The 121,896-nt window shown below is 43.1% G+C and overlaps 1 protein-coding gene and 1 long non-coding RNA gene across 2 annotated transcripts; both read left to right on the forward strand.

The window, feature by feature from the left end:
- Window positions 1-47,062: 47,062 nt before the first annotated feature.
- Window positions 47,063-120,134, forward strand: LOC124041648 (voltage-gated potassium channel subunit beta-1-like). The gene is made up of 14 exons (XM_046359466.1): window positions 47,063-48,280; window positions 84,978-85,021; window positions 86,529-86,566; window positions 87,796-87,875; window positions 90,126-90,170; window positions 90,944-90,988; window positions 92,517-92,560; window positions 97,284-97,370; window positions 116,526-116,611; window positions 116,969-117,089; window positions 117,260-117,354; window positions 117,448-117,568; window positions 117,690-117,778; window positions 118,265-120,134. Exons 1-14 carry the CDS (start codon window positions 48,051-48,053, stop codon window positions 118,358-118,360), a joined length of 1,221 nt encoding a protein of 406 aa, XP_046215422.1. The 5' UTR covers window positions 47,063-48,050; the 3' UTR covers window positions 118,361-120,134.
- On the forward strand, window positions 61,892-66,064 carry LOC124041649. Its single transcript, XR_006839973.1, has 3 exons — window positions 61,892-62,745; window positions 63,021-63,062; window positions 65,517-66,064. It is a non-coding gene; the product is annotated as an uncharacterized LOC124041649 (long non-coding RNA).
- Window positions 120,135-121,896: the final 1,762 nt, after the last annotated feature.

A 121,896-nucleotide genomic window follows, 5' to 3' on the forward strand; every position in this document is an offset into this window, starting at 1 on the left:
GGCAGTAAGGCACATTTCCACATGACCAAATGTAGCGCTTTTGTTTACGGTTTCATACACATCTATGTCCTTTAATGTAGACTTTTAAAAAACACGTAAGCTGTGAGAAGTGTGCGTTTATATTAGGAGCAACATCCATCATAACCAGAAACAGATGACAATGGGGGTCGTGTCAACTCGTACTTTTACACAGCCGTTTGGACCGAACGGTGGTGCAGTCTGCTAAGACAGTTGGCTCATAGTTCAATGGCTGTAAGGTCCATTACCACATGGGGCAATTATCATCGTATTTTTCAAATCCTTTAACAGTATTCATCCCATACCCACACACTTCTAATTCTGACAAATGAAAGCATGCTTGTGAGAGGGGTCGCCCTGGTAGTAGTTGCACGTTTTAAAACAAGAACAATCTGTGAGTTAATTTGACCATTGGAAGGAGCTACTGCATAAATACTCCAATGCAGGTTGGATTGAATTGACCTAATCTTCATTTTCAAGGTGATGATTAAATTCTCCAAATGGGGTAATCAAACGTACACCCCAAGTGGCAATAGATGTCAGCAACTCACCGCAGTGAGCGAACTGTCCAAACCATATATATGCTTGCAATGCACATAATTTTATTATCAGAGCATGGCAGTGGATTTCTGGTAAGTATGCTTTATGCCCCGCACACATTGTGACGTATTTCATTACACCGTACATCATCTTCACGGAGTCTTGTCCTGCCACTGAACAGTTCCAGACAGTCCAAAATAGATGTTTGGCTTATATCGAAATGTGTTGAAAGTGTGTAACTCAAAATGTTTTTTTACTCCCCTCACAGACCATAGGCCATTTACATTTATGTGAAATTAGTTACCCCTTATACTAACCATGGTAGAGCATCCTACTGGATGCTAAATAGCTCCTTATTGTATAACCATATAGGTTAACGGTCTACTTTCACACTTATGGGAAAGGGCTTGTGCAAAAAAAGTATTGCAATAGCTGGGAGCACTTTAAATGACCTTATATGGTAATACTCTTAGACCGGAAGAGCTGAGGAGGAAAAGGTGGTATTAGCTTCCTCTTTCTCAAAAACCTCCAGCTGGCCTTTCAGGGGAGGAGAAGATGGAACTGATTGAGTTACAAAATAAACTGGATGACAGATACACTGAGTGTACAAAACATTAAGAACACCTGCTCTTCCCATGACAGACTGACCAGGTGAATCCAGGTGAAAGCTACGTTCCTTTATTGATGTGCCTTGATAAATCCACTTCCATCAGTGTAGATGAAGGGGAGGACACTGGTTAAAGAAGGCATTTTAAGCCTTGAGATAATTGAGACATTTATGTTGTATGTGTGCTATTCAGAGGGTGAATGGGCAAGACAAAATATTTAAGTACCTTTGAACGGGGTATGTCAAGGACTGTGTCAAGAACTGCAACGTTGCTGGGGTTTTCATTTCCATGTCTATCAAGAATTGTCCACCCCCCAAAGGACATCCAGCCAACTTGACAACTGTGGAAAGCATTAGAGTCAACATGGGACAGCATCCCTGGTCAACGCTTTTGACACCTTGTAGAGTCCATGCCCCGACGAATTGAGGCTGTTCTGAGGGCAAATTTCATCGAGGTATTTATCATTGACATCTGTTGTCTCAACACTAAATGTGAACGGCTGTCTCACTCATGCTGGATATGACTCTCTTGTAGGAAAGTATCCGTTGAGAGACTTTGCAAGCTCATCTAAGTGCGTGGCAATTGCTTGCTTCAGTTCTGCGGCTACAGAAATGTCTCCAATTCCAGATACATCTTCGATCTTACTTACACAGTCGTCCAGCAGGGGAAAGTTTGCAAAGTTATTGTTCTCTGTTCGTCGTTTCCATAACGGTAGCTTTTTTTGAAAAGCCTTCAGGTTTTCCTCTGCTTCGATGATGTTGACTCCACCGCCCTGCATCTTTTGATTGAGATGATTGAGAGCTGCGAAGATATCAGCCATGTACGCTAAAATGGGAATGAACTCAGAATTTTTGAAGCAATCTGCATGACAATGTTGGTGCTCTTGCAAAAACAGGGCTAATTCCACACGCACGGCAAAAACACGATTTCAGCACCTGTCCCTGGGATAACCACCGAATGTTAGAATGGTACAGAAGTACCTCAAATTCAGAGCCCAATTCTTTACACAGCTCACTGAAGATGGGATGCCGCAGAGCACTAGTTCGCACATAGTTCACGCATTCACAGCTCAATAGGGACTCATTGGAACGCAGCGCTTTCAAAATATGGGGCACTTCCGGATTGGATTTTTCTCAGGCTTTCGCCTGCAACATCAGTTCTGTTATACTCACAGACAATATCTTTACAGTTTTGGAAACGTTAGAGTATTTTCTATCCAAAGCTGTCAATTATATGCATATTCTAGTATCTGGTCCTGGATTGTTTTTTTTCTTCCAAAAATGAAAATACTGCCCCTAGAGTCGCAACAGGTTTTAAGAGAAAGCTCTTAAAAAGAGCAGATAGTGCTACCTACAACAGAACCAGATCCACAGCCAACACCATTTGGAACGCCCTCGACTTAGTTGTACTGCGTCTAGTTAAAAAAAAAAAGATTCCCACAGTTGATGGATATAATATAATATAATATAAGATATAATTGCGTAATAATATAAGCATTTACCTAGCTGGCATGAAAATAAACCACGGGGGAAAGTGTCCTCGCTATTTAAGTGCATAGATGACATGTATTTTTGCCTGCTGCCCCCATTTCGATAGAGGTGAATGATAATGGTCCATTCTAAATCAAAACGAATGTCACACATATATTATTTAGTATATGTTAAGACAAGATTAAATAAAGAATATGGGTGACAATGGATGACAATATTCGCCTATCACTTGTGAATTCTAAACTCAGCAAAAAAAGAAATGTCCCTTTTTCAGGACCCTGTCTTTCAAAGATAATTTGTAAAAATCAAAATAACTTTACAGATATTCATTGTAAAGGGTTTAAACATTGTTTCCCATGCTTGGTTCAATGAACCATAAACAATTAATAAACATGCACCTATGGAACGATCGTTAAGACACTAACAGCTTACAGACGGTCACAGTTATGAAAACTTAGGACAATAAAGAGGTCTTTCTACTGACTCTGAGAAACACACAAAAAAGATGCCCAGGGTCCCTGCTCATCTGCAGGAATGTGCCTGCAAGAGGACTGCAGATGTGGCCAGCGCAATAAATTGCAATGTCCGTACTGTGAGACGCCTAAGACAGTGCTACTGGGAGACAGGACGCACAGCTGATCGTCCTCGCAGGATGTTTTAAACATAAATCTTCAATCATGTTCCAACCGGAGAATTCCTTTGTCTTCAGAAATGCAATGGAACTCTAGCTAACTCTCACGTGAAGGGGAACACCACGGTCCTGGTTGTTGTGGATCGGTTTCCTAAGTCCTGCCGTCTCCTCCCATTGCCCGGTCTCCCTACGGCCCTACAGACTGCTGAGGCTCTATTTACCCACGTCCGGGGTTCCAGAGGATATTGTCTCTGATCTGGGTCCCCGGTTCACAGTGTGGAGGGCGTTTATGGAGCGTCTGGGGGTCTCGTCAGTTTGACCTCTGGTTATCACCCTGAGAGTAATGGGCAGGTGGAGAGAGTGAACCAGGAGGTGGGTAGGTTTCTGCGGACGTATTTTCAGGACCGGCCAGGGGAGTGGTCAAGGTATGTCCCATGGGCGGAGTTGGCCCAGAACTCACTCCGCCACTCCTCCACAAACATGTCACCATTTCAATGCGTGTTGGGCTACCAGCCGGTCCTGGCGCCGTGACATCAGAGTCAGATTGAGGCTCCTGCGGTGGAGGAGTGGGTGCAGCGCTCCAAGGAGACCTGGCGGGCCGTCCAGGAATCCCTTAAGCAAGCCGGTGGACGGCAGAAGAGGACCGCAGTTAGGCCCCCGTGTTTGTACCGGGGGACAGGGTCTGGCTCTCGACCTAAATCCTACCCCTCCGCTTGCCCTGCCGGAAGCTGGGGCCGCAGTGTGTGGGGCCCTTCAAAGTCCTATTATCGTATTAACCCCTCGTTTCATGTGTCTCTCCTCAGGCCGGTGGTAGCTGGTCCCATGCAGGAAGGTGAGGTGTCGGAGGTCCCTCCGCCCCCTCTGGACATCGAGGGGTGAGGGGCCAGCAGTACCTTGTGGACTGGGAGGGGTACGGCCCGGAGGAGAGGTGCTGGGTACAGGTGGGGGACATCTTGGATCCGTCACTGTTAAGGGATTTCCATCGCCTCCATCCGGATTGCCCTGCGCCTCGCCCTCCGGGTCGCCCTCGAGGCCGGTGTCGGCGCGTCAGAGGGGGGTACTGTCACGACTCCTACCGTAGGTGGCCCCTCTTCCTGTTCGGGTGGTGCTCGGCGGTCGTTGTCACCGGCCTACTAGCTGCCACCGATCCCTTTTCCCTTTTCTGTTGTTTTTGTCTGATTAGTAACAGCTGTTTCTTGTTTAGGTTTAGTTGGGCTATTTAAGCCGGTAGGCCCACCTACTCTTTGTGTGGGCTTGTTTCGTTTCCCACTGTGTATTTTGTGTGGTAGTGCTGGTTGTTTTGGATTTTCCCTCCGGACTGGTGTGGTCCTGGTTTTGGACAATTGTTTATATGCGCCCAGTTTCTTGGCAGTACATTTTTCCCGGTGCATAATAAAGCGCTCCTCTTTATCTTCTGCCTCCTGTGTCTGACTCAGCACCCACTACCCCAGTACGTTACAATGAGAGAGATATTGTCTCTAGAAACATCATTGAAACCAAGTGATGTCATCGCATGTGTGGGTGGTGGAACTGAAAGGTTGGATAAGGTATAGTGAGCAGGGCTACAGGCTCTACAGTGAAATAAACACTAACCAGAACAGCAATGGACAAGGCATATTGACATTAAGGAGAGGCATATTGAAACGCTTCACTGGATCTATCTGAAACTTTGCACACACAATGCTCGAAATTGCGCTGAAACTGCAACAATACATAATGGCCTTTCTCTTGCATTTCAAAGATGATGAAAAAATAAAAAATACAAAAAAATGTTGTTGTTTTTTATATGATCTTTTACCAGATCTAATGTGTTATATTCTCCTACATTCATTTCACATTTCCACAAACTTCAAAGTGTTTCCTTTCAAATTGTATCAAGAATATGCATATCCTTGCTTCAGGTCCTGAGCTACAGGCAGTTAGATTTGGGTATGTCATTTTAGGTAAAAATGTAAAAAAGGGGTCCGATCCTTTAAGGTCAATTGGAATTAAGAATTCCTAAGAAGACCCACTTCTATGTGGAACTTTATTCCTCATCATGTCTTCTCTACTTTTGGTGGCTTTAACTTCATGTTGGTTTGCAATTATAATATTGACAAAGTTCCAGTGAAACTCTCTGCTTTTCACGGTCCTTAATTCATAAGCATAATTTCTCTCCACACAGATATTATATCTGGAATAAATCGGGACAAATTCTATAAAAATACATCTTTGTTTTTAGAATATTGGTGCCTAAATAATATCATGTTGGTCAGCCAACTTGTTAATGCAGAGGACATTTAACTTAATTATGAGGATTTTTATCACTTCACAAGATCCCTGTAACACCAAAAGAGTTTGTAATCATTTTAGATGCCATTCCCTCAGGTGTCCCTCAGTGCTTTATTATTCAGGAACGTGTCAAGACCTGACCCTCAGAGCCTACCTTCCATTATCACTCATCAGTAGGAAAGCTTTGTTTTTCTTTTGGTCCATGCAACAACAACAGAGATATACGTGCCTTGTTTCAACAGGGCGTTTTATACATATACTGTACCTTATGTCATGAATCATTTCATTGAGAATATATATCTGTTGGAAAAAAGTTTGGCTGTTGCCTAACATACCTACTTATTAGCAAAATCAAGGATTTATTTTTTATTTTTTATTATTCCTAAATATTATCTGCCAATTACTATATTTAGAATTTAAAAAAAGACAAACTCAAATTGTACCTTTTGGAACGACCACCCAAAAAAGGTGTTGCATATTTTTTGCCATTGTATTCATGTAAAGAATCTGTGGCAAGACATCAGTAGATGTACAATTAATCAGATTTATAAAGACTTTACCAAATTATGGAGCGATGCACTGCTTAGATTCTTTAACTACGAAATAAATGATTTGAAACATTTTATGTAATTCATTTAATTATTCTTTTGGCCAGATGTCATATTCAAAAATTTACAAACCCCCCTTTTTCTTACCTTACAAAAGAAAATGTAACCGTATTTAGTAGTTAGTTAATTAATAGAATGATAAATGTGGGTATATCCCTTAAGGTCTTTGTGTAATGTGTTATTGTACCCCCTAGCCCAACTGTCCTTTGTATACTCTTCATGCATAATTGTGTTACCAGTGTACCATTATATTGATTAAACTAACAAATGTAGTGTTTAAAGCAAGATGGAGAGTAGTGTTTATAAACGCAAGATGGAGGACAGTTGGAGATCACATTAGAAGTTGTGGTCCAATCCATAAACTAGTGGAAGGTGGAAAAAAGTGTACAATAAGAGTTGAACAATTGAACAATATGTCTACCCTAATTCTCACTCATCTGTATGACAGCGGTCCAGTCGTCGTGAACCGTGCGCCAGGCTCCAGGTTTAACCTGATACCAGTGGAGGCTGCTGAGGGGAGGACGGCTCATAATAATGTCTGGAACGGCGCAAATGGAATGGCATCAAATAAATGGAAACCATGGAAACCATGTGTTTGATGTCTTTGATACCGTTATTATCAATCCGCATTTAGCCATTATCACAGGTCCGTCCTCCCCAATTAAGGTACCACCAACCTCCTGTGCCGATACGTATGGTCTGTTCCATAATGATTCAAACAGGCTACATGTCCCAAATGATTGCACATTATTAGCTTAATATGCTCCACTAATGCTAGCCACCACCAGGAACAACTACACAGACGTGACAGAGGAAAGAAAGGTCAACGGAATGAAATGGAATGATGCAAAATATAAACTACAAATGAAGGACACTAACACTAAAGTGACAGTTATAAATGTATGTGGGTATTACTGACGGCGGCTCCTGATAGTGGCTAGTATTTAACATGATACAAATTGTAAAATAAAAAAGTGCAAAGCCTGGTTATATAATTAAAACGTTCCAAAGCGCATACATCAACTCGGCAGGTTCAAACCTACAGAAGCATCTCCAAATGTCATCCACGCAAATGATGATGGCACGCAATAAAATGATGAACAACGGCATACCTATATATAGCCTACTTCACTGTGGAAACGGGGCCGCAACACATGACGTGTTTATATGATTTTCAGGTTGCTTCCGTGTGACATGTTTCACATTCGTCTCCAGAGATCATAAGGAAAAATCAACTAAAACAATTGCTATGTGTATTTCAAATCCCTTTCTCCAAACGGATAACTTATTTACCTAGCTCTTATAAATGTATAAATTACAGTGCATGGAGAACGGTGCTATTTCTATTGGGAAAAATAAAGTAAACCAATCAATCAAATTGATTTATAAAGCCCGTTTTAGATCAGCCGATGTCACAGAGTGCTGTACAGGAACCCAGCCTAAAACCCCAAACAGCAAGCAATGCAGATGTAAAAGCACGGTGGTTAGGAAAAACTCCCTAGAAAGGCTAGAGAAACCTAGAGAGGAACCAGGCTCTGAGGGGTGGCCAGTCTTCTTCTGGCTGTGCCGTGAGGAGATTATAACAGAACATCACCAAGGTGTTGAAACGTTTTAAGATGACCTTTAGGGTCAGATAACAATAATCACAGTGGTTGTAGAGGGTGCAACAGGTCAGCACCTCAGGAGTAAATGTCAATTGGCTTTTCATAGCCGATCATTCAGTTAGAGACAGCAGGTGCGGTAGAGAGAGAGGGTCCAAAACAGCAAGACCGGACAAGGTACCACGTCCAGTCCAGTGAACAGGTCAGTGTTCCATAGCCGCAGGCAGAACAGTTGAAACTGGATCAGCAGCATGACCAGGTGGACTGGGGACAGCAATGAGTCATCAGGTCAGGTAGTCCTGAGGCATCGTCCTAGGGCTCAGGTCCTCCGAGCGAAGAGAGGGAGAAAGAGAGAGAGAATTAGAGGGAGCATGCTTAAATTCCCACAGGACACCGGATGAGACAGGAGAAATACACCAGATATAACAAACTGACCCTAGCCCCCTGACACAAACTATTGCAGCATAAATACTGGAGGCTGAGACAGGAGTGGTCGGGAGACACTGTGGCCCTGTCCAACGATACCCCCGGACAGGGCCAAACAGGTGGGATATAACCCCACCCACTTTACCAAAGCACTTCCCCCACACCACTAGAGGGATATCTTCAACTACTAACCTACTACACTGAGACACGGCACAAACCTGAGTGATGCACCAACCTGGACACGATGATCACGTCAGTGACTCAATCCACTCAAGTGACGCACCCCTCCTAGGGATGGCATGGAAGAGCACCAGTAAGCTCAACTCCCGTAATAGGGATGGAGGCAGAGAATCCCAGTGGAGAGATTGGAACCGAGACAGCAAGGGCGGTTCGTTGCTCCAGTGGCTTTCCGTTCACCTTCACACCCCTGGGCTAGACTACACTCAATCAGAGGACCTACTGAAGAGATGAGTCTTCAATAGAGATTTAAAGGTTGAGACCGAGTCTGCGCCTCTCACATGGATAGGCAGACCATACCATAAAAATGGAGCTCTATTGGAGAAAGCCCTGCCTCCAGCTGTTTGCTTATAAATTATAGAGACAGTAAGGAGGCCTGCGTCTTGTAACCGTAGCATACGTGTAGGTATGTATGGCAGGACCAAGTCGGAAAGATAGATAGGAGCTAGCTCATGTAATGCTTTGTAGGTTAGCAGTAAAACCTTGAAATCAGCCCTAGCCTTAACGGGAAGCCAGTGTAGATAGGCTAGCACTGGAGTAATATGAACACATTTGTTGGTTCTAGTCAAGAATCTAGCAGCCATGTATAGAGCTAACACAAGTATATTTAGTTCTTTATCAGAGTAGCTGGAAAGTAGAGCATTGCAGTAGTCTAATCCAGAAGTGACAAAAGCATGAAAAGCATACATTTTTCTGCATCATTTTTGGACATAAAGTTTCAGATTTTTGCAATGTTATGAAGATGGAAAAAAGCTGTCCTTGACAGGGTCCAGAATAACACAAATTTACAGTTGATTTGTCAGAAGACCAACCATCCACAGAGACAAAATGTTATCTTTCCGACAGATAAGCTCTAAACCAGGCCAGAACTTGTCCATGTAGACCAATTTGGGTTTCCAATCTCTCCAAAAGAATGTGGTGATCGATGGTATCAAAAGCAGCACTAAGGTCTAGGAGCACGAGGACAGATGCAGAGCCTTGGTCTGACGCCATTAAAAGGTCATTTACCACCTTCACGAGTGCCGTCTCAGTGCTATGATGGGGTCTAAAACCAGACTGAAGCGTTTTGTATACATTGTTTGTCTTCAGGAAGGCAGTGAGTTGCTGTGCAACAGATTTTTCTAAATTTTTGAGAGGAATGGGAAATTCGATATAGGCCGATAGTTAAAAAATATTTTCTGGATCAAGGTTTGGCTTTTTCAAGAGAGGCTTTATTACTGCCACTTTTAGTGAGTTTGGTACACATCCGGTGGATAGGGAGCCGTTTATTATGTCCAACATAGGAAGGCCAAGCACAGGAAGCAGCTCTTTCAATAGTTTAGTTGGAGTAGGGTCCAGTATGCAGCTTTAAGGTTTAGAAGCCAAGACTATTTTCATCAATGTGTCAAGAGATATTATATTGAAAAACGTGAGTGTCTCCCTTGATCCTAGGTCCTGGCAGTGTTGTGCATACTGAGGACAATTGAGCTTTAAAGAGGGGTCCGTAATTTGCTTTCTAATGATCATGATTTTTTCGTCAAAGAAGTTCATGAATTTATCACTGCTGAAGTGAAAGCCATCCGTTTTGGATTGTTCTTATTCTCGGAAAATTAGGATGATCGAGCAGCAGTGAGGGCTCTTCGATACTGCACGGTACTTTCCAAGCCAGTCGGAAGACTTCCAGTTTGGTGTAACATCATTTCTCTTCCAATTTTCTGGATGCTTCAGAGCTCGGTTATTTTCTGTATACCAGGGAGCTAGTTTCTTATGACAAATGTTTTTTTAAGGGATGCGACTGCATCTAAGGTATTACGCAATGTTAAATTTAGTTCCTCGGTTAACTTACCTTGGGTAGGTGGAGTGAGTCTGGAAGGGCATCTAGGAATCTTTGGGCTGTCCGAGAATTTATAGCACAGCTTTTGATGATCCTTGTTTGGGGTCTGAGCAGATTATTTGTTGCGATTGCAAACATAATAAAATGATGGTCTTATAGTTCAGGATTATGAGGAAAAATATTAAGATCCACAATATTTATTCCACGAGAAAAACTAGGTCCAAATTATAACTGTGGCATGTTGGACAAAACTCAGTCGATGATGGCTCCGAAAGCCTTTTGGAGTGGGTATGTGGACTGTTCCATGTGAATATTAAAGTCAACAAAAATTTGAATATTATCTGCCATGACTACAAGGTCTGATAGGAATTCAGGGAACTCAGTGACGAACACTGTATACAGCCCAGGAGGCCTGTAAACAGTAGCTATAAAAAGTGATTGAGTAGGTTGCATAGATTTAATGACTAGAAGCTCAAAAGACGAAAACGCTGTCATTTTTTTTATTTATTAAAATTTGCTATCGTAAATGTTAGCAACACCTCCGCCTTTGCGGGATGTGGGAGGAATATGGTCACCAGTGTATCCAAGAGGAGAGGCATCATTTAACACAGTAAATTCATCAGGCCATGTTTCAGTCAGGCCAACACATCAAGATTATGATAAGTGACTCGTTCATTGACTATAACTGCCTTAGAAGTGAGGGATCTAACATTTAAGTAGCCCTATTTAGGGGCTTTCAATAATGACAGGAATGGAGGTCTTTATTCCAGTGAGATTGCTAAGGTGAACACCGCCGTGTTTAGTTTTGCCCAACCTAGATAAAGGCACAGACACGGTCTCAATGGGGATAGCTGTGTTGACTACACTAACTATGCTAGTGGCAGACTCCACTAAGCTGACAGGGTGGCTAACAGCCTGCTGCCTGGCCTGCACCCTATCTCATTGTGGAGCTAGCGGAGTTAGAGCCCTGTCTCTATGTTCATAGATAAGATTAGAGCACCCCTCCAGCTAGGATGGAGTTCGTCACTCCTCAGCAGGCCAGGCTTGGTCCTGTTTGTGGGTGAGTCCCAGAAAGAGGGCCAATTATCTACAAATTCTATATTTTGTGAGGGGCAGAAAATAGTTTTCAACCAGTCATTGAGTTGTGAGACTGCTGTAGAGCTCATCACTCCCACTAACTGGGAGGGAGCCAGAGACAATTACTCGAAGTCGACACATCTTTCTAGCTGATTTACACGCTGAAGCTATGTTGCTCTTGGTGACCCCTGACCGTTGCATCCTAATACCGTTGGTGCCGACATGGATAACAATATCCCTATACTCTCCCCTACTTCCATACATACAACATACATCCCTGTATTCTCTACACTCGCCAGTTTTAGCCTTAGCCAGCACCATCTTCAGATTAGCCTTAACGTCAGTAGCCCTGCCCCCTGGTAAATAGTGTATGATCGCTGGATGATTATTTTTAAGTCTAATACTGCGGGTAATGGAGTCGCCAATGACTAGGGTTCAATTTGATAGAGCTAATGGTGGGAGGCTTCGGCATCTCAGACCCGGTAACGGGTGGAGGAGAGATCAGAGAAGACTCTGACTCTGACTCAATGGGGGGAACTGGTTGAAAGTTTCTGTCGGCTGAATGAGCGACACCGGTTGAGCATTCCTACAGTATTTCCTCTCAGAAGCATTGAGAAAATTGTCCGGCTGCGGGGACTGTGCGATGGGATTTTTAATACTATCTGTACTTATTGGTGGCACAGACGCTGTTTCATCCCTTCCTACACTTAAATTACCCTTGCCTAACGATTGCGCCTGAAGCTGGGTTTGCAGTACGGCTATCCTCACCACAAGGTGATCGTTCTCCTGTACTGTTGACAAACCCCGTTCCGTACAAATTCAAACAAGGCTGCAATGAAAACTAATGGGACTGTAGCAACTGTGTTGGCATCAAAATCTGGGGTGTGAACTACATTTCTTTTCAAGTGTTGATTGACATGGTAATGGCCTGATAGTATTGGAGAAAAGTTCTTAGGTCTAGGTGTCCCGCTAGCAATCCACGAGTAATCCACTCGTTCAACTTGCAGAATCCGAAAATCTACCCCTAACCTTTGTTTCAACAAGGGAAAATACGTTTCTATTTACTCCTCAGATACCCTCAAATGTAATCAAACTATAATATTTATTTCGGAAAGAAGTATGTTCAATAGGAAACAGATTTTAGCAGGTGCCTAATTTCTTCACGGCGCAAACACAAATTTCCAAGACTATGTCCCTCTACTAAAACTGATATTCCTTATTCGATTTTGAAGTTACAAGCCTGAAAAATTGAACATAGACCGCTGACACCCTGTGGAAGCCATAGGAATTGCATCCGAGAGCTAATTGTCAATATGACAATTCTCGTGCATTGCTAAGAGGATGGTCTCTCCAAAAAATTCCAGTTGGTTTTTCTTTGGATTTTCTCCTACCATATCTATTGTGTTATATTCTCCTACATTATTTTAACATTTCTACAAACTTCAAAGTGTTTTCTTTCCAATGGTACCAATTACAGTTGAAGTTGGAAGTTTACATACACTTTAGCCAAATACATGAAATGTCAGAATAATAGCAGAGATAATTATTTATTTCAGCTTTTATTTCTTTCACATTCCCAGTGGGTCAGTAGTTTACACACACTCAATTAGTATTTGGTAGCATTGGCTTTAAATTGTTTAACTTTGGTCAAACGTTTTGGGTAGCCTTCCACAAGCTTCCTACAATAAGTTGGGTGAATTTTGACCCATTCCTTCTGACAGAGCTGGTGTAACTGAGTCAGGTTTGTAAGCCTCCTTGCTCGCACACACATTTTCAGCACTGCCCACAAATGTTATATGGGATTGAGGTCAGAGGTTTGTGATGGCCACTCCGATACTTTGACTTATTTGTCCTTAACGACATCACGCCACCACGTCCCCCTAGGGGTACCACACCCCCAGCTCAACTGAAACAGTGGCGCACAGAATGCAAAAATATTCTTAGAAATATTTAACCTCCACACATTAACAAGTCCAATAGCTCAAATGAAAGATAAACACCTTGTTCATCTAGCCAGCATGTCATGTCAGATTTCTAAAATGTTTTACGGCGAAAACATAGCACATATTTATGTCAAACCACCACCAAATACACAAATACACAGCCATTTTGTCGAACAAAAGATGCAATCACAAACGCAGGATTAAAAGAAAAATAATTCACTAACCTTTTGAAAATCTTCATCAGATGACAGTAATAGGACATGTTACACAGTACATTTATGTTTTTTTCAATAATATGCCATTTATATCCATAAATCTCTGTTTACATTGACGGCATGTTCAAAAAATGCTACAAAAATGTCCTGAGAATTTTCGATAACTTCGCCAGATAACGCCAGATAACAGCAATACACATCATAAACTTTGACTAAATATACATGTTCTACATATAGTTAGAAAGATACACTGCTTATTAATGCAATCGCTTTGTCGCATTTATTTTTAACGTTACAGAAATCGTTCATTTTTCAATAATCTGAGACGGCGCTCAGACATAAGCAATATTTCTCCGCTATGTTGGAGTCAACAGAAACACAAAATTACAACATAAATATTCCCTTACCTTTGATGGTCTTCGATCAGAGGTAGTGGAAGGACTCATACTTACCCAAAACTGCGTTTGGTTTCCAGTAGTGTGTCCTTGTGTTATCAAACACGACAAATTCCGGCTGAAATGCAGCCAAAATTCGAGGTGTTGTGCATCAAAACTTCAAAATTACATATTATATGTCGACTAAACTGGTCAAACTACAGAATCAAGCTTTAGGATGTTCTAAACGTGCAAAACCATTATCTAATGTCTCAGGCGAATGTGCTCCTCCGCATGCCATCTGGAACAAAGGGTTGTGTCTTCAAGAAGCGCGCTCCCGTAACCTTGAATTTTCACGTGACACACAGTCTTTTCCAGACTAAAGGGTCAAAGTTCGCAGGATTTGCACAATTAAACACTGTACTGAATGAGAACATCTAGTGGAAGACATAGAAAGTGTCTCCAGATCCATAGCTGGTTGGGAAGGGTGTGGGCGATGACGTCAAAGTTGGCCCAACTTTCCTGATGAGAGAAATAGTTTGGAATACTGGCTGCCCTGTGAGTTCTGCTTTACATACAGACATAATTTGAACGGTTTTAGAAGCTTTAGAGTGTTTTCTATTCAATAATAATTATTATATGCATATATTAGCAATTTTGGACAGATTTTCTTTCTGTTTACTATGGGCATGCAATTCCTCCAAAGGGGGCAGTAATTCTGCCTAGCTCTAACTGTTTGGAAGTATTCATTATCCATTAGGAAAACTCCTTTTTGACCAAGCTTTAATATCTTGAGATGCTGCTTCAATATATCCACATAATTTTCCCCCCTCATGATGCCATCTATTTTGTGAAGTGTACTTGTCCCTCCTGCAGCAAGGCACCCCCTCAACATGATGCTGACACCCCCGTGCTTCACGGTTGGGATGGTGTTCTTCGGCCTGCAAGCATCCCCCTTTTTTCCTCCAAACATAACGATGGTCATTATGGACAAACATTTCTATTTTTGTTTCATCAGACCAGAGGACACATCTCCAAAAAGTACGATCTTTGTCCCCATGTGCAGTTGCAAACCGTAGTTTGGATTTTTTATGGCGGTTTTGGAGCAGTGGCTTCTTCCCTGCTTAACGGCCTTTCAGGTTATGTTGTTATAGGACTCGTTTTACTGTGGATATAAATAGTTTTGGACCTGTTTCCTCCAGCATCTTCACAAGGTCCTTTGCTGTTATTCTGGGATTGATGTGCACTTTTCGCACCAAAGTACGTTAATCTCTAGGAGACAGAACGTGTCTCATTACTGAGTGGTATGATGGCTGCGTGGTCCCGTGGTGTTTATACTTGAGTACTATTGTTTGTACAGATGAACGTGGTACCTTCAGGCATTTGGAAATTGCTCCCAAGGATGAACCAGACTTGTGGAGGTGTACCATTTTTTTCTGAGGTCTTGACTAATTTATTTTGATTTTCCCATGATGTCAAGCAATGAGGCACTGAGTTTGAAGGTAGGCCTTGAAATACATCCAGAGGTACACCTCCAAGTGACTCAAATGATGTCAATTAGCCTATCAAAAGCTTCTAAAGCCGTGACATCATTTTCTGGAATTTTCCAAGCTGTTTAAAGGCACAGTCAACTTAGTGTATGTAAACTTCTGACCCACTGGAATTGTGATACAGCGAATTATAAGTGAAATAATTTGTCTGTAAACAATTTTTGGAAAAATTCCTTCTGTCATGCATAAAGTCGATGTCCTAACCGACTTGCCAAATCTATAGTTTGTTAACAAGAAATTTGTGGAGTGGTTGAAAAACGAGTTTTAATGACTCCAACCTAAGTGTATGTATACTTCCGACTTCAACTGTATATGCATATTCTGGCTTCAGGGCCAGAGCTACAGGCAGTTTAGCTTTGGCACGGCATTCAGGCAGGAAATGGAGAAAAAAGGGGCCTAGCCCTATTAAAAATGGACCCCTCCATCGCTGTGTGATAACTTGTGACGTGTCATGACGTAACATAAAGCCATCAAAATGCAACTTGTACAACCTCTCTCCACCAGGTGTAGCGCTTCCCAGGGACAGGGACAGGGTAAGCTAGTTAATTGTACAACTGAATGCATTCATTTTTTGCGTCATCACTGCAAGCCATCATGAGTCTCTAAAGCTGCGACAGCCGCTGTTTACTTGTGAAGATAACTTTAGCGCCGCCCTGAAAACCCCATTCGAATTTCAACACAAACCTTCAAACAGGTATATAATGACACATTATATAAACTCTTTATAGTGTTTTATATACATTTTAGAGGTGATAAGTTGGACATATCGGGTGAAAAAAGCTGTTTCCTCACACGGCTTATCTCAGTTGACCTGGAAGTATTACATTTTGGGGGCGCTAAAATAAGGTAAATTGTATGTTACAGCGTGATTTACAGAAGTACGTTAGCTTACAGGATATTACAAGTACAGCGACTGCAATTAGAAGGCATAATGTTAATGTTACTACTTAGCTTCGGCTGTTGGAGGTCCTAACGAACCATGTCCAGATAAAGCGTCCGGAGTGAACAAGTTGAATGAAGAAAGTAGAGAGAGGGGGAAAAAATATATATAAAATGGTAATTAAAAAGTAAAAACCATATAGTTGGCAGGTAGCAAAGAAAAGTTAGCAACAAACCGCACAGCAGCACGTAAACAAGTCTACAAGTTGTGACCGGAAATGACGCTCAACAATGCTTTTCCCACTTGGAACCGGCACAACCATCCTCACGGTTTTCTCCTGTGTAAAATTGGTGGAATTATGAGGGAATTAAGTCAAGGTCAGAATACAGAGGTATCGTACACACCTCCACCACACCTTTATTTCTTTGATCTCCAACCCGAACAAATACTTAAGTTCAAGGTCAGAATACCCATTGAGAGAAAAGTGCATAAAAAAGGGAATTCCATTCCATTTAAGTGCACTAAACTCGGGTCGGAATTCCCCCCAATGTGAAAAGAACATATCAGATCCAACACAGTACTGTTTGGGTAGCCCTGTTACGTGAATCAGGCACAAGAGACTATCCATGCAAGGTTTGTGACATGCCCAGTCAGAGAGATAGAGAAGCTTTAGAAGCAGGAAGTCACCCCTTCCTACTACCTCTGTGTTGTCACACAGGATGTGGTTACCGTAACCAGTGAAGGTTCATTTTCATTCTTCAGGCCCTGCGTTAGCTGTTCAACTCAACACCTGATTCACTTGAATGTCATTGTCCTTTAAAATGTTTTTAGACCTCTTTAGTTCAAACTGTTTCTTACGGACAGGAGAGAGGAGAAAGAGAGAGTGCAGTGGGAGTTTGTACAGCATAGTGTGATTTGTGCTTGCCTCTGGATGCCTGCAGAAGTAAGATTGTGTGGAGGAGTGGGTGAGTCACTCTGGTCTCAGTGAGTGCAGTGCAGGCCGCACATCCAGAGCCTGAAATAGACTATAGCGCTCTCTGTCTATAGCCTACCTCTCTCTTTAGTCTGCACTGAGTGGGAGGACTAGCTAAACAGCAGACAGAACAGCTCTCCTCCCACACACACACAAACACGTCTGATCACAGTATATGATCCATATGAAACATGGTGAAAGTATGTGGAAGAGAGAGAAAATGTATATATCTGAGTGTGTAAGGCAGGTTATCAAAACATATAACTGATAGATAGGGGTGCATTATTTTCTATTGTAAACTGGGTGGTTCGAGCCCTGGATTCTGACTGGTTGACAGCCATGCTATTTTTACTGGTCTAATTACATTGGTAACCAGCTTATAATAGCAATAAGGCACCTCGGGGGTTTGTGATATATGGTCAATATACCACGGCTCCGCAATTTGTCGTGCCTAAGAACAGCCCTTAGCCGTGGCCTGTTGGGGGCGTACACCACACCTTCTCGAGCCTTAATTAAGCATACCATGGGTATGACAAAACATTTATTTTTACTGCTGTAATGACATTTTCTGAAAGGTACAGATTACTGCCAAAATAAAAGTACACACCAACATAGTGTCTTAACAGGAAGTTGGGCCACGAACCAGAACAGCTTCAATGCACCTCGGCATTGGAACCCTGTTGGAGGGATGTGACACCATTCTCCCATGAGAAATTCCATCATTTGGTGTTTTGTTGATGGTGGTGGAAAACGTGGTCTCAGGTGCAGCTCCAGAATGTCCCATAAGTGTTCCATTGGATTGAGATCTAGTGACTGAGACTGGCAGGGTTCCCCAACTGGCAGCATTTGTTTTATTTGGCCCCCTAAGTTTGGAGATCATCTCCAAAGTATTTTTATTTTGAAAATCTATTCCTATGTACAGTATATTAGAGAGACACGTGATCCTATTCAAGTATAAGCAATGTTTGAAATGATTATGTTTTTGTCAAATATAATATATGTTTGTGCTTCTTGCGGTCAATTTGCAGTCTACAAATGATTTGTAATTATGTTCCAGCCCCCCCGACAATCTGCTCATGAAATTTACATTTTTATTCACAGCAGAATCCTTGACGGACAGCCCGGTGGCCAACCGATTCTGACAACATATCCTGAGAAAGCCATGTTTCCCGTGAAACAGAGAATGTTACAGTGTTTGATGTCTCCCTGGAAGGAAACCCTTGCTAGAATTTCATCTACCTTGTTGTCAAGAGACTGGACATTGGTGAGTAGTATACTATAGACTTAAGATTTCCTGGGGTAACAATGTAAGAAATAACACATAAACAACAAAATACTGCATAGTTTCCTAAAGACTCGAAGCAAGGTGACCATCTCTGTCGGCGCCATTACTATCTGTCCTGAGAGTCCTTTAGGTGCCTTTTGGCAAACTCTAAGCGGGCTGTCATGTGCCTTTAACTGAGGACTGGCTTCCATCTGGCCACACTACCATAAAGGCCTGATTGGTGGAGTGCTGCAGAGATGGTTGTCCTTGTGCAAGGTTCTCCCATCTCCAAAGAGGAACTCTGGAGCTCTATCAGAGTGACCATCGGGTTCTTGGTCACCTCCCTGACCAAGGACCTTCTACCCCGATTGCTCAGTTTGGCCTGGCAGCCAGCTCTAGGAAGAGTCTTGGTGGTTGCAAACTTCTTCCATTTAAGAATGATGGAGGCCACTGTGTTCTTGGGAACCTTCCATGCTGCTGACATTTTTTGGTACCCTTCCCCAGAGCTGTGCCTCGACACAATCCTGTCTCTGAGCTCTATGGACAATTCCTTCGACCTCATGGCATGGCTTTTGCTCAGACATGCACAATCAATTGTGGGACCTTATTTAGACAGCTGTCTGCTTTTCCAAATCGTGTCCAATCAATTGAAGTAGAAACATCAAAGATGACCAATGGAAACACAATGCACCTGAGCTGAATTTCGAGTCTCATAGCAAAACTTTCTGAAAACCTATTTTCACTTTGTCATTATAGGGTATTGTGTGTAGATTGATGAGAAATAAAAATATACTGAAAGCATAACAATGACTTAGTATTCAAAAATAGAGCCAATACACAAGACACACTATACTAGAGCAGTATTACAGTTCATAGCTATATATACAAATATACAAGGTCAGATATAGAACCAGTGATCTCGGTCCCAGATTTGAATTTTTTTGAGTCTTCAACATCCAAAATTCAAGTGTTCAACAAGCATTCAACAGCCAAGAATCAGAGGTGCACGGGATTCAAAGATGTGTGTGTATATGTGTGTCTCAGTCAGCTGTTGCCAGGAGCAGACAGTTTATTGATAGGTCTCTGTAAGATGTTGGTCTTGGTCTTAACCATGACACTCCGGACAAGACCTTGGGCCCTTGGCAAAGCCTCCACCACACGCCCCATCAGCCAAGAGTTCCTTGGGGCTGTGTCATCGATGATGAAAACAAGGTCACCAAGACTGAAGTTTCTCTTAGTAAACTCACCAGCATTACGACCAGGAATACGACTTTCCCAAATTGGATCCTTTGTTCGAGCCCCTCAGAGTAATTGAACTTATTCCAGAGGCTGCTCCAAAACATTGTCGGTGGAGAAGAGGTATTCGGAGTGGACTTCTTGTCTGATTCAGGAGGCGTGCACACCATCCACCGCTTCCGAGTATATTACTCGCAGATGTTCAGTCTCTGGATAATAAAGTAGACGAGCTCAGGGCGAGGATCTCCTTCCAGAGAGACATCAGGGATTGTAACATACTCTGTTTCCCAGAAACATGGCTCTCTCGGGATATACTGTCCTTGTCCATACAGCCAGTTGGGTTCTCAGTACATCGCACAGGCAGGAATAAAGAACTCTCCGGGAAGAAGATAGGCGGGAGTGTATGTTTCATGACTAACTAGTCATGGTGTGATTGTGATAATATACAAAAACTCAAGTATTTTTGTTCACCCGACCTAGAATACCTCACAATCAAACGCTGACCGTATTAGAGAATTCTCTTTGGTTATAGCTGGTACCACGACGGCCCTCAAAGAACTACTCTGGAATTTATGCAAACTGGAAACCACGCATCCCGAGGCCGCATTTATTGTAGCTGGGGATTTTAACAAAGCAAATTTGAGGAAAATGCTACCGAAGTTCTACCAACACTGACTGTAGTACTCGATCTGGAAAAAACATTTGACCTCTGGACAAGAGGAATACCTATGTAAGAATGCTGTTCATTGACTATAGCTCAGCATTCAACACCATAGTACTCTCCAAGATCATCATTAAGCTCGGGGCCCTGAGTCTGAACCCCGCCCTGTGCAACTGGGTCCTGGACTTGCTGACGGGCCGCCCCCCCAGGCGGTGAAGGTAGGAAACAACACCTCCACTTCGCTGATTCTCAACACAGGGGCCCCATTAGGGTGTGTGCTCAGTCCCCTCTTGTACTCCCTGTTCGCCCACCATCAAGTTTGCAGACGACAACAATAGTACGCCTGATTACCAACAATAACGAGAGTCTACAGGGAGGAGGTGAGGGCCCTGGGAGAGTGGTGGCAGGAAAATAACCTTTCCTGGCTACCAACACAGACAGTGTGGTGAAGACGACACACAGCTTCTCTTCAACCTCAGAAGCCTGAAGAATTTTGGCTTGGCCCCTAAAACCCTGACAAACCTTTACAGATGCACAATTGAAAGCATCCTATTGGGCTGTATCAGCGCCTGGTACGGCAACTGCACCGCCCGCAACCGCAGGGTTCTCCAGAGGCAGGTGGGGTCTGCCCAACGCATCCATGGGGGCAAACTACCTGCCTTCCAGGACACTTACAACAGGAAGGCAAAAAATATCATCAAGGACATCAACCACCCAAGCCATGTCCTATTCACTCCGCTATAATCTAGAAGGCGAGGTCAGTACAGGTGCATCAACGCTGGGACTGAGAGACTGAAAAACAGCTTCTATCTCAAGGCCATCAGACTGTTAAATAGCTATCCCTAGCCGTCTTCCACCCAGTTACGCAGCCCTACACCTTAGAAGTAGCTGCCATATATATATATAAACTTGGAATCACTGGCCAATTTAATAATGGAACACTGGTCACTTTATTAATCATGTTCACATACTGCTTTACTCATCTCATATGTATATACTGTATTCTATTCTCTGCCACTCCGACATTGCTCAATCTAATATTTATATATTTCTTAATCCCATTATTTTACATTTGTGTGTATTGTTGTGAATCGTTAGATACTACTGCACTGTTGGAGCTAGGAACACAAGCTAAATATGTGTATATGACCAATAAAATAAGAATTCATTTGATTTATCCATCTCTTCCAGAAGTCAGTGATATGTGGTGTTTGCTTCCATCTCCTTCGTGAGTATAGGTCTCCTCTCTGGAATAGTCCTGGCGGCAGGACTGGCTTTGCTTTCAGATGGAGCAGATGGTTTGGTGCCAGGGGTTCTAGGTCATTAGGGTCATATGTCACATATGTCACAGTCGTGCATGATCACCTTAACTACCCACAAGGCTGTCTGCAAAGCCTCGTCATCCAGTACTTGCTGAATAGAGGATATTTTTCACCAGTCGGATCAAACTCTCCCTTACTGCCTTAATTTTTCCGGACCCCAGAATCCATAATAATGCATTTTGAATCTTGTTGTGATCCAGCTCTTTCAAAGCTTCTCCTAGCTCTCTCTGTGTTCCAACGAAGTTGATGCCATTGTCTGTTCTGATACTTGTTACTGGGCCTCTTGGATAGATGAACCTGTACAGGGCATTGATGCAGGAATCAGTATCCAGATAACTAGCAACTTCTAGGTGGACAGCTTGACTCACAAGGCAAGTAAATCACACCATACCGCTTCACTTGAACGTGGCCTCGCTTCACCTCTATGGGGCCGAAGTAATCTATGCCCACATGGGTGAAAGGTGGCAAATCAGGTGACACACTATCTTGTGGAAAGTCGGCCATCTTCTGTTTTCCAGCTCTAGCTTGCATCCGCTCTAGCTTGCAGATGACACAGATATTAAGGATCTTCCATGCTAAGGAGTTGGCACAGGGGATCCAATACCGCTGGCGAAGTCTAGAAAGCATGTGACCTCTCCCATAGTGGCCAACCTGGTCATGGATGTGGAGTAGGATCAGTCTGGAGATAGGATCATCGGATTCTTTAGTTCCGTCGGCATAGCAGTTTTGCTTAACCTTCCTCCCACTCGCAGAATGCCATTGTGAACAATTGGATCAAGCTTACAAATCAAATCAAAGTGTATTTGTCACGTGCGCCGAATACAACAGTGAAATGCTTAGTTACGGCTCTAACCAACAGTGCAAAAAAGGTATTAGGTGAACAATAGGTAAGTAAAGAAATAAAAAACAACTGTAAAAAGACAGTGAAAATAACAGTAGCGAGGCTATAACAGTAGCGAGGCTACATACAGGCACCGGTTAGTCAGGCTGATTGAGGTACTATGTACATGTAGATATGGTTAAAGTGACTATGCATATATGATAAACAGAGAGTAGCAGTAGCGTATAAAAGGGGTTGGCGGGTGGAGGCTGGCGGGACACAATGCAGATAGCCCGGTTAGCCAATGTGCTGAGGCACTGGTTGGTCGGGCCAATTGAGTTAGTATGTACATGAATGTATAGTTAAAGTGACTATGCATATAGGATAAAAAGAGAGTAGCAGCAGCATAAAAGAGGAGTTGGGGGATTGACCCGCTTCCCTTGGCAATTTGTCTTCCTTTCACAACGAGTACAATTCTTTGCTCAAATCAAATTACGACCTTTCTGCTTCGTCTAGGTCATCCAAAGACAGGCTTTCTTTTTGAAACATCAGTTTGAATTGTTTTTTTTGTTCCTTCAGTGAGTTTGTTAGACTCTTATCTGATCCTGGATGTAACGGCTGTCTTGGGAAGAAGGCGAGGACCAAAGCGCAGCGTGGTAAGTGTTCATCTTATTAATAAAGTAAACTGAACACTGAATAACAAACAACAAAGAAACAACTGAAACAGTTCTGTCTGGTGCAGACACACAAAGACTGAAAATAACCAACCACAAAACACAATGGAAAACAGGCTACCTAAATATGGTTCTCAATCAGGGACAACGATTGACAGCTGCCTCTGATTGAGAACCATAGCAGGCCAAACACAAAAATAGAAAATCATAGATAAACTAACATAGACAATCCACCCAACTCATGCCCTGACCATACTAAAACAAAAGACAAAACAAAGGAACTAAGGTCAGAACGTGACAGTACCCCCCCCAAAGGTGCGGACTCCGGCCGCAAAACCTAAAACTATAGGGGAGGGTCTGGGTGGGTGTCTGTCCGCGGTGGCAGCTCTGGAGCAGGACGTGGACCCCACTCCACCATAGTCCTTCTCCGCCTTTCTACCCGCCTCCGTGGCCTCTTTAATGCAGCGACCCTCGCCACCGACCTCGGACTGAGGACCCAAGCCATGGGTCCCGAATGGACGGGAGATTCCGGCAGCACCGGACAGGCGGGTGTGAAGGACGATTCTGGCAGCTCCTGGCTGACAGATGGCTCTGGCAGCTCCTGGCTGACTGACAGCTCTGGCAGCTCCTGGCTGACTGACGGCTCTGGCAGCTCTTGGCTGACTGACTGGCGGCTCAGGACAGACTGGCGGCTCTGGCAGCTCAGGACAGATGGGAGACTCTGGCAGCTCAGGACAGACGGGAGACTCTGGCAGCTCAGGACAGACGGGAGACTCTGGCAGCTCAGGACAAATGGGAGACTCTGGCAGCTCAGGACAGACGGGAGACTCTGGCAGCGCTGGGCAGGAGAAAGGCTCTGGCAGCGCTGGACAGACTGGCGGCTCTGGCAGCATAGGACAGACTGGCAGCTCTGGCAGCTCAGGACAGACGGGAGACTCTGGCAGCTCAGGACAGACGGGAGACTCTGGCAGCTCAGGACAGACGGGAGACTCTGGCAGCGCTGGGCAGGAGAAAGGCTCTGGCAGCGCTGGACAGACTGGCGGCTCTGGCAGCACTGGACAGACTGGCAGCTCTGGCAGCTCAGGACAGACTTGAGGCTCTGGCAGCTCAGGACAGACAGGAGACTCTGGCAGCTCAGGACAGACGGGAGACTCTGGCACCTCAGGACAGACGGGATACTCTGGCAGCTCAGGACAGACGGGAGACTCTGGCAGCTCAGGACAGACGGGAGACTCTGGCAGTGCTGGGCAGGAGGAAGGCTCTGGCAGCGCTGGACAGGCAGGAGCACCTGTAGGGATGAGACGGAGAGACAGCCTGGTGCGGGGGGCTGCCACCGGAGGGCTGGTGCGTGGAGGTGGCACCGGATAGACCTGACTGTGGAGGTGCACTGGAGGTCTCGAGCACCGAGCCTGCCCAACCCTACCTGGCTGAATGCTCCCCATAGCCAGGCCAGTGCGGCGAGGTGGAATAGCCCGCACTGGGCTGTGCTGGCAAACTGGGGACACCATGCGTAGGGCTGGTGCCATGTACACCGGCCCGAGGAGACGCACTGGAGACCAGATGCTCTGAGCCGGCTTCATGGCACCTGGCTCGATGCCCACTCTAGCCCGGCCGACACAAGGCATTGCTATGTACCGCACCGGGCTATGCATGCACACCGGGGACACCGTGCGCCTCACGGCATAACACGGTGCCTGCCCGGTCCCTCTCTCTCCACGGTATGCACGGGGAGTTGACTTAGCCACACTCCCTGTGTCCCTCCCCCCAATACATTTTTGGGGCTGCCTCTCGGGCTTCCTTGCCAGCCGTGTTCCCTCAAAGCGCTGGCTGCCTTTACCTACTGCCTCCGCTCTCCTGGCTGTCTCCACCTGTTCCCATGGAAGGCGATCCCTTCCAACCAGGATCTCCTCCCATGTGTAGCAACCCTTGCCGTCCAGAATGTCCTCCCATGTCCATTCTTCCTTATAGCGCTGCTCCTGCTGCTGCTGCCTGTTACCACGCTGCTTTGTCCTTTGGTGGTGGGTGATTCTGTAACGGCCGTCGTTGGTGGAAGAAGAGGAGGACCAAAGCGCAGCGGGGTAAGTGTTCATCTTATTAATAAAGTAAACTGAACACTGAATAACAAACAACAAAGAAACAACTGAAACAGTTCTGTCTGGTGCAGACACACAAAGACTGAAAATAACCAACCACAAAACACAATGGAAAACAGGCTACAGGACTGCTTCTCAGTCAGGGACAACGATTGACAGCTGCCTCTGATTGAAAACCATAGCAGGCAAAACACAGAAATAGAAAATCATAGATAAACTAACATAGACAACCCACCCAACTCACGCCCTGACCATACTAAAACAAAAGACAAAACAAAGGAACTAAGGTCAGAACGTGATACTGGATCAGTTTTTGTAAGAACTTTTCTGCCTTAACTGTAGAATAAGTCTCTTCAGTTTCAGCATCCAGGCAACTGCCTTCTTCAAGCTGTTCCATGTCAAATAGTGCTCAATTAGTTTGCTGGTCAGTTTGCTGATTCTCCCACACTTGTACTGTTCACAACAACGTTTTTTCTCACCTCTAGATTATCTGGAGGGATAGAGCCAAGCTCCTTGGGGACTTTTTGCCATTGTGTTTCTGCTTTCTCCAGGAATTCTGGTCCTTGAGCCATCTCTTTGATTTCAGGAAAGTTTTAACATGGTAATGTCTTGAGGCTTCATCAGCTGGGTTGTGTTTGGAGTTCAAATACCTCCCCTGTTTTCCTTTCGATAGGTCACGGATCACAGAAACCCTATTAGCCACAAAGGTATGGAATCTCTTGGTATCGTTGAGCATGTGTTTTAGTTAAGACTGTCTGTCTGTCCAGAAAGTTGACTCCTCGAGTTCAATCTGAACCTTGTTCACTTGCGTCAGCTGTGCGGTCTTGACCTGACCAATGTTCTCAGGCATCATGCACCTGTCAATCTGGACAGCTGGTCCAGCTGAGAGCCATGTCTTCCATGAAATAGAGTGTTTTTCAGGGATGACTTCGTCCCATCCCAACTTTAGCTTGCAGAGCTCTTGAAGCATTTGCTTTGCCTTGAAGAGGAATGGGGCAAGGAAACCTAATGGATTGTAAAACAGAGCTGACAGTTGAGAGAATACCTCTTCTTGTAAGGGGTCTGTTCTTGACAGTGACAGTGACTCAGAAGGTAAACACATCACTTTCTTGTTCCAGTTCTTCTTGGCTTTGTGTTCATCATGGATAGAAGCCAGCACAGTGCAACTGTCGCTGACCCACTTGGTCAACTTGAGCCCATTTCATTTTTTTTTGTTAGAACGATTGCTTGTTCTTCGGTGGCCACTGATTTGAGGTTTCAACACACGTCTTCATTTTACTCTCACAGTTATCTTCTGCCATCTTTCACAGTGCAAAGTTTGCACAACTTGGAGAGGATATGTCGCTGAAGAGATGTACCATCATTATGTATTCCTTTACTCTTTTTTTTAGTGTCACAATCTTACCACCATGGGAATCGCAGGAAGTCATCTTCATGGACACATATTTGATGGAACATTCCTTCGATGTCTGCCATCATGGCAATATGCTTGTGCCGAAATCTTAGCAAGACTTAGATGAGCGTGTTTGCCAGGTAAGGGCCTTGAAGGTGTTGTGTCTTTGGCATCATTAAATCGAAGTCTGTTATTTTATTAAATCAATTCTCTGTAGTTATTATTACGTGGTTAAACTAATCATGTAAATGTAAACAAAGCAGAATGTGTATCATCGGAAGCAGAGTATATTCTGCGCATCAATGTTTTACTTGCTGAGATGGCCGCTGTGCTTGCGGAAGTGTCCGAAGGGCAAGAGAAGTTAATCTCAACTACCGTATTGCACGACTGCAAGGAGGAGGAAAGTTGCTCATTCACAGAGACAGCTGGCTCGAAATCATGAAAATAATGGTCAATCAGGTTCGCTGATGGAATGTGTTGAGATATCGTAATATCTCCTTGGATCGGATTCATGCACCAAGAGGTTTCTAAACGTCTTTTTCCCAAGGGGTGCTTTCGACAGATACCCCTCGTGAATGACTGCGTTGCAGCTAGCGTTAGGAGAAGACAGTGTGGTCAGTGGAGAAGGCACCAGGGCCTGTGACCATACCTAGTTGGTTTTCCAATCCATCAATGGGAGTAACCGATCCATCAAGTCTGCTCCCAGTAGCAGGGGTACAGATTTGAGGCTGGTAACATACACAGGGTGAAGGAGTGAGACGTCCTGGAAGTGTAGTTTCAGCATGACTCTCAATGTGAGAGACGAGGTAGTCTGAGTGACCCCTCGAAGTGTAGTGTCGCATCTTTCCACGTTAAACCAACGTTGATTTGGCTTCAAAGCTCTTTTGAGATCATCAAACTATGTCTGAGAGATGAACGATATTGTTGCTCATCAATTAGTGGATGACAATGAATTAGCGAATGACAAATTAAGCAGTCCTCCAGGACTGTTTCCAGGTATGGGCGTTTAGATTCATGTTTAGTGGACATATTCCCCACAAAGGAGTTCCTGACAACGTGATGTGCCATTTCTTTTCAAGGTGGAAGCATATCGACATTTTGAGTGGGCTTAGCTTCAACGAAGCGTTTGACCTTTTTCTTCGCTACCTGTATCAGAGTTTATAGACAAAGCTCGTGGGCTTGTGTCTTGATCAAACGGGCCCTGGATAGGGCCTCGAGTGAGAGCGGGAGAAATTTAAATTTTAACGTCCTTGCTATGCATATTAATTCCAGCGGACATGGTGTCCGGTAATTCTCCGTCTAGTCCTTGTGACTTATCTTTTACCCTTTTCTCAAATTTTTCTCGCTTTAGTTCTTCACATAGTGGAACTTCTGGAGAACATTGGTTTACGTTTTGATCGTCCTTCAATCCTTTGTTACCCTTGTGCTCTGACACTTTGTGTTGGTTGGGTCCAGGAACGTAGCAATCAGGTCAATTGTAGAGGTAGTCATTTCGATGGTGGCGTACTTTACAATTATTTCGATCGCTGCGGGTATTGGTTTCATGGTTTTGTGGTAGAAACCGTTGTTGTGCGTCATCTCTCAACGGTCCAATACCTGATAATGCATCCTCTAACTGGAGAGAGTGCTCCTGGTCAAACTTCAAAACCGAGCGGTCAGGGCTCTTAGCTTTGTGAACATTTGATGCCTCAAAAGCTGTGCTTGCAAGCTCTCTGAGTTGTAAGATAGGCAAGCCGACGTGGGCTGCAGGGCCCAAGTAGGTAATGAAGGTGGGATACGTGTTCGACAGAAACATTTGTTTGAATGGTAACAGCTCTTCCATTCCTGTTTCAGTGAGTAGGCCAAAGTAAGCTGAACGAAGCCGATGATAGTAAGCTTGCGGGTGTTCGTTCCGAACTTGTTTGATGGTGTTATAGCCAGTGAGCTATTGTGTTTACGAGTCGCAGAACCACTGAATTCTCATTTCAAAGCTGTGGCAAGTTTAGCATAGTCATTTAGCACAACCCTTTGTAGTGGATCTTTGTTGTCTGTTGTTGTAAAACCCTTTGTAGTGGGTTCTTTTGGAACTGCACCTAATCCTGAAAACTCAACAGGTGATGGTTCAGCTTCCTAAAATACCTTGGGATCCTGGTTCTCAAAATAGTAGTTAATTCAGCATGGGATTGAGAAATTGACTTAAAACTCTCCAGGACTTTTAAGTTGCTCTGTCTGTTTCCAGTTCCATTTTTTCCATACTAGCATTGAGCTTTCTGTTGTTCCAGTTGAGCTTTCTCCAGTTCCAATGCATGCTTGCCCTGTAATGACGCTTGCAAGTGAGTAGAACTGTTCCCACTGCCTCAACTTTTAGGGGTGCAGAGGACACTGAGGATGATGCAGCCTTAGAATACTTTATTTCACTTGATATTTTTTACACATTGGAAATGCTGCCATGTGGGTTCAATTCGTGTTTTTGGTTCCTGTTCAGCATTTTTCCATATTTATACCTCTTTCAGGAACTGTTCATAAATCCTAATTCTTGATTGATTATAGTTAATGCTCTCCTGTTCCTTTTCCTCCTCTGTGACCAGCTCTAGCACAGATTCATGAGTAATTGAGAACGACATCAATGTCACGCCCTGGCCATAGAGAGGCTTTTATTCTCTATTCTGGTTAGGCCAGGGTGTGACTAGGGTGGGCATTCTATGTTCCTTTTTCTGTGTTTTTGTATTTCTATGTTTTGGCGGGTATGGTTCTCAATCAGGGACAGTTGTCTATCGTTGTCTTTGATTGAGAACCATACTCAGGTAGCTCTTGCCCACATGGGTTTTGTGGGTAGTTGCTTTCTGTTTTGTACCTGAGGGTAGTTGCTTTTTGTTTTGTACCTGACGGAGCTGTTTCTGTTGTTATTTTTGTTACCTTGTATCTAGTGTTCAGTTCTATTTAATAAATGACGAACACGTACCATGCTGCGCTTTGGTCCTCACCTTCTTCCACCAACAATCAAATGCTTCAATACCCTCATTCACAGTTTCAAAATGTCCTCCCCCAGCAATAATACTTATATTGCATTCATTTTGCGTACACACTCCAAGTTTGCTTCTCCGGGCTGCATAGAGTGAATTTAAATGCTCCTTGCCAGTTGGGTCTTATTTGGGATTTAATCCGTCATCATTCACTTTTAATTCTCTCAATTTACAATGACAGAGTTGTTGGTGATTGTTAAACGTTATGCCCCTTTAGACCTCTTTTAATGCTTAAAACACAGTCATCCGTTTGAGCATATTGACCCATTTTGCTTTGAACATGTGCAAGTTTGGCATTTTAGATGCATTAAACATGTCATCCCATTATAGGCTTTGTCCCCTTTATTTACATTTTAACACACAGTATCTTTAGATCGTTTAGTTGAGTCCCATTGATGCATTGCATTTCCACTTTAAGCCCAATAGTGGACGTTTGATTCGGCTACATTGTGCATAGGATCTCAGTGTTACGCAAACTCAAATGTTTCAATTTCAACACATTTCCACACCCATTGTTACATTGCTACATTCGTCAGACTTAATGATATTTCCTCACCATTCATACATGGAACAATAATTGTATCTTAATCAGTGTACTGACTCCAAAGCACGGCTCGCAGGCTACAAAGCACATTTATATGCGCACTATGGCGTGTGGCTCCTATTATGCACAACCAGAATGACAGAGACATCGGGGAACTCCGTCATAACCCAGGAAATATGAACAAAGAAAACCAGGCATTGAATTAAATAAACAGAACTTCTACCTCATGAATCTTGCAAATGTTCATGTGCACAATAAACATTGCACCCACTCAGAGGGTAGGAATTGGTCAAATGTATTATATCAAACATGAAACAACTTGATTGACAGTTTGATGGTTCAATCAGAGGGCCTGTATGCCCTTCACTAGCCACTCTGTTGCACATTTTGTTTTGCAAGGGTAATGCTGTGGCTACGGTCTCTGGCTGTGTGGATTATAATCCATGAAAACTGTGCCACAAAATGAGTGACAAAACATTACTTAACCTAATTCATCAGTCTCAAGTCATCCGTCTCAAGTCAAAGTCCTGAGCCTTGAGGCTCTAAGTCCAAGTTAAGTCTCAAGTTATTTTATTTTCTATCAAGTCGAAACTCAAGTCATAAAATGTCTGACTCTGATGGGTGCACAGAAGTCAAGTCAATGAGTATGAGCGTGTCTTTAAGGTAGGTCTTTAAGGTAGGTGAGAGTGTGTTCGTGTACATAATGCTTCCAAAAGGGTTCTATGGCTCGGAGAAGTGAGGCAAGAATTTGAGTAATGTGTTCAGCTTTTGGCCATCCATGTTTTGTATGAGTTGGAGATTATTCAGAGTGGAAGAGGTAGAAGAACGCAAGTGGAAGTAGCTTTCAGATTTTTGCTATGTTCCTTAGATGAGAATAGCTTAAGTCACAGATGGTTATAGCTACAGTATTTAGAGCACCAGACATAATAGTATAGGGAGTACACATACCAAATAATATCTGATCATGTAAGAATTACAGCCTCCGAAAAAGGGCAAGTGTAAAAAACTATAAATACATTAAGGGCTCTTTTCAATCAGATCCGCTTTAGCGAACATCCACATAGAGGTTGTTTTGGCAGTGTCGGCGGTGGAACTGCATTAGAGCTGTCAAATCCAAAAGTGGCTCCTGGCATTATACCTAAAGTGGACATTGCCATTGGCTGCACGGAGTCACATTACGAGAAGTCCATTGCAGCCTTGTTAACATGTTGGAACACTGGAATGTGAGATCTAATCTACACCCCGATTAGGCTGATAGAAATGTTCATTATTTTCAAGTTGAGCATCATTATTTCTATATAGCCTACACATTCTTGTTCTGAACTTCTAAAGTGAGTGGGATGGGTGTGGCTTCATGAAAATGATCAAGAGTAGCTAATCACCGATTTGACAGCTCCAATGCAGTTACACCTCCGACGCCAAAACCTTGGCTATGCGGGTGTCGGCAATCACCGGTTAATGGTTCATCTGATTGAAACTAGGCCTAAAAGTTTCAACATTTCAGACTCCAAAACAACAACATGAAGTGAAAACTGTGCAGGGGTTCACATACTTTCTCTCCTCACTGTACATTTGGTTTTATGAGTGGCAAACAATGTTAAATCTAAACATACAGTACAGTTCGCTTCTCTAAAGAACTCTGCGATTAGAAACATTTCTCAAGTGTAGATTTTGCTTCAAGGATTTGTCTCTAAACATCAGTGAAGATAACCAAATGAACCACAGAGAGAGGGGGACCCTCCATCTTCCTCTACGGACACGCATGGTCTGACTATGTGGGGAGATGCAGGTGGAGGGTCCTCCTCTGAGCGTACAGGGTATAGTAGTGGATGTCCTTCCACTCTGAAAAGACTACACTGCAAACGTTGCATTACAGCAACCGATGGTTGTGTGCTACATTATCTACTGGGCAGTCAGTATCAGATTGCTATATCACATGATGTGGATGAAATGTTTAGACACCTATCCTATCCATTGTGAGATCTGGCATGCTTCTGCAATGTAGTTGGCCTGGAACTCAGCCATTTACTGTAATGTTTCTCATTTGCATACGCAGTGTGGGTATCAACTGTCATCTCATTGGTCGTGTCTCAGATGTGGCCTCAGGGAGGAGTCTGGTATGCTCATCAGTTCCTCTGTGTTCTTGACCCTAGAGTGAAACGTGTACCAAGTTCAGCAGGACAGCATGTGAAGGATCAATATCACTAAACCAATGTCCAATAGAGTTAGTAAGTGTGGCGATGAACAGAACACAATGCAACGTTGCACATTTCCCTGTTCTGTATACTGAGAACACAGGCGTCGGGTGGCACCTTAATTGAGGAGGACCGGCTCATAGTAATGGCCGGAACGGAATTAATGGAATGGTATCGAAACACATCGAACACATGATACCTGATATCTGTTACCATTCCATTCACTCCATTCCGGACATTATTAGGAGTCATCCTCCCCTCAGCAGCCTCCTGTGACCGAGAACTTGTTTTTGATAGTGTGTATGTGTTAAGGGTGTGTACTGGAGGCGAAGTCAGGTGCAGGAGAGCAGAGTGTAGTCAACAGGCACACTTTTTATTCCGGTCCAAGCGAAAGCACATAAGTACATATAACGTTCCCAAAACACATAAACAAAAGTCTGGCGCGTAACAATACCCACATAACATCGCAACAATTTCACACAAAGACATGGAGGGGGAACGGAGGACTAAATACATTCAGTGTGATTTGGGGAATGAAAACCAGGAACAAGACAAAACCCAATGGGAATATGAAAAATGGAGCGGCGATGGCTCGAAAGCCAGCGACGTCAATCGCCGCCCGAACAAGGAGAGGAGCCGACTTCGGAGGAAGTCGGGACAGTATAGTGTATGATTCTGTTTGAGCTTCTTTCCTGGGACTATGAAGGTCCACTCGGGGGGCCATGAGCGTATACTTAACTCATGTCTATTAATAAAAAGGTTTTTCCAAATATGGCATGGCTTCCTGTTGTGTCCATAATAGAATGCACTGATGTGTCTTTTAATATGGCATTAAAGGCTCTGTGTTCATTACGTCAATGAGCTTGATTTGAATAAATATGAATAAAATGTCTGTAGAACTTAGTGTTTCATTTTCTTATGTCTGTTGAGTTTTGCTACTAAAAGTGTTTAATAATGCCATTATGACATCTTCAATGCAATATGTCTTTCTCCGCCTGTACCTCATACCACAAAATGTTTAAAACAGTAGATAACACCTCCACATGGTACTGAGGAGGACAGGGAGCAGTTGGAGAGAGATTGAGGGTTTATGGTTATACAGAGGTGGCACTGTTTACAAAATGGTGGATGAGGAATGGGGTCACGACTGATGCCCTGGGAGTCACCCTGGCTAAAGCCAAATGTATGGTAGAAAATACAAGTTGCAGACAAAAGTGACAACAATGCAGACAAATAGACGTGGTGGAGCACTGGAGGGTCACAGACGTTGTCGTTGTCTTTTCTACCAAAAAATTGGGCTTAAAGATGTGTTTATTTGATGGGTAAGTTGGACATATATAAACCCCTGTAAAGGTGTGCTGTTGGAAATGTATGAGATTATAGCACCACAACCATTTCTCAAGTGTGGGTTTTTCTGTAAGGACTTGTCTCTGAATATCAGTGAAGACCCCCAGATAGACAACAGAGTGGGGGACCTTCCGCCTTCGTCTACCCAAATAAAGGGTCTGATAGTACAGGGAAGACAGAGACATGAGCATCTCATATCACTACTGTAGTGGCTGTCCTCCAACACTAGATGGTAATCTTTGCACTATGAAACCCATGGTCTTATCCACCATCACACATGAACTGTTTCTAATTTACACACACACACACACACACACACACACACACACACACACACACACACACACACACACACACACACACACACACACACACACACACACACACACACACACACACACACACACACACACACACACACACACACACACACACACACACACACACACACTTTCATCTCATTTGTCATGTCTCATGGGTAATAGGCCAATCAGGTGTGACCTAAGGGGAGGAATCAGGTATGCTCATCAGTTCCCCTGTGTTCTTGACCCTACGTGAAATGTGTTACAGGTTCAGCAGAACAGTATGTGAATGATCAATACCCCTGAACAAGGCAGTTCCTGTCCCTAGGCCGTCATTGAAAATAAGAATTTGTTCTTAACTGACCTAGTTAAATAAAGGTCAAATAAAACTAAATGTTGATGAACTAACAGAGTTAGTAAGTGGTGATGAACAGAACATATCACGTTTTTATTGTTCTGTAAACTGAGAATCTGTGTATGATAGTGTGTATAGTGTATGATTGTGTTTTAGCTCTTGACTTGGGACTAAATGGCTCACACTGACACATGAACATATTCTCAACTAAGGTATGTAAATAAGACCACAAACTGAAAGGTTTTTCCAAACATGTCATGGCTTCCTCACGTGTTAAGTCAACAGTACTGGTGTGTCTCCAAATATGGCATAAAAGGCTCTTTGTTGGTTATGTCAACGAGCCTGATTTGAATAAAAGTTCATCACACTCATACGGAAAAATAATATATTGACATATATTTTAGAGACATCTAAATACAGTACATGTTTAAGCCTTATATGTACAAACATATATGGACATATTACAAAATTGGCAGTTTCCATATACAGTACCAATCATAACTTTGGAAACTTACCTGTACTCATTCAAGGGTTTTTCTTTATTTTTACTATTTTCTACATTGTAGAATAATAGTGAAGATATCAAAACTATGAAATAACACACATGGAATCATGTAGTAACCACAAAAGTGTTAAATCAAAATATATGTTTGATTCTTCAAATTAGCCACTCTTGGCATTCTCTCAACCAGCTTCATGAGGTAGTCATCTGCAATACATTTCAATTAACAGGTGTGCCTTGTTAAAAGTTCATTTGTGGAATTTATTTCCTTCTTAATGCGTTTGAGCCAATCAGTTGTGTTGTGACAAGGTAGGGGTAGTATAGGCCGCCATTGTAAATAATAATTTGTTCTTAACTGACTTGCCTAGTTAAATAAAGGTAAATATATATATATAAAAAAATACAGAAGATGGCAAGAATAGCTGAAATAAGCATGGAGAAATGACAGTCCATCATTACTTTAAGACAATCCGGAAAATGTCAAGAACTTTAAAAGTTTCTTTAAAAGTTCAGTCAAAAAAAACGTCAAGCACAATGATGAAACTGGCTCTCATGAGGACCGCCACAGGAAAGGAAGACCCAGAGTTACCTTCGCTGCAGAGGATAAGTTAATTTGAGTTACCAGTCCCAGAAATTGCAGCCCAAATAAATGCTTTACAGAGTTCAAGTAACAGACACATCTCAACATCAACTGTTCAGAGGAGACTGCATCTGCATGAATCATTCTGAATTGCTGCAAAGAAACCACTACTAAAGGACACCAATAAGAAGAAGAGACTTGCTTGAGCCAAGAGACATGAGCATTGGGCATTAGATCGGTGGAAGTTTGAGATTTTTGGTTCCAACCGCCATGTCTTTGTGACACGCAGAGTAGGTAAACAGATGATCTCTGCTTGTGTGGTTCCCACCGTGAAGAAGTATGGAGGAGGAGGTGTGATGATGTGGGGTTGCTATGCTGGTGACCCTGTCAGTGATCTATTTAGAATTCAAGGCACACAACCAGCATGGCTACCACAGCATTCTGCAGCGATACGCCATCCCATCTGGTTTGCACTTAGTGGGACATTTGGTTTTCAACAGGACAATGACCCATCACACCTCCAGGCTGTATAAGGCCTATTTGACAAAGAGTGTGGAGAGTGAGGGAGTGCTGCATCAGATAACCTGGCCCCCAAAATCACCCGACCTCAACCCAATTGAGATCGTTTGGGATGAGTTGGACCGCAGAGTGAAGGACAAGCAACAAACAAATGCTCAGCATATGTGGGAACTCCTTCAAGATTGTTGGCAAAGCATTCCGGGTGAAGCTGGTTGAGAGAATGCCAAGAGTTTCCAAAGCTGTCATCAAGGAAAAGGGTGGCTACTTTGAAGAATCTCAAATATAAAATAGATTTTGATTTGATTAACACTTTTTGGGTTACTTTGTGATTCCATATCTATTATTTCATGGTTTTGATGTCTTCAATATGGTTTTGATGTCTTTTTACAATGTATAAAATAGTAAAATAAAGAAAAAATATAATGAGTACTGTAGGTGTGTCCAAACTTTTGACTAGTACTGTATTTCTACATATATGTTTATATGTTTAAATATATATCAAGGGATTAGAAATCCAGGGCTTAAAAACAAAGGTGTCATTGTACGCTGATGATTCATGTTGTCTTTTAAATCCACAGTTTGGGTCTTATAGAGGATCTAGTTGCAACCACAACCACAAATTACGTATTGTATCACTAAAAAATACAACTTTTACAATACCTTGTACCTTTTACCAATAAAATGGTCTAACGGTGACGTGGACATACTCTGTATACATATCCCCAAAGAAAGAAAGGATCTCACTCCATACATTTTTAATAGAAAGTTAGCAAAAATGTATATGATCTTGCTACCATGGAAAGGAAAATACCTGTATATTTGTGGGAAAATCACCCTGATTAACTCAGCTTACCTATTTTCTTGCCCACGACAGGTGACCTGTTTCTTTTATTATATGACCAAACATTTTTTCCATTTGATTTGGAATGGCAAGCCAGACAAAATTAAAAGGGCTTATTCACTTAATTAATAATAGGAATTCGGAAGGCAGAAATGATTAAATATTAAAGCATTAGACCTTGGGTTTAGACCTCTCACTAAAGGCGTCAGTCATACAAAGTAGGTTCAGAACTTTTATGAAACAGAACAGTTTAAAATATATGGCAAAGTGAATTCAAACTTGATGGACATCAGAAATAGATGGGAGGGGTTGAGGACAGAGGTATAACTGTTGTAAAATAGTTTGTGTCTGTAAAATGCATATAGTATGTACAGTATAAGCTGAAAGTAGAAGTATTAGTGCTGTTGATCACTAGTTTACTCCAATTATGGGAGGGGTGAGTGGAAAGTAATAAAGGACATTCGATTTTAAAAGATATGTGTATATATTATACATTACACTACCGTTCAAAAGTTTGGGGTATCTCAAAAATGTCCTTGTTTTTGAAAGAAAAGCCCATTTTTTTGTCCATTAAAATAACATCAAATTGATCAGAAATACAGTGCAGACATTGTTCATGTTGTAAGTGACTATTGTAGCTGGAAACAGCTGATTATTAATGGAATATCTACATAGGCTTACAAAGGCCATACGCACACAGACAAGACAACGCAAGTCCCATGTTTCATGAGCTAAAATAATAGATCCCAGAAATATTCCATATCCACAACAATCCAATTTCTCTCAAATTTCGTGGACAAATGTGTTTACATGCTTGTTATTGAGCATTTCTCCTTTGCCAATATAATCTTCTACCTGACAGGTGTGGCATATCAAGAAGTTGATTAAACAGCATGATCATTACACAGGTGCACCTTGTGCTTGGGACAATAAAAGGCCACTCTAAAATGTGCAGTTTTGTCACACAACTCAATGCCACAGATGTCCCAAGTTTTGTGGGAGTGTGCAGTTGGCATGCTGACTGCAGGAATGTACACCAGAGCTGTTCCCAGAGAATTGAACATTCATTTCTCTACCATAAGCCGCCTCCAACGTCCTTTTAGTGCAGTACATCCAACCGGGCCTCACAACCACAGACCATGTGCTACCATGCCAGCCCAGGAACTCCACGTCTGGCTTCTTCACCAGCCACCCTGACAGCTGATGAAACTGAGGAGTATTTCTGTCTGTGATAAATAACTTTTGTGGGGCAAATTCTTATTGGCTGGGCCTGGCTCCCCAATGAGTGGGGGGATCTATGGATTTCACATGACTGGGCAGGGGCGCAGCCATGGGTGGGCCTGGGAGGGCATTGGGGAGCCAGGCCCACCCATGGCTGAGCCCCCGCCCAGTCATGTGAAATCCATAGATCGTGGCCTATTGACTGATATCCTTATATGAACTGTAACTTAGCAACATTTTTGAAATTGTTGCATGTTGCGTTTATATATTTGGTCAGCATAAACATAGAGGGGAGTATCTATATAGCATAAGAAAAGCCTATAGTTTATCATATAAATGCCTATACCTAGCTGTAAGATCCTCATTTGTGCATACTTTATGCCTTTTACAGAACTGTATTAGAAAATCTCCAAGCCTTTCAAGTCAACCTCTAATCCTTTACAGTTGTCTTTGTACTATGATTGATGTGCTTCAGGCGAACACACGGGCATCACCAACACTGATGCCAGGGATAGGGCCTTTTGGATCTGGATGTAATGACTCCCTAACCATTTTATCACTGTAAACTGTATCAGGGTTGGGGTCAATTCCATTCCAGACAATTCAATAGGTACACTTCAATTCCAATTCTCTTCAATGCTTTTCAATTAAGAAATGTTGGACATGGAATTTGAGTTGACTCGAAGATGATGGTGCTGGTGGTGATGATGAATTGCCAGATGAATTGCCAGAGAAACCATAACATTGATCAGCCTAAATCTTCCCTTACTCAGTGATACACATAATAAGATCAATACCGTGGCTTTGCTGACAAAAAAATTGATTACTTTACCTTTACCTGGCCACACCCCTCTCTCTCCCTCAGCTTCCTTCTGATCCGCAGTACATTCGTGCTAAACAGCACAGGGTAATATTTGAGTTGCCTAATAAGTTAGCATGGAGTCAATGCCAACACCATTTGGAGGCTGATTCTAGTTCAAGTAGTTTGGATCTGGAGTTCTAGATATGAGCTGCATGTTAATGACTACTGCAGCCAGGCACATCTAAAACATAAGAGATTAGTATGGTCTGGCGCGGAGACAGAGAGAGGCGTGGTGAATGGTGATTTAGCATGGAGAGAGGGGAACAGATGGGCTGGGGGGAAAGAGAGGGGGAAGGGGGGAAGGAGACAGGAAAAAAGAAAGGAGCGTGAAGGAGATGGGATGGAGAGAGAAAGAAATCAAATAAGAAATCAGAGCGATAGGAAGAGAGAGAAAGAGATAAATAAGGCAGTAGAGAGGAGGGAGAGAGAAAGACATTAAGAAATCAAAAGAGAAATGGAGAGAAAGAGAGAGAAAGAAAGACAACAGCAGCAGCAGTGACATCACAACCTCATTCAAAATGTTCATTCAACCCTGTTCTTTTAACAGGAAGTTTAGTTCAGATAGCAGTTATCCTGGGTCCTGCTGAATGCCAAAGAAAAACACAGGTTGCCATAGTGTATTCTCTTATGTGCAATATATGTACTGTTGTTTCTACGTAATTAAGTCTTGCCTACACTCCCGGTGACAACTCAGCTGGTTTGTACTGTGTGTTTTCGGGTTTGAGAAAGGAATTGCCTGCAATAAAATGAAACATACAGATAGTGTGATTCATAAATTGGCCTTGCTGAATTATGTTTTTTATTTTATCTTTATTTAACGAGGAAGTCAATTATGTATAATTATTGGAGAACAAAGCAGATAGGGGGACTTAATCTTCAATTTTTGTGGAGTTTCTAACAACCTAATTGTGCATTCTCATATTCCCCTGTGTGCTTATCACAGTTTCTTATATAGGCTGAGTCTCTGTCTCAGTGACATTCTAATCTAAGCTGTCTGTTCCACAACTCATTTATAGATTCTTACTGTGGTAAAGTAGTTAGCCGGGGGATAATCAGAGTCATCATTGCCCGTCGGGGATTCTTCCAACCTAGAATGTGTCAGTTCTAGTTGACAACTTTGAGTGACATACTTTTAAATGGGTTGGACAAGGAGGACATTTTGGCTTACAGGCATTGAGGAACACACGTGATGGACATCTCAGCACCATGTTCAACCTCTACCTAAAATGTACTGGACTGTCTCTCACAGGTCTCACAGCTTAGATCTACCCAAACTCACACTTGCCTCATGGTGGTAGGCTTTTGGATGTCTCTGTGAAAATCTTTTGGCGTTCTTGATGCAGTACTTTGAGTATGGCAAATCATAGTCTTTTGTTAAGTTTGTTGTGGACCATTTTGTTATGGTTAAATTAGAAGTAAATATAGTTTACCAATCTTTTTTTGGTTTTTGCACTGAATTTGTTAAAATAAAACATCATTATAATTCATCTTCATTTTTCCATTGGGTTCTTATACAACAAGTAAACATTAGACACAAGACGACATAATGTCTCTTGGCACAGCAACCAAAAGAGAACCCATCAGATTTAGAGAAATACAATGTGCAACATTGTGTATTCGATTCCAAAACATCAACAGACAGATACAACTCAGAGTTATCGAATGAATTCATAAAGGATATACGTAAGTCTTGCCATGGCCCTGGGGTTTGCTTTACTCAGTGAGCTGTGAAATCCTGCGTCTTCACATCAGTGTTCTGTGGGGGAGGAACACATGCATGCAGCTCTGGTGGAACGGAGCATGTCAGAGGCAGGGTAGAACGTTGTTACTCTTTATTTCACTGTCTCTGGCTCGTATCACTTAGACATGTGAACACAATAGATAGCTTCTGGTTGCTTATTTTAAGAAGAGCTCAGCAGAATTAGACCTCCCACTGGGCACAGACGTCAGTTCGACGCCTAGTTTTGAGTTTTCAACTAACGTGAATTCAACGTGAAATCAACCAAGCATCACCATGTCATTGGATTTACGTTAAGAGTTGGGTGAAAAAAAAGGACAAAATGCCCATACATTGTGATTTTTGCCAATCCAAATTGTTATTAAATTGCGGTCCCCCTGGAGGCTGGGCCTCAAGGTTTGGCCCCCCAGATGTTCTGAAGTCTCTTTTTTGTTTTCTTGAGTAAGGCAGCTACAAAATGCAGGTGGTTCAGTCTAGCTCAGTGCTTTCTGTGTTGGTGGGGCAAGCCAGCAGAAAATATGGAGCGTTGCGCCGTAATTGGCTTAGTGTTCTGTCACCCATGGAGACAGTACGTCACCACCAAGTCTAAGTGTAGAGGTCTAAAATTCTAGCCCCTTGGGTGCTGACATATAGTTACATTAGAAGTGCCCATCCAAGAAGGCTCAAGGTAATTGGACACAGATAAAATTATGTCAAATCATGTAATATATACAGTAGATTTGATTGGACTGATCATGTCAACATCATACTTTCAAAATCTTAGCTACCAGTCAGCATCATGAATCAAGTCGACAATCTACTGGCAAATCCTTTTTAATCCTTGTCATATGAAGACAAGTAATGAAGAGAAATTATAGATAAAACGTATCGGTGCTCTTCAGCCATTGGACAAACATTACACAACAAGTTGGAAATAGTAAGTTCAACAATGAGTGGTTTGGAAGGAATCAGTGCATTGCAAAGCAATCATTAGTCTTCTATTCTGTGGCGTGGCTGTGTGGTCCAAAGTCTAAGATGAAGGGTCTATTTTCCTAGTTAAAAATTCTAAACATTCAACATTGGCCATGCGGTCAATGAAGCATGATTTGTGCCGCACTCAAAACAACTGTTAACTCGGAACTGCAAAATCTGACTTTAGTGAGTTCAAGTCAACTGGGAACTTGGGGAAAACGAGCTACAACTGGGAAAATACATGTTGAACTTTCATCCAACTCGGGAGTAAATCAGGAACTCTGACCTCTTTCCAGAGCTTCGACCTGAAGATCACTGTCATCATCATGAATCAAAACATTTTTTTCAGAGTTCCCAGTTGTCTTGAACGCACTATAAATCCAGAGAATGCCAGACTTTAATGACAAAGTTTGATGACAAAATGTGCCCACAAGAAGGACCGCCGCGACACTTTCCTGTTCAAGTCACTCCAAAAAATGTATTGTATGCTTCGGTATAAATTATGTAATATGCCAGGGAGATATGTATACTGCAGCTAAGAAAGTAATACTAAGTGTATGTTGTGTTAGTAGCCCATGTGCCTCACCCTAATTATTTGGTCTATTTTCACCTCTTAATTTGCTTACTGTTCTGACTTCGTGGTGCACATGTAGCCTATAACCTGTTTTTGCAAAATGTAATCATTGAATATTGTATAGATTTCATTGTCTGCTCTTTATTTGTCTTACAGTTCTGACTTGGTGTACAGGGAGAAAACTGTAAGAGTGGGTCACGTTCTGAATTCTGTCACTGTACATTTCAAAAGTGCTGAACAAGTAGATTGCTTCTTATCCGCTTGTCATCTCCTTATGCCATAGTTTGTATATCTCAATTGTCAATAGAAACCACATTTGTTTAAGCAAGTCAGCCATATTAGCAAAAAAAATGTAAAGGCAGTAAATGAGACTGAATGAGCTGTTTCGCTGCCAGACAAGGCTCAGCTGATAGCCAGGTGTAGCAGTGGTAAGGTGTTGGGACTGCTGTTGAGACTGCTGTTGGGACAGCTTTATGTACGCCCTAACAGTTTGTGGGCACCGTTTGTCACCGTTATAGTGCAATTCATTTATTCTTTAGTGATGTGTTGTGTAGTGGCTTTGCTGGCATACGTCCCACATATTTTTTTTTTTTGCCCCACCAAGATTTCCATACTAAAATCGCCACTGTGTGCCTGCACCACCTGGTTGGACACAGGCCTAGGATGTTGGTCACTACTTCTTCCACAACAAAAAGCAACTTGTATAACTGCTTGCGCTTGTGTGATTCCCTTATGACGACGGCCACACAATGCACAAGGCTCACCTGGCGGGTAACTTCTTGCAAAACTAAATCCAATGAATTGTTCCTACAGTGCACATGCTGTACATGGTACCTGGAAATACCTCTTTCAGTCGAGCCTGTACACCTGAAAAACGGCCTGACATGTTACTTACTCCATCAAAGCAGAATCCCTGGAGCTGTTCCATGGGAATGTTGAACCTTTACACACAAGAACAGATTTTCGCTGTGGAGTCGGGGGTAACCCCCCCCCCCCATATCATAGCGTGACTCCAGGTTCTGGTCGACGTACTTGAGAACTGTTACATCGTGCTCATATCAGTGGTGCAATCAGCTGTCAAACAATAGAAGGCACATTCAGATGAGTGCGACTATATCTCCCTCTGCACAATGTGATCAAACTGTAGAAGGATCTCATTCAGTCTCTCCGAAGTCTGGACGTCAGCAAGTGTGATAGCAAGGCATTGACTGGTGTGCTACCTGAAGCAGCAATTTTTGTAATTGATCTGTGTGCAAGTGTGATTTCTCATGTTCCCAGAATCTCTTGATTGCTTTGCACCAGTTTGCAAAACCACCATTTAACAAACATGCGATTGACTCTAACATTTTCCTCATTGATAATCCATTTCTCCACTACCTTAAACGTATGAGAAACATAGCACTCAATGGTCTGTCTTCCTTGACATAACGCAGCCACTACCAACCAACCTGGCTGTTTCCCATGAAGGCGAAGTCATCCTTGGGTTGGAAAGGCTGATCAGCTAGCTCAGCCATGGCTGCCCAAATGCTCTCTGTGGGTGCAGCAGCATGCTTCTCTGCCTGGTACCAGGGCTAACGCGGAGTTGTTGCAGCCAGTGGAGCTAGCATCTTGCTCCTCAGAGGCTAAGGTTTCGACGCCAGTCAGGTAGGGCCTGGACCCGTGTGGACTGCTGCAGGTGCTAGATGCAGCATGCTCATTGCTTTCATTCCTTGGGTCTGTGATAGCAGGTTGCTTTGGTTGGCTACCAGGATTTAAAAACATCTTTTTGTGGGGGGTACAGGTAAAATATTTTAATTCATATAATTTCATATTCCATGTATTTTCTATTCATTATCTCATACATTGTACCTGTGGGCTGCCACAAAAATAAGATTTAAAAAAACATTACAAAAGGTACATAACTACAACATATTGATCATTCGGATCACATTTCAAGTTTAAGTAGTAATACATTTGAGTATAAATCCCATCCCATTCCCCCAATCCCACCCAGACAAAATGTCTCCATCCACTGAGGCAGCGCTGCCTGCCAGCAGTAATCATCTCTGATTGATTGAAAGATTCCAGGAGCGATCCATTTTATGTAAGATAATAGATTCAAAGCATTGAATGTTTACATTCAAGCACTTCAAATGAATTTTTGTAACTTTGCTCCAGAAGCATTTAACTGCCGGGCACTCCCACATCATATGGAGGAATGTATCTACCTGATTTAGGGGACACAGTGAAGAGTTGGGGACAATTTCATCGTAAAACATTTCCTTGGTGTTAAAATACAGTCTGTGAACAAGCTTAAAATGTATAAATTGATGGTTCAGATTACGAGATGCCAAGGTCATATTTTTCCATATTCTGTTCCAGTTGTTGTTCTGTGGACCATGCATGTTTAATGGCAATCTAAGAATATTAGCTTTATAAAAGTTGTTTATATATTATAGAGATCAGTCCTTTCAGGAGCACAGATAATTACTTTATAAATCCCATCATTGAATGGTTACAAAGCATTACATGCTTGCTCCTACCTATCTTTCTGATTTGGTCCTGCCGTACATACCTACACGTACGCTACGGTCACAAGACGCAGGCCTCCTAATTGTCCCTAGAATTTCTAAGCAAACAGCTGGAGGCAGGGCTTTCTCCTATAGAGCTCCATTTTTATGGAATGGTCTGCCTACCCATGTGAGAGACGCAGACTCTGTCTCAACCTTTAAGTCTTTACTGAAGACTCATCTCTTCAATAGGTCATATGATTGAGTGTAGTCTGGCCCAGGAGTGTGAAGGTGAACGGAAAGGCTCTGGAGCAACGAACCGCCCTTGCTGTCTCTGCCTGGCCAGTTTCTCTCTCTCCACTGGGATTCTCGGCCTCTAACCCTATTACAAGGGCTGAGTCAGTGGCTTACTGGTGCTCTTCCATGTCGTCCCTAGGAAGGGTGCGTCACTTGAGTGGGTTGAGTCACTGACGTGATCTTCCTGTCTGGGTTCTCTTTGGGTTATGCCTTGGCAGAGATCTTTGTGGGCTATACTCTGCCTTGTCTCAGGATGGTAAGTTGGTGGTTGAAGATATCCCTCTAGTGGTGTGGGCGCTGTGCTTTGGCAAAGTGGGTGGGGATATATCCTGCCTGTTTGGCCCTGTCCGGGGGGTATTATTGGATGGGGCCACAGGGTCTCCTGACTCCTCCTGTCTCAGCCTCCAGTATTTATGCTGCCGTAGTTTGTGTCGTGGGGCTAGGGACAGTCTGTTATATCTGGAATACTTCTCCTGTCTTATCGGTGTCCTGTGTGAATTTAAGTATCTCTCTATTTCCCGCTTTTTCTCTTTCTCTCTCTCTCTCTCTCTCTCTCTGAGGACCTGAGCCCTAGGACCATGCCTCAGGACTACCTGGCATGATGACTCCTTGCTGTCCTCAGTCCACCTGGCCGTGCTGCTGCTCCAGTTTCAACTGTTGTGCCTGTGGCTATGGAACCCTGGAACCCTTTTAGGCTGGGTTTCTGTACAGCACTGAGATATCAGCTGACGTAAGAAGGGCTAAATAAATAAATGTGATTTGAATGGTTCAGTAGTTGGGTTTCCCAGGGGACTCCATAGGCCATCATAGCTGAACTAAGTTGTAAATATAGAAAATCATTGCCTGGTAATGTGTATGTATCTTTTACATCTTGGAATGTTCTCAAATCATTACTGTCCATGATATTCGTAAGAGTACGGATTCCACATTTGGACAGTTGTGGGGAAGCAAAACCCCGCCTTCCAAATCGAAAAGGCATTATTGTGAAATATTGGCATATGGGCATGCCGTTTTGATTCCCAGTTACATTGTTTACAAATGTTCAGCCAAATGGAAATTATGCAAGCAATAATAGGACCAAAGCGTTGTTTACATTGTTTAAGTGATATGTCAGTGAAGAACACCTCTTCCAGGGCAATAGAAGACACCATATGTCTCTCTATACTCAGTCAAGGGGCATAATAATCATGTCTAAACCTATTTAGGATGGGGAGAACTGCTGGAAGTGCCTGGAAATACAATTTAAAGTTTGGTATGGATAGTCCTTCTACATCTTTCCCTCTTTGGAAGTTTGTTCATTTTATCCGGGATCGCTGACCTTGTCATATACATTTGAAACCGCACTATTTTTTACCCCCCAATAGCCAGAAGGGGGCGTCATGGGAAGCCTTGAACTACAGGAATTCAGCCGTGGTAATATATATATTTTGACAATAGATATTTATCGGGGACATTTTAATTTTGATTGACCTTGACCTTGTAAATACTACTATTAACCTACAGAAAGGAATCAAATGGAAACGTTCAACCTCATGGTAGTGCATTGTCAAGGCTTGGTTGAAGATTTTATTTACATTTTTATATAGTATATTACACTATATTATAGCCATTATTATTATTATTTTTTACCAATAATGAAATGGAAAAAAATATAATAACAGTTTTTAATTGCAACAACACAAGTTCTTATACCTCTTCTGCAGTTTTACTGTCTCACCACTAGGGAGTGCGGCAGCACCCCCTGCACCTGTGCTTAACGCAGCTATGCTTATAATACCACTGAGCATCTACCTCAACAAACACACACACACACACACACACACACACACACACACACACACACACACACACACACACACACACACACACACACACACACACACACACACACACACACACACACACACACACACACACACACACACACACACACACACACACACACACACACACACCACTTGGCTTCAGCTCTGTCCCTTCCATCCACACTGTGTTCTCTCTCTGTGTGACGCTAGTGAGGAAACACTGTGGTTATTTCAGCCAGTCATTTAGAAGCAGCAGCCTGTCTCTCTCTTTCAATCACTCCCTCGCTCACTCTCACACTCACCAGCATGCATTCCTTCTCGGCTCCTCACTCCCCCTCTCATTGTAAGCCTGTCCTTTCCTTCCAGAAGAGAGGGATCATGCTTCGTCCTTTTCCCTCCTCCTTCTCCTCCTCCTCTTCTTCACTTCCTCACTATCATTCTGGAGTCTCTGTATCAAACGGAGCACTTTCACCACGTTTTCCTTCTGAGCATAGCATTGGAAGCTGTCCCTCTCTTCTCAGCATGGTGGACTTTTAGAAGCGGGATTTCCTGGGCTAGGACGCTTGCACATCAGCTCTCTACACTAACAAAGGTTCCGGTTGGGATGCAAGTCTTAGTGGGACACCTGCTTTTCTCACAGGACAGCTCACTTCTCCTTGAAGTTTAAGGACAATCCAGGAATCTCTTCATTTTTTTTTGTCTGTGTGTGAGAGAGTGAGAGTGTGTGTGTTGTTCTGTTAAGATTTGGTTATGAGTGTGTAAGAGAGTCTGTGTGTGAGCGAGTCTGTGTGTGAGAGAGTCTGTGTGTAGCTGTGTGTGTTGCTCTGTATGCAGTGCAGTCCGCTCCCGCTCCTGGTTCTTGACTGGAGGGTTTCGCCGACGCTGGAGGGTGAAGGAGACCCCCACTGCAGTGGACCCGCTGTCCCCTACTCCCGGAGAACCTCCCCAGTGGCACAGACTAGTATGAGAAGCGGAGGGAAGAGAAAGAGAAGGGCTGAGAGCCAGGTATAACAAACAGAGAGAAAGAGGTAGAACGAGAGGGGACTTTTCGACAAAACAGTGAAGTGCATGACCACTAAAGGAGACAAAAACCACTTCAGGAGAGACAAAGACACTACAGACACATACAACCCAGTGAAGACTGGAGCAAGGCTGGCAAGCAGCCCCAGCAGCCAAACACCACCACCACCGACAGTACAGCCAGCACCATGCAGGTGTCGTTTGCATGTTCGGACCAGGACGGAGGAAGAGGAGGGCTGAGGCCCCCGGGGAATGGAGGGCACAGCAAGCAGAATGCCACCAGTGCCAACACGGCCAGCCAGGCGCGGGCACGTTTCCGTACGGTGGCCCTCATCGCCCGCAGCCTGGGCTCCTTTACCAACCGCTACCACCACAACCTCAAGGAGTCCACCGCCAAGCTCACTGGCATGAAGTACCGGTACGTAGATGAATTACTGTTGTAATTGTGGTAATGAGCACTTATTCATGTGTTATACATGCTTAGTCAATGAGTTATTGGTGCTTAAGTAATGAGTATTCGTATAGTGTTTACGATTTAATGTTGTAGTAGCTTATTCATTCATGTGTTATAAAGCATTAGACCCACATGGAACCAAGAAGTGTCACATTGAAGTGTTTTACCATTTTCTTTTCAGGGCAACAAGTAAAACACAACACAATTTGACAAACAGTTGCAAAAACGTGAATAAAAAGTACATACATTGGAAACGAATATCCACCTGAGTTTGTGACAGCAACTATGTGAGCATATTACAGGTTATAGACACTATGCCCTGGGATTTTCTATGATCTATGTAGAAGAACAGAAGCCCTTACCTTCTAACGACTCTTACAGTGCCTTCAGAAATTATTCATACCCCTTGACTTATTCCACATTTTGTTGTGTTACAGCCTGAATTCAAAATGGATGAAATGTGAAAAACATCTACACACAATACCCCATAATGACAAAGTGAAACGTGTTTTTAGAAATGTTGGCAAATTGATTGAAGCTTCTTCAAATTGGTTGTTAATCAGTGCTAGACAACCATTTTCAGGTCTTGCCATAGATTTTCAAGTAGATTTAAGTCAAAACTGTAACTCGGCCACTCAGGAACATTCACCATCTTCTTGGTAAGCAACTCCAGTGTAGATTTGGCCTTGTGTTTTAGGTTATAGTCCTGCTGAAAGGTGAGTTAGTCTCCCAGTGTCTGGTGGAAAGCAGACTGAACCTGGTTTTCCTCTAGGATTTTGCCTGTGCTTAGCTCCATTCCGTTTATTTTATATCCTGGAAAAACTCCCCAGTCCTTAACAATTACAAGCATACCCATAACATGATGCAGCCACCACTATGCTTGAAAATATGGAGAGTGGTACTCAGTAATGTGTTGTATTGGATTTGTCCCAAACATAACACTTTGTATTCAGGACCAAAAGTTATTTGCTTTGCCACATTTTTTGCAGTATTCATTTATTGCCTTGTTTCAATCTGGATGCATGTTTTGGAATGTTTTATTCTGTACAGGCTTCCTTCTTTTCACTCTGCCAATTTGGTTTGTATTGTGGAGTAACTACAATGTTGTTGTTCCAGTCTCAGTTTTGTCATATCACAGCCATTCAACTCAGTAACTGTTTTAAAGTCACCATTGGTCTCTCTGAGTGGTTTCCTTCCTCTCCAGCAACTGAGTTAGAAGGACGACTGTATCTGTGTAGTGAGTGGGTGTATTAATACACCATCCAAAGTGTAATTAATAACTTCATCATGCTCAAAGGGATATTTCCAGTCTCCTTTTTTACCCATCTACCAATAGAGGCCCTTCTTTGTGAGGCATTGGAAAACCTCCCTGGTATTTGTGGTTGAATCTGTGTTTGAAATTCACTTCTCGACTGAGGGACCTTACAATTATCTGTATGTGTTTGATACAGAGATGAGGCCGTCCTTCACGAACACTATTATTGAGCACAGAGTCCTTGCAACGTATTTCATTTGTTAAGACTTTTTAAACTCCTGAACTTATTTAGGCTTGCCTTCACAAAGGGTTTGAATACTTATTCACTCAGAACATTTCAGCTTTTCATTTGTCATTAATTAGTTACAACTCTGACATTATGGGGCATTGAGTAGGCCAGTGACACAGAATCTTTTAAATTCAGACTGTAACGCAACAACATTTAAAATACTTTCTGAAGTGGCTTGTGAATAGTTTGTAGCTCAAACCATTTGTACTTTCAGACGTTTTTATGAGAAGAGCCGTTTTCGAGATCCACCCTTCTCACAAACACCGCTCTAGTTCAGCTGGTCGGTATCAGCGGTTGCAGAAGAAATAGACAAATCCAATGCAAAAAACAGAAGCACACAATGTTTAAGAAGCACACAATGTTTAAGAAGCACAAAATCAGGCCAGAGTCACGGTGGGAATAGAGTCTTACATAATGAGTCACTGTGTGTTAGTTAATGAACTGTACAGTGTTTTCCATACAGAGTGTATTGACCATTAAGTGTTGAGTTATAGTGTTTAGGATTGAGTTACTGAGCAATCTTGTATATGGCGAATGTTTATGGATTGGCGTAAGTGGATGTCACGAGCTCCACTCCTCAGTGACTTGAGGTCCCAGTACAAGGTGCAAGGACATTATATTGTTTTGTTATTGATTGCCATTCCCTAGTGAGGAATGGTTATTGCGCTCAGTCAGTTACAGTTAAATCTGCCTGCAGGTTTATGAACAACAAATGATGACATCCATACATTTATGAGGGAATTAGAATGTTTAACTTTGTATAAGTTGTATAAGTTGTTTAGAATGTGTTTAAGAGATGTGTAGGTTTATGTGTATTATGTACAGTAACCATATAAATGACAATTCCTGCTTTACTCAGCACCAATGCATGTGTGGTTACTAAACCTTATTCAGGACTTGTAAAGCATTCATTTATGAAATATAGAGCTTTGGAGAGTTTTTTTAATGCATACTACATGTGTATGATGTAAGTATAAAGTATATAACTAAATACCAGTGCTAAGTCGCTCTGGATAAGAGCGTCTGCTAAATGACTTAAATGTAATGTAAATGTAATGGACAGCATTAGTGATTATCAAAACTTAATCACAAGTTAGAGTATTAATTAATGAGTTGTAGAATACGCGTTGTAGGTTCACGTGGAAGTCTGTATGTTACCATTTCCGCTTCCTCATGGCAAAATGAAAGAGGCGTAGTGAGTATTAAAGTACCTAAACCGTACACTAAAAAGGTACATAATAATGAGTTGAGGAAGAGTAATAATAGTTCTATATGAAATACTCGTTGAGGCTTAATGATCTGTAGATTTACTGTAAGATGTCTGTGAGGTCATTGTATCACAGCAGAAACAGTGGGAGAGAGAGAGAAGGGACAGTTTTTACAATAGATGCAACTACAGTAATTGAATGTGAATGGATTTGATGAAGATGAGCAAATCGCAGTTGTGGAAAAAGAACTCAATTGTCATACTTGAGTAGAAGTAGAGATACCTCAATAGAAAATGACTAAAGTAAAAGTGAGTCACCCATTACAATATTACTTGAGTAAAAGTAAAAAAACATTTGTTTGTAAATGTACTTTAGTACAGTGGTGGAAAAAGTACTTAATCTCATACTTGAATAAAAGTAAAATGTATGAGTAAATGCTATACATCAACTTCCTTTAAAAAGGTTATCCCTTTTAGATAAAACTATATTAAATATATTCACGTCACCAAATAACTGATTAAACACACTGTTTTGCATTGAAGGTGTAACGATTTTCTAGGTGTGGTGAAGGAGAGTCGGACCAAACTGCAGCGTGTAGATTGCGATCCATGTTTAATAAAAACAAAGTAAACACAAATCAATACAAAAACAATAAACGTAATGAAAACCGAAACAGCCTAAACTGGTGCAAACTAACACTAGACAGTTACAAGGACACTAAGGACAATCACCCACAAACCAACCAAAGAATATGGCTGCCTAAATATGGTTCCCAATCAGAGAAAACGATAAACACCTGCCTCTGATTGAGAACCACTCCAGACAGACATAGACTTTGCTAGATCACCCCACTAGCTACAATCCCAATACATACCAAAACCACAAGACAAAACACACCACAATACAAAAACCCCATGCCACACCCTGGCCTGACCCAAACATGAAGATAAACACAAAATACTTCGACCAGGGCGTGACAGAAGGTCTACAGTAGCCTCAACAGCACCCTCTAGGATAGCACCATGGTGTAGCCAGGGGACAGCTATTTTCCTTCCTCCTCTGGGTACATTAACTTCAACACAAAACCTAGGAGGCTCATGGTTCTCACCCCCTTCCATAGACTTACACAGTAATTATGATGACTTCTGGAGACATCCTCCAACCTACCAGAGCTCTTGCAGTATAAACTGACATGTTGTCCATCCAATCAAAGAATCAGATAATGATAATGGTACTGAAAACAGCTAGCTAGCACTGCAGCGCATAAAATGTGGTGAATAGTTGGACAATAGTTGAACAGTTTTGAACTAATTAATTTCTTCAAAGATGAAGGAGAAGCAGCAGAGACAGCAGAGACATACTTAGCTAATGCAGCTAATTTAGCCTACTCAACAATCTGACTCAGGGAGGAATGTTATTTATGTTAGCTAGCTGGCTAAAGTTATCCAATACTCCAACTTTTCCTAGTCAAGGTAAGCTTTCGGTTGTATTAATTTATTGCCACCTAGGCCCACCAGTGTAACTGCTAAACTGCTTGCCATACACAGTCCTGAGTGATTGTACACATGGATTCTAGGTTTACTAATCCGTTAGTTCTAGTTTGTTGACTTTAATATGGTGACAACGATGTAGGCTGTGTAGCTGTTAGCGGTTATGGTATGACGGTTTGGCTTGGAGAGGTTATTGCGCCTACTCACAGACAGCTGTTGTGTTGTGCACAGGAGTCCACAAGAGAAGGTGAGGAGGAGAGCATGTAGATGAGAGAAGGAATTATACAACAAGCAGAGTGATGATGCTGTATGTGGCTGCTATGAAAGTCAACTGTGTGTGCAAGTGTTCAGGGTGTATTCATTCCGCCAATTCTGTTGCAAATTGTTTCTTAAATGGAAGCAACCTGAATAAACTGGGAAGGGCCTACCTGAATTTGTCCAATAGAAACTCTTGTTTTAGTTCAGTTCGGACTAATGAATCCAGATAAGCTGGATGCAGGGAAGAGTGTGCAATGCAGTATTGAATGTGTCACTGTCTTGATTACTCCAATTTGTCTCTTGACCTGTTCACCTACAGTTGAAGTCAGAAGTTTACATACACCTTAGCCAAATACATTTAAACTCAGTTTTCACAGTTAGGATCACCACTTTATTTTAAGAATGTGAAATGTCAGAATAATAGTAGAGAGTGATTCATTTCAGCTTTTATTTCTTTCATCACATTCCCAATGGGTCACATTTTTACATACACTCAATTAGTATTTGGTAGCATTGCCTTTAAATTGTTTAACTTGGGTCAAACATTTCAGTTAGCCTTCCACAAGCTTCCCACAATAATTTGGAATAATTTTGTCCCATTCCTCCTGACAGAGCTGGTGTAACTGAGTCAGGTTTGAAGGCCTCCTTATTCACATGCTTTTCAGTTCTGCCCACAAATCTTCTATGGGATTGAGGTCAGGGCTTTGTGATGGCCACTCCAATACCTTGACTTCGTTGTCCTTAAGCCATTTTGCCACAACTTTTGAAGTATGCTTGGGGTCATTGTCCATTTGGAAGACCCATTTGCGACCAAGCTTTAACTTCCTGACTGATGTCTTGAGATGTTACCTCAATATATCCACATCATTTTCCATCCTCATGATGCCATCTATTTTCTATTTTATGTAGTGCACCAGTCCCTCCTGCAGCAAAGCACCCCCACAACATGATGCTGCCACCCCCGTGCTTCACGGTTGGGATGGGGTTCTTCGGCTTGCAAGCCTCCACTTTTTCCTCCAAACATAACGATGGTCATTATGGCCAAACAGTTCTATTTTTGTTTCATCAGATCAGAGGACATTTCTCCAAAACGTACAATCTTTGTCCCCATGTGCAGTTGCAAACCGTAGTCTGACTTTTTATGGCGGTTTTGGAGCAGTAGCTTCTTCCTTGCTGAGCGGCCTTTCAGGTTATGTTGATATAGGACACTTTTTACTATAGATACTTTTGTACCCGTTTCCTCCAGCATCTTCACAAGGTCCTTTTGCTGTTGTTCTGGGATTGATTTGCACTTTTCGCACCAAAGTATGTTCATCTCTAGGAGACAGAATACGCCTCCTTCCGGAGTAGTATGGCGGCTGCGTGGTCACATGGTGTTTATACAGAACAACGTGGTACCTTCAGGCATTTGGAAATTGCTCCTAAGGATGAACCAGACTTGTGGATGTCTACAAAATCTGAGGTCTTGGCTAATTTCTTTTGATTTTCCCATTATGTCAAGCAAAGAGGCACTGAGTTTGAAGGTAGGCCTTGAAATACAGCCACAGGGAATTGACTCAAATGGTGTCAATTAGCCTATCAGAAGCTTCTAAAGCCATGATATCATTTTCTGGAATTTTCCAAGCTGTTTAAAGGCACAGTCAACTTAGTGTATGTAAACTTCTCACCCACTGAAATTATGATATAGTGAATTATAAGTGAAATTATCTGTCTGTAAACAATTGTTAGAAAAATTACTTGTGTCATGCACAAAGTAGATGTCTTTACCGACTTGCCAAAACTATAGTTTGTTAACAAGAAGTGTGTGGAGTGGTTGAAAAACGAGTTTTAATGACTCCAACCTAAGTGTATGTAAACTTCTGGCTTCAACTGTATGTTATAGACTTCAATTTGTACGCTAGGTTGTAGCAACCTGTAACGGCTGTTGGTGGAAGAAGGTGAGGACCAAGGTGCAGCGTGGTACGCGTCCATGATTTTTATTATCACCCAACACTAAAACAAAAATTATCAAAGAGGCACAAACGAAACAGTTCTATCTGGTGTAGACACACAAAACAGAAAACAACTACCCACAAAACACAGCTGGAAAAAGGCTACCTAAGTATGGTTATCAATCAGAGACAACGATAGACAGCTGCCTCTGATTGAGAACCCCACCCTGCCAAACACACAGAAATAGAAAACATAGAACCCACAACATAGAATGCCCACCCCAACTCACGCCCTGACCAAACAAAATAGAGACATAAAAAGGATCTCTAAGGTCAGGGCGTGACACAACCTCATGATGGGTATAGGGCAAATTCGAGCATCGTTTAGTGACCTGAACCTATCAATGTTACATTGAGCTTGGTCATTGGAATATGAATGACAGTCATCCAATATGCTATAATAGAAATAAGGCCATGCTCGTATAAGGGTTGAAAATGGCAGATTTGGGCACTAATAAGTGCTTAAATTGGAATACAATGCTTGTACAGTAGCATGCTATAAATTACGTCAGAGCTCAGGCTCTGCGCTTCAATGCGCTGTATGAGTTTTGACCTTGAGCATCGCACGCACAAGAAGTTGGTCCCATCCCTCCCACTAGTTGGGAAACTTTAGCACACTTTTTGTTGTCTGAGTGAGGGAAATGCTGTCAATGAAGAGCACCTACTGTATTTTGTAAAATGAGACGTTGAGGATTAAAATAAATTCCACTTTGATGTCATACAAACAAGCCAAACACCTGTGAGTCCAAATGTGCACTTCACATTTTCTTATCATAAAACTCATATACAGTCTCACTGTTGATGATCACTATGATTGTACAGTTACAAGATGACATGGCGTCATACCCTGGGTTGCTCTGAACAGAATGAGCCTGTTTGTCTATTGTGATTCACACCTGAATGCTAGTGCTTGTAGTACCCTATAACTTTTCTTTCTTTAATGGATACATGTTTATTTGTATTTGGTCACCATTTCCTCTTGTTAAGCCTAATGTTGATGTTTCACGAATCTATAGTGTCGCAATGCTGCGATTCAGAATGCTGGCCTGCGGCAATAATGCGCAGTATTTACTTGTTCAGTAATTAAAGGGGGAAATTCAAACATTGTAGATTGTAGAATGAATTTTCGATGCCGCTCTCATGAGCACCGCTGGGTCTCTGGCAGTCATCAACTTGGTTTTCTGGGAGAGGAAGAGATGGAGGACCCATATTCTCACTAGAGGAACTGTCACTATTCTCGAGGGGAGGAAGAAGAGGATGAGCAAGGCCACTGTCACTTTACTTTACTTACTTTATTGTCCCCATGGGGAAATTTTGTTGCAGTGTCATGTACACGTTTAAAGTGGCGTTTAAATAACAAAACAAATTGACAATACAACTTGCATACCAGTTACATACCAATAAAAAGAGACTAGCCTGCTGGCCTTACTGGGTCGATAGGAACATTAGCCCGAGCTATTTAGGAGGGATATCACACTTGGCACCAATTATTGCCTAGTTCTGTTTTTCCTGCCGAGGGGTGCCCTATACCTGCGCCCAGAGGGGAGTAGTTCAAAGTCTGGGTACAGGGGGTGGCTTGGGTCTAAAATGATTTTGTGAGCCTTGCGGAGGGCCCTGACCTTAAAGATCTCATCCAGGCCTGTCTGTTTGACTCCAAGTACCTTGGGGAGGGCCCTGACCTTAAAGATCTCATCCAGGCCTGTCTGTTTGACTCCAAGTACCTTGGGGAGGGCCCTGACCTTAAAGATCTCATCCAGGCCTGTCTGTTTGACTCCAAGTACCTTGGGGAGGGCCCTGACCTTAAAGATCTCATCCAGGCCTGTCTGTTTGACTCCAAGTACCTTGGGGAGGGCCCTGACCTTAAAGATCACATCCAGGCCTGTCTGTTTGACTCCAAGTACCTTGGGGAGGGCCCTGAACTTAAAGATCACATCCAGGCCTGTCTGTTTGACTCCAAGTACCTTGGGGAGGGCTCCACAGCAGAGATTGGAGTATCTGTCCATAAGACCACTTTAAGCCATACACTCCACAGAGTTGGGCTTTACATAAGAGTGGCCATAAAAAAGTAATTGCTTAAAGAAAAAAATAAGCAAACACGTTTGGTGTTCGCCAAAAGGTACGTGGGAAGACTCCCCAAACATATGGAAGAAGGTACTCTGGTCAGATGAGACTAAAATGTAGCTTTTTGGCCATCAAGGAAAATGCTATGTCTGGCACAAATCCAACACCTCTCATCACCCCAGAACACAGTGATCACCCCAAGAACATGTTTTTCATCGGCAGGGACTGGGAAACTGGTCAGAATTGAAGGAATTATGGATGGCGCTAAATACAGGGAAATTCTAGTTCAGTCAAAACACCCTCGGAGACAAGTGATACTGTTGTTGTTCCAGATCTGGACAGTTTTAACTGTAGGTTTCTCCCTCTCCAGGAGGCGATAGTAGGTTGGCCTGAGGTAGACAACATTGTGGTCTGACGTTCCCAGGGGAGGTCTGGTGGTACATTTGGTATTGTCCCATAGCACAAATCAAGAGTCTTATTTTTCCTAATGTGACATTTCACATACTGGTGGTATGTGCGCAGGACTTTGTGCAAGGTACAGTTGTTAAAATACCCTAAAATAAATTTGGGTGCGTCGGGGGAGATGGATTCCAGTTTCTGTGACAGATTATTAATCATCACTGATGCCTTTGTTATATTAACCTTTGGTTGAATGTACACAACGGTAACAAACAATTGGGGGAACCCCAGGGACAGATAGTAGGGTCGCAGTGGCACAGAAAGCAGTTCAATGTCGGGGGTACAGAGTGTCTCTCTTACCAGGATCGATTTACACCACTGATCGCTGACAAGCAGGCAGATGCCCCCGTCGTGAAGTCTCCCTGTGACTGTCAGATCACCGTCCGCTCTGACCAGAGTGAAGCCGGCTGACTCCACTTCCCTGTACAGGACTCTGTCATCCAGCCAAGTCTCAGTAAATGCCAGCAAACAGGCCTCCTGGTTGGACTAGTAACCGGAAGGTTGCGAGTTCAAACCCCCGAGCTGACAAGGTACAAATCTGTCATTCTGCCCCTGAACAGGCAGTTAACCCACTTTTCCCAGGCCGTCATTGAAAATAAGAATATGTTCTTAACTGACTTGCCTGGTTAAATAAAGGTAAAATAAAAAAAAAGGTGGTGGGTTAAGGGAGGTTTGGTCTTGAATTTTTTTAAGTCTTTGTCTGATTCCCCCGTGTTTTCCACGTTTGCATTTAGGTTTGTAATCCACTCGCAGACAATGGGGATTAGATGGGCCATTGGGATATCCATGGCGTTCGTGTTTGAGTTGCATTGTAGTAAGAACTCTCTGCTGTATTGGATTCCGCTGCCAGCAGCGTTTTCATGATTTACTCCGTTTGTAGCGGGTATGTACACCATCAACAAGATCAGTCCCAACCCCACCACTGTAAATACATCATTGACAGATAGTTTACAAACTAAGTGTACAAATTAAAAACATAAAAGAACGCCACACCAAACGTCACACACACTGCAGGATGCAACAGAGCCGCGCCCCTTTCATCTCCTTTAGCACCAACTAGACTGGAACATTAAGCCGAGCCCGGGCAGTGAGTTCTCTGTCGTGGACTGGGAGGTTGCTAGTGCTAGCTGATGCATCACTAAGGCTACTAGCTTCCACCTGCGATAGTGTGCAACTCAATATTAGGAAGGTGTCCTTAATGTTTTGTTCACTCCGTGTATACTGTCTGTCTGGCTCACCGACTACCCATGTAGATTGGACAACACAAATACTTTGCTTGCAACATGTGAAAATTAAAAAAGAGGGTTACTGTCAAAAATATAATATTTTGGCATAGATGTGAGATGACGGGCGCATGAGACCTCAGAGCTCGTAGGCCCCTCCGCCTTGCGGTTGCTGTGGGGGTTTCCACTATGCCAGTGACTCAAGACCCCTTTCATTTATAATAAGATGTTTTTGATGGCGTAAACAACAGTAATTCTGTGATGGCAGAGATGCAGAGTTGTGTTCAAAACAACTACAAGTGTTCTTGTTCTCGTTCCTCAACGTCCCAGATAGAAGAGCTCAAAAACACCTTATAGTTGAGGACTCTTCTTAGAGTCATAAAAGTGCATTGAAATTACTTAGGAACTGTGCATGCTTTAGAGAGGTGTATGGCCACTTGGAGACAGCAGTTTGACCTCTCACTCAAACCCGTCTTTTTTTCTTATGTTGCACCCCCCCACATTTTCCATTAATATTTTCATCATGTCAGGGAATGTATTCAAAGTATTTTTAGATTTCGATATTTACAAATGCAGAGAAAAGTACAATAAATGTCAAATCCACATCAAATCAACAGTGTAATGTTTGGATTCAGTTTTGTGTCAGGTGAAATGCTGTGTCCTCAATTTAATAATTTTCCCCAAATCTCCAAACTGTTACCTTTCAATTGCTGCCACTCTTATGCATATGCATTTTCACATTTATTCTGTAAGAAACATTTTAATATAGGCCAATTCCCACGAGTGTAAAGTTGGTGCCGTCCTCCTAATCTTAAACGGCACGGACTGCCACTGGTGTGTGGGTGTGAGTGTGTGCATCCTCCTGTGTGTGCGTTTGTGTAGCTGTCACGCTCTGCCTCACATGCCACATTGGGAAACATCTGAGGGTGTAATCCTGATACAGAGCGCGAGCAACGCGACCAGACGGAACCACAACGTGATAATACGGCCATTAGAGTCATTCACAGTTGTCATGGAGATGTGAAAAATACTTACATATACACTACCGGTCAAAAGTTTTAGAACATCCTACTCATTCAAGGGTTTTTCTTTATTTTGATTATTTTCTACATTGTATAATAATAGTGAAGACATCAAAACTATTAAATAACACACATGGAATCATGTAGTAACCAAAAAGGTGTTAAACATTCTTCAAAGTAGCCACCCTTTGCCTTGATAACAGCTTTGCACACTCTCACAGCCAACAAGCATTCAGCATATGTGGGAACTCCTTCAAGACTGTTGGAAAAGCATTCCAGGTTAAGCTGGTTGAGAGAATGCCAAGAGTCTGCAAAGCTGTCATCAAGGCAAAGGTTGGCTATTTGAAGAATCTCAAATATAAAATATATTTTGACTTGTTTAACACATTTTGGGTTACTTTGTGATATCATATGTGTTATTTCATTGTTTAGTAAAAATAAACAAAAACCCTTGAATGAGTAAGTGTATTAAAACTTTTGACCGGTAGTATATATATATATACAGTACATTATATACTTTTTTTACCCACTTCTTCGCCCCAATTTCGTGATTACAATATTGGCTCTTCTCTGCAACTCCCCAACAAGCGGGGGCTCTCAGCATTGGAGAGAGTCTGAATGATTCTACATGTTTATAAGGAAGTCTCACACCAGTTTGCTGGTAAGGTATGGGATGCTACAAGCTTAGTGAACCAATGGAATGGAAAAAGTCGATCAAAATGTATTTGTCACATGTGGCTAATACAACAGTGTAGACTTTACTATGAAATACTTGCTTATGAGCCATGCCCAACGATGTAGAGTAAACAAATAATTATAAAAGAAACATAGTAACACAAGAGGAATAAAATACACAAGAATGGAGCTATATACAGGCAGTACCAGTACCAGATCAATGTGGAACTATATACAGGAAGTACCAGTACCAGATCAATGTGGAGCTATATACGGGCAGTACCAGTACCAGATCAATGTGGAGCTATATACAGGCAGTACCAGTACCAGATCAATGTGGAGCTATATACAGGAAGTACCAGATCAATGTGGAGCTATATACAGGCAGTACCAGTACCAGATCAATGTGGAGCTATATACAGGCAGTACCAGTACCAGATCAATGTGGAGCTATGTACAAGAATAACCAGTACCAGATCAATGTGGAGCTATGTACAGAGAGTACCAGTACCAGATCAATGTGGAGCTATACACAGGGAGTACCAGTACCAGATCGATGTGGAGCTATACACAGGGAGTACAAGTACCATGTCAGTGTGCACGAGTAAGAGGTACTTGAGGTAAATATTAAGGCAGGGTAAAGTGACAGAGTAGCAGCAGCATATGATGAGTGTAAAAGTGTGAATGTGTGTGCGTATGTGTGTTTGTACTGTGTCGGTATGCACAAGTGTGTGTACATGTGTTTGTGTTGTGTCGGTGTGTGTGTGCGTATGTAGTATATGTGTGAATGAGTGTGGGTTTTGTGTGAGATTGTCAGTGTAGTAAGTGTGAGTGAGTGAATATATACAGTAATGTATGTATATAGTCTTGTAAGTGTGCATAGAGTCAGTGAACTGTTTACTTGGACAGTCGCCTATCACAGACCAGCAGTGTGTGTTAAAGAGCGAGAGAGGGGGGGGGGGGGGGGCGAGTTCTCCAAAGCCTCAACTAATTCATTTTGACATGGTGACAAATAGCCCAGCTTTCAAAGGCAATTTCAGAGAGAAACAGAAAACCATAGTCACATTTGTTTGACCCAGGACTGAGTTTGGGAAACCCTGGGCTAAATTACTAAAATGTAAATCATTTGAATAAATCGGAACCTAATCCTTATTAAGTACACTGCTTTTGACCAGATCCAAATGAGCCCTGGTCAAATGTAGTGCACTATATAGGGGATAGTGTGCCATTTGGGACGAAGCGTGTGTCCTCCCGATCTGGCTTTGAGCAACCGGTTTTAATAAATTTGTAACTTATCAGACCTTAAGCCATTGTCTCGATTCAGAGGGCGTCACTCCTAAGCGATGCTCGTCCCTCAACCGATCTGTCTTGAAGGATGTGGAACTCAATTTTAAATGTGTTTTTTATTCCAAAGCATCCACCATTTAAAAAACGAAAACATAGTTCCTGATTTATGATGTCCCTGTGCTCGCGTATGACCTTGGATGAAATAGGCAGAATAACTAGCAAATGTATGACAAAAGTTTTGACAGTGATTTAATAGTTTGCAATTGTGAGAAAATAAAAACAACGCAGTGGCTATTTCCTGCAAAAATTCATAGCAAGGACATTGGTGCAGTGACTTTACCTGCTGCTTAGCAAATGGTTGTTGCTAGCATACTTACATAGTTAGATAGCTAGCTCTACATTGACTGACAAAACCAATTGTTGTTGCTAGCTTACTTACATAGTTAGATTAGCTAGCTCTACATTGACTGACAAAAAAAATGGTTCGTCTGTTTAAATTATCCTGAAGTTGTAGACATGCAGCCCCAAAATTAAAGGGACATTTCACCGCTGCTCTTTCACAGTATAAGACCATTAATATGTTATTAAGATATAATATGTGTCATACACATCTTGAATTTCCTCACTACACGCAAATACATGCATTTCTGCATCTGAACAGTAGGAAAGGGCCAGCTATATTTCCTGGTTGTAAGCTAACCACAATATCCAGAACTGATAGCGATTACAAGATGTAGTTCCACCCCTGTCGAGGTGGATCCAGTTGAGCTGAGAATGGGCGTCAACAGGTAGCTAATATCACTCACTGGACCAGCCATAGAACATCAGCTAACAACAACTATCTATTTTTATTTTTGTGTTGACAACAACTGCAAAGTTTAGTGTATGTGCAACTACAAGCAAGTACAGGCTTCTGGGGTAACATTTCATCAGTTACCTGCCGGAGATATTCCTCGGAGCCGACAGTGGCTGGCGGCAATAAAGAACGCTGCTTATAATGTGAATCCTCCCGTGGAGAATTCGGTGTTTAAGGCCAGCACTTTCAGTCTGCGGATTTCGAAAATGACCTGAAAAATATGATCTCAAATGATGGGGTTGCCAGGTCACAGAAAGTTGAAAAGTGAAGCTATTCCATTGTTTCCCCCATCACTTCAAAGAGGAAGGCATCCAATCAGCCAACATCAGCGCAGCAGAAAACAAGTCGAGCAGAGGTAACGTATCTAAATTAGGTAGCAAACTACATTTATTTGGTCTAAACCAACATTTTGCTTGCTAGCTTTCATAATACGCTGACTAGACATTCCAACGCAAAGCAATGTAATTAGCCAGCTGCTATCTGCCGATGTGATTTGTAACTTTGCATGCTAATGTTAGCTACTTTAGGGTACGTTAGCTACAGCCTACCAGACCATATCTAACCGTTACCTAGCTAGCTAACTAACTACCGCAGATGTTAATGTCGCTCGTCTATGTGTTCTATTTACAGAGTCCGATCCCATCAACATCAAGCTCAGCACCAGGAACTAGTGTAAGTCACCTTTGCTAAATCTTTCCATGACTCCATGAGGAGTAAATAAATGTACTGCGGCTAGGCATAAACATCGTCCATGTCTTGTTGTCACGGTTGGTGTGTTTACAAGTATGCTACTATATTAGCTTACTTTTTCCCTCATCAATCTACACACAATGCCCCATAATGACAAAGCGAAAACTTTGCGAATTTAAAAATAAAAAACAGATACCTTATTTACATAAATATTCAGCCCCTTTGCTATGAGACTCGAAATTGAGTGCAGGTGTATCCTGTTTCCATTGATCATCCTTGAGATGTTTCTACAACATGATTGGAGTCCAGCTGTGGTAAATTCAATTGATTGGAAATTATTTGGAAAGGCACACACCTGTCAATATAAGTTCCCACAGTTGACATGTCCGTGCAAAAATCACACCATGAAGTCAAAGGAATTGTCCACAGAGCTCCGAGACAGGATTGTGTCGAGGCACAGATCTGGGGAAGGGTACCAAAAAAGGTCTGCAGCATTGAAGGTCCCCAAGAACACAGTGGCCTCCATCATTCTTAAATGGAAGAAGTTTGGAACCCCCACGACTCTTCCTAGAACTGGCCGCCCGGCCAAACTGAGCAATTGGGGGAGACGAACCTTGGTCAGAAAGGTGACCAAGAACCTGATGGTCACTCTGACAGTGCTCCACTGTGTGGAGATGGGAGAACCTTCCAGAAGGAAAACCATCTCTGCAGCACTCCACCAATCAGGCCTTTATGGTAGAGTGGCCAAAGGCACCCAAAAGACTCAGACCATGAGAAACATGATTGTCTTGTCTGATGAAATAAAGATTGAATTGTTTGGACTGAATGCCAAGCGTCAAGTCTGGAGGGAACCTGGCACCATCCCTACGGTGAGGCATGGTGGTGGGATTGGAAGTCTAGTCAGGATCAAGGCAAAGATGAATGTAGAAAAGTACAGAGAGATCCTCGATGAAAACCTGTTTCAGAGCACTCAGGACCTCAGACTGGGGAAAAGGTTCACCTGCCAACAGGACAACGACCCTAAGCACACAGCCAAGACAACGCAGTAGTGGCTTTGGGACAAGTCTTTGAATGTCCTTGAGTGGCCCAGCTAGAGCCCGGACTTGAACCCGATCAAACATCTCTGGAGAGACCTGAAAATAGCCCTGCAGCGAGGCTCCCCATCCAACTTGACAGAGCTTGAGAGGATCTGCAAAGAATGGGAGAAACTCCCAAAATACAGGTGTGCCAAGCTTGTAGAATCATACCCAAGCAGACTTGAGGCTGTAATCGCTTAGGTGTGGTAGGGTAAACATTTTTACAAAATACCAATTAATCTTCAATTCAAAATAGTCAATAGTGAAATATCAAAACAACACCAACAACTCAGTGAGTCAGAATCTCTGTTTTTCATCAAATGAACATCACCTCTGAATAGTCATTCTTTCTGGAGGCCTGCTGTTCCTCTGACACCTTCGCAGTGTCTGAGTTACTGTTTCAGAAGCTACTTTCACACTCCCAGTACCTGGTGTCAGTACCTGGTGTCAGTACCTGGTGTCAGTACCTGGTGTCAGTACCTGGTGTCAGTACCTGGTCAAAACCACATCCATCAATACAGCTACGACTTCTTCTGTAATATTCTCTGTATTATGGAGCCTTAGTTGATTGTTTGAGTCTAAATTGGAGAAAAGCAGAGGTATTAGTAAGAAGGGGATGGTGTGGGTAACTGACTGGTGTCTGTTGGGTGTGGGTAATGTGTGTGTGAAGGTTAGTATGCATGATCTTTTGACACAAGGGGGATGGGTGGATATAGTGCCTAGTAGTGGTCCATGAGACACCTAGTATTTGTACTGGTGCATGTCCTGAACTGGTGATATCTTGCTATCCTGGAGCATAAGAATGTGGGGTGAAACAAGCCAGGACAGCAACAAGGTGTTTATGAAAGCACAATCCCCTCTTGAGAAAACAAAATCATCAATACACAAGTAAAGTACTCCTCAAAGTGTTCACACCAATGAGGTCAGTTCTTTGGCATGGGGAAGAGGGACTGTTAGTATTCTCTTCTAGCCTATTCACTCTATTTTTGGCGGTGCTTCTCTACTCAACCACACTACTGTAGGTGGTCATACACAACAATACATGACTAGACTGTCTACAAGTCAAGCCCCCTCAACCTTTTCATACTCTTGCAGTCAATTATTTAGCATGGGGGAGAGGGGCTGTTAGTATACACTTCACTTTATTGTTGGCTGTGCTTGTCTACTCAACCACACAGCTGTAGGTGCTCATACATAACAAACATTTCACACTTTTGCTAATAGAACATCTCAATACCCCATTATTAACTCTGGGCGTAACAAAATACATACCAGTCTACTCTACCCTTTTTTGTTTACAAATTAACATGGTTTATTGTATGCTTACACATCCTCATGATCTGTCTTCATGCCTTTCCAGGAGACTTTCAGTGCAAACAAATCTTCTTCAAGAGGTCAAAGTAGTGGGTGATGTAGAGTGTACGAGCCCAGAACTGACCACTTCAGGGAGAGGCTTGTCCACCTGGCTGCGGAGCGGAGAACGGACATGACGGCGGTCTACAAGCAACCAGTCACAGCTTCCCAAACCCAACAACCCTGCCAACAGCGCCAAAGCCTGCTAAACCAGCTGCCAAAAACAAGGTTCACCAGCTGAAGAACATTCAGGACCCTGTCTGGAACATTCAGCCTACACAACGTCCATATTCATTTAGACTGATGTTGTACTATCATATAGAATGCCTAGTATGCTCACAACTGCATTGTGGTATAGATATTGCTAGCTCTTGTATATAGTGGAGTTTGATCAAATGTTTTATATAATCTTTTTTACAAGGGTATTGACAAATGACTAAATGATTCCAGCAGCATCAGAAAACAAAGTATTGACTTCAACTTCTGGATCAATTCATTGTGGTATTCATGTAATGTATTTGGAAGTAACTAGCTACAATATTGATGCTAAAACAAGTGATGCATGGACTTGGTGTATCATTTCAACTTTCATTTGTGGGCAAGGAAACATGTTTCAATAAAACAGTAGATTAGTCTGTCAATAGTAAGTAGATTGACAGTAGATTAGTCTGTCAATAGTAAGTAGATTGACAGTAGATTAGTCTGTCAATAGTAAGTAGATTGACAGTAGATTAGTCTGTCAATAGTAAGTAGATTGACAGTAGATTAGTCTGTCAATAGTAAGTAGATTGACAGTAGATTAGTCTGTCAATAGTAAGTAGATTGACAGTAGATTAGTCTGTCAATAGTAAGTAGATTGACAGTAGATTAGTCTCTCAATAGTAAGTAGATTGACAGTAGATTAGTCTGTCAATATAGCAAACAAGTAGACATGGCTTGTATTCAAGAGAAAGTTTAAATTCTCTGGAGACTCAGGTGAGTTTACACAGCAGTATGCAGGAACAGTTATGGCAATGTATGGCATATACACTGGGTGTACAAAACATTAGGAACAGAATGACTAGGTGAAAGCTTTGATTCCGTATTGATGTCACTTGTTAAATCCACTTCAATCAGTGTAGATGAAGGGAAAAAGACAGCTTAAAGAATCATTTTTAAGCCTTAAGACAACCGAAACATGGATTATGTATGTGTGCCATTCAGAGGGTGAATGGGCAAGACAAAATATTGAAGTGCCTTTGAACAGGGTATGGTAATAGGTGCCAGGCTCACCGGTTTGAGTGTGTCAAAGACTGCAACGCTGCTGTTTTTTTTAACGCTCAACAGTTTCCCATGTGTATCAAGAATGGTCCACCACACAAAGGACATCCAGCCAATTTGACACGGCTGTGGGAAGCATTGGAGGCAATATGGGCCAGCATCCATGTGAAACGCTTTCGACAGATTGTAGAGTCCATGCCCAGACGAATTGAGGCATTGAGGCATTGAGGAATTGTTCTGACGTCAACGGGGGTACATGCTCCTAATGTTTTATACCCTCAGTGTATACAGTAGAAGAAACATATACTAATAAATGCCTATAATAAATACTACAGTTATACAAAGGGACTGCTTGTATGTGCGTTGCAGTGAGGTGTTTGGAGTCACTTTGATACCAGGGGTGATTGTTGTTTTGGGACGTTTCACATCTCTTGAGAGTCAATGACTTCTTTGTATTCAACATACTGTCCATCCCGCGAGGGATAAATTTGCTTGAATGTCCCCAACAACGCACGCAGGCAAAGGGATTCAGTGTCCTCTGCCTAGCTTCTCCCCATGTACAACAAACTCCAACAATAATCTGTAGGCCACCAAGCAGTATTGTCTGAAAGAGAATGACAAAAACGCTATTATTCTTTAATGGACAATCGTTGTGTACTGTCTATATTCCTAATGTAGCAGCACGATGCAGAATATGACACATCTTGCAGACACACGTTAACTAGCTATTTAGTTAGCTAGCTACAACACAGGTACAGTTACTTAACGACTAATATGACTCATAAAGCCAAAATCATTCCTTTACTCGTCGTCATCATCATCAAAACATTTCTCCAGTTTGGCTCCTAATGAGATGCACTGAGGCTAGCTAGGCTAGGTTCTCCAGTAAGAGCTGTTTGTGCTTGAACACCGTTATGTGTACCTCAGTGGACCGCACCCGCATAGGCTCCACCAGTCTTGAATCGCCATCGCTGCTTGCTGGTCTCACAATTTTTGTTCTCGCTCTCTCAACTCCTCTTCCGTGTATTCCAGCTCAAATGAAAATGGCTGTATGTCCCTTTGTAAAAGAACAATGAAACCGTCGTCCAGGTCTTCTTGGAAAGAAGAATCATCGAAAGCAGCCTTTGGAATTATTTACCAATCTCGGACAGACAGTGCATGGTAACATAGCTCCCGTTAGCCTGTAGAAAACTAGTACTGCTCCCATTTTCAAAAAGCCCGCCTTCGAGCGTGGGAACACAATTTGACAAGGAAGTAGGGCTTTACAAAGCCAGGGAAAATGAGTCAATCTAATGTCGTGGCAGATAGGAACATCGTTGAGACAAGTCCAATGGCTCTATTGAACAAGGACAACCATATCTACTCACGACTAGTGTGATTGTGCAATCCGCAAAAACACCAAGGCCACAATAATTGCTACAAAACATGACACCTCTATCAAGCGATGACATCACTCTCCTGGTGCGAAAATTCAAATATACGACTATGGTGCATAATTATGCCTGAAACACATCTCATCACTCATGATTATGTAGGGAGACTGGAAAAGCACCCCAAAAAGATTCTAGTGTAGCGGTGAAGTTTCCCTTTAAGAGGAACTGTAATCAGAAATCAGTTGGTAAATAAGCATGTTTCCCTGCGATTGATAATGCTACTTTGTATCGTTGGCTCAGCTGAACACAGCAGTTGACTTGGGAGGCTACTGCAATCACTCGCGGCATAACAGCTGCTTCATGAAAACTCATAATAATGCTAGCTAGCGTTTGTTGGAATCATTCAACATTGTCTGTGTAGCACATAGTCAATAGCTGGTTAATAGCAGCATCATTTCAGTGACTGGCTCAGCGAGCAGCTAACGATAGCTAAATAATTTGCAGGTTGACTTTTATTGTGACGAATCTTGCCCTGGAAGCAGAACTAGGCAATTCCCACGAGATGGGAACGTCAACATTGGCTATATCGTAAAAGAAATGAATGAAAACAAATGTGCTTTTTCGACTCTGTCAATCACCGTATTCTTATTGGCAGACTCAACAGCCTTGGTTTCTCAAATGACTGTCTCGCCTGGTTCACCAACTACTCAGACAGAGTTCAGTGTGTCATATCGGATGGCCTGTTGTCCGGACCTTTGACAGTCTCTATGGTGGTGTCACAGGGTTCAATTCTCGGGCCAACTCATTTCTCTGTATATATCAACAATGTCACTCTTGCTGCAGGTGATTCCCTGATCCACCTCTACGCAGACACTACCATTCTGTATACATCTGGCCCTTCTTTGGACATTGTCTTAACTAACTTCCAATGAAAATGCCATACAGAATGGTAAATGCCATACAACACTCCCTCCGTGGCCTCCAACTGCTCTTAAACGCTAGTAAAACCAAATGCATGCTTTTCAATCGTTCGCTGCCCGCACCCGCCCGCCCGACTAGCATCACTACTCTAGACGGTTCTGACTTAGAATATGTGGACAACTACAAATACCTAGGTGTCTGGCTAGACTGTAAACTCTCCTTCCAGACTCATATTAAACATCTCCAATCCAAAATTAAATCTAGAATCGGCTTCCTATTTTGCAACAAAGCCTCCTTCACAAACATACCCTCGTAAAACTGACTATCCTTACCGATCCTCGACTTCAGCAATGTCATTTACAAAATAGCTTCCAATACTCTACTGAGCAAACTAGATGCAGTCTTTCACAGTGCCAAATGTTTTGTCACCAAAGCCCCATATACCACCCACCACTGCGATCTGCATGCTCTAGTTGGCTGGCCCTCGCTACATATTCGTTGCCAAACCCACTGGCTCCAGGTCATCTATAACTCTAGGCGGTCTATGCTAGGTAAATATCAACACCCACCCGTAGCACGCGCTCCAGCAAGTATATTTCACTGGTCTTCCCCAAAGCCAACACCTCATTTGACCGCCTTTCCTTCCAGTTGTCTGCTGCCAATGACTGGAAAGAATTGCAAAAATCACTGAAGCTGGAGACTAATATTTCCCTCACTAACTTTAAACATCAGCTATCTGAGGAGCTAAAGGATCGCTGCAGCTGTACATAGCCCATCTATAAATAGCCCATCCAATCTACCTACCTCATCCCCATATTGTTTTTATCTACTTTTCTGCTCTTTTGCACACCAGTATTTCTACTTGCACATCACCATCTGCTCATCTATCAATCCAGTGTTAATTTGCTAAATTGTAATTACTTCACTACTATGGCCTATTTATTGCCTAACCTCTTCATGCCATTTGCACACACTGTATATAGACTTTCTTTTTTTTCTATTGTGTTATTGACTGTACGCTTGTTTATTCCATGTGTAACTCTGTTGTCGTTTGTGTCGCACTGCTTTGCTTTATCTTGGCACAGGTCGCAGTTGTAAATGAGAACTTGTTCTCAATTAGCTTACCTGGTTATGAAGGTGAAATAAAAATAAATAAAAAATACATCTCAAACCCCCTACTTCACTCCAGTCTGTAACCCCCTATCTCAAACCTCCTACTTCACTCCAGTCTGCAACCCCCTATCTCAAACCTCCTACTTCACTCCAGTCTGCAACCCCCTATCTCAAAACCCCTACTTCACTCCAGTCTGCAACCCCCTATCTCAAAACCCCTACTTCACTCCAGTCTGCAACCCCCTATCTCAAACCCCTACTTCACTCCAGTCTGCAACCCCTATCCCAAACACCCTACTTCACTCCAGTCTGCAACCCCTATCTCAAACCCCCTACTTCACTCCAGTTTGCAACCCCTTATCCCAAACATCCTACTTCACTCCAGTCTGCAACCCCCTATCTCAAACCTCCTACTTCACTCCAGTCTGCAACCCCTATCTCAAAACCCCTACTTCACTCGAGTCTGCAACCCCTATCTCAAACCCCTACTTCACTCCAGTCTGCAACCCCCTATCCCAAACACCCAACTTCACTCCAGTCTGGCGTTTTCCCCTTACACTGGCGTTTTGCCTTTATACTGACGTTTTGCCCTTACACTGGCATTTTCCCCTTATACTGGCGTTTTGCCCCTTACACTGGAGTTTTCCCCTTATACTGCCGTTTCCCCCTTATACTGGCGTTTTCCCCCTTATACTGGCGTTGCCCCTTATACTGGCGTTTTGCCCTTATACTGGCGTTTTGCCCTGATACTGGCGTTTTCCCCTTCTACTGGCATTTTCCCCTTATACTGGCGTTTTCCCCCTTATACTGGCGTTTGCCCTGATACTGGCGTTTTCTCCTTCTACTGGCATTTTCCCCTTACACTGGCGTTTTCCCCTTACACTGGCGTTTTCCCCTTATACTGGCATTTTCCCCTTACACTGGCGTTTTCCCCTTACACTGGCGTTTTCCCCTTACACTGGCATTTTCCCCTTATACTGGCATTTTCCCCTTATACTGACGTTTTGCCCTTACACTGGCGTTTTCCCCTTATACTGGCGTTTTCCCCTTATACTGACGTTTTGCCCTTACACTGACGTTTTGCCCTTACACTGGCGTTTTCCCCTTACACTGGCGTTTTCCCCTTACACTGGCGTTTTCCCCTTATACTGGCATTTTCCCCTTATACTGACGTTTTGCCCTTATACTGGCGTTTTCCCTTTACTGGTGTTTTCCCCTTACACTGGCGTTTTTCCCCTTACACTGCCGTTTTCCCCTTACACTGGCGTTTTGCCCCTTACACTGACGTTTTGCCTTTATACTGGCGTTTTCCCCCTTATACTGGCGTTTTCCCCACTATACTGGCGTTTTCCCCCTTATACTGCCGTTTTCCCCCTTATACTGGCGTTTTCGCCTTATACTGGCGTTTTCCCCTTATACTGGCGTTTTGCCCCTTATACTGGCGTTTTGCCCTTATACTGGCGTTTTGCCCCTTATACTGGCGTTTTCCCCCTTATACTGGCGTTTTGCCCTGATACTGGAGTTTTCCCCTTATACTGGCATTTTCCCCTTACACTGGCGTTTTCCCCTTACACTGGCGTTTTCCCCTTACACTGGCGTTTTCCCCTTATACTGGCATTTTCCCCTTACACTGGCGTTTTCCCCTTACACTGGCGTTTTCCCCTTACACTGGCGTTTTCCCTTATACTGGCATTTTCCCCTTATACTGACGTTTTGCCCTTACACTGGCGTTTTCCCCTTATACTGGCGTTTTCCCTTTACTGGTGTTTTCCCCTTACACTGGCATTTTTCCCCTTACACTGGAGTTTTCCCCTTACACTGGTGTTTTCCCCTTACACTGGCATTTTCCCCTTATACTGGCGTTTTGCCCCTTACACTGGAGTTTTCCCTTATACTGCCGTTTTCCCCTTACACTGGCGTTTTGCCCCCTTACACTGGCATTTTGCCTTTATACTGGCGTTTTCCGATTATACTGGTGTTTTCCCCCTATACTGGCGTTTTCCCCTTATACTGCCGTTTTCCCCCTTATACTGGCATTTTCCCCCCTATACTGCCGTTTTCCCCTTATACTGACGTTTTCTCCTTATACTGGCATTTTCCCCTTACACTGGAGTTTTCCCCTTATACTGGCGTTTTGCCCCTTATACTGCCGTTTTGCCCCTTATACTGGCGTTTTGGCCTTATACTGGCGTTTTCCCCTTATACTGGCGTTTTGCCCCTTATACTGCCGTTTTGCCCTTATACTGGCGTTTTGCCCTTATACTGGCGTTTTCCCCTTATACTGGCGTTTTGCCCCTTATACTGGCGTTTTCCCCTTATACTGGCGTTTTGCCCCTTATACTGGCGTTTTGCCCCTTATACTGGCGTTTTCCCCCTTATACTGGCGTTTTGCCCTGATACTGGTGTTTTCCCCTTATACTGGCATTTTCCCCTTACACTGGCGTTTTCCCCTTACACTGGCGTTTTCCCCTTATACTGGCATTTTCCCCTTATACTGACGTTTTGCCCTTACACTGGCGTTTTCCCTTTACTGGTGTTTTCCCCTTACACTGGCGTTTTTCCCCTTACACGGGAGTTTTCCCCTTACACTGGCATTTTCCCCTTACACTGGCTTTTTCCCCTTACACTGGCATTTTCCCCTTATACTGGCGTTTTGCCCCTTACACTGGCGTTTTCCCTTTACACTGGAGTTTTCCCCTTATACTGCCGTTTTCCCCTTACACTGGCGTTTTGCCCCTTACACTGGCGTTTTGCCTTTATACTGGTGTTTACCCCCTTATACTGGCATTTTCCCCCTTACACTGGCGTTTTGCCCCTTACACTGGCATTTCCCCCCTTATACTGGCGTTTTCCCCCCTGTACTGGCGTTTTCCCCCTTATACTGGCGTTTTCCCCCTTATACTGACGTTTTCTCCTTATACTGGCATTTTCCCCTTACACTGGAGTTTTGCCCTTATACTGGCGTTTTGCCCTTATACTGCCGTTTTCCCCTTACACTGGCGTTTTCCCCCCTATACTGCCGTTTTCCCCCTTATACTGACGTTTTTTCCTTATACTGGCATTTTCCCCTTACACTGGAGTTTTCCCCTTATACTGGCGTTTTGCCCCTTATACTGCCGTTTTGCCCCTTATACTGGCGTTTTGGCCTTATACTGGCGTTTTCCCCTTATACTGGCGTTTTGCCCTTATACTGCCGTTTTCCCCCCTATACTGCCGTTTTCCCCCTTATACTGACGTTTTTTCCTTATACTGGCATTTTCCCCTTACACTGGAGTTTTCCCCTTATACTGGCGTTTTGCCCCTTATACTGCCGTTTTGCCCCTTATACTGGCGTTTTGGCCTTATACTGGCGTTTTCCCCTTATACTGGCGTTTTGCCCCTTATACTGCCGTTTTGCCCTTATACTGGCGTTTTGCCCTTATACTGGCGTTTTCCCCTTATACTGGCGTTTTGCCCCTTATACTGGCGTTTTGCCCCTTATACTGGCGTTTTGCCCCTTATACTGGCGTTTTCCCCCTTATACTGGCGTTTTGCCCTGATACTGGTGTTTTCCCCTTATACTGGCATTTTCCCCTTACACTGGCGTTTTCCCCTTACACTGGCGTTTTCCCCTTATACTGGCATTTTCCCCTTATACTGACGTTTTGCCCTTACACTGGCGTTTTCCCTTTACTGGTGTTTTCCCCTTACACTGGCGTTTTTCCCCTTACACGGGAGTTTTCCCCTTACACTGGCATTTTCCCCTTACACTGGCTTTTTCCCCTTACACTGGCATTTTCCCCTTATACTGGCGTTTTGCCCCTTACACTGGCGTTTTCCCTTTACACTGGAGTTTTCCCCTTATACTGCCGTTTTCCCCTTACACTGGCGTTTTGCCCCTTACACTGGCGTTTTGCCTTTATACTGGTGTTTACCCCCTTATACTGGCGTTTTCCCCCTTACACTGGCGTTTTGCCCCTTACACTGGTATTTCCCCCCTTATACTGGCGTTTTCCCCCTTATACTGGCGTTTTCCCCCTTATACTGCCGTTTTCCCCCTTATACTGGCGTTTTCGCCTTATACTGGCGTTTTCCCCTTATACTGGCGTTTTGCCCCTTATACTGGCGTTTTGCCCTTATACTGGCGTTTTGCCCCTTATACTGGCGTTTTCCCCCTTATACTGGCGTTTTGCCCTGATACTGGAGTTTTCCCCTTATACTGGCATTTTCCCCTTACACTGGCGTTTTCCCCTTACACTGGCGTTTTCCCCTTACACTGGCGTTTTCCCCTTATACTGGCATTTTCCCCTTACACTGGCGTTTTCCCCTTACACTGGCGTTTTCCCCTTACACTGGCGTTTTCCCCTTATACTGGCATTTTCCCCTTATACTGACGTTTTGCCCTTACACTGGCGTTTTCCCCTTATACTGGCGTTTTCCCTTTACTGGTGTTTTCCCCTTACACTGGCATTTTTCCCCTTACACTGGAGTTTTCCCCTTACACTGGTGTTTTCCCCTTACACTGGCATTTTCCCCTTATACTGGCGTTTTGCCCCTTACACTGGAGTTTTCCCCTTATACTGCCGTTTTCCCCTTACACTGGCGTTTTGCCCCCTTACACTGGCATTTTGCCTTTATACTGGCGTTTTCCCGATTATACTGGTGTTTTCCCCCCTATACTGGCGTTTTCCCCCTTATACTGCCGTTTTCCCCCTTATACTGGCATTTTCCCCCCTATACTGCCGTTTTCCCCCTTATACTGACGTTTTCTCCTTATACTGGCATTTTCCCCTTACACTGGAGTTTTCCCCTTATACTGGCGTTTTGCCCCTTATACTGCCGTTTTGCCCCTTATACTGGCGTTTTGGCCTTATACTGGCGTTTTCCCCTTATACTGGCGTTTTGCCCCTTATACTGCCGTTTTGCCCTTATACTGGCGTTTTGCCCTTATACTGGCGTTTTCCCCTTATACTGGCGTTTTGCCCCTTATACTGGCGTTTTCCCCTTATACTGGCGTTTTGCCCCTTATACTGGCGTTTTGCCCCTTATACTGGCGTTTTCCCCCTTATACTGGCGTTTTGCCCTGATACTGGTGTTTTCCCCTTATACTGGCATTTTCCCCTTACACTGGCGTTTTCCCCTTACACTGGCGTTTTCCCCTTATACTGGCATTTTCCCCTTATACTGACGTTTTGCCCTTACACTGGCGTTTTCCCTTTACTGGTGTTTTCCCCTTACACTGGCGTTTTTCCCCTTACACGGGAGTTTTCCCCTTACACTGGCATTTTCCCCTTACACTGGCTTTTTCCCCTTACACTGGCATTTTCCCCTTATACTGGCGTTTTGCCCCTTACACTGGCGTTTTCCCTTTACACTGGAGTTTTCCCCTTATACTGCCGTTTTCCCCTTACACTGGCGTTTTGCCCCTTACACTGGCGTTTTGCCTTTATACTGGTGTTTACCCCCTTATACTGGCGTTTTCCCCCTTACACTGGCGTTTTGCCCCTTACACTGGCATTTCCCCCCTTATACTGGCGTTTTCCCCCCTGTACTGGCGTTTTCCCCCTTATACTGGCGTTTTCCCCCTTATACTGACGTTTTCTCCTTATACTGGCATTTTCCCCTTACACTGGAGTTTTGCCCTTATACTGGCGTTTTGCCCTTATACTGCCGTTTTCCCCTTACACTGGCGTTTTCCCCCTATACTGCCGTTTTCCCCCTTATACTGACGTTTTTTCCTTATACTGGCATTTTCCCCTTACACTGGAGTTTTCCCCTTATACTGGCGTTTTGCCCCTTATACTGCCGTTTTGCCCCTTATACTGGCGTTTTGGCCTTATACTGGCGTTTTCCCCTTATACTGGCGTTTTGCCCCTTATACTGCCGTTTTGCCCTTATACTGGCGTTTTGCCCTTATACTGCCGTTTTCCCCCCTATACTGCCGTTTTCCCCCTTATACTGACGTTTTTTCCTTATACTGGCATTTTCCCCTTACACTGGAGTTTTCCCCTTATACTGGCGTTTTGCCCCTTATACTGCCGTTTTGCCCCTTATACTGGCGTTTTGGCCTTATACTGGCGTTTTCCCCTTATACTGGCGTTTTGCCCCTTATACTGCCGTTTTGCCCTTATACTGGCGTTTTGCCCTTATACTGGCGTTTTCCCCTTATACTGGCGTTTTGCCCCTTATACTGGCGTTTTGCCCCTTATACTGGCGTTTTGCCCCTTATACTGGCGTTTTCCCCCTTATACTGGCGTTTTGCCCTGATACTGGTGTTTTCCCCTTATACTGGCATTTTCCCCTTACACTGGCGTTTTCCCCTTACACTGGCGTTTTCCCTTATACTGGCATTTTCCCTTATACTGACGTTTTGCCCTTACACTGGCGTTTTCCCTTTACTGGTGTTTTCCCCTTACACTGGCGTTTTTCCCCTTACACGGGAGTTTTCCCCTTACACTGGCATTTTCCCCTTACACTGGCTTTTTCCCCTTACACTGGCATTTTCCCCTTATACTGGCGTTTTGCCCCTTACACTGGCGTTTTCCCTTTACACTGGAGTTTTCCCCTTATACTGCCGTTTTCCCCTTACACTGGCGTTTTGCCCCTTACACTGGCGTTTTGCCTTTATACTGGTGTTTACCCCCTTATACTGGCGTTTTCCCCTTACACTGGCGTTTTGCCCCTTACACTGGTATTTCCCCCCTTATACTGGCGTTTTCCCCCTTATACTGGCGTTTTCCCCCTTATACTGACGTTTTCTCCTTATACTGGCATTTTCCCCTTACACTGGAGTTTTGCCCTTATACTGGCGTTTTGCCCTTATACTGGCGTTTTCCCCTTATACTGGCATTTTGCCCCTTATACTGGCGTTTTCCCCCTTATACTGGCATTTTCCCCTTATACTGGCGTTTTCCCCTTATACTGGCGTTTTCCCCTTATACTGGCGTTTTCCCCTTATACTGGCGTTTTGCCCCTTATACTGGCGTTTTGCTCTTATACTGGCGTTTTCCCCTTATACTGGCGTTTTCCCCCTTTTACTGGCGTTTTGCCCTTATACTGGCGTTTTGCCCTTATACTGGCGTTTTCCCCCTTTTACTGGCGTTTTGCCCTTATACTGGCGTTTTCCCCCTTTTACTGGCGTTTTGCCCTTATACTGGCGTTTTCCCCTTACACTGGCATTTTCCCCTTACACTGGCATTTTCCCCTTCTACTGGCGTTTTCCCCTTATACTGGCGTTTTGCCTCTTATACTGGCGTTTTCCCCCTTATACTGGCATGTTGCCCTGATGCTGGCGTTTTCCCCTTATACTGGCATTTTCCCCTTACACTGGCGTTTTCCCCCAGAATGAGCCATTTATCATTCCATGCCTGGATGCCCCTCTGTATGTGTGATTGAGTCTAAGTGTGTATGTCTAAGTTTTGTATGTCTGTGTTTCGTCCGTTACTGTTTGTGACTCTTGTGTATTCTGTTTGTGTGTGTGTGTGTGCATGCACCAGTGTGTGTGTGGTTGTATAAAAGGCTCTCATAAACCTTCAATCACAGGAATTCCACTACTTACACCATTTGGTACAGTTTCCTACTCTGACTGGTAAATAGCACCAGGGTGATGTATTGGCCACTACACTTTAGGGTACCAGGGATGGACAGCTCAGTTCTTATTCGACAGACAGATAAACCAAATAGCCTGCTTCTATTGGCCAAAAACAGAATGCAATGCAATACTGCTGAATTGTGTGACCACTAACTTCTTAGAGGCAGAGACATAAGTTTCCCATAATCTAAAAGTGGTAGTAAATCATGCATCATAGAATTGTCTGCATTAGACTATACAAACCTATGTACACTACTGGACAAACATTTTTAGATCACCTACTCATTCAAGGGCTTTTCTTTATTTGTACTATTTTCTACGTTGTGAATAATAGTGAAGACAAGTAGCTACCCTTTGTCTTGATGATAGCTTTGCACACTCTTGGCATTCTCTCAACCAGCTTCATGAGGTAGTCACCTGGAATGCATTTCAGTTAACAGTAGTGCCTTGTTAAAGTTTATTTGTGGAACTTCTTTCCTTAATGCGTTTGAACCAATCAGTTGTGTTGTGACTTTTTACAGAAGATAGCCCGATTTGGTAAAAGTCCAAGTCCCTATTATGGCAAGAACAGCTCCATCATTACTTTAAGACATGAAAGTCAGTCAACATGGAAAATTTCAAGAACTTTGAAAGTTTCTTCAAGTGCAGTTTCAAAAACCATCAAGGGCTATGACGAAACTGGCTCTCATGAGGACCGACACAGGAATGGAAGACCCAGAACTCTGCTGCAGAAGATAAGTTCATTAGAGTTACCAGCCTTAGAAATTGCAGCCCAAATAAATGCTTCACAGAGTTCAATTAAAAGACACATCTCAACCTCAACTGTTCAGAAGGGACTGCGTGATTCAGGCCTTCAGGAAACATGAAAAATTGACATTAGACCGGTGGAAATTTGTCCTTTGGTCTGGAATCCAAATTTGAGATTTTAGTACCAACCGCCGTGTCTTTATGAGATGCTGTGTGTGTGGTTGACCTCAACCAAATTGAGATGGTTTGGGATGAGTCGGACCGCAGAGTGAAGGAAAAGCAGACAACAAGTGCTCAGCATATGTGGGAACTCCTTCAAGATTGTTGTAAAAGCATTCCAGGTGAAGTTGGTTGAGAGAATGCCAAGAGTGTGAAAAGCTCTCATCAAGGCAAAAGGTTGCATTTTGAAGAATCTGCTATATACAATATATTTAGATTTGTTTCACACTTTTTTGCTTACTACATGATTCCATATGTGCTATTTCATAGTTTTGATGTTTTCACTATTATTCTACAATGCATTGTAGAAAATAGAGAAAAAATACTTGAATGAGTGGTTGTTCTAAATATTTTGATTGGTAGTGTATGTACAGTTGAAGTCGAAGGTTTACATACACGTAGGTTGGAGTCATTAAAAATTGTTTTTCAACCACTCCACAAATGTCTTGTTAATTAACAAACTATAGATTTGGCAAATCGGTTAGGACATCTACTTTGTGCATGACAAAACTCATTTTTCCAAAATTTGTTTACAGACAGATTATTTCAGTTATAATTCACTGTATCACAATTCCAGTGGATCAGAAGTTTACATACACTAAATTGACTGTGCCTTTAAACAGCTTAGAAAATTCCAGAAAATAATGTCATGGCTTTAGAAGCTTCTGATAGGCTAATTGACATCATTTGAGTCACTTGGTGGTGTACCTATGGATATATTTCAAGGCCTACCTTCAAACTCAGTGCCTCTTTGCTGAAATCAGCCAAGACCTTGTAAAATTGTAGACCTCCACAAAAATTACAATTAAAATTTCCAAATGCCTGAAGGTACCACGTTCATCTGTACAAACAATAGTACGGAAGTATAAACACCATGGGACCATGCAGCCGTCATACCGCTCAGGAAGGAGGCACATTCTGTCTTCTAGAGATGAACGTATTTTGGTGTGAAAAGTGCAAATCAATCCCAGAACAACAGCAAAGGACCTTGTGATGATGCTGGAGGATACAGGTACAAAAGTATCTATATCAACAGTAAAATGAGTCCTATATCGACATAACCTGAAAGGCCACTAAGCAAGGAAGAAGCCACTGCTCTAAAACCACCATAAAAAAGCCAGACTACGGTTTGCAACTACACATGGGAACAAAGATCATACTTTTTGGAGAAGTATCCTCTGATCTGATGAAACGAAAATCGAACTGTTGGCCATAATGACCATTGTTATGTTTGGAGGAAAAGGGGGAGGCTTGCAAGCCAAAGAACACCATCCCAACCGTGAAGCACGGGGGTGGCAGCATCATGTCGTGGGGGTGCTTTGCTGCAGGAGGGACTGGTGCACAAAATAGATGGCATCATGAGGCAGGAAAATTATGTGGGTATATTGAAGCAACATCTCAAGAGATCAGTCAGGAAGTCAAAGCTTGGTCGCAAATGGGTCTTCCAAATGGACAAATACACCAAGCATACTTCCAATGTTGTGGCAAAATGGTTTAAGGAAAACAAAGTCAAGGTATTGGAGTGGCCATCACAAAGCCCTGACCTCAATCCCATAGAAGATTTGTGGGCAGAACTGAAAAAGCATGTGCGAGCAAGGAGGCCTACAAACCTGTCTCAGTTACAGTAGCTCTGTTAGAATAAATGGGCCAAGATTCACCCAACTTATTGTGGGAAGCTTGTGGAAGGCTACCCGAAATGTTTGACCCAAGTTAAATAATTTAAAGTCAATTTTACCAAATACTAATTGAATGTATGTAAACTTCTGACTCACTGGGAATGTGATAAATGAAAGCTGAAATAAATCATTCTTTCTACTATTATTCTGACATTTCAGGAATTGTGAAAAACTGAATTTAAACGTTATTTGGCTAAGGTGTATGTAAACTTCCGACTTCAACTGTATGTCTTCAGCAAACCTATGTATTAAACACTAGCTCTATAATACAGTAAATTGCCTACCGATGTAATTAGTGACCAAGGAAGACTCGAGATGTTGCATTTTCCATACACAAGTTCCAAAGTGGCTGTGCTGGGTATGTGACCCATCTCCCTCCCCATTCAGTACCTTTGATGTCCAGTCAATTCCAGGGGTCCAGTATTAAAGTTTAATTGGGTCCCATAACATGCACAGATCATTTACTCACACACAAATGGTATGCACGCAAGCACACACGCAAGCACACAGACAGACACACACACACACACACACACACACACTGAGCCCTGTGGGGAACCAGCTGTCATTTCACATTTCACATGCGAAAGCATGCACACACACACACACGCACACGCACACGCACACACACACACACACACACACACACACACACACACACACACACACACACACACACACACACACACACACACACACACACACACACACACACACACACACACACACACACACACACACACACACACATACACACACACACACACACACACACACACACACACACACACACACACACACACACACACACACACACACACACTGACTGAACCCTGTGGGGGACCAGCTGTCATTTCACATTTCTCATTCTGTGTCATTTAGCAAAGTGTGTTTGATCTGCATAGACTTTTGGATTTTTAGATTCTCCCCTCTGTGACTAGCTACATGTTGAACTCTCTCTCTCTCTCTCTCTCTCTCTCTCTCTCTCTCTCTCTCTCTCTCTCTCTCTCTTTTTCCCTTTCTCTTTCTCGTTCCCTCTCATTCTCCCTCCCTCCCCCCCCTCTCTCTCTCTCTCTCTCTCTCTCTCTCTCTCTCTCTCTCTCTCTCTCTCTCTCTCTCTCTCTCTCTCTCACTCTCTCATTCTCGCTCTCATTCCCTATCACTCCAATTCCCTCTGTACCAATTCCTTCCTCCATCTACTTGTCAGTCTCCCTCCCCTCTGTCTCTCTCTCACTATTCTTCCTCACCCTCTTTTCTCAGTCCACCAAGTGTCAGTCAAGGCCAATTGCAGGCTATCCCTGAGCAACGGCTGCCGGCTTAGTTTATCATTTCCTCTCTCTGCTTCTTAGCTTTTCTCTGGCAGCCCCTAATATCCCAACTTTCCCTCAAAGTTATTTTCCACAGTCTAAGTTTGATGAGATAGCTATGAAACGGCTTCTCAGGGATTCATTATATCTCTCCTGGAGTGTAAGTGGTGACTATTCCACTATTTTCAGGGCGTGATTTAACAAGTCTCACTAGATGTTAATTTGATAATCTATTTAAACAGAGGATGTGGGAATGTGGGATAAAAATAGCGCTAAGAATAAAAAAAAATAGCGCTAGCGAGTAGCTATAGCGACGTAGCAGGAGTGGCGTAGTTTAAGTGGCGTGACAGGATTACGATTGTACGATTGGGATGTCTTCATGTGGCTCATTTGACATTTCACTTTAAGGCCTTTTCACATTTAAGCATCCCCCATGCATAAGAAACTGTGTTTAATGTACTATATGTTTTGCATGTTGACTGTACTGAATGTGTTATACTATGTAAATGGCCTAGTCTAGAACAAATGTCTTCTGCAAAATAAACACACACACAGGCAAGCAGACAAGCACGCACGCATGCGCACCCACATACAAACAAACAAACACACATGCACACACTACTACTCTCAAGGTTAAACCTTCCCACTCCTCTCTCTCCACTTCTAGACTTGAGTAAAGTCTAATCTCTGGAATCATTGGTGTCTCCACACCCTGCCCTGATGCCCCGTTGCTCGTTACATATGCTGCTTCCCTAACGAGAGACACCTTGCCTGAGGTCAGCCATTAGAGATTATAGCTACCTTCCCAAACGCTGCACATATCTCTCGGTCTACAGGAAGAGCTCTGCAGGGTAATCCAGAACACTTCCAGATGTGATCCCAGGTGCACTTATCACTCTGCAGGATTTATTAGAAAGAAGTGATCTTTGAATGTGTATTAGAAGCTTCCCTAGTGGCACAGCAGTCTAAGGCACTGCACCACAGTGTTGCGGCGTCACTACAGCCTGGGGTTCCATAGGGCGGCACACAATTGGCTCAGCGTCGTCTGGGTTAGGGGAGAGTTTGAGAGTTTGGCCGCCTTGTGGCGGGCTGGGCGCCTGCAAGCTGATTTCGGTCAGCAGTGGAACGGTGTTCCCTCCGACAAATTGATGCAGCTGGCTACGCGAGTGGGTGTTAAGAAGCGCGGCTTGGGGGCCTCCCGAGTGGCGCAATGGTCTAAGGCATGACATCACAGTTTTGCCAGTGGTTGTGAGTGATTTAGCCTTATGTTGTACATGCCCAATTGTATTGGTCTGAAGTGATGTTTGATAGCATGGGGTTCGATTCAAATGGCCATGTCTCGCCCTGTAAGGCCCATTAGTTGTTTGCTTAGCCGTTAACAGTGTCATTAATGGTGTTGGTAGTCTTAATGGAGAATGGAGTCAGTGAAAACGTCTCTTTGCCTGAGAGCAGCGGCATATTTCTTACAGATAGACGTTGCTGCTTTCTCTGATTCAGGAATATGTAAGGACGTTTAGTCCTGCATTACAGTGAGTAATGGGGTGTGTGCGTGCGTGCATATTCATGCTAGCGTGCATGAGTGTGTTTATGTGCGTGCGTGCACATTCATGCTAGCGTGCATGAGTGTGTTTGTGTGCGTGCGTGCACATTCATGCTAGCGTGCATGAGTGTGTTTGTGTGCGTGCGTGCACATTCATGCTTGCGTGCATGAGTGTGTTTGTGTGCGTGCGTGCACATTCATGCTTGCGTGCATGAGTGTGTTTGTGTGCGTGCGTGCACATTCATGTTAGCATGCATGACAGTGTTTGTGTGCGTGCGTGCACATTCATGCTTGCGTGCATGAGTGTGTTTGTGTGTGTGCGTGCACATTCATGCTTGCGTGCATGAGTGTGTTTGTGTGCATGCGTGCACATTCATGCAAGCGTGCATGAGTGAAAATCAATGGCCTTGGGTTTTTCTCCAGTCGTTACTTATTTTCTCCTACTCCATGAGAGGAACTCTATCTCTCTCTCTCGCTCCCTCTCTTTTTGTATTAGCGTGGATCAGCTAGGAGGAAATTGAGAATTAGCTTGGAATAAATTAGGATTTAGAAGAGAGCCATAGATCAGAGGTATACTGTGAGAGAGTTAATGGTCAGGGGGACTGCAAGAAAGAGAGATAGGGGGGGTGGGGAGCAAGAGAGAGAGAGAGAGAAAGAGGGAGGGAGGGAGGGTAGAGAGAGAGAGAGAGAGAGAGAGAGAGAGAGAGAGAGAGAGAGAGAGAGAGAGAGAGAGAGAGAGAGAGAGAGAGAGAGAAAGGTGAAAGTCGTATTAGAGTAATAAAATAGCACTGCAGTGGTGATGGTGGGAGATGCTACAGATAGTTGTGTTGTGTTCCTGAGGCAGACAATAACAATGTAATGTTTTAGGGTAGAATTGTCTGTTATCTCTGTTGTGTGTGCAAGATTGTGTGCATGTGAGCGTGTGTGCGTGCATGTGTGTATACTGTATGTGAGTAAGAGCTCCCGAGTGGCGCAGCAGTCTAAGGCACTGCATCTCAGTGCTCGAGGCGTCACTACAGACCAGACCCTGGTTCGATTGGCACAGCATTGTCTGGGTTACGGGAGGGTTTGCTGGGTGTAGAACACTATTGTAAAATAAGAAATTGTTTTTAACTGACTTTCCTAGTTAAATTAAGGTTAAATTCCAAAAATATCTGTGTGTATTTCTTTAAGTGTCTCATTTAGAAAAAACCCCATCTTAGACTGAAAAAAGATTGATGGCTTACTAAACAACAAAAAATAGTTATTGTTTTGTACAAAATCACACATATAATTTCAACCCCCACAGAGGTACAGTATGAAGTAATGAAACAAGTCCAACCAGAGAAAATCCAATGTGAGAGTGTAGTGTGTGATAGATGGGCTAAATCAACTCTCTTCTCCCGGTAATTTCTCTGATTCACGATTGGACCAGCGACAGAGGTGACCCCGTGTTCCAATGATTCTCCCTGATCAAATATGAGGAGGTCAATAGGTCACAATGACCATTATTAAACGCTCCGCGCAGCAACTACAATTGATCTTCAGTTCCTTTTCGATTGTTTGGCGCAAAACGGAGCAAATGGCTGCCAGTGAATTGTGTACATGTCTCATGTGTTTACATCCCATCTAATAGCATGCCATTGTTAGATTGTCAAGAGACAAGAGGATGTGTGTGTATGTGTGTGTGTGTTTCTAGTATCATGAACACGCAACACTAGTTTTCTTCATCTCAATAACATTATGGGATGTGTTTTCCACAGGAACCTGGGGAAATCAGGCCTGCGTGTTTCCTGTTTGGGCCTCGGTGAGTATGTTTAATTAGAATTAGTGACAAATCGCTAATGATTTGACTAGCATCCATGTGTAACCTCTGTATTCAGCTCAACTCTTTCCAGATACTAATGCTTCATTATGGTGTGTGTGTGTGTATGTGTGTGTGTATGTATGTGTGTGCGTGTGCGTGTGTGTATGTGTGTATGTGCGTGTGCGTGTGCGAGTGACATAGATACAGAGAGGCAAAGTTTTGCAGGGACAGTGTGCAGCTATTTACAGTCATTTAATCGTATTCTTGTTAATATTTAATCAGTGCTCCTGGTTTCAGAAAACAAGCTGCTCAATTATCACCCATATCTAATGCACACCAGGGGGTAAACTTTGATAGGATTGATTTAATTAATCTGCCTTATGAATACTTAAGCAACTATACCATACACCGATTGGTTGTTTAGCAACAGAATCGACTAGTGCACAACTACGGGGCAAAACAGCTTGCTTAGAAAAAGGAGCACATGTTGTCTCTCAAATACACTGTTGCAGCTGTTGTTTAGCTAGCTGCCAAATTTGAACCACATTAACATTGACATGAAATTAGTCAAAACACTTCAAAACGAGACATGGTATCAAGAACAAGAAAAAATGAAACGAGCCACCTACGATTCCCCATATGGGAGCTTCTTGTCATTGTTGCTATTTGACCGTTCAGAATCACAATGTTTGTCTTCTGTGTGTGTTTGTGTGTGTGTGTGTGTGTGTGTGTGTGTGTGTGTGTGTGTGTGTGTGTGTGTGTGTGTGTGTGTGTGTGTGTGTGTGTGTGTGTGTGTGTGTGTGTGTGTGTGTGTGTGTGTGTGTGTGTGTGTGTGTGTGTGTGTGTGTGTGTGTGTGTGTGTGTGTGTGTGTGTGTGCAGTAATAGTGCAATATAAAGTCATCCTTGTGGTTTTGAGCAAGGCAAATAAGTCATACTCGCCTATTGCCTTGTACAGCAACTCTAATGACCCAGCTGAAACACTGAGGGGGTAATTGAGGGTAAAGGGAGAAGTCAACAAACAGTAAACACACAGTAACTGAATTATTTTGGGGTGATGCTAGGCAATTCTGACAAGGACAGAGGGGCTGTAGCTTTACCATGCAAAGACCGGGAGCAAAGTTAGCATCATAACACACACACACAGGAAAGGACTCACACGTACACACACACACACAGCTCCACCCAGGGTGGGTTTAGCAGTGGTGAATCATGGGTAAGTATAGTCGAGGCCAGGGTTGTGGCAGGGAGAGAAACAAGAGGAGGAGTACTAAACCTGCCAGAACTTATCCTACTGTGCCCTCTGACCTTTCACATGTTTTGTTAGATGTTGGATTTGAGAGTGTTAGTCATATTTCTGTGTCCAAAGTTAGCAATTGGGTGACTTTTGGTGACACGTTCTATCACTAGCAATATATAGGGGTTTAAAGTATAGATTAGAATGTTCCATTTTGCACAAATGTTTTTTGTTTGTTCCAGAATTATGACTTTGACATGTATTTTTCCTAGGTACTTGGATAACGTTTGGAGGTCAGATTTCAGATGAGGTAAGTCAGGATTCAAATTACAAGCTATGCATGAGACCGTTAAGGAATTGCACCCACAACACTGGTGTTACCAGCGCAGCATTTCAACCAACTGAGCTATTTTATTTTATTTTTCCCGGACCCCTGGTTAGTGTGGTCGTCCTAAAACAGATCTCCTTCCCAGTCAGCTCCTGTTATCACCAAGACCTCCTCTGCCTTATCACCTCCTCACCCTGATGCCTCTCAGATCCATGGGCCAAAACCCCAGAGACTTTCTGGCTCACACGTGGACAGAGAGAAGGAGATGAAGACAGTTCACACACAGTTGAAGAAACACACACACATACATTTACATACATGACACACGCATACACGTGCATGCCATGCGCACACACACACACACACACACACACACACACACACACACACACACACACACACACACACACACACACACACACACACACACACACACACACACACACACACACACACACACACACACACACACACACACACACACACACACACACACACACACACACACACACACACACACACACACACACTGGCGGAGTGAGGGCATTGAACTGTGACATTTGTCTACTGGAGATGCTGATACGGGTAGACTGCATTGTCCTTGTGAAAGTGGCCTGCAGGTACAAAAAGTAGAATGATGTTGAAAAAGTGTTGTGGGGAAATTACAGGGTGTTGATATTGTGTATTTTATGTATAGTAACAGGGAGATCCCACAGACTAGATAACAAGACAACATTAATTTAGCTACTAAAACATTGAAATTGTACAAAAAGGGATAGTTCACCCAAATGACACGTTGGTTTCCTTACCCTGTAAGCAGTCTATGAACAACGTCTGACAACAATCAATGCTTTGGTTTAGTTTCCCTGTCACTGTTTCCACATGTTAACGTTTTAGCATTCATGGCACAAATCCCAACCAAAATGTATTTCTCTCATTTGTTTTTGCTGAATTCTACCCAGTACAATATATGCTATTTAGCAGATGATTTGATCTGAAAAGATTTACAGTCATGTGTGCATACATGCGGTCCAGGAATCAAACCCATTATTCTGGCATTGCAAGTGCCCTTGCTCTACCAACTGAGCTACAGAGAACTGTTTCATTTTGAGTTAAAAAAATATTTTCTCTTGTTTTGTCTCTGCCGAATGCCTCTCAGCTGCCAGCTCTCTGTTCTCTCCTGGGTTGATAAAGCCTCTTGTGTTTCTCAGGTGGCTGAGCAGCTGATGACCATCGCCTACGAGAACGGGGTCAATCTCTTCGACACAGCCGAAGTTTACGCTGGGGGGAAGTGAGTGTGATCTGAATACCTATTACCTACCTACCTACCTGAAACCAGAGGACAGGAATGGCTATTTTATTATTATTTTTTTATTTCACCTTTATTTAATCAGGTAGGCCAGTTGAGAACAAGTTCTCAATTACAACTGCGATCTGGCCAAGATAAAGCAAAGCAGTGTAGGGGTCAGCCAAGCTGACAGTGGTGTGAATCAACCATATGGAATGGGATTAGTTCTAAAGCAAGTCGGTTTACAGCGTGGGTGCATGCCAGACTGTTTGTGTATTCAACATAGTTGCCTTGCCAAGACAACGAGAATTCAGCTGAGGCTGAAACAAGCTGGCACCCACACTAGTACCTTTACACTAGTACCTTTTTTTCAATCATGCACACATGATTGAACGTAGTACAGGATGCAGTGTATATGGAGAGCATTGACAATGGTTCATTTGATCAAGTTCTAATAGCAGTTCCTGTTATACAGTATGAAACGTGCCATCTTCCCGAAACGTGCCATCTTCCCGAAACATGCCATCTTCCCGAAATGTCCCATCTTCCAGAAACGTGCCATCTTCCAGAAACGTGCCATCTTCCCGAAACGTGCCATCTTCCCGAAACGTGCCATCTTCCCGAAACGTGCCATCTTCCCGAAACGTGCCATCTTCCCGAAACGTGCCATCTTCCCGAAATGTGTCATCTTCCCGAAACGTGCCATCTTCCAGAAACGTGCCATCTTCCAGAAACGTGCCATCTTCCCGAAACATGCCATCTTCCAGAAACATGCCATCTTCCCGAAACGTGCCATCTTCCAGAAATGTGCCATCTTCCAGAAACGTGCCATCTTCCCGAAACGTGCTATCTTCCCGAATGACTTCTGACGCAGCGTTCTGAGGCTTCGGTTTCATCCTCAACTGAATTCTACAGGAATGGGTTGGTTGGATTTAGCAACAGACTGGAACGCTTTATCAATGTTCAAGCACTTTACATTGTAACGCTCTCCTCCAAAAAATCGAATGCGTCGGCCATTCACAAAGAACAGACAATCGCTGTCCATGGTTCTGAAATTTCGAGATCTATGCGGCTGCCTATCAGATTATGTTTTTATTTAACTAGGCAAGTTGGTTAAGAACAAATTCTGATTTACAATGACGTCCTACCCCAGCCAAACCCTCACCCGGACGATGCTGGACCAATTGTGCGCCACCCTATGGGACTCTCAATCACAGCTGGTTGTGATACAACCTGGAATCAAACCAGTGTCTATAGGGATGCCTCTAGCACTAAGATGCAGTGCCTTAGACCGCTGTGCCAGTCAGGTGCTAGTGCTTGTAGTAGCCTATAGATTTCCTTTAATGGATACGTGTTTATTTGTATTTGGTCACCATTTCCTCATGTTAAGCCTAATGTTGATGTTTCACGAATCTATCTGCCTACGGTGTCGCAATGCTGCTATTCAGAATGCTGGCCTGCGGCAATAACACACAGTATTTACTTGTTCAGTAATTTAAGGGGAAAATTCAAACATTGCAGATTGTAAAACAAATTGTCAATGCAACAGCATACTAATCAGTAACCAAAATATTTTTGTCCTGTAGGCCAAAAGCCTACCTCAGCTGACTTCTGCTCTCACGCAACCTTGAAATAAAGTCTGTGTTGCGTAAAACCAGTCCACTAGCCGCTGGGTCATCGGCTTGGTTTTCTGGGAGAGGAGGAGGTCTTCACTAGTCACTATTCTCCAGGGGAGGAAGTAGAGGTGGAGCAAGGCCACTGTCATTGTCGGGCTGGGGCAGTGAGTTCTCTGCCCGGGACTGGGAGGTTGCTAGTGCTAGCTGATGCATAAGTATGACTACTAGCTTCCACCTGCAATGGTGTTTTGTCAGTCGAGGATGATGTGGTAGCTTTGCTGATGTGGTTCCGTAATTTGGCACGAGCTTGATCAGAAAAAGCTTATTTTGCAGCTTTCTGTGCACCACTTGGTCTTGACCTTTTGTTTATTCACCTGCACCGCTGCACACACACACACACACACACACACACACACACACACACACACACACACACACACACACACACACACACACACACACACACACACACACACACACACACACACACACACACACACACACACACACACACACACACACACACACACACACACACACACACACACACACACACACACACACACACACACACACACACACACACACACACACACACACACACGCCCTTAGAGTTAATCTCCCTGCTTTATTACAGAGCCGAGATAATCCTGGGGAACATCATCAAGAAAAAGTGCTGGAGGTATGTATCATCTTTAAACTGTGTGTATCTGACTGTCTGACTGAGAGAGAGAGAGAGAGAGAGAGAGAGAGAGAGAGAGAGAGAGAGAGAGAGAGAGAGAGAGAGAGAGAGAGAGAGAGAGAGAGAGAGAGAGAGAGAGAGAGAGAGAGAGAGAGAGAGAGAGAGAGAGAGAGAGAGAGAGAGAGAGAGAGAGAGAGAGAGAGACGGGGCCAGCTAACAAACGTTAATCTACCGTTAGTCTACCGTTAATCAAACCACAGATTTATCTCAATTCCATCACCAATATAACTCATCCACCCATCTGCTAAATAGGCCTGCAGCAGTAACCATGGCAATCAGAGGAAAGTTATGTGTTCTTGGCTATGCAAAGGCTGGTAGGTGGTCAGGCCTCAGCTATCAGCACATACTGCACATACTGATCTCGTACATCTTTGCTGCTTCATTTCTCCAATGTACATTTCCAATCATAACGTCTTCAGTCTCCAGTTCTTCAGTTCATGTCGGTTCACTGCCTCCGATTGAAACATTAAACAGCGTTGGGGATTGGACTTTACTTCGAGGAGATACACTGTATCCTATCAAAGTTCAGAGAACCTGTCCCAGAATACTTTTCTTCATACTTGAATACCATGTATAAAAAGCTGAAGGATCCATATTGTTGACTCCTCTACAGTATTAAGACATTACATACACCTATATTCATCAGGATACGATTGTCCATGTCTTTCCCTCTGTTTGTCTGGCTGATCTCTCTCCCTTTTGTCTTTATGTAGGAGGTCGAGTCTGGTGATCACCACCAAGCTCTACTGGGGAGGAAAGTAAGTATGTTCCTATTCAGACATTCTGAGCACCACGCCAATGTGATTCTGAGGTGCGTGAGGTAGGATAGATCTTTGAACGGTCTGTACTGAGGCTCTCCTATACCGTATACTCTCTGTTCTGTCTGAGTTCTGTCTGAGTTCTGTCTGAGATCTGTCTTGACAGAAGTTGAACAGGATCATCCATCAGTGAGCTCGAACCTGTTCATCTTCTCTTTATTAGACATATCCTGTCTATTTGAGGTTCCTAATGAGGATCTAGATAATTGGTCAGGTCGGAGTCGTTCCTGCTACTGACTCTGCCGTGTCTGCAGGTTAAATCTCAACTAAAACTCTCTTCCCTTTACAGTGCACTAGAGCCACAAAAGGCTGGATTTGCACTATGATGAAGGAGGTTGTCTAAGATCTGTGCACATACTCAGGCCAAAAGTAGCGCACAGCGCGAGAGAGAGAGAGAGAGAGAGAGAGAAAGACAGAGAGAGAGAGAGAGAGAGAGAGAGAGAGAGAGAGAGAGAGAGAGAGAGAGACAGAGAGAGACAGAGAGAGACAGAGAGAGAGAGAGAGAGAAGAGAGAGAGAGAGAGAGAGAGAGAGAGAGAGAGAGAGAGAGAGAGAGAGAGAGAGAGAGAGAGAGAGAGAGAGAGAGAGAGAGAGAGAGAGAGAGAGAGAGAGACAGAGAGAGAGAGAGAGAGAGAGAGAGAGACAGAGAGACAGAGAGAGACAGAGAGAGAGAGAGAGAGAGAGATGATTAACAACCAGCCTGGCAGTCTGTTTGGGGCCTGACGAGGCTCTCTGCATCTCTGAACAGACTCGCACACACAGCTGGGGGGGCGATAACATAACAGAGAATAACACAGCCAGAGATCCAGGATGACTCAGCCCCACGCTACAGTTCTCTGTGTGCCTGGAATATCAGTCCCCAACTCTCAGAGCAAGAAAGAGAGTCTTTGTGGCTCTGTCAGTCGAGCATGTCAGTAGAGCATGTCACCACCAGGTTGTGGGTTTGTGTCCTGCTGGGGCCACCCATGTGTAAAATGTATTAATGCGGTATTGTAAGTTGCTTTGCTTCAAAGTGTCTGTTAAGTGGCATATATTATAAAAAGAGTGAGGGGGTGAGCATGAAGAAACAAATAAGGAGAGAAAGACAAAGAAAGGACTGAAGATGGATAGTAACGGGGGAGGGCTGGGTAGATGAGGATGATGTTGCTGACGGTTTCTCATTGACTCAGACATCCACTATGAGAATAGCATTTTCAGTGCTGACAGACCATAAACTTTGTTTTGTCGCTACCGACACTTCCCAGTTCCTGTTGTGTCTCTTGTCTATTCGTCGATTTGTAGACAGCTCATTAGAGGCTTGTGGGACAAGTTCAATGCTCTAGTCACTGTAAATCTGTGCGTCTGTGTGTCTCTCTCTCTCTCTCTCTCTCTCTGTGTGTGTGTGTGTGTGTTTGTGTGTGCATGCACTGGTGTGTGCCCTTTTGTGTATACTTTTCTGTGTGTATATTTACTTCTGTGTTCTTTTCCAGAGCGGAGACAGAGAGAGGACTCAACAGAAAGCACATAATTGAAGGTAAAGTGGCTGATTTCCTCTCCTCCTCTTCCTTATGTCTTGTCCTCCACATCACTCCATGCCCCAGTTCACCTCTATAATCCCCTCCTTTTCATATCCACATCACTTTTATTTTCTCTCTTCTCCCTCTTGTGATTGATTGCTGCAAGAATGCTGTTCATTGACTACAGCTCAACACCATAGTACCCTCCAAACTCATCATTAAGCTTGAGACCCTGAGTCTCGACCCCGCCCTGTGCAACTGGGTCCTGGACTTCCTGACGGGTGCCCCCAGGTGGTGAAGGTAGGAAACAACATCTCCACTCCGCTGAATCTCAACATTGGAGCCCCACAAGGGTGCGTTCTCAGCCCCTCCTGTACTCCCTGTTCACTCACGACTGCGTGGCCACGCACGCCTCCAACTCAATCATCAAGTTTGCAGATGACACAACAGTAGTAGGCTTGATCACCAACAAAGATGAGGCAGTCTACAGGGAGGAGGACAGGGCCCTCGGAGTATGGTGTCAGGAAAATAATCTCTCACTCAATGTCAGCAAAACAAAAGAGATGATCGTGGACTTCAGGAAACAGCAAAGGGAGCAGCCCCCTATCCACATTGAAGGGACAGCAGTGGAGAAGGTGGAAAGTTTTAAGTTCCTCGGGGTACATATCACCGACAAACTGAAATGGTCCACCCACGCAGACAGTGTGGTCAAGACAGCGCAACAGCGCCTCTTCAAATCAAAATCAAATCAAATGTATTTATATAGCCCTTCGTATATCAGCTGATATCTCAAAGTGCTGTACAGAAACCCAGCCTAAAACCCCAAACAGCAAGCAATGCAGGTGTAGAAGCACGGTGGCTAGGAAAAACTCCATAGAAAGGCCAAAACCTAGGAAGAAATTAGAGAGGAACCAGGCTATGTGGGGTGTCCAGTCCTCTTCTGGCTGTGCCGGGTGGAGATTATAACAGAACATGGCCAAGATGTTCAAATGTTCATAAATGACCAGCATGGTCAAATAATAATAATCACAGGCAGAACAGTTGAAACTTGAGCAGCAGCACGGCCAAGTGGACTGGGGACAGCAAGGAGTCATCATGCCAGGTAGTCCTGAGGCATGGTCCTAGGGCTCAGGTACTCCGAGAGAGAGAAAGAAAGAGAGAAAGAGAGAATTAGAGAGAGCATACTTAAATTTACACAGGACACCGGATAGGACAGGAGAAGTACTCCAGATATAACAAACTGACTCTAGCCCCCCGACACATAAACTACTGCAGCATAAATACTGGAGGCTGAGACAGGAGGGGTCAGGAGACAATGTGGCCCCATCCGATGACACCCCGGACAGGGCCAAACAGGAAGGATATAACCCCACCCACTTTAGCAAAGCACAGCCCCCACACCACTAGAGGGATATCTTCAACCACCAACTTCCCATCCTGAGACAAGGCCGAGTATAGCCCACAAAAATCTCCGCCACGGCACAACCCAAGTGGGGGTGCCAACCCAGACAGGAAGATCACATCAGTGACTCAACCCACTCAAGTGACGCACCCCACCTGGGGACGGTATGAGAGAGCAATATAACAATGGGTAAGAAAACCATTCCATAAAAATGGAGCTCTCAACCTCAGGAGGCTGAAAAAATGTGGCTTGTCACCAAAACCCCTCACTAACTTTTACAGGTGCACAATTGAGAGCATCCTGTCGGGCTGTATCACCGACGGGTACAGCAACTGCACTGCCCACAACTGCAAGGCTCTCCAGAGGGTGGTGCGTTATGCACAACGCATCAACCGGGGGCAAACTACCTGCCCTCCAGGACACCAACAGCACCCGGAAGGCAAAAAAAGATCATCAAGGACAATAACCATCTGAACCACTGCCTGTTCACCCCGCTTCCATCCAGAAGGCAAAGTCAGTACAGGTGCGTCAATTCTGGGACCGAGAGATTGAAAAACAGCTTCAATCAGATTGTTAAACAGCCACCACTAGCACAGAGAGGTGGCTGCCTACCTACAGACTTGATACCATTGGTCACTTTAATAAATGGAACACAGGTCACTTTAATAATGCCACTTTAAGAATGTTTACATATCTCGCATTACTCATCTCATATATACACTACATAATGTATATTGTATCCTTCACTATCTATTCTTTACTATCTATTGCATCTTAGCTGCTCTGTCACTGCTAATCCATATATTTTATACTTATATTTTCTAATCCCATTCCTTTACTAAATTGTGTGTATTAGGTTTGTGAAATTGTTAGATACTGCTGCACTGTCGGATCTAGATGCATAAGCATTTCACTACATTCGCAATAACATCTGTCAACCATGGGCATGTGGCCAATACAATTGTGTTTTATTTCCTCCTGTGTGCTCAGTTGAACTTAACCTCCTCTTTTGAAGTACCTGTATGTCTCTACTACCGTTCAGGGTCGGATGTCTCTGGGTCTTGAGTTGGTCCATTTGTAATATGATATGATAGACATGAGCACCCCTCTATCCATATCGTCCTGTAGTGTCCTCACCTGTTATCTTTTCTCTTAGCATCTCCTTTCCTTTCCTCTCCTCTCCTCCCCTGTTATTTTCTGTCCTCTCCTTACCATTCCCTTTCCTCTCCTCTCATCTCCCACCTTACCATGTTTCCCATTTCAGTCCCTCCAGTCTCCTATTTAACCATTTTTAGGGTATTACACAGCTAAACCTGACACCCAGGTTACCCCAATCCGCACGCTACCCCAAACCAATTCCCTGACCCAGCCCAACAACGTCCCGTCCACAGCAGTGCCTGCACCTCCTGCAGCACTCTCATATAGTATTAACATTCATATCAGCTTCTTACTTTCCCCCCAAAGAAGAACAGAATCATATGTTTAGCATGAGAGATAAAGGATGGGGAGAAGGGGGGAGAGACAGAGAGAGGGAGAGAGAGAGAGAGAGAGAGGGAGGGAGGAGAGAGAGGAAGAGAGCGGGCAAGATCAATTGAGAGAAAGTAAGAAAACTTTGGGAGGGAGAGAAAGAGAGCATAGCAAATTAGTTGGGCTCAGCTGTCCTGTCTGGAGGATAGATAACCATACTGAGGCACAGCGCCTGTGTCACCATAATGTGGTGGATGTCACCGCAGGCTAACTGATGAAGCACACGATTGGCTGAGCGGCACAGTTGTTGACAACCTATTTAAACTGTTGATGTGGATGTCACTGCTGGCCAATCGATGCAGCGTCTGTCTGAAAGAGACAGCATTTTTTTGAAGGGCATTGGCAGGTCACCTCAAGATAATCGATGTTGGGCCAAGAAAGACAGTTGATGACCATATTCATATCTCTGAGTGATGTCTAAACTGGTTTCTGTAGTAAAGAGTAGAGGACTAGTGAGGCAAACTGGTGTTGGACAGGGATGTTTTTTGGTGGTTTTATCTACTGATTGACAGGATATTTTAAGATGTTTTTAAACAGGACTTTGTTCATGACCTTGCTTGTTTCCTCCTTTATCCAATATCCACCAATGGAATTCATTTGATGTATTACCCTTCTATCCACGTCGCGCTAATCTCCACAAATAGAGGCACGTAGAGGCCTTAAGACTGCTTGATCAGTGCAAGTCGTGTGAGTGGGTGTGAGTCACTTCAAAATAGAGTCCCTTCAGAGTCTTATAAAAATCAGGGCAGAGCAGGCTCAGATTAGTGTGTGTGTGCACGTGCACGTGTGTAATGCTCCTGGGATTACCGGGTTGTAGATGACAGGACATGGATTAAGATGTGTGAATGGTGACAGGGGAGAGCATGACTCCCTCACAGGATTAACTCTAAGGACTGGCATTCTGTCACAGAAATGTACACATGTATACACACACACACATGCACAGACACTCTTTTTTAAACACACTTTTACAAACACTCATATGTCACACTCAGGTACACACCTCCTTTCTTTGTCTTTCCTGTCTTATTGTGTCCCATCCTCTCCTCTCTCCACCCTTTCATCCGTCTGCTCTCCTATTAGTTTTTGTGAATGGAGCTGAGCTGATAGACACAATACCTCATTCATCTCTACCCCTTATCCCTCTCCTCTCCTCTCCTCTCCTCTCCTCTCCTCTCCTCTCCTCTCCTCTCCTCTCCTCTCCTCTCCTCTCCTCTCCTCTCCTCTCCTCTCCTCTCCTCTCCTCTCCTCTCCTCTCCTCTCGGGATTCAAACAGCAAAGCCTTCATCTGACAGGATGAGAGAGACAGAGGAGGAAAGGTCTCCCTCACCTTCCCTCAGATCCTCTGTGTTCTGTAGCTGCAGATTTCTAACAGGTGTTTACCTCTCTCTTTCATTTCCTTTTCTCTCTCTCACCCTCCCGCTCCCTCTCTACCCACCTCTCTATCTCTCTCTCTCTCCCTCTCTCTCTCACCCTCCCGCTCCCTCTCTACCCACCTCTCTCTCTCTCTCTCTCTCTCCCTCTCTCTCTCACCCTCCCGCTCCCTCTCTTACCCACTCTCTCTCTCTCTCTCTCTCTCTCTCTCTCTCTCTCTCTCTCTCTCTCTCTCTCTCTCTCTCTCTCCTCTCTCACCCACCTCTCTCTCTCTCTCTCTCTCTCTCTCTCTCTCTCTCTCTCTCTCTCTCTCTCTCTCTCTCTCTCTCTCTCTCTCTCTCTCTCTCTCTCTCTCTCTCTCTCTCTCTCTCTCTCTCTCTCTCTCTCTCTCTCTCTCTCTCTCTCTCTCTCTCTCTCTCTCTCTCTCTCTCTCGCAGGTCTGAGGAGCTCTCTACAGAGGATGCAGCTGGAGTATGTGGATGTGGTGTTTGCCAACCGGCCCGACAGCAACACCCCCATGGAGGGTGAGTGACAACGGGGGAGAAGGGAGGGAGAGGGTGAGAGGGTGACTCTCAGGTATGGGAGTGATTGATGGTATTGTTGTTGGATTACTTTGGCACTCGTTTGTTAAACACACTCACACAGGCATATTCACAATGCCCCCCCCACTCTGTGTTCAGTAAGTTTCAACAAGGCCTCTGTGTGTGTTGCTCCCCTCCCCTCATTCTATTGAAACAGGATTAGAGTCCCCCTCGAGGGTAGCTGGTGTATTTTGGGGTTAGTCTCCATGGAGATAGAAGCCCTACTGTGCTCTCTCTTTCTTTTCCTCTTCTTTTATTTCTCTTTCTCTAATTTGTGTCTCTTTGCTCGTTTTTCCCTGCCTTTTCCTCGGCTTACTTACTCCCGCTCTTCTTGGCTCTCCTATAACAGAGTGGGTCACAACACTAACTTGCTAGTGATTTCTTGTCTCTAAACCCCTTCTCTCTCTCCATCCCCTCATCTATTTCTTGGAGTGGATAGACAGCCCCTACTGTTCTCTCTAAGCTGGGATCCCTCTTACTCCCTCAGCCCAAAACAAGCCACCGGGGGTCCAGACTGTCCAGACTGGGGTCCAGACTGTCCAGACTGGGGTCCAGACTGTCCAGACTGGGGTCCAGACTGTCCAGACTGGGGTCCAGACTGTACACAACCTGAGCCTGTCACCTAGAGATGCTGATGTCTGTCACACATGCCCCATGGCAGACATTTTGAAAGAAAGATTGCTAGATCGTCTTTGCCCCACGGCCAACAACAGACCATGTTGACTCTTCTGATGTGCCCATCACTACCAAATACGATACTGATTGGCCGATTAACAGACACAGAAAGCAAAGCAGATGGATAGATGGACGGACAGATGGACTGACAGACAGACACGCGCACACACACACAAACTCTATCTCACACGCACACACCCAGCTGTGATCCTATCCCAGCTAACAATTTTAGGGAAAGTGAACGTTTTTGTAATGTTACCCTTAATGTTCCCCAGATATTTTAGTGTCTAGTTTTCTGTTAGTTAGGAGAACACTGTATGCTAGCAAAAACCTCATGAGAACCTATTTAGTATGTCCTGGTGTTAGAGTTAGAAATGTCCTTGAAGACAAACAGAGCATACCAGAACGTGGTTGCCATGTTCTCAGAATATAACATATTCATGTTCTAGACACGTTTCATTGGAATGTTGCAAAAACAGTCCCGTGTGCAGCTTTCTGAGCGTTTGGACAATATTCTATCAACGTCCCACCAAACATAAACAGAACAGGGTTGCCGTATTCTCAGAATAAAATATATGAATGTTCTAAATACGTTTCATGGGAACGTTGCATGAACATTTCTGTGTATCATTTGTCAGGACGTCACCTGATGATCCCAAAGAAATGTTCTCCCCAAAATAAAAGGGTTTCATTACCCACCACCTGTTGTTACTGTTGCCGAGCCCATCAAGGCCATAATTGGTGAACCACTGATCTTTGGCATATATATATATTTCTGTACCGTGGTCTAATGTTGGTGGGTCATTTCCTGTTTTAATGTTACTCCTGATCAATAAAACTGTTTTTCTTGAGTGCACTTTTAACAGAGCTGAGATTCACTTCAAAGTACATTTCAAGCAGACGATGGAGAGATGTTCAGCTATATAGAATTAATAAGTACTAACAATTTATGAGAGGGAGTGGAAATGTGGTCATCAATCAATTTGAAAGCTCTTCTCACATCAGCTGATGTCACATAGTGCTGTACAAAAACCCAGCCTAAAACCCCAAACAGCAAGCAATGCAGGTGTAGAAGCACGGTGGCAAGGAAACACTCCCTAGAAAGGCCAGAACCTAGGAAGAAATGTAGAGAGGAACCAGGCTCTTTGGGGTGGCCAGTCCTCTTCTGGCTGTGCCGGGTGGAGATTATAGCAGAACGTGGCCAAGATGTTCAAATGTTCATAAATGACCAGCATGGTCAAATAATAATAATCACAGTAGTTGTTGAGGGTGCAACAGGTCAGCACCTCATTGGTAAATGTCAGCTGGCTTTTCATAGCCGATCATTCAGAGTATGTCTTCCGCTCCTGCTTTCTCTAGAGAGTTGAAAACAGCAGGTCTTGGACAAGTTAGTATGTCCGGTGAACAGGTCAAGGTTCTATAGCCGCAGGCAGAACAGTTGAAACTGGAGCAGCAGCACGACCAGGTGGACTGGGGACAGCATGGAGTCATCAGGCCAGACAGTCCTGAGGCATGGTCCTAGGGCTCAGGTCCCCCGAGAGAGAGAATGCAAAATATTATATGTATATAATTAAAAGTGACATTAAAGTTTGGCTACATTTTCAAGCACTTCTTTCATGTCAGTATAGGTCTGACCATCACCTGCAATTCGATATGTAGGCTTATTTTAATTATTTATCTACATTTACATATACTTATTTTTTTCATAACAGAATAGCTGCGATATTTCAGTTTTCAAAGCAATTTAATTGGCTATTTTGGTTAATGGCCTTGTTGCCCTTGTAGATTGGGCATCTCTTGAAGGCCAATTGGCCTTTCCTCTAAAATCATGAAATTACAGGCCTGGTCCACACAAGACATGAGACAACATAACACAATACAGAACATGAATAGTCAGAACAGCTAAAGGTCAGAACTAAATACATTTTAAAGCAGCACACATAGCCTCCACATCAATATATCCACACAAAATATCTAGGTCCAATAGGGAATGTGCAGTGAGGTGTTGCTTTATCTGTTCCATGCAATAATAGCTCTATATAATACCGTACACTTTCTGGAATTTGTTCTAGATTTGGGGACTGTGAAAAGACCCCTGGTGGCATGTCTGGTGGGGAAGGTGTGTGTGTCAGAGCTGTATGTAAGTTGACTTTCTTGAATTTGTTCTAGATTTGGGGACTGTGAAAAGACTCCTAGTGGCATGTCTGGTGGGGAAGGTGTGTGTGTCAGAGCTGTATGTAAGTTGACTGCGCAAACAATTTGGAATGTTCCATACATTAATGTTTCTTGTAAAAATAAGAAATGATGCAGTCAGTCTCTCAACTTTTAGCCAAGAGAGATTATTATGATGTATATTAGCCCTCTGATTACAATAAAGAGCAAGACATGCACTGTGTTCTGGGCCAGCTGCAGCTGAACTAGGTCTTTCTTTTCAGCACTTGACAACATGACTGGGTAATAGTACAAAGAAAACAAAACTAGAGCCTGGAGGACTTGCTTTTTGGAGTGTGGTGTCAAAGAATCGGAGCATCTCTTTATTATGGACAGACCTCCTCCCATCTTTACAACCATTGATTCTATATGTTTTGACCATGACAGTTTACAATTTAAGGTAACACCAAGTAATTCAGTATCCTTAACTTGTTCAACAGCAAGTGGCGCAGTGGTCTAAGGCACTGCAGCTTAGTGCTTGAGGTGTCACTATAGACACCCTGGCTTGATTCCAGGCTGTATCACAAGCAGCCATGATTGGGAGTCCCATAGGGCGGTGCACAATTGGCCCAGCGTCGTCCAGGTTTGGCTGGTGTAGGCTGTCATTGTAAATAAGAATTTGTTTTTAACTGACTTGCCTAGTTAAATAAAGGTTAAATTAATAAATAAAATAGAAAACAGCCACACCATACCAGATTCAGCTGAGATTTAGAGTTTAGGGAATAATTTGTACCAAATACAATGCTCTTAGTTTTAGAGATGTTCAGGACCAGTTTATTACTGGCCACCCATTCCAAAACTGACTGCAACTCCTTGTTAAGGGTTTCAGTAACTTCACTAGCTGTGATTGCCAACATGAATATGGTTTAATCATCAGCATACATGGACACACAGTCTTTGTTTAATGCCAGTGGCAGATCATTGGTAAAAAAAAAAGGTAGCAGGGCCTGGAGAGCTGCCCTGTGGTACACCACATCCTACATGTTTGACAATAGAGAAGTTCCCATTAAAGAAAACCGAGGTTATGGTCAATAATATCAAAGGCTGCTGATCCATTTCTTTTAACCAATCATCATCCATTTGTGTCAGTACATGTTGAGTGCTCTTTTCTATAAGCATGCTGAAAGTCTGTTGTCAATTTGTTTACAGAGAAAAGGCATTGTATTTGTTCAAACACAATTTATTCCAATAGTTTGCTGATAGCTGGAAACAAGCTGATAGGTCTGCTGTTAGAACCAGTAAAGTCCACTTTACCACTCTTGGGTAGCGGAATTACTTTGTCTTCCCTCCAGCCCTGAGGACAAACACCTTCCTCTAGATTCAGATGAAATGTATGACAGGCAGAAGTGGCCTTAATGGCTCACTGTTCATGGTTGCCATTTCCTGCCTAAGTTTGCCCACTTTGCCAATAAAGTAATCATTCGAATATTTGGCAATATAAAATGGTTTTGTGATGAATACGCCATCTGATTTGATGAAAGGGTGGAGTTGAATTTGTCTTTCTCACAATAATTTAAATTAAAATACTCCAAAGTTTTCATCCTTTATATCATTGATCTTGGCTTCATTTATTTTATTTTTGTTGAGTTTAGTCACATAATTTCTAAATCTGCAATAAATCAGCCACAGATGTGCAGCCAGACTTATTAGCCACTCATTTTACCCCATCACTTTCAACCATACAGTTTTTCAATTCCTCAGGAAAGTTGACCTCTCTGTTAACATTGTTAGGTTCTAAATAACCAGAGTAAAACTAACGGACAACTAAGAAAAGCTCAAACCAAGTTTATTCACCCACTGGGTCAAACAGCTGCAAAGACAAAGACCTCTTTACACAAACACATATTTATACCCCCATTTAGGCAGAGTCTCATCCTTTTCTCTAAACACTACATTATTGTTGCTAGGCAGGAAGTTTAGGGATGTGGGTAATAAACTGTGCCTTCTCCCTTCATGTGACCTGACCACAAACTAATCAACACCTCTCCACCCTTATCAGTGACCACAACCATGTGATTCCCTTTACCCTTTTCAGGGCGCTGGCTCTTATACAACCTCCATTGACCCAACCATATACATTCCTCATAAATGTCAAATCAAATCAAATGTATTTATATAGCCCTTCGTACATCAGCTGATATCTCAAAGTGCTGTACAGAAACCCAGCCTAAAACCCCAAACAGCAAGCAATGCAGGTGTAGAAGCACGGTGGCTAGGAAAAACTCCATAGAAAGGCCAAAACCTAGGAAGAAACCTAGAGAGGAACCAGGCTATGTGGGGTGGCCAGTCCTCTTCTGGCTGTGCCGGGTGGAGATTATAACAGAACATGGCCAAGATGTTCAAATGTTCATAAATGACCAGCATGGTCGAATAATAATAAGGCAGAACAGTTGAAACTGGAGCAGCAGCACGGCCAGGTGGACTGGGGACAGCAAGGAGTCATCATGTCATGTAGTCCTGGGGCATGGTCCTAGGGCTCAGGTCCTCCGAGAGAGAGAAAGAAAGAAAGGGAGAAGGAGAGAATTAGAGAATGCACACTTAGATTCACACAGGACACCGAATAGGACAGGAGAAGTACTCCAGATATAACAAACTGACCCTAGCCCCCCGACACATAAACTACTGCAGCATAAATACTGGACGCTGAGACAGGAGGGGTCAGGAGACAATGTGGCCCCATCCGAGGACACCCCCGGACAGGGCCAAACAGGAAGGATATAACCCCACCCACTTTGCCAAAGCACAGCCCCCACACCACTAGAGGGATATCTTCAACCACCAACTTACCATCCTGAGACAAGGCTGAGTATAGCCCACGAAGATCTCCGCCATGGCACAACCCAAGGGGGGGCGCCAACCCAGACAGGATGACCACATCAGTGAATCAACCCACTCAGGTGACACACCCCTTCCAGGGTGCAGGGTGTAACCATTAACTTCTAGTAAAGAAAGTATTTCAAACTAGAATTCAACAACATCACATACACTATCAAGCATTTCACACACATTATTTAGATACTGACTGTTAGCACTTGGTGGCCTATAGCAACACCCCAAAATAATAGGCTTTAGATGAGGCAGGTGAACCTGCAACCACAGCACTTCAAAAACACTTGATATGAGATATTCTCTAAGCATTACAATAATATGGCTCCTAATATATATATATATAGAAACACCTCCCCCATAGGCATTCCTGTCTCTTCTATAGATGTTATATCCTTGTATTGCTACTGCTGTATCATTAAAGGAATTATCTAAATTAGTCTCAGAAATGGCTAATATATGAATGTTATCTGATGTTAGTAAGTTATTTCATTAACCTTATTTCTAAGGCTACATATATTAATATAGGCCTTTCCTGTGTAGCTTCTCAGAGATTGACATAATATGGAAAATAACAAACTAAGCAAGATAAAAAAATATATAATTCCGTGGTCCATTAATCAGTTGGTGTGTGTGTGTGAGCCTGTGGGGTTGAATCTAGGAACCCATAGGCTTGGCTCTCTCATCCCTTCCAGGCTTTTGGGAATGAGGGTGGACACTGGCCTGTCATAGCAGATGTAAGCATTATCCCTACGCGCTCTGGCAGCTTTCATGGACGGGATAAGTTATTTTCTCTTCTGGCGCACAGCTTCAGGATAATTCTCATTGAGGAAAATGTATGTTCCTCTCAAGTTGTTGGCTCTTTCCAGAACAGCAACCTTGTCCTTGAACATCAGAAACTTGATTGGCCTGGGCCTGGGCCTGTCACGTGGGCCGGTGGTGGGTTTTCCAATCCTGTGGGAATGCTCCACCTCAATCGTCCTGTGGTCCATCTTCCCTCACTTTGTTCTCAGACTCTGTCCAGGTCTTATGTGGAGATTCTGCAATTCCGTCCATAACAATGTTGTTCTGCCTTGATTGTCCCTTGAGATAATCTGATTTGTCCGTCGTTGTTATCATGGATTCACATACATAACTAAAGTCCTCTCTCAATGACTTACATATTGCTGTCATCTTGCCATTTTCCTGTTTAAACTCATCGAGCCGACTCTGGGAGAACTGCAAACCGTTCTTCGGGTCCTGGACCAGTCTGATCACGTCGTCCATTATTTTATTAGTTGACTCCACCAGTATTTGTACACAATTCTTGAAGTTATTTTCATGATGTTGTAACAACTGCTTATAGAAATCTTTTTGTTTGTCTAAAATATCCCTCACCTGTGATAGACAGACACCACTATCCTCAAAAGTACTCCCACCGCCTTTGGTCTTTCTCATGGTAGCAACGTAATTTTATACCATTCCACTTATTCCGCTTCAGCCATTACCACGAGCCTATCCACCCCAATTAAGGTGCCACCAATCTTCTGTGATGTTAACAAATTTTAATTATACTCCTGAATCACAATGATCAATAAACGTGTTTCTTGAGTGTACTTTTAACAGAGTTGATTGGTGCTGATGGCCTGGATTTGAGACCCGCAAAGACAGGTGTGTCAAAGTCCTTACATGGAGGGCCTAGTGTCTGCTGTTTTATTTATTATTATTTGCTATTAAGATCAAGACAACCAGGCGAGAAGAGTTCCTTCCTAATTAGTGACCTTACTTCATCAATCAATTACAAGGGAGGAAGACACTCTGCCCTCTGTGGAATGAGTTTGAGAAACGATCTAAGGGAATCACCCTACTCCCACATTCTGTCCAAGTTAAAATACCTATCTGATATAGTTAAAATGAGTTTTTCACTCAAATATGGGAATCTGTAGGATTTCTTGAGCACGAATTTTGACCACTTTCCACATATTCAACTACAAAGAGGTTTTCCAATGCTCCACTAAGAAGGGTACTCATTGGTAGATGGGTAAAACAAAAAAAGTAGACATTGAATATCCTTTTGAGCATGGTGAAGTTATTAATTACACTTTGGGAGTTGTATCAAAACACCCAGTCAGTACAAAGATACAGGCGTCCTTCCTAACTAAGTTAGAGAGGAAAGAAACTGCTCAGGGATTTCAACATGATGACTTTAAAACTTCTTAGGGATCAAATCCCGTTAGTGGGATCGATTTGACAACATCCGGTGAAATGGCAGAGCGCCAAATTCAAATGAAATTATTACAAATATTTAACTTTCATAAAATCACAAGTGCAATACACCAAAATAAAGCTTAACTTATTGTTAATCCAGACACCGTGTCAGATTTCAAAAAGGCTTTACGGCGAAAGCAAACCATGTGATTATCTGAGGACAACACCCCATCATATAAACACATGACAATCATATTTCAACCTGCCAGGCGTGACACAAAACTCAGAAATAACGATATAATTCATGCCTTACCCTTGAAGATCTTCTTCTGTTGGCACTCCAAAATGTCACAAAAACATCACAAATGGTCCTTTTGTTCTATAAATTCTGTCATTGTTATCCCCAAAATGTCAATTTATTTGGCACGTTTGATTCAGAAAAACACTGGTTCCAGCTCGCCCAACATGGCTACAAAGTATCTAAGTTACCTGTAAACTTGGTCCAAACATTTCAAACAACTTTCCTAATGCAACTTTAGGTATTTTAAAACGTAAATAATCTATACAATTAAAGATGGAATATACTGTGTTCAATAGCGGATAAAATGAAATTGGAGCGAGCTTCAGGTTGCGCGCCCCAAACAAAACAGTCGACTTGGCTCGACACGCAGAAAGGAAAGGGCTACTTCTTCAATACTCAAAAGAAAAACATCAACCAATTTCTAAAGACTGTTGACATCTAGTGGAAGCCATAGGAACTGCAACCAGGTGCCTCAGAAATCTAGATTCCCATAGAAAACCAATTGAAAACACAGTGAACTCAAAATAAAATCCTGGATGGTTTGTCCTCCGGGTTTCGCCTGCCAAATATGTTCTGTTATACACAGACATTATTTTAACAGTTTTAGAAACTTTAGAGTGTAATCTACCAATTATATGCATATCCTAGCTTCTGGGCCTGAGTAACAGGCAGTTTACTTTGGGCACGCTTTTCATTCGGATGTGAAAATAGTGCCCCCTATCCCAATGAAGTTAAACAGTTACAGAGTTTAATAGCTGTGACAGGAGAAAACTGAGGATGTATCAACAACATTGTAGTTACTCTACAATACTAGCCTAATTGACAGAGTGAAAAGAAGGAAGCCTATACAGAATACAAATATTCCAAAAAAGTCCATCCTGTTTGCAACTCGGCACTATAGTAATACTGCAAAAAAGGTGGCAAAGCAATTCACTTTTGTCCTGAATACAAAATGTTGTGTTTGGGGCAAATCCAATACAACACATTACTGAGTACCACTTTCCATATTTTCAAGCATAGTGGTGGCTGCATCACGTTATGGGTAGGCTTGCAATCATTAAGGACTGGGAGTATCATTTCAGCCCTTACATTTCTGAAATAACTCAATCAAATCAATGATGAGTATAGTCAGATGAACTGATACCTGACATGAACACAGTGGCGTAGTGAGGTTGTGCGTTTAAATCCCAGGTGAGGACATGTTGAATAATAATGACTCTGTACGTACACAATGTGACCATCTATTGTATGTCAAATATGTGTGTGAGTATCTCTACCCTTGCCAACAGACAACAAGCTATGCTTGGATCCGTGGTTCACCAATCAGGGCATTGATTGGCTCGGCAACAGTAACAAGAAGTGATGTGTAAAGATTTTTTTCGGGGGGAGATCAATTCTTTAGAACTATAAAGCTACGTCCTGACAATTGATACACATAAATGTTCCTGCAACGTTCCCATGAAACGTGTCTAGAACATTAATGGCTTGTATTCTGAGAACACGACAACCATGTTCTGTGCATGTTTGGTGTGATGATGATGGATTCTTTTCCTAACACAGGAAACTGTGCACATGCATATTCTTGCAATGTTCCCATGAAACATGTTTGTAACATGAATATCTTATGTTCTGAGAACACAACAACTATGTTCTGTGTATGTTTGGTGGGACGTAGATGGAATACTCTTCTTAGGCCCACAGAAAACTGGACAGATAAATGTTCTTGCAACGTTCCCATGAAACATGTCTAGAACATTATAATCTTATGTCCTGAGAACATGGCAACCATGGCCTGTGTATGTTTGGTGGGACGTTGATGGAATATTCTCCTAACCCACAGAAACGGGACACATGAATGGTCTGTGTATGTTTGGTGGGACGTTGATGGAATATTCTCCTAACCCACAGAAACGGGACACATGAATGGTCTGTGTATGTTTGGTGGGACGTTGATGGAATATTCTCCTAACCCACAGAAACGGGACACATGAATGGTCTGTGTATGTTTGGTGGGACGTTGATGGAATATTCTCCTAACCCACAGAAACGGGACACATGAATGGTCTGTGTATGTTTGGTGGGACGTTGATGGAATATTCTCCTAACCCACAGAAACGGGACACATGAATGGTCTGTGTATGTTTGGTGGGACGTTGATGGAATATTCTCCTAACCCACAGAAACGGGACACATGAATGGTCTGTGTATGTTTGGTGGGACGTTGATGGAATATTCTCTAACCCACAGAAACGGGACACATGAATGGTCTGTGTATGTTTGGTGGGACGTTGATGGAATATTCTCCTAACCCACAGAAACGGGACACATGAATGGTCTGTGTATGTTTGGTGGGACGTTGATGGAATATTCTCCTAACCCACAGAAACGGGACACATGAATGGTCTGTGTATGTTTGGTGGGACGTTGATGGAATATTCTCCTAACCCACAGAAACGGGACACATGAATGGTCTGTGTATGTTTGGTGGGACGTTGATGGAATATTCTCCTAACCCACAGAAACGGGACACATGAATGGTCTTGCAACGTTCCCATGTGTAGAACATTCATATCTTAAGTGAGTTCATGGTAACCATGTTTTAGGTAAGTTCTATTTGACATTAAAGCGAATATTTTCTTGGAAATACTCCTAGCACATCCTGGGTCCGTTCCTATGAAAACGTTAGTTAATGACCTATGGAGGAAAGGGAACATCCTCTAAAGTTGTGGGATTTTTTTGTTTGTTAGCTGGGTTACTACAGTACGTCCATTTTTGGACTTATATAATGTTGATATGTACCCATTGATTCTTGGAGAATATAACTTAGAAATGCCTCATGAGTATAGTTCAACTGACTTGCTTCATCAGAACCCAAAATATAAGTATGTTTTACCCCAATGTTTGTAAACAAAGTAAATGTAAACCATGGTTAAAACTATAATTGTGTTATCATGGATGGTCAGTCCTTACATCCATAGCTCTGTCAAAGACAGTGCAGTATAAAGATAGACAGAAACTGCTTCTCCAATAAAATCCCAGATCACACTCGTATGCCATGTCATGTCAATGTTGGCTAGCTAAGGTCATGCGCATCTGTTCTAACAGTTTCCTCACACCTAACAGCGCATATGCAGGGCGTCAAATCAAAAGCACTTCTTCAATATATAAAAAGGTTTTTGACAAAATTTAAAACGTGTCATTGTGTCACTTTCATGAGGTTGGAGAAATCACATGTTCAGCTCTTTAAGATGTCTCGAATCTGGGTTGTGCCTTTTAGAATTTGAGAAAAAATTTCACTTCTCTCATTGTCATCTCCAACCCCAGCCTGGTCTGTTTGTTTTCACTTCTCTTATTGTCTTCTCAAACCCCAGCCTGGTCTGTTTGTTCTCACTTCTCTCATTGTCTTCTCCAACCCCAGCCTGGTCTGTTTGTTTTCACTTCTCTCATTGTCTTCTCCAACCCCAGCCTGGTCTGTTTGTTTTCACTTCTCTCATTGTCTTCTCCAACCCCAGCCTGGTCTGTTTGTTTTCACTTCTCTTATTGTCTTCTCAAACCCCAGCCTGGTCTGTTTGTTCTCACTTCTCTCATTGTCTTCTCCAACCCCAGCCTGGTCTGTTTGTTTTCACTTCTCTTATTGTCTTCTCAAACCCCAGCCTGGTCTGTTTGTTCTCACTTCTCTCATTGTCTTCTCCAACCCCAGCCTGGTCTGTTTGTTTTCACTTCTCTCATTGTCTTCTCCAACCCCAGCCTGGTCTGTTTGTTTTCACTTCTCTCATTGTCTTCTCCAACCCCAGCCTGGTCTGTTTGTTTTCACTTCTCTCATTGTCTTCTCCAACCCCAGCCTGGTCTGTTTGTTTTCACTTCTCTCATTGTCTTCTCCAACCCCAGCCTGGTCTGTTTGTTTTCACTTCTCTCATTGTCTTCTCCAACCCCAGCCTGGTCTGTTTGTTTTCACTTCTCTCATTGTCTTCTCCAACCCCAGCCTGGTCTGTTTGTTTTCACTTCTCTCATTGTCTTCTCCAACCCCAGCCTGGTCTGTTTGTTTTCACTTCTCTCATTGTCTTCTCAAACCCCAGCCTGGTCTGTTTGTTTTCACTTCTCTCATTGTCTTCTCAAACCCCAGCCTGGTCTGTTTGTTTTCACTTCTCTCATTGTCTTCTCCAACCCCAGCCTGGTCTGTTTGTTTTCAGTTCTCTCATTGTCTTCTCCAACCCCAGCCTGGTCTGTTTGTTTTCACTTCTCTCATTGTCTTCTCAAACCCCAGCCTGGTCTGTTTGTTCGCACTTCTCTCATTGTCTTCTCAAACCCCAGCCTGGTCTGTTTGTTTTCACTTCTCTCATTGTCTTCTCCAACCCCAGCCTGGTCTGTTTGTTTTCACTTCTCTCATTGTCTTCTCAAACCCCAGCCTGGTCTGTTTGTTTTCACTTCTCTCATTGTCTTCTCAAACCCCAGCCTGGTCTGTTTGTTCGCACTTCTCTCATTGTCTTCTCAAACCCCAGCCTGGTCTGTTTGTTCGCACTTCTCTCATTGTCTTCTCAAACCCCAGCCTGGTCTGTTTGTTCGCACTTCTCTCATTGTCTTCTCAAACCCCAGCCTGGTCTGTTTGTTCGCACTTCTCTCATTGTCTTCTCAAACCCCAGCCTGGTCTGTTTGTTTTCACTTCTCTCATTGTCTTCTCCAACCCCAGCCTGGTCTGTTTGTTTTCACTTCTCTCATTGTCTTCTCAAACCCCAGCCTGGTCTGTTTGTTCGCACTTCTCTCATTGTCTTCTCAAACCCCAGCCTGGTCTGTTTGTTCGCACTTCTCTCATTGTCTTCTCAAACCCCAGCCTGGTCTGTTTGTTCGCACTTCTCTCATTGTCTTCTCAAACCCCAGCCTGGTCTGTTTGTTCGCACTTCTCTCATTGTCTTCTCAAACCCCAGCCTGGTCTGTTTGTTTTCACTTCTCTCATTGTCTTCTCAAACCCCAGCCTGGTCTGTTTGTTTTCACTTCTCTCATTGTCTTCTCCAACCCCAGCCTGGTCTGTTTGTTTTCACTTCTCTCATTGTCTTCTCAAACCCCAGCCTGGTCTGTTTGTTCGCACTTCTCTCATTGTCTTCTCAAACCCCAGCCTGGTCTGTTTGGCAAGCGTTTCCGGAATTCTTATGACGTTGCACCTCCAGTTTTAGAAACTCTGTGGGTCTGTCTATGAATTTGAGAGTGGTTGCAATTCTACAGTCCCGTCCCTCAGTTTTTAGCAAAACAGTGGCAGCAAGGACACATTTGACATTTTTTCAACTGCTGATTTCCGCTTTAAGAATTCATAGAATCTGATGAACAATGTACAGCTATCTCTTCCATTCTTTCTCCATTTCTCTCTTCCATCTCAGAACAGATGTATTGTTGTTCATGCCTGACATTTTCCCCTCTCCACTTCCCACCCGTTTCACCCACACACTCTGGCACTCTCCGCTGTTTGTAGGCTCACAGAATGAGCTGCTCATGAAAGGGAATCACTTTTTTAATCACACTGACATAGGTTCATCTATCTTTTCCATCTCTCCCTGTTTTACATTTTGTTGTTCAGCATGATTGTAGTTATTTATGGAGAAATGCACCCAAACCCAATACATCCTGTTGCATTTCTTGATTAGACTACACATTTGTAAGGGTAAGGGGAAAGGGGGATACCTAGTCAGTTGTACAACTGAATGCATTCAACTGAAATGTGTCTTCCACATTTAACCCAACACCTCTGAATCAGAGACAGATTTTTACCTTGTCAGCTCTGGGATTCAATCCAACAACCTTGTGGTTACTGGCCCAACGCTCTAACCACTAGGCTACCTGCCACCCCATAATCGAAGCGCTCTGTGTGAGATTTCACCTTTATATATATATATATGTATATACTGTACTGCCTGTTGAGTTGTACTGTTATCATCTTACCAACATTTTTATTTTTTTTATTTTGTAAAGCTACCAAATTGCACCGTTTGCCAAGCATATTTGCCCTTTGCGGGACATCTAAAGTATATGGAATTGAATTGAATGTTCTAGTTTCCTTACAATAGAGCTTCTGGTTAGTTAGACAACTTGAGTAGTAACATTTGATGTAGCAGAAGCCACCCGTAGTGGACCTTTGTCAGTTCTGTTTGTGCCTGAGGGTACAGTGGTATTGCAGAGCCATTGTGGTGTGAAGAGCCATACACAAACACTGTTTCAATGAGAGGAGAGAGGTTATTGAATTAGAGAGGGTCATAGGCAGCATTACAGAACTGACAAAGGTCCACTATGAGTGACTTCTGCTACATCAAATGTTATACTACTCTGATTAGAGCCTCTACAAGCTACCCACTGGGCACACGCACACCACACTATTTCAACATGTAAATGTGGGTAATATTTGGGAGAGACGTCAATGAGATTACAACCTTTTTTCACCAACTCTAAAAGTCAGCCAGAAGTTTGATGAATTCCTAATGTGTTATCACTATGCTTTCAGCCATCTAAATGGACAACCAAATTCCGATCGAAAAACAAAGTCTGATTTCTTGTTTTAGTTGTCATCTACAGTAAATGTATTATCACTGCGCTTTCAACCATTTTAAAGGACAACACAGTTTAAATGGGAATACAATGCCAATATTTGTGAGAAAGTGCCCACCGGGCACAAATTGGTTAATTAAATCAACGTTGTTTCAATGTACAGTATACTGAACAAAAATATAAATGCAACATGTTAAGCGTTGGTCCTATGTTTCATGAGCAGAAATAAAAGATTGCAGACATTTTCCATTTGCACAAAAAGCTTATTTTTCTAATTTTTTGTTTCACAAATTTGTTAACATCCCTGTTAGTGAGCATGTCTTCTTTGCCAATATAATCAATCCACCTGGACAGGTTTGGCATATCAAGAAGCTGATGAAACAGCATGATCATTACACAAGTGCACCTTGCGCTGGGGAAAATAAAAGGCCACTCTAAAATGTGCAGTTTTATCACACAACACAATGCCACAGATGTCTCAAGTTTTGAGGGAGAGTGCAATTGGCATGCTGACTGCAGGAACACCCACTAGAGCTGTTGCCAGAGAATTCAACGTACATTTCTCTACTGTAAGCCGTCGTCAAGGTCCTTAAAGAGAATTTGGCAGTACGTCCAACCGGCCTCACAACCACAGACCACATGTAACCACGCCAGCCAGTGTCCACATCCGGCTTCTTTTTTCTATATTTTATTTATTTAAACTTTATTTAACTAGGCAAGTCAGTTAAGAACAAATTCTTATTTCCAATGACGGCCTACCAAAAGGCAAAAGGCCTCCTGTGGGGAAGGGGGCTGGGATTAAAAATAAAAATAAATTAAAAATATCGGACAAAACACACTTCACGACGAGAGACAACACAACACTACATGAAGAGAGACAAAAGACAACAACATAGCATGGCAACAACACATGACAACTCAGCATGGAAGCAACACAACATGACAACAACATGGTAGCAACACAACATGGCAGCAGCACAAAACAGGGTGCAAACATTATTGGGCACAGACGACAGCACAAAGGACAAGAAGGTAGAGACAATCAACAACAACAAAGCAGCCACAACTGTCAGTAAGTGTGTCCATGATTGAGTCTTTGAATGAAGAGATAGCCATAACTGTCCAGTTTGACTGTTTGTTGCAGCTCGTTCCAGTCGCTAGCTGCAGCGAACTGAAAAGAGGAGCGATCCAGTGATGTGTGTGCTTTGGGGACCTTTAACAGAATGTGACTGGCAGAATGGGTGTTGTATGTGGAGGATGAGGGCTGCAGTAGATATCTCAGATAGGGGGGAGTGAGGCTTAAGAGGGTTTTATAAATAAGCATCAACTAGTGGGTCTTGCGACGGGTATACAGAGATGAACAGTTTACAGAGGAGTAGAGTGCAGTGATGTGTCCTATAAGATGCATTGGTGGCAAATCTGATGGTCGAATGGTAAAGAACATCTAGCCGCTCGACAGCACCCTTACCTGCGGATCTATAAATTACGTCTCCGTAATCTAGCGTGGGTAGGATGGTCATCTTAATCAGGGTTAGTTTGGCAGCTGGGGTGTAAACGGAGCGAATACGATAGAGGAAACCAACTAATCTATATTTAACTTTAGCCTGCAGCTTTGATATGTGCTGAGAGAAGGACAGTGTACCATCTAGCCATACTCCCAAGTACTTGTATGAGGTGACTACCTCAAGCTCTAAACCCTCAGAGGCAGTAATCACACTGGTGGGGAGAGAGGCATTATTTTTACCAAACCACATGACCTTTGTTTTGGAGGTGTTCAAGGTTAAGGTTAAGGGCAGAGAAAGCTTGTTGGACACTAAGAAAGCTTTGTTGTAGAGCATTTAACACAAAATCCGGGGAGGGGCCAGCTGAGTGTAAGACTGTATCATCTGCATATAAATGGATGAGAGTGCATCCTACTACCTGAGCTATGTTGTTGATATAAATTGAGAAAAGCGTAGGATCGGGGCTTGGGGTACTCCCTTGGTGACAGGCAGTGGCTGAGACAGCAGATGTTCTGACTTTATACACTGCACACTTTGAGAGAGCGATAGTTAGAAAACCAGGCCCAAGACCCCAAAGCCCCACAAGAATGGAATGGTCTACCGCATCAAAAGCTTTGGCCAAGTCAATAAAAACAGTTGCACAACATTGCTTAGAATCAAGGGCAATAGTGACATCATTGAGAACCTTTAAGTTTGCAGTGACACATCCATAACCTGAGCGGAAACCAGATTGCATACCAGAGAGAATACTATAGACATCAAGAAAGCCAGTCAGTTGATTATTTTGTTGTTGTTTTTAAACAGGTCAAAATAGAAATAGGCCTATAACAGTAAGGATCAGTTTGATCTCCCCCTTTAAAAAAGGATGAACCGTGGCTGCCTTCCAAGCAATGGGAACCTCCCCAGAAAGGCTTGGTGATTATAGGGTCAGCAATCTTAAAAAAGAAAGGGTCTAAACCATCTGACCCAGATGTTTTTTTGGGGGGTCAAGTTTATGGAGCTCCTTTAGCACCTCGGACTCTGTGACCGCCTGCAGGATTGTCTGATACCAGTCACCCGGACAGCTGATGAAACTGAGGAGTATTTCTGTCTGTAATAAAGCCCTGTTGTGGGGAAAAATTCATTCTAATTGGCTGGGCCTGGTTCCCCAGTTGGTTGGCTTATGCCCAGTCATGTGAAATCCATAAATGTTCATATTTTTGTTCAGTAAAATTTGTCAAATTATTTTGATGTGGAATCTACGTGGAAAATACATACGATTTGAGAAAAGTAATCAACGTAAACTTTTGCTTTGAGGGTAAAATGTCAACCAAAGGATTATGTTGTCATGGTAACCAATGTTCAACATAGACAAGCCTTGTATGAAATATATCAAATGCTTCCCTTTGAAACGTCAGATCTTCAATGTAATATTCACTATCAGAAAAAAACTGTCGGCTGGGCAAGACCACCTCCTGGAGAGCTATCCCTTTAGTCTCCCATCCAGAGTTTTAACATCTTCCAGCCCTGCTTAGTTTTGATATTAGTCACTGACTATTTGGTTTCTCAAATGACTGCCTCGCCTGGTTCAACAACTACTTCTCAGATAGAGTTCAGTGTGTCAAATCGGAGGGCAGGTTGTCCGGACCTCTGGCAGTCTCTATAGGGGTGCCTCAGGGTTATATTCTCGGGCATTCTCTTTTCTCTGTTTACATCAATGATGTCGCTCTTGCTTCGGGTGATTCTCTGATCCACCTCTACGCAGACGACACCATTATGTATACTTCTGGCTCTTCTTTGTACACTGTGTTAACAAACCTCCAGACGAGCTTCAATGCCATACAACACTCCTTCCGTGGCCTCCAACTGCTCATAAATTCAAGTGAAACTAAATGCATGCTTTTCAATCGATCGCTGCCCGCATCACTACTCTGGACAACTACAAATACCTAGGTGTCTGGTTAGGCTGTAAACTATCTTTTGCAGACTCACATTAAGTTGTTGTAGAAATGAACAAAATATCTGACATTGTATTCCCATTTGATCTTTGTTTTGCTATTACATGGTTGAAAGCGCAGTGATAACACATTTAGCTGACAACTAAACCAAAAATCAGAATGAGATGTTCCATTGGAATGTGGTTGTGCTTTTAGATGGTTGAAAGCATAGTGATAACACATTGTGATTTCAACAAACTTTTAGGTCTTTTAGTGGTCTTTTTGAGAGGGTGAAAATAGGTTGGAATCTCATCTAACAAACCCAATTCTCCACATTGAAATGACTTGGTGTGCCCAGTGGGATATTAAACAACAAAAGTCAATATTTGCCTTTAAGAAGATTGAACAGGATTTTAAGCACTTTCAAATTGCTAACACATTGTAGGAATTGGAATTCACAACATATACACATTTCAGGAATATTTTTGTATTTGATTTATTTACCAGAACGTTATCATAAAACATTATCGTGGACCCGTTTTGGCTTGTGAGCGCTACCTTCAAAACTACAGTCTGAAATGATACAAAGCCTTTATAATGCATCGTTTAGTAATGACAAGTGATCTGTTGTAGGAGGAGGTGAGGCGCCCTCATGTCTCACACCTGCTCCTTAACATGGGAGTGTCTTCATCGTTTCAGTTTCTCTCTATGTATGTTCCACTTGAAACACAACCAGGCTTCCACTTACAGGTAAACGGACAGTTCATCTATATTTTCAGGGGAACATCACTTTAAAACATAATGTATCTTATTTTTCTATACTCTCCCAACTCCCTTGTGCAGAAAGGGGCAGATGCCAACCTACACCAATACCCACAACATCCCATTTGTCCAAAAAAGCCATGTTTCCCCTCCTGTAGCTAGCAGGTGTTTGTTGTTTTTGTCTCTGCAGAGATTGTGAGGGCGATGACCCATGTGATCAACCAGGGTATGTCCATGTACTGGGGGACATCACGATGGTCTGCCATGGAGATCATGGTGAGTAGGAACACACTTCCTCACAACCTCACAATACATGGATTTCATACTCTCATTTGCTGTTGACCTACTATCTAGATTCTGTCCACATAATTCACTAGCATGCTTGGGAAATGAATACTTCTGAAGTCTGACATTAGGAAGCAAACAAACACTACAGGGGGTTGACAAGGTAAATGAAGTCTGAAAAGTTCGGGTGATGTCTTGCAATATCAATGCTTTTGAAGATATTGAAGTTTGGTCTGACAAGAAATGCCAAGCTTTAACAGATGAATGCGGTCAGTAAAGTTCAGATCCCACTTTCCTCACCATGTTTCTCTCCCCTTCTTCCTCCTCTCTTTCTCATCCCTCATTTAGGAGGCGTACTCTGTGGCTAGGCAGTTTAACCTGATCCCTCCAGTGTGTGAGCAGGCCGAGTATAATTTCTTCCAGAGGGACAAGGTTGAGACACAGCTGCCTGAGCTCTATCACAAGATAGGCAAGTGACATCTATCTTGGACTGTGCATGCTGTGGTCTTTGACATACCAGTCAATATTCCATGCCTCAAAAGGTAAACTGTAGATACCAGTTCTTTTGTCCTTCAGTACAATGGTCATCTGATGATTACCTTGCCTGTCATGTGGCCTGACTACCACGTGCCATTGCAGGTGTGGGTGTGGTATCCTGGTCGCCTCTAGCTTGTGGAATCATCACTGGGAAGTATGAGAATGGTATCCCAGAATGCTCCAGGGCCTCCATGAAGGTACTACTCGTATCTTCTTGTCCCAACAACATCTGAGGGGTTTTATGAATGTCTGCTTGGTCCTCAGATCCTTCTCCATTCTCTCTCCTCCAGCCGTATGCCTGGTTGAAGGAGAAGATAGTGAGTGAGGATGGGAGGAAACAACAGGCCAAGCTGAAGGAGCTGACTACCATCTCTGAGAAGCTGGGTTGCACTCTGCCACAACTAGCCATCGGTAAGATATCGGTACAGACAGATAGCCATGCTAAATGTAGAGGATTGCCCTATTTTGAGTCTTGGAAGGACTTCCTCCACAAGGGACTTGTCCTGATGAACCTCTCGCTCTCTTTCTCTAGCCTGGTGCCTGAGGAATGAAGGAGTGAGCTCAGTGTTGCTGGGAACATCCAGCCCCATCCAGCTTGCAGAGAACCTGAGGGCCATGGAGGCAAGGAGCATCTCTCATATACTATCTACATTTAGGGGAGCAGGACCCCTTTGAAGAATACATTTCAAGCTTTAATATATAATAATAATAATAATAACAATAACAACAACACATGACATTTAGAACACACATTTATCCTCATCTGTGGATACAATTTTTACATATGAGTAATCCCAGGAATAAAATCAACTATCCTGGCAATGCAAACACCATGCTCTAACAACTGAGCTAGACCTGCTGTCTTACTGACGACCAGGCCGGAAGCTGGACCATGGATGTAGTAAATACATTTTTTTTTAAATAAATTATGTAATTTTTATGGCATCCCTTTCTCAGCACTCAAAAACGGTTCCCTCTCTCTAGTCTACACTGTTTGTTGAATATTTTGGATACATTACATCTATTGTGGTTTATTTACTAACTACTGCTATCAACTTTACAACTAACTGAATCAAATGTTTTCTTTCTCCTCTTCATATATTGTAGGTCATTCCAAAGATGACAGCAGGCATTGTTACAGAGATTGACCACGTCTTGGGAAACAGACCGCACAGTAAGAAGGAATTTCATCAAGCACATTAGGATAGACCATTTTACAGAACTGTGATTGATCGGCCTAATCTGGACAAGATCTCATCAGTGGCACCTCCAGTGTGTGCCCAACCCTGCTCTTGTGTATGTGTGTGTGTTCTGCACAGCTCCTCCGTCTGCCTCGTCCGTATGAAGATCAGCCTGTACTCAATGTCGTTAACTGAGAGCTCTACTTGACAAAGCATGCATGCCACAGCTCTGCTACAGTGCAGACAGTTTAAACTTGCCTAAACAATCATTGTTATCAAGATGTGCTCATAAAAGAAAATCACACCATTTCTTGAATGGGGTCCATCTATTTGTAAAAGTAGTCTTTCTCTTGATTTGAGAGCAACTTCCTCTGTCTCTGTAACGTCAGAGGATAGTGTATAGTGCACCTCAAACAATAATTAATCCTCAGAGCCACCAATGAGCTTTAAAAGCATGGCTGTAATACATTTTTAGACATGCATGGATCAGGGGAGGTTAAACATAATTCCAAGGCACTAAATATCCCTTTGAGTATGGTCAAGTATGGTAATTCATCTCTGGATGGTGTATCATATCACCCAGACACTGCAAAGATCTGGCCACCCTTCCTAAATGTGCTGTGGCTGAGAATGGAAACTGCTCAGGGATGTCACTATGAGGCTAAAGACATACATGGATCAACAACACCCCATTCACTCCATATTACTGGCATGTATGACAAAGTAAAAAGAAGGAAGCCCGTGCTAAAAAATCCATTCTAAATCATCCATCCAGTTTGCAACAAGGCCATTAAGTAATACTGCAATACATTGTGGCAAAGAAATTAACTTTTTGGACTAAATAAGGAAACAGGAAACGTTTGGGGCAAATCCAACGCGACACATCACAGAGTGAAAACCTCTGTATTTCCAAGTATTGTAGTGGCAGTATCATGTTATGGGTATGCATGTCACCGGCAATATCTGGGGAGTTTGTCCAGATCAAAATAAATATAAATGGAGCAAAGCAAATCTAACATTTTACAGGAAAACATGCCTCATTCCTCTGAAGACCTAACACTAGGATATAATTGTATTTTTCAGAGGGAAATTTGTATGACTTTTAAGGCCAAAAACACTCCAGAATGGCTTTCGAATAGATGTGTTCCTTAGTGGTCCAGTCTCAGTCCTGACTTGGCCTAAATCTGCTTTAAAATCAGAGACAAGATTTGAATCTTCCTATACATCAATAATTCCCAACCAAACTGACTGAGCTTGAGCAATTTTGACAAACACAATGTATATATGTTGCCCTAAAACTTGTACAAAGTTGGTGGAATCTTATTCAAAATGAGTCATAGCAGTAACTGCTGCCAAAAGTGCATCCACCAAGAGCTATGCAATCAAGATATCTTTGCTTCTTATTTTTGAATCCGTTTAGACATTTTCTATGCATCTCCTTTCACTTTGAAAATGTGTGTAGATTGTCTAGATCAGCAGGAAAACAAAAATCCTATTTAATCACATTTCAGATTTAAATTCAAGGCAGCAAAATCTGAAGACTGTACAAGCGGTGCGTAGGTTTTCACAAGTGACAACGCATGCCAATATATCCTCCAAACACCGGCTTCGAGGACATTATCACTATCACTATTAGCACATATTCCAGTAATGATTGACATATTTTCATTAAAAAAAATATTTAGAATAATTTATTAATACTATTTCAACCTTCCACAAGATATAGTCCCGACACAAATCTAGGGTTGCTACCCAAGCCGGCTGGTCGTTCGTTCTATCGGTTCAGTTGCCAGAGATCCGACCCAGTCGTTCAGTCTTTTTGTTCTGTATCTATGGGCGTGACCCAGTCATTCGTTCTAAATGTTCCATTGCCATACTGGCTGGCATCGTTCTTATCCCTTGCTTGCTAGGTAGCCAACTACGGCTAACTTACAGTCACATCAAAAGTGCAGAGAGAATAACAGCAAAGTAGCTGCATTTGCATTTGTTTAAGCTGTTTACTGGTGACTTTTAATTGGAAACATCCATAACAAGGAGCAAATGAGGCACGATTTTGCCTGGCATTGAAATTGTGCTCACTTGTCAGGAAAATGTTGTTCAGAGGAGCTAACCAACAACACAGCTAACACAATTACTTCAAACTGAAGCTGGAAAGACTGCAAACTAGCCGCACTTCGTTTCGTTTGACCTTTTTTCAATTGACATTTCTTTGTACATATACATAAATATTATTCCAGCTGATTCATGATTTCGACTGGCTGACATGCTGACCACATAGCGTGTGCGAGCTTTGCAAAATAAATCTACACATACATGTTATTCAATCATTGCATCCACACTGCTCGCACGCATCAACGAGCGTCTACGTAGCCAGGTGCTAAAATAGAACTTGGCTCTTTTTGTGATGCTTGACGTGCTGTAAGTCCCGCCTTTCCCATCTCCTCATTGGTTTTTAGGAGCATATACACACATGAGTGACTGAAAGATGAACTGAGGTCCACAATCCAGTCCAGTTGGTGCTGGTAATGCACCTTAAAGTTGGTGGTCAACCGCCAAAATCCAAAGAAGAAGACTGAAGGAGGAGAGATTACTAGAAACTAACTCAGTTTACCCTTTGATCTGTGGATTAATTGTCGGAGTAGAGGACCTTGTGCATTTCAGGTATAACAACAACCCAATGTTTATATCCCAGGACAAATTAGCTAGCAACAGCAAGCTAACTAGCTAAATTACCATAAATGTTTAATGCTTTAGGACCTGTCCCCAAATTAATATATTTGGTTCAGAGTTCGTTTTGTTATGGACAAAATCAACATGCGTGTGATGGCACACACAGATGCATGTGCGCGAGCAGTGTGGTCAGCATGTAAGAAACGCTGTCTGTCTCGTCCCAGCTCCTGACACATTCATTACTATGGGACAGCTGGAGATCGAATTTGAATATTGAAACAATGTTGCAAATATTGGAGAGATAAACTACAAGGTTTATATAAATCTCCGCCGTTGAAAACTAAATGTTAGTCTAAAAGAAATGTGAGATAATGTCTAGATGCTTTTTATAGTGGAGATCAAGTTTATAAAGTGCCTGGCTGGGCTGATGAGACAGCGGATTGCGTAGTCAGATGGAATAGAGTAAATCATTTATTTAGCTGGTGGTAACTTGTGGAATAGACACTGGCTGGAATGCAGTTTTAACCAATCGGCATTCAGGATTAGACCCACCCATTGTATAAATGTCAACATTCTATGGCAGCCATGTTAGCACCTCATTAACATTGCATGGGGAATATTTAAATTAACTGAATGTCTAGAATTAGAACAATATTCAAAAAAGTGTCCTAACTCTATATACAGTGGCAAGAAAAATATGTGAATCTTATGGAATGACCTGGATTCCTGCATAAATTGGTCATAAAATGTTATCTGATCTTCATCTAGGTCACAACAATAGACAAACGCAGTCTGCTTAAACTAATAACACACAAACAATTATACATTTTCATGTCTTTATTGAACACACCATGTAAACATTCACAGTGCAGGGTGGGAAAAGTATGT

The sequence above is a fragment of the Oncorhynchus gorbuscha genome, linkage group LG08 (assembly GCF_021184085.1).
Source record: "Oncorhynchus gorbuscha isolate QuinsamMale2020 ecotype Even-year linkage group LG08, OgorEven_v1.0, whole genome shotgun sequence".
NCBI classification, from domain to species: Eukaryota; Metazoa; Chordata; class Actinopteri; order Salmoniformes; family Salmonidae; genus Oncorhynchus; species Oncorhynchus gorbuscha.

Bases quoted from the DNA above. Each gene is read 5' to 3' on its own strand.
- LOC124041648 (XM_046359466.1), top strand. From the start codon at position 48,051: ATGCAGGTGTCGTTTGCATGTTCGGACCAGGACGGAGGAAGAGGAGGG. The intron at 48,281-84,977 runs GTACGTAGATGA...TGTTTTCCACAG, and splicing joins CTCACTGGCATGAAGTACCG to GAACCTGGGGAAATCAGGCC. The intron at 117,779-118,264 runs GCAAGGAGCATC...CATATATTGTAG, and splicing joins AGAACCTGAGGGCCATGGAG to GTCATTCCAAAGATGACAGC.